At 41.1% G+C, this 113,977-nt stretch overlaps 2 protein-coding genes and 1 pseudogene across 6 annotated transcripts; all 3 read right to left on the minus strand.

The window, feature by feature from the left end:
• Positions 1-23,086: 23,086 nt before the first annotated feature.
• Positions 23,087-82,771, minus strand: RHOT1 (ras homolog family member T1). Of its 5 annotated transcripts, XM_088028378.1 has the most exons (22): positions 82,530-82,771; positions 65,168-65,226; positions 63,408-63,489; positions 60,505-60,548; positions 60,143-60,196; positions 59,959-60,011; positions 56,341-56,449; positions 55,924-56,025; positions 50,257-50,355; positions 49,615-49,723; positions 48,727-48,847; positions 46,223-46,307; positions 45,718-45,863; positions 44,647-44,747; positions 42,688-42,818; positions 41,929-42,012; positions 40,011-40,130; positions 38,415-38,617; positions 37,273-37,368; positions 35,493-35,615; positions 25,658-25,801; positions 23,087-24,189 (listed from the first exon to the last, which is right to left on the minus strand). In XM_088028378.1, exons 1-22 carry the CDS (start codon positions 82,603-82,605, stop codon positions 24,072-24,074), a joined length of 2,259 nt encoding a protein of 752 aa, XP_087884504.1. In that variant the 5' UTR covers positions 82,606-82,771; the 3' UTR covers positions 23,087-24,071. The 5 variants fall into 5 exon arrangements, with proteins under 5 accessions (XP_087884504.1, XP_027964962.1, XP_027964963.1 ...); XM_028109161.2 differs by lacking the exon at positions 25,658-25,801 and having other exon boundaries at positions 82,530-82,770; XM_028109162.2 differs by lacking the exons at positions 25,658-25,801; positions 37,273-37,368 and having other exon boundaries at positions 82,530-82,769.
• Positions 82,772-94,997: 12,226 nt separating this feature from the next.
• On the minus strand, positions 94,998-111,474 carry RNF135 (ring finger protein 135). Its single transcript, XM_088028379.1, is given in 6 exon segments — positions 94,998-96,057; positions 96,642-96,731; positions 98,954-99,116; positions 102,382-102,531; positions 111,083-111,132; positions 111,135-111,474. Coding segments are annotated over 6 exon segments (1,263 nt in total). The 5' UTR covers positions 111,415-111,474; the 3' UTR covers positions 94,998-95,527.
• LOC148163481 (U4 spliceosomal RNA) lies at positions 105,137-105,267 on the minus strand (annotated as a pseudogene).
• Positions 111,475-113,977: the final 2,503 nt, after the last annotated feature.

The following is a 113,977-nucleotide window of genomic DNA, read 5'->3' on the forward strand; positions in this document are numbered from 1 at the left end:
GTGATAACGAGAAAAATCATAAAAGCAGCCTGAGGGAAAAGACACATTATACACATGGAAACAAAGATAAGGTGACAGCATATTTATCACCACCCACAATGCAAACCAGAAGGCAGTGGAGCAAGCAAGATCTTTAAAACACTGAAAGAAAAATACTGTGGCCCTGGAATCCTTTACCCAGTGGAAATGTCTTTTAAAAATGAAGGTGAAATAAAGACTGTTCAGACATAAAAGCTGAAAGAATTCACCATGAGCAGACTTGCACTATAGGATATATGTTAAAAGAAGACCTTCAAGTAGAAAGAAAATAATATCAAATAGAAATCTGGCTCTATACAGAGTTACAAAGAACACCAGAAAAAAATAGATGGGTACTGAATTATGTGTATTTTTTTTTTTATTTAAATGTCTTTAAGAGGGGCACCTGGGCTGGCTCAGTCGGTGGAGCATGTGACTCTTGGTCTCTGGGTTGGAAGCGCAGGCCCCCACATTGGGTGTGGAGATTACTTAAAAATAAAGTATGTTTTTTTTTTTATTTTTTTATATCTAATGGCTAATGACTTTTTTATTGTTATGTTAATCACCATACATTACATCATTAGTTTTGGATGTAGTGTTCCATGATTCATTGTTTGTGTGTAACACCCAATGCTCCACGCAGAATGTGCCCTCTTCAATACCCATCACCAGGCTAACCCATCCCCCCGCCCCCCTCCCCTCTAGAACCCTCAGTTTGTTTCTCAGAGTCCATAGTCTCTCATGGTTCGTCTCCCCCTCCGATTTCCCCCCCTTCATTCTTGCCCTCCTGCTATCTTCGTCTTTTTTTTCTTAACATATATTGCATTAAAATAAAGTATGTTTTAAATAAATAAATAAATAAATGTCTTTAAGAGATAATCAATTTCTTTCTCTTTTTTTAAGATTTATTCAGTCATTTGAGAGAGACAGCGAGGTGGGGAGGGGCGGAGGGAGGGGGAGAGAGAAACCTCAGCAGACTCTGCGCTGAGCACAGAGCCCAACACGGGGCTTGATCTCACAACCCTAAGATCTCGACCCGAGCCAAAACCAAGAGTCTGACGCCCAAACAACCGTGCCACCCATGTGCCCCACAGATAATCAATTTCTTTTCTAAGATTTTATTTATTTATTTGACAGAGAGCACGAGGAGGGGGAGGGGCATAGGGAGAGGGAGAAGCAGACTCCCCACTGAGCAGGGAGCCCGATGTGGGGCTCAATCCCAGGACCCTGGGATCATGACCTGAGCCGAAGGCAGATGCTTAACTGACTGAGCCACCCAGGTGCCCTGATAATCAATTTCTTAAAGCAAAAACAGTAATACTGAATCATGGGGTTTATAACATATGTGAAAATAAAATATGTGACAACGGTAACCCTAAGGCCAGGACAGGAGAAACGGAAGTATACAGTTACAAGGTTTTATTTTTTGTTGTTTCTTTTTTTTTTTTTTAGTATTGAAGTATAATTAAGAGTGTTCGATTAGTTTCAGGTGTACAACATAATGATTCAACAATTCTGTACAGTACTCAGTGCTCACCATGGTAAGTGCAGTCACCATCTGTCCCGATGTTTCTACAATCTTATTCACTATATTCTCTATGCTGTATTTATCATCACTGTGACTTATTTATTTTACACCTGGAAGTTAGTACTTCTTAATCCCCTTTAACTATTTCATCCACAAGATTTTATTTTTATTTATTTATTTTTAAAGATTTTATTTATTTATTTGAGAGAGAGAGAGATGGCGAGAGAGGGAACACAAGCAGGGGGAGTGGGAGAGGGAGAAGGAGGTTTCCTGCTGAGCAAGGAGCCTGATGTGGGGCTCGATCCCAGGACCCTGAGATCATGACCTGAGCCGAAGGCAAACGCTTAATGACTGAGCCACCCAGGCACCCCTCATCCACAAGATTTTAATAGAGTATGTAAAGTGGTTATAATATCACTTGAAGGTAGATGGAGATAAGCTAAAGATATATACTATAAATCCTAAAGCAAGCACTAAAATAAAGAGTTATTGCTAAATTGGATAAAAAAATCACAATCTAATTATATGCTATCTATAAGAAACTTATTTTAAATAAAAGATAGGTTACAAGTAAATACTGATTCTGCACAACTTTTTCCAGATAACTTAAGAGGAGGGAACGCTCTTCAACTAATTCTATGAGGCCAGCAGTACCCAGACACCAAAACCAAAAAAAGACATTATAAGGAAAGGAAATGACACACCCATATCCATTACGAACATAGACTCAAACCTTTTTACAATTTTGGCAAATCAACTGCAACATATATGTAAAGGACAATACACCATGACCAAATGGGGTTAATCTTAGGAATGCAAAGTTGGTTTAACATCTGAAAATTAATGTAATTTACCACATTAACAGACCCACCAAAACAAAACAAAACAAAAAACCCAAACAACAACAACACAATGAGAATCTCAATTGATGCAGAAAATCATCTGACAAAATTCAACATCTCTTCATGATAAAACTCTTGGGGTGGTTTCTATGTTGAGAACAGACTGAAGGTGAGCAAAGGAAGAAGCAGGGAAACCATTCAGAAGCCCTATTACAACAATCCCAGCTGGAGAAAGACCAGGGTGATAATCTAATCACAGAGGCAGTGAGAGGTGGTGGTCAGACTCTGGTTATTCTGAAGGTAGTCCAAACAGGATTTGCTAATGGAATGGATAGGGAGTAAGAGAAAGAAAGGAACCAAGAAGGATGACTCCAAGATGTTTGGTCTGATCAACAGGAAGGATAAAGTTGCAGTGAATAGTGATGGGGAAGATGGTGGGGTTTGTTGGTTCTGGTAGGACAAATCAAAAGTTTTATTTTGGATGTGGTAAGTTTGAGATGTATGTTCAAAGTCCACATTAAGATGTCTACTAGGCAGTAGACCTATAAATCCAGAGACAGAGAGATACCACATATGGGCTCCAAATTTGGGAGTCTTCAGCATATGATTGGTGTTTAAATTCAGTAGAGCAGATGAAATCACCGAAAGTCTCAGAAAAGATAGAAAAAAATGTCAAGGCCTGTGGCCCTTTATTTTTTAAAGATTTTATTTATTTGAGAGAGACAGGGAGAGAGGGCACAAGCAGGGGGAGGGGCAGAGGGAGAGGGAGAAGCAGACTCCCCACTGAGCAGGGAGCCTGACTCCAGAACCCTGGATCATGACCTGAGCTTGAGGCAGATGCTTAACCGACTGAGCCACCCAGGCACCCCAGGCTGTGGTCCTTTTATTAAAAGATCTGCTAAAGGAGGAAAGTCCAGCAAAGGAGATTCATAAAGAGTGGTGAATGAAGCAGAAAGAAAACCAGGAAAGTGTGGAAGCCAAGAAAAGATTCAAGAAGGAAGAAAATGTTGTGTCAAATGCTGCTGATGAGTATAAGATGATGGCTGAGAATGGACCATTGAATTGGCAATGTGGAGGTCATTGGAAATCTTGTCAAGAGCAGTTTCAGCATAATTGCACAGGCAAAAAGCCTGATTAGAGTGGTTCAAGACAAAATAGGAAACCAACCCTTCACAAAGTGTTCCCAAAAATAATACAGGAGGGAACACTTCCCAAATTATTCTATAAGGCCAGTATTACTCTGGTACTAAAACCAGACAAAGACATCATAAGAAAACTACTGATCAATAATGCTTTATGCTATAGATACAAACACCCTCAACAAAATACTAGCAAACTGAATCCATCCTAAAGTCCTTTTTACATACAAATATCTCACCAGAAACAAGTGGGATTTATCTCAGAATTGCAGGATTGGTTCAACCTACAAAAACAATGTAATACATCATCTTAATAGAATAAAGGATAAAAACCTTTTTAGGATAAAGAGATCATTTAATAGATAAGAAAAAAGACCTTGACAAAACCCAACATCTTTTCATAATGAAAACACTTCAACAAACCAAGAACAGAAGGGAATTTACTTAATCTGATAAAGGACATCTGTAAAGAACCCATAACTAACAACTTACTTAATGCTGAAAGGATGGAATATTCTCCCCCTACGGCCAGGAATAAGACAAAGATGTCCATTCTCATCACTTTTATTTAATATTGTACTGGGGTTCTAGCCAGGACAATTAAGAAAGAAAAATAAATGGAAGAAATCCAGGTTGAAAAGGAAGAAGTAAAACTACCTCTATACACAGATGACATGATCTTATATATAGAAGATCTTAAGAAACACACACACACACACACACACACACACTATTAGAGCTAATAGGATAAGATTAATATATAAAAATCAATTTCATGTCTATACATTAATAGTGAATGGTCTGAAAATGAAATTAAAAAACAATTCCCAGGGGCACCTGGCTGGCTCGGTTGGTGGAGCATGAAACTCTTGATCTCAGGGTTGTGAGTTCAAGCCCCACATTGAGTGCAGAGTTTACTTAAAAAGAAAATTAAAAAAAAAGAAAGAAAACCATTTACAATAGCATCAAAAAGAGTAAAATACTTAGGAATAAATTTAACCAAGGAGGTAAAAGACCTGTACACTAAAAAGTACAAAACATTGTTTTGGTGGTGTTTTTTTTTTAAGATTTTATTTATTTATTTGAGAGAGAGAGAGAGAGAGAGCACAGAAGGAGAGGGAGAAGCAGACTTCCTGCAAAGCAGAGAGACCGACTGGGGCTCGATCCCAGGACCCTGAGATCATGACCTGAGTTGAAGGCAGACACCTAACCAACCGAGCCACCCAGGTGCCCCAGTATAAAACATTGTTAAAGAAACTAAAGAGGACCTAAATAAATGGAAAGACATCCATGTTCATTGATTACAAGACTTAGCATTATTGAGATGACAATACTCCCAAGTTGATAACCATATTTAATGCCCTCCATAACAAAATCCCAGCTGGCCTTCTCCCAACCCTCACCCCCCAGAATCTGACATGCTGATCCTAAAATTCATATGAAAATGCAAAGGATCCAGAATAACCAAAATAATCTTGGGGGAAAAAAAAGAACAAAGTTGGAGGACTCACACTTCCAGATTTCAAAACTTACTGTGCTACAGTAATAAAGACTGTGGGGTACTGGCATAAGGATAAACATACAGATCAATAAAATAGAATTGAAAAATAAACCCTTACATTTGTGGCCAATTGATTTTTGACAAGGGTGCCAAGACTATTCAGTAGGGGAAAGATAGTCTTTTCAACAAATGGTGCTGGGACAACTGAATATCCACTTGCAAAAGAATATAGTTGAGCACCCTAGCTCACAGAACTTATAAAATTAACTCAAAATGGACCAAAGACCTAAATGTAAGAGCTAAAACTCTTAGGAAAAAAAAACACAGATGTAAATCTTGGTGACTTTGAGTTAGGCAATGGTTATCTTTTTTTTTTTTTTTAAGATTTTTTATTTATTTGACAGAGACACAGTGAGAGAGGGAACACAAGCAGGGGAAGTGGGGGAGGGAGAAGCAGCTTCCCACTGAGCAGGGAGCCCGATGCAGGGCTAGATCCCAGGACCCTGGGACCATGACCCAAGCTGAAGGCAGACGCTTAACGGCTGAGCCACCCAGCCGCCCCCAGGCAATGGTTATCTTGATAGGATACCAAAAGCATAAGCAACAATAGAAAACAAAATAAATTAAAAACTTAAATGCTGGGGCACCTGGCTGGCTCAGTCAGTAGAGCATGTGATTCTTGATCTCAAGGTCTTGAATTTGAGCCCCATATTGAACATAGAGATTACTTTAAAAAACCAACATATGCTTCAAAGGCTGCTATCAAGAAAGTGAAAAGACAATTCACAGAATGGGAGAGAATACTTGAAAATCATATATGTGATAAAGGACTATTATCAGAATATTTCTAGAGGGGAGGGGGTGGGAGGATGGGTTAGCCTGGTGATGGGTATTAAAGAGGGCATGTATTGCATGGAGCACTGGGTGTTATACACAAACAATGAATCATGGAACACTATATCAAAAACGAATGATGTAATGTGTGGTGATTAACATAACAATAAAAATTTTAAAAAAAGAATATGTAACAAACACTTATAACTTAATAAAAAGATAATTTTTAAAAGGCAAAGAATTCAAATAGACAAGTCTCTAAAGTGGACATACAAATGACCAATAAGCACCTGAAAAGATGCTTAACATCCCTCACCAATAGGGAAACGCAAATCAAAACCACAATGATATACCACTTCATACTTACTGGGATGGCTATGGTAAAAAAGATGGACAATCACAAGTGTTAACAGTGGGAAAGAATGGTGAGAATGTAAAATGTTGCAGCCACTTTGGAAAATAGTCTGGCAGTTACTCAGAATGTTAAACATGAGTTAAACCATGACCCAGCAATTCCAATCTTAGATGAATATTCAAGAACGTTGAAAACATATGTCTACCCAAAAACTTGTATACAAATGTTCACAGTAGTATTATTTGTAATAACCAGAAGGTGGAAACAACCCCCAAATCCATCAATTGATGAATGGATAAATGAAATGTGGTATATATATATATATATATCCATGCAATGGAATATTATTTGGCCATAAAAAGGAATGAAATACTGATATATATTATAACATGGATATACCTTGAAATCACACTAAATGAAAGAAGCTAGACACAGAAGGTCACATACTGTATGATTCCATCTATATGAAAGATCCAGACTAGGCAAATTCATGGAGACAGAAAGTAGATTAGCGTTTGCCAGGGGCTGGGGGGCAGTGACTGCTAATGTGTATGGGGTTTCTTTTTGGGATGACTAAACGCTCTCAAGTTAGGTCATAGTGACAGTTTTACAATTTTGTGAATCTATTAGACACCACTGATATATATTAGGATCATACACTTTAAACAGGTGAATTTTATGGTGTGTGAATTATATCTCAAGGGTTTTTTTTTTAAAGATTGCTTATTTATTTAGTTGAGAGAGGGAGGGAGTGTGCAAGCAGGGGTAGGAGCGAGGGAGAGGGACAAGCGGACTCCGCACTGAATGCAGAGCCCAACACGGGGCTTGATCTCACTACCCTGAGACCATCACCTGAGTTGAAATCAAAGAGTCGGATGCTCAACTGACTGAGCCACCCAAGCGCCACCCTATCTCGGGTTTTAAAAAGAGAATAGGAGATATGGGAGAAACTGTCAAGCAATAAAGGGAAACAGAGGAATGGGGACAAGAAGATAATGTTTTCAGATGGCAGAAATAACAACATGTTTGTAAAGAGAGATGCAGGAAGAAAAAAGGTTGAATATGAAGGAGGGAGGGGGTGGGAAGGGAGAGTGAGAGAAAGAGGGAAAGAGAACTTCCGGAGTGGATGAGAGGGGCTGGAATCCGGCGCTGAAGTAATGGGCTGCCGTGTGGACAGTGTATCGGCAATAAGAGAAGAGAGAGCACAACAGATACATACAAATGCAGGTAGGTGGGTATGGGTGGTGTGGGAGCTTGAGGAAGTTCTTTTCCAAGTGCCCTCCTTCAGAGAGCTCAGTCTGTTTTCCTTGAACCTCTTGCTTATAGCCTCCTGTCTCAACACATGCCTTCAAAGCAAGCAAACTGGCTTCAAAGAAAATAAACAAGCAAGCAAGCACATTAATTCCCTCCCCCAGATCATTTACCATAGTAGCTTTTTAAAAATTAATTCTACCCCAAGCTGTTCATTCTTTTGCTCTGAGTTCTTTCCACAATGTTATTTATTTCTGTTATTTTAATCCATTTTTAAGATTAAATTTTATTTTACTATTAAAGAGTAATTCTTGCACAAACAAAATTCAAAAGGTACAGAAAGCAAATCAGTCTCCTACCTCTGTCCCCACTCCTCCTCCTCGAGGCCAGTTTACTGTATATCTTCCAAGAGATAATCTATGTATATGAAAGCATATGTATGTATATTTGCATATATATCCCTCATCGCTTTTAAAAACCGCAAGTGGTATCCAAACTTAATGTTCTGCATCTTGCTGTTTTCACTGAATATGTATCTTGGAGATTGTTTCATATCAGTACATATAGTACTGACTCATTCTTTTTCATAACTACTGTGATACGACAATTTTAAAATATGTTTGCAAAGTCTTTGATATTCTTTCCTTCAAGAGGTGGAGCTCGATTCCTAAGTGTGGGCTGGACTTTGTGACTCACATCTAATGAACTAAATATGGCAGAACCAATGTGTGTCCTCTGAGACTAGGTCATAAAGGACAATGCAGCTTCCCCCTGGTTCTCTCTCTCTTGAATCACTTGCTCTGGGGTAAAGGGAGCTGCCATGACACCCAAGCAGCCACATGGAGAGAGGACCGGGTCGTGAGGAACTAAGGCTTCCTGCCCACAGCCAGATGAGTGAACCATTTTGGAAAGGGATCCTGAGGTCTTACTCAAGCCTTCAGAATGACTGCAGCCCCGCCACTCTGGAAAACAGTATGGAGGTTCCTCAAAAAGCTGAAAAGAGAGCTACCATATGATCCAGCAATTGCACTACTGGGTATTTACCACAAAGACACAAATGTAGGGATCCGAAGGGGTACGTGCACCCCGATGTTTATAGCAGCAATGTCCACAATAGCCAAACTGTGGAAAGAGCCAAGATGTCCATCGACAGATGAATGGATAAAGAAGATGTGGTATATATACACAATGGAATATTATGCAGCCATTAAAAGGAATGAGATCTTGCCATTTGCAACGACGGGGATGGAACTGGAGGGTGTTATGCTGAGTGAAATAAGTCAATCAGAGAAAGACATGTATCATATGACCTCACTGATATGACGACTTCTTAATCTCAGGAAACAAACTGAGGGTTGCTGGAGTGGTGGGGGGTGGGAGGGATGAGGTGGCTGGGTGATAGACATTGGGGAGGGTATGTGCTATGGTTAGCGCTGTGAATTGTGCAAGACCGTTGAATCACAGATCTGTACCTTTGAAACAAATAATACAATATATGTTAAAAAAAAAAAAAGAAGAAGAAGAAGAAGATAGCAGGAGGGGAAGAATGAAGGGGGGGGAAATTGGAGGGGGAGACAAACCATGAGAGACGATGGACTCTGAGAAACAAACTGGGGGTTCTAGAGGGGAGAGGGCATGGGTCAGCCTGGTGATGGGTATTAAGGAGGACACGTTCTGCATGGAAAAAAAAAAAAAGAAAGAAAGAATGACTGCAGCCCCAGCCAGCAGCTTGTAACCTAATCAGAGACCATGAACCAGAACCACCTAACTACACTGCTCCCAAGTGTCTGACCCACAAAACTGTGAGATGACAATTATACATATTTTTTAAAGGATTTTATTTATTTATTTGAGAGAGAGAGAGAGCTAGGGGAGGGGCAGAGGGAGAGGGAATCTCAAGCTGACTCCTCACTGAGCACAGAGCCTGACACAGGACCCAATCCCACGACCCTGAGATCATGACCTGAGCTGAAATCAAGAGCCGGACGCTCAACCGACTGTGCCACCCAGGCCCCCCTAGGACTTTTCATATTGAAATGGGATGATAAAGGAGATAGGACACATTTTTTTAAACATGGATAATTATGGGGGGCCTGGGTGGCTCAGTCAGTTGAGCATCTGACTCTTGATTTCAGCTCAGGTCATGATCTCAGGGTCGTGGGATCAAGCCCCACATCGGGCTACGTACTGGGTGTGGAGCCTGTTTGGGATTCCAATCTCTTCCCGCCCCCACCACCTGCTAGCACGCACTCTCTCTCTCCCTCTCAAAAAAAAAAAAATTATATGTATATATATGAAAAGTCCCTTGGCAGCCATAAAGTATGTCATGAATATAAAGGATAGTGCTTTCTTGTGCCGTCATCCCCCTGCCTTTCCAATGATGATCAGCATATACACCGGAATTTGCTCAAACCACACTGCTCTGCAGAAAGTGTGGCATGTAGGCCTTTGAACCATGTCTGTCCTGGCCCATCTAATGTGTTCTTATGTGATGATTTCCCTGGGAGAAGCTGATATTTTCATCTATGTTTCCACCACCAATTCCCTGGGCTAATGTATTTTAAGTTTTATTTTTTTAAAGATTTTATTTATTGATTTGAGAGGAGGAGAGAGAGAGAGAGAACACAAGCAGGAGGAGCAGCAGAGGGAGAAGGAGAAGCAGACTCTCTGCTGAGCAGGGAGCCTGACACAGGGCTCGATCCCAGGACCTTGGGATCATGACCTGAGTTGAAGGCAGACACTTAACCAATGGGGCCACCCAGGTGCCCCTAAATTTTAAGTTTTTTTCTAAATGTTTTCGCTTTGTTCAGAAAGTGAAGTCAGCTAAGAAATAAATCTGGTTCTCTAGACTTTTCTCTCTCTGTTCCTGACCTGGGCAGGCCTCCCAGCAGTGTAGACAGGACCTGTCAACTGTACTCTGATGATGAAGATGAAAAAAAAAAAAAAAAAAGAATCTAGTCTTTTCCCTGGAGGGGAAAGCAGCTAATAGCATTCAGATATTTTGAGATGAAACTGTTACCATGGGAATGTTTCCCTATCTCTCCCTTAATAATGATGGGTAGAAACAATGATCAGTACAGCTCCCAGAATTCTAGAAACAAAGGCAACAAGGGAAGGAAAATGAAGCTGGAAGAACACATCCCAAAGAAAGGATCCATTAGTTCTGTCCAAACTCTGCCCTGGCTGCATCCTAGGAGACCGGGGCCGGGTGGGGTGGGGTGATTCCCTCAAGCAGCAGTTTTTCTCCAAGGTTCAGAGTTCCCATATAGGCTGGAGGTGGGTGATCCTGAGATGAGGGGTGGGGACAATTCTTTAGCATTGCTGGTAAGGGAGCTAAGTTGCTCTTTCCTTCTGTGCATGGGGCAGGGAGGTGGAGTAGAAAAACTCGAGACCTAACAAATTCTGATTCTTCTTCACACTTCTCCATTTCTGTCCTGGCAAGAGGTCAGGGTGCTTGGGGACCCTGAAGGCAGAAGCAGGCTGGCACAGACCTTTCCATCATGCAGCCCAGAATTTCCTATGCTGTATTGCCCCCTACAAGGGCTCAGAAATCATTTCCTAACCAAGAAGGGACAGGGTGCTACCTCGTCGCTCACCCTAAACTACCTACTGCTTGAAGCACTAGGGGTGCCCCCAGCTTACTGCCAGCTGGACTCCCGTTTCTCCAGTACCTTGAGAAGTCAAAGGACAAACGGCTCACTGATGAGCAAAATAGGTTATCTTTTGTGATAGGCATTTTTTACCCTGGTCTGCTATAACCCCATATAGGCTCTCAGAAAGATTTGTTGCCTTTTTTGTTTCTACTTTTTGAGAAGGGGCATCCCTAAATAGAGCCATCCTGCCTACAGAATAAATGGGATCCAACCTGCTAGCTGGGAATTTAAGCACTCATTTCAATTAGTGGGTAAAGATATGCAGATTGGGTGCTCCCTTAATGTAAGTGCCTCTTAAAATATCACCCAAAGAGGAAGTAAGTGGATACCACCCCACCAAGCACCCCTGCCCATGTGAGCTGACGTAAGGTGAGACAGGATGCCAGTGGACTGCCTATTCACCTAAACCCTTGTCTGTCAATTCTCCCAGACCTAGGTTTGCTTGGAGTGTCAGAATCTAGGGATTTCCTTTTGTTTTTGAGATCTTCAGTTAAAAAACCAATGTAAGCAGCACTTGAACTGTTCCTTGGAAGTAGCAGGTAGAGGTTAATCCTTATAGGAATGCAGCTTAAAGACCAGAAACTTATTGGGTGGGGTGAACAACAGAGGACAGTGTTTTCCTTCTCTAAGCAAGCACCCAGTAAAGGAACACACAGCTGTTCCTGTCTCTCACAACTTCCAGAACCATATATTTTCGGTTCAAAATTCGTGATTCACAAAGAGAAAATCAGTTTAAAAATTTGATCTAGCATAAATATAAACTCAGCGGTGTACAGCAGGGAGCTCTAAAGATGGGTGGCCCCATGGACACAGAGAAACCAGCCAGCAGACACCCAAAGGCAAACTTCCTTGGCCAACTTCCCAGGGATCTCCACAGAGCTGGCTACATAAGAAAGGCTCTCTCTGGCAGATGACATGCCTCTCTTAATTCATTCTTAAAAAAAAAATTATTTATTTTTTTAAATAAGCTCTACACCCAATGTGGGTCTTGAACCCACAACCCCGAGATCAAGAGTCACATCAACTGAGCCAGCCAGGCACCCCTTAATTCTTTCTTACTAACTACTGGGCAGGCAGAGCTTCTTCATTGGGCTTTGAGGGACGTTTCTGGCAAGTACTAACTCACTCCCAAAATGTGAATCCTAAAATGTGGCAGAATCCTGATTGCAACATAAGATGCACCTGGTTTATAATCTGGTACAAGTTTTAGCTGCCACTTATTCCTAACAAATTAACATAGCTTTCATGCTGCTTGAGATAAACACCTATTCTCTTCCAAGTGTATTATTACAGAGCATATTTTTCAAATTCAGCTGCTACTTTGACATTTTTTATATAAGTATATGTCTACATTTTTACAGACCATGCTAGAGAAAAACCCCTTCAAAGAGGTGATTGCTGATCTCCAGTCCCGGAAATATGAGATACACAGGCACTTGAATTCCTCCAGCCCAAGTGAAACTAAGTACTTCTTAGGAAAAAAAAAAATACATATATACTTACATACTTTTTATGTATAAGTTGTTCAAGGTCAAGTGGAACACGACTTCCTCCATAAAAATTTGGGGAGCTCCTCAACTTGAGAAAATTCCCCCTTTGTTTGAATTCCCACTGCACTTGACTTTACCTCCTATAGTTATTATTTTTCTACCTGCAATAGACACTTATTTACACATTACCTCTTTAAAGATAAAAATCTTCCAATATAGCACCTCCTGCCACTATAACTCTTTCATCTTTATTTCTCACACAATTGGCCCCGCACTTTATTTTTATTTATTTTTGTTTCAAGTTTTTGTTTAAATTCTAGTTACTTGGCATATAGTGTAATATCAGTTTCAGGAGTAGAATTCAGTGATTCATCACTTACATAGAACAGCCTGTGCTCATCACAAGTGCCCTCCTTAATCCCCATCACCCATTTAGCCCATCCCCTGCCCACCTCCCTCCATCAACTCCTCAGTTTGTTCTCTATAGTTTGGAGTCTCTTATGGTTTGCCTCTCTCTTTTCTTCCCTCCCTTCCCCTATGTTTACCTGTTTCGTTTCTTAAATTCCACATGAGTGAAATCATATGGTATTTGTCTTTCTCTGACTTATTTTGCTTCATATAATACCCTCTAGCTTCATCCATGTCATTGCAAATGGCAAGATTTCATGTCTTTTTTTGTTGTTGTTTAAAGATTTTATTTTTAAGGAATCTCTACACCAACGTAGGGCTCAAACTTAGAGCCCCGAGATCAAGAGTCCTATGTTCTACTGACTGACCCAGCCAGGTGCCCCCACATCTTTATCCATTCATCAGTTGATGGACATTTGAGCTCTCTCCATAATTTGGCTATTGTTGATAATGCTGCTATAAACATCAGGGTGCACGTTCCCCTTCAAATCACTACATTTGTATCTTTGGGTAAATACCCAGTAGTGCAATTGCTGGGTCATACGGTAGCTCTATTTTTAACGTCTTGAGGAACCTCCATAGGGTTTTCCAGAGTGGCTGCACCAGCTTGCATTCCCACCAACAGTGCAAGAGGGTTCCCCTTTCTCTGCATCCTCACCAACGTCTGTTGTCTCCTGCAGTAGGAGAGAGATTGCTGAGCTCAGGCTAAGGAGCCTCGTTGATTAGGTGACTTGAAGAAAAGCCTGGGGCCACTGGATCCAAAGTATCTGAGTCCCTGCCATCCTGTAGTTGATTCTGCTGGGGCCCCTCCACACAGCTCAGTTGTCAGAGCCCATCTCAGCAGGAAACATTTAGGTTTCCCTTTAGTTTTTATCTCCCCACTCAGTCCAATATGTTTCACTGACTTCCACAGAGTTTTAAGGCGAATCGCCTGGTTTTGTTTATTTGTCTGTTCATTTGTTCATCCAAAACATATTTATTGAGCACTGACGATGTGCCAACTATCGTTCTAGGCCCTGAGTACACAGTGATGATTTAAGATACCCTGACACTGGTCTTGGCAATGATTTTTAGAATCTGACTCTAAAAGTAAAGGCAACATCAAACTAAATGGGACTACATCGAACTAAAAGTTTCTACACTGCAAAAGAAGCCATCAATTAAATGGAAAGGCAGCCTACAGAACAGGAGAAAATACTTGCAAATTATGTATCTGATAAGGGGTTAATATGCAAAACATATAAAGAACTCATATAACCCAATGGCAAAAAAACAAAAACAAAAACAAAAAACATCCAGTTAAAAAATGGGTAGAAGATCTGAATACACATTTTCCAACAAAGACACCCAGTTGGCCAACAGGCACATGAAAAGATGCTCAACATCACTCATCATCAGAGAAACGCACATCAAAACCACAATGAGGTATCACCTCATACCTGTTAGAGTGGCTATTATCAACAAGACAAGAAACAACAAGTATTGGTGAGGATGAGGAAAAAAGGGAATCCTTATGCATTGTTGGTGGGATTTTAAATTGGTGCAACCACAGGGGCACCTGGCTGGTTCAGTCGGTAGAGTGTGTGACTCCTGATCTCAGGGTGGTGAGTTCAAGCCCCACACTGGGTGTAGAGATCACTTAAAAATAAAATAAAAATCTTAAAAAAACTGGTGCAGCCACTATGGAAAACAGTGTGGAGGTTCCTCAAAGAATTAAAAATGGAACTACTGTATGATTCAGCAATTCTACTTCTGGGTATTTATCTGAAGAAAATGAAAACACTAACTCAAAAAGATACACTCACCCCCTGGTTTGTTGCAGCATTATTTATAATAGCCAATATATGGAAACAACCTAAGTGTCCAAAAGATGAACTGATAAAGAAGATGTACACACACACACACACACACACACGAACACTATGCAGCCATAAAAAAAGAATGAAATTGGGGGTGCCTGGGTGGCTCAGTTGGTTAAGTATCCGACTCTTGAACTCACCTCAGGTCGGGAGGTTGTGAGTTCAAGCCCTGTTTTGGGCTACATGCTGGGTGCGGAGCCTACTTAAAAAAAATTATTACAGTACAATCCCAATTAATAAAAGTAGAAGAAATGACAGAAGTAGAAAATGTGGCAAGTATAACTATTCTGGGCAAGATCAGTATTAGGCACTATCACAATGAGATACCACTTCACACTCACCAGAATGTTTACAATAAAAAACAGATAAGTGTTGGCAAGGATGTGTCGAAACTAGAACCCTCATATATTGCTGCTGAGGATGTAAAATGGTGCAGCCACTTTGGAAGACTACTTGGCAGATCCTCAAAATATTAACACAGAGTTACAGAAGGCCCAGCAATTCCACACCCAGGTATATACCCAAGGGAATGTGAAAACATATCCACTCACAAAAACTGTACACAAATGTTCATAGGAGCATGACTCAAACTAGTCAAAAAGTAAAGGGCACCTGGCTGGCTCAGCTGGAGCACACAATTCCTGATTTCGGGATCATAAGTTCAAGCCCCACCGCTGGACGTAGAGTTTACTTAAAAATAAAAATTAAAAATTGTTTTAAAAAAAGTAAAAGCAGGGGTGCCTGGGTGGCTCAGTCGTTAAGCGTCTGCCTTCGGCTCAGGTCATGATCCCAGGGTCCTGGGATCGAGCCCCGCATCGGGCTTCCTGCTCCGCGGGAAGCCTGCTTCTCCCTCTGCCACTCCCCCTGCTTGTGTTCCTGCTCTCGCTCTCTCTCTCTCTGTCAAATAAATAAATAAAATCTTTAAAAAAAAAAAAAAGTAAAAGCAATCTAAGTGTTCCGACTGAGAACAAAACCAAAATGTGGTATGTCCATACAATGGAATATTATTCAGCCAAAAAAGGAGAATGAAGTGGTGATATATGTCGCAGTGTAGACAGACCTTGAAAACGTTATTGTACGTGAAAGAGCCACTCACAAAAGACTACATATTGTATGACTCCTCTTATTTGAAATGCCCAGAACAGGCAGACCCTATTATTATTTTTGTAACTTGTAAAATGTTTCAAACTATTTTGAAATAAAAAGTTAAAAATATATATAGTCAAGGAGCTCAATGAGATCACCCAGACACAGAATAGGTAGGGTAAGAAAACTCAGGACAGAACCTTGGAGAACACTAACACTTGAGAGGTTCGGCAGAGGTCCCACAGCCAGCCAGAGACTAAAAAAGAAAGTAGCCAGCAAGATAGGAAAGTCAGCTCTTTGCGCCACCTGCCAAGGCAATAGGGGGCTAAGGAACATTTTGTTGGGCCCAATACTCAAGACAACTTAGTCAAGACATTTCTCAGATACACACAGGGGAAAAAAATTGGCTGCCACCCAGGCCTCCCCAGCTCTCCCAGGGGCAATGGTTGAGCTCTGCTCAAGCATAGGAGGAGCAGAGCCTTGCCACCCAGCAGTGCTTGCTGTGGGGACTATTCTCTTGGGGAAGGACGAAGGTGAAAAAACCAGGGGCAGAGCTCAGTTGAATGTACACAATGATCCCAAACTTCATTTTATAGGGAGGGGAAGACAGAACCAGAAAAGTCAAGTAATGCACAACAAACGTGGCAAAGTTGAGATTCAAACTCAGGCCTTACCTCTTAAGTCCACGCTTTTATACTCTTGCACCTGCAACCCAGTGAATTCCCAATACCACGAAGAGATCACTTAGTTTCTAGAGCTGCTCGTCAGTGTCTCTGCAAGGACAGCAGTGACTGAGTATAGCTGCTTCTCAGGAAAGGGTTGCATAAGTCAAGAAAATTAAGTTAGACACAGGAGATGGACAGGTATTCCCTTGGGTACTCTAAGAGCAGGCAGGTGCTCGGCAAGTGAGGCAAAGATCTGAAACTTGGTGCGCGGCCAGCAAGGCAGAGCCCGGCAGGACAGAGACGGTCAGCTACTTCAGGTTCAGTTCTTCAGTGCCAGAGGAAAGGGCAATCTGCAGACACCTGCCTAATACATCCCTCCCCTGCTTAAACCCTTTAATGGAGCCTCTAGAGACGGTAGAAGAGATGGTCTCTGGACAAAACACAGGTGAGGGCTGGGGAGCCATGCTGCGAAGACAGGGGTGAAGTGGACAGATGTATCCTAAACAGCAAGACTCAGATCCTGGACACTGGCAGCCTGGCCTCGACCCTCCAAAGACCTAAAGGATAAGGAGCTGTGAGGGCAGGGTTTTAGAAGGAGCATCTGCAAAGCATCCAACAGAGCAAGTGAGGTGCATTTTTAGAATAGAAAGATCTCTTTGGGGTGTAGTCAAATGGGAGAGTGCAAATTTGGAGGCAAACAAGGTCTGGGTCAGGTCTGCAGGGCCTTGTCAACCACTTTGCGATTTGAATGTTATCATGAATAGAAAAGAAAGACCTAAGTCTGCTAACCTTTTTAACAGACCCATAATTTAATTACTCTGTAATTTTAACCACTGTTAACTTAGTTTTCCAAGCACATTGTAACCTCTTTGAAGGCAAAGACTGTGTGTTGAACTACTTTGCCCCAAATGTCCAGGGAGCAGTTCTGACTTCAGCATGCACTGGAATCCCAGGGGGAGGGAAGGGGGGGTGGTTGTGAGCACCCATTTTGCTGGACGCCAACTTCCAAGTTTCTGAGTCAGCTGGTCTGGGGTGGGGCCTGAAAACTATTCCTTACAAGTTCCCGAGCACTGTGACCACACTGGGAGAATCTGTGGGCCGGGGGGAGTAAGAGATGAGAGGGAAGCGGTAAAAAGAGTAACTGGATGTGTTACACTCAGCCGCTTCAGGTCTAGACGGTACCCAGAAGTGGCCGGGGTGCATGCAGGAGGCTGGACTCACAGAAATCCCACAGAGGCAAATCAGAGAAGCAGACATCAAAGGAGTTAAGTCAGTGACAAAATGTTCTTCTTAGGCACTTCCCCCTCTGGTAAAGCCTCTGTTCCAAGGTGCTTTTCTACTTATAAATAAAAAGAGAAAGCATTTTTTTAAAAAAATTAACAATTTAAGAACAATTAAACAAAAATCAGAAACAGCGTTTTTAAAAGAGTAGTTACAGCCCTACTTCCCTCAGTAATCTATCCCTGAAATAAAACCTGCACTCCTCTAAATAGATACCATCAATTACCTGGTGACAGCTACCAGAAGTGAAGGCAATATGCCTCAGAGGAACTGAAAGTCTTCCAGAAAACTGGCTTTGCCCACTTTAACCCTTCTTAGTAATAGAAATGTCAAAATGCTATTGGTATTTTCTTTCTTCTTAGGCCTGGCTTTTAAAACGGAACATACTGTAAATTTACCAAAAGTAAAAAATCAAGTCAAGTTGTCAAGGGCTGGGTCCTATAGTGGAAGGAGCACTGAGCTGGGAGTCAGGACCTGGGTTCCAGTCCTAGCTCAGGCACAGACTAATAGTGCGGCTCTGAATAAGTCACTTCTAACTCTTTGTGCTGTTTATTCTATAAAAGTATGGTGTTGGACAGATGATATCTTGGTCTATTTTAGCTCTGATAATTTGACTTTAATATCTAAAGAAATAAGAAGCATTATCACACTGTCATGCACACAAGGGGGCCGATCACCCAGAAAACCAGAGGTCAAACTAAACACTCTTGTCGGATTTTTTTTCTCCTAAAGATTTTATTTGAGAGAGATAGAGCATGAACAGACAAGCGGGGTGGGGTTGGGGGGGACAGAGGGAGAGGGAGAAGCAGACTCCCCGCTGAGCAATGAGCCCAACACAGGTGATCCCAGGACCCCGGGATCATGACCGGAGCTGAAGGCCGACACTTAACCAACTGAGCCACCCAGGCGTCGCTCTTGTAGGATTCTTTTACTTTCCAGGTGTGCAATTACACAATTGCACAAATGGAAAACAAACATGGATAAAGTACCAAAAGAATAGCTCCAGGGAATTGCTCCTAGGAAGTGAAACTGATATTCTCTTTAGCTGTTTAGGCCACACTGCCCCCCAAGGTGAGCCTCAGCCCCGCCGGAGCACTACGTTCTGGTGAATAATACCATCGGCAAAAGTGAAACAAGTGAAACACCTCCCACAGATCCAATCTTATTTTCCCGACAAATAAATCAGGACTACAATACCTTCAAGTTCTTTCTAATATCAGACCTTTCCAAATTCCAAAACAATCAGGTAAAGAAAAATTTTTTTAACTACTAGTAAAAGCTGCTATGCATTTATTACTATACTTTAATCAGTTATACCAGGCATTGGTCAGATCTGGCCCACAGCCTGTTTTTATACAGCCCTTGGACTAAGATAGGTTCTATGTTTTTAAGTGGTTAAAATATTTAAAAATATTTATTTTGTGACAAATGAAAATGATACGAAATTCAAATTTCCATGCCTATAAACAAAGTTTTATTAGAATGTAGTCACGGTGGGGAGCCTGGGTGGCTTAGTCGTTAAGCGTCTGCCTTCGGCTCAGGTCATGATCCCAGGGTCCTGGGATTGAACCCCGCATTAGGCTCCCTGCTCTGAGGGAAGCCTGCTTCTCCCTCTCCCACTCTCCCTGCTGTGTTCCCTCTCTCACTGTCTCTCTGTCAAATAAATAAATAAAATCTTTAAAAACACAAAATAGAATGCAGTCATGGTGGGGCGCCTGGGTGGCTCAGTCGGTTAAGTGTCTGACTCTTGGTTTCAGCTCAGGTCATGATCTCAAGGTCATGAGATCAAGCCCTGCATCTGGCTCCTAGTTGCTCTTGGGGAATCTGCTTGAGATTCTCCTCTCTCCCTCTGCCCCTCCCCCACGCACATGTGTGCTCACTCTCTAAATTTTTTCTTTCTTTTTTTTAAAAGGATGCAGTCATGTGGGGCACGTGGGTGGCTCAGTTGGTTAAGCATCTGCCTTTGGCTCGGGTCATGATCCCAGAGTCCTGGGATTGAGCTCCACGTCGGGCTCCATGCTCAGCAGGGAGTCTACTTCTCCGTCTCTCTCTGCCCCTACCCCTGCTCATGCTCCCCCTCTCTAGAATAAATGAAATCTTTTAAAAATAAATAATAAAGGGATGCAGTCATGCCCATTTGTTTTGTCTGTGGCTGCTCTTCTGTTATGACAGGGTGGAGAGCAGCAAAAATTTCAAACATATTACTATGTAGCCCTTTACAGAAAAAGTTTGTGACCCATAAGTTATTCTACCCCATGTACACCCACATCATTCTAATAAAAACTTCCAAGGTTTGTCTGATTATAAAAGATTTAAATATAAACCACGAATAGGAAAATCCTAAAAGAGGAAAAAGTGATCATGTGGAATTTGATTTTTCCAATGTATATGTCTAAAGATAATACTGGCAATGCCTCCTTGTGGGTATACATCCGACATACAGCTTTCAAACCCAGAACAAATGGAAAGCCCTCAAGTTCACTGTCTGACTTCTGCAACAGTCTATGCTAAAGGAGAAGATAAAATCTACAGAGCAAAACACTACCCCTAGAAAATACATCCAGAAACCAGAAAGGTACTAGGAAGTTAGGAAGTGTTTCCTAATGATGTCAAAATCTTGCTTTCTGGTAAAGGTGTCCATACTTTGAGCCAAAAAAATTGGGGGAAAAAGGTTTTGAATAGTTTGCGTGTGCCACGGGCATTTTTGAATTTGGGATGCACTAAAGAGATGTCAAATTCGTCACTCTGATCCTCCTCACAGGTCAGAGACAGAAGTGGAAACAGAGCTGAGGTTCAAACAGGTTAACAGACATTCATTCTCACAGATGGACTTTTGATAAACAGAGTTAAAAAGACGAGAATTACTTGCAAGTGTAGAGGTTTTAACAAGTGGGGCTGTGAAATCTGGAGACTGGGGTTTTTGGAACAGCCAGGCTACCTGCGTGGAGCACTCTCATGCCATAAACATTAAATAAATTTAGCATCTTGACGTCCTACTTTCCAAAAAGTACCTAGTCCCAAATCAGCTTCCTAAAAACACATGGACTATTAAAATTTAAAGGACAATGCCAAATAAATGTGTTAATGACAACTTGGTCACATACTCATTTTTAAGATTTGTACATATATTTTATTTTTTTAAAGATTTTATTTATTTATTTGACAGAGACAGACACAGCAAGAGAGGCAACACAAGTAGGGGGAGTGGGAGAGGGAGAAGCAGGCTCCCAAGGAGCAGGGAGCCCGATGAGGGGTTCAATCCCAGGACCCTGGGATCATGACCTGAGCCGAAGGCAACTGCTTAACCGACTGAGCCACCCAGGCGCCCCAGTTTGTATATATACTTTAAAGACACTTTTATGTTGATTTTTACTAGTACAACTCAGACAAAAGGGGCACCAAAGCTAACACCAGTTGAATTCTCAGGGCCTATTTAGGAAAGATTTATACTCTATGCAGAGTTTGAGCACTTACCTCTGTTCTCCCTTTGCTATTCATTATTCAGTTGCCTTCCCTTCAGGTCAGAAAAATTCTCATTTCATTCAGGACTGGCTCATCAGTATGTCTCCTCCTTGGTACTTTCTCCTGATGTACAGATATGCATAGATACCCACAGCCCTCCTACCTCTTCTTTCACGGGTCATTTCAGAATGGTTATGTGCCCCCCCAAACTCCTAACACCCACTGCCCACTCCACTGTAGCATTTATAAGCTCCAGCAACGTGGGACATTACTCATTTTGTCATCAAATGTAAAAGAGAGAGGCATGAATGGCAAGAAGCAACAGAGCCCTGATGTGCTAAGTAAGGTTAAGTTACTACATTATGCCATAGGACCACAAACCTTCGAAGTGGTGTTTCTTCACATGACTGCCTCACTATTCATTAAAATATTGTAGCAAGCCGGGGCACCTGGGTGGCTCAGTTGGTTAAGCGTCCGATTCTTGATTTTGGCTCAGGCGTGAGTTGGAGCCCTGCTTTGGGCTCCGTGCTCAGCAGGGAGTCTGCTTGAGATTCTCTCTCTCTGTCCCTCTGGCCCCCCAATAAATAAATAAATCTTTAAAAATATATATTGTAGCAAGCAGCCTCAGAACCATCCATTTAAGAGAGAATGCAATTGGTGCAAAGTGAAAAATTTTCTTTCCAATCCTCAAGTCCCTACTTTCTTCATTTCCCCTTAAGTGCTCTTATAGCTTGCATCTTCTGAGAGTAAACTGTAAAAGCCAGAAGTCTATTACTTTATTTATTCACATATTTCCCCACATTAACTGGTCCCTAAAGTGAATGTGAAATGAAGAAAATATCTGCATGACTCGGTCAGTTACAGAGGAGAAACCAGGGAGCATTCCCCCTGCAAACCTGCCCCGCCTGCACTCACTGACAGTCCAGGAAGGCTGCTAGCCTTAGCAGGGGGACGGGGTCAAGAGCAGGTGAGACAGGGCGGCTGCCGGCCTTCCTGCCAATCGGACACTTGTGCTTCAAATGAAAAGATTAAGAGAGAAAAGTCTACATATATTAATGTCACTTTCCACATCTTGGCAAACTACCTTCCTTCCTCAGTTTCTCACAAACACATCAACCTATAAGGTGTATCCATTTGGGTCTCAACAGGAAGAACTTGGAAGGCAAGAATGGACTGTCATTGGAAGCTGTGTAACTGACACATCTAAGTAGGAGACTCCGAGAAAATGAAAATGAGCAGTCGCCAGATTTTTGCTTAATTTTCCTTCCTCAAATTTAGAATGGAAATGGGAAGTGGGGGTACAGGCAAGTACGCAGCTAAACACGGCACAGGTTATTTTACAAGTGTAGAGCTCATAAGGTATGCTGTTTCCAGCTGCTCAGGGAGTGTGGTCTTTAGACGTCCATCAGAACAGCAAAAAGGAAAAAAAAATCCATGTTAGAGGAGCAGGTAAACACGTACGTCACAGCAGAAACCACATGAAGCTAGGTATACGCGAGAGAAAACAACTGGCCTCCTCGAAGAATAGATTTGCCCACAACTTTAAAATAGACTTCCTCTTCTATATACAAATCATACTTCTCCTCTTTCCTAATGAGTATTATCTGCTTGAACAAAAAATAATTTTCAAGGTAAGAAAGATAGAAACCAGAGGACTCCATTCACACCTGTACAGAAATATTTACTTCGTAAGACAAAAAACTCAAGAGCATGGTCCACAGCAGTTATTTATTTAAATACTCGAAAAGGTTGATGATGGAAAAAAAGTAGGTTTATCATGAGAGCTTATGTTCATTAGATTTATTTTACCATTTAAACAAGTGCTGCCTCCAGGTTATCCTAGCCAGACAGAGAACACTTTGACACGTGCAGCCACTCTAAGACGTTATAACAGACACGGCCGTTATCAAATGATGTACACTGGGGGAGGAAGTTCAGTAGTAGTAACGGTGACTGTTTATTTAAACTAAAAACATTGATAATATACAAATCTTTTTTCTCATTTGATTGAAAGGGCTATAAAATTCCACATACAGACAAAGGAAGCAACATAATCATATAGGTAATGCCCCAGCTAACTGCCTTTAACTCACTCCTTCCTTCAAGAAGCACTTCACTCAGCTATGCAACTTTCTACACGGCACGACAGCTTTGAGGCTGGCCTGCCAACGAGTGACTGAAAGAGAGGTGTGAGCCGACTGGGACGCATCTGTTTTTAAAAATGGAGAGAAAATGGCAAATTGTGCCTGGTGTTCTTTAAAGAACCCAAAGGATCGTTCTGAGTAAAATGTGAAATAAATAAGTGATCCATGAGTAAATACAATCTCTGAGCTGACTTAGATCTAGGAGAGTGGGCCAACCAAACACTAACAATACCATGTAGAAACATCTAGAAACATCATTTCTAGAATTTAGTTTGGGAGACCGTATCTTGCCTGAATATGTACATTATTTACAAAATATTCCCTTTTGGCCTCTGAAATTTAGCCATTTTAGTTTGGCTGTTAAGCTCTTTCTTTCCATATGCTAGCCAATACTGCAGTTATAACTATCATTAAAATACTCTTATGCATGAATTACAAATATTAATAAAGTAACTCTGCATGTATAAATATCTCAATATTTCTAGCAGAATTTAAAGCATACATAAATACATAAAAGTATTTGTTTTTGGTAGGGCCAGTATTTTTTTTTTTTAATCATCGCTGTTTCAACAATGCTTTGTACATAGCAAAACCCAAAACTGCAAAAACAGTAGCACCAAAACTTGCTCGAAGCCAAAACGTGGAGCTCTTGAGGTCAGCTTGTGTCACGTGCCTGTAGTCAGAAAATATAATTAATGTTCAAAACATGATTAGTATGAAAATACCAATTATATTAACAGTCTACTTTTAGGGAAGTATTAGCACACTTGTCAGGCTAATTGCATACAGTAATGCTTACCAAAAACATTTATCAATATAGCCACATGTACATCGCTTAGATAATCATTATCTTAAGACATAATGAAGACATTAATAAAGACGAATGTCTTTACAGTTAGCTACTACTTGGGAGTAATCAACATCTAAAATTTTAGACATTTTCTTCACATGGGAAATGGAGAATGTAGACAAATCAACCTACTACTTTTTAATCCCACCACGGTCCTTCAAAATGAGAGGTAGAACCAAGATCTCACAATTTTGAAGAGTCCATTTCATGGAACTTAATATGTGATCTCCTGTGCCCCGGAATCAAAAGCTATCATGTAAGCAGTTAAGTGACAAGTGACCATACTTTTCTAAGAGCAATGCTCAAAATCAACTTTGGAAACACTGAGCCCCATAAAAATTTACCAAAAAAATCCCAAAGGGCATGGGGAAGATTTACCAGTTCACATTAATTGGGTTACTGCTGGTTAAAGAAAGAAAATTTAAAAAAAAAAAAAAACCCCAAAAAACCAACCCTGATATTAGTCAGACAGGCAGTGACAATGGCATGAACTAAAGGACATCATGTAACGTGATGGACTGAAAGGTAAATGACATAAAAGAGGCCATATTATGCATGACAAGAAAAGGGACAGCCTGTACCACAAACTGAGTTTGTGAGCATGCTCAGTTAATGACACTGCTAAGCACCCTCAAGAGTCTCAAGTATGACAGCTTACCAGAAAGAGGATAACGCTTGAAAGCAAAAGCTGGAATATTTTATTCAAGTGTCACTGGAGTTTTAGTTAAATGAGCACAATTGAGGAGATGTAGAAAACTTACAGAATTAGAGCTCAGACTGTCTAGGTCAGGTTATTTAACAACTAAGAAACAAACAGATTTGAAGCAAAAGTCAGACATCGTTAAAAGACCAGGACACTGACATATGCAAAAGAGTTAAGAGCCAAGAATATCAACTGTACAAAACGACTTTGCCTCAGTAATAGAGTGATGATCGGATTAGTTATCACAAAATGCAATCTGCCCCTCCTAGAAACAAGTCTATAATACAAGCCAGGGTGCTCCATGCTTATCACCATGGCAAAACAACACACAGCACTCCAATTTCTTATCCTCCCCAGTTCCTAAAAAAAAAAAAAAGAAAGAAAGAAAAAGAAAAAAAAATCACTCCTATTATTTTACAAAAGCAAAGTGATAACACAGGTTCATTCCACCTTGTGAGTTAGTTCCTCCAACAGGCAATGTTTTATTGATTGATTGATTTCAAGTTAGGGAAGAAAATTCATAGGTTTCAGTTTTTCCAGTTGGAAAAACCCCAACAAGGCCAACCCACTGGTTGTGGGAAATGTTACCTGGCTTCAAGACAAAGTGGACCATGGGATGACTCCATGAAGACAGAATCTTCTACAGAGCTGACGGCGTGCACCTGGTGAGTAATCCTGCCTTCGTCCTTGGCTAACATCATGGCACCCCACTCAGCTACCCGGGCTCTTAACCTTTTATACACATGCACACAGTTTGCAGTTCACAGCAGAGCTCACAAAAGAAGGGGACTGAAAATAACATCTCTCAATTAAACATCCCACACAGAAATTGAGTTGCCACCCTAATATGATGCATCTCGTGCTTTCTATATTTAAAATAAATGTATTCTGTAACAAATTGCCAAACTTCCAAAAAAAAAAAAATCTATGGGTACTTTTTAAAAACACTCACATACCAGGCAAGAAAACCTAAGGCTGTTATAGACATTCTCTATATATCCCTGCGAGGCTGGTCCTGGTAGGTCTGAAACACTAAGAGAAGCCCTGGAATCCAGTCCCTGAACAGCACCTGTCCGTAGGTGGTGATCATGGGTATTCATTCAAAATGAGGCTAACAACTATTCATCACAAAATGTACTGATGCTTCTGACTGCAGACTACCAACAACTGCAGACATACATCTGCAAAAAATTGAGTCCAACACCCCAACTCATGGACTATCAGAGACCTACAATGAGAGTCTCACAGTGTGTAACTCCAAATCAACAGAGATGCATAGAATTTAAAGTGAGAACACAGGCTAAAAGGGCAGTAAAGCTTCTGCTTTGGCTTTGGTCTCGCTCTGATTTTTATGCACCTTCACTGATGGAGGATTTTTAAAAGATTCTTTTTTTTACATTTATTTTTTAATTTGTGGAAGAAAAGGACTAAGATTAAAGCTAGCTGTCATCACATTAAAGTCAGTCAAAATGACTTCTCATAAATATTTTTCAAGTCTGGAATCTGTTTCACACAGCTCCCTTTGTTGTATTTTAAGCAAGTATTACCATTCATGAAATAACTTATTCTGACTTTATTGCTTAGTTTACTTTTGCATTTCAAGATAGTAATCACTGTTTTCCACAAGCTATAGTATAGCCTTCCATAGGCAGAACAGCAATTCATATTTACATATGAGAAACAATACAGATACATGGCGAAGACATAGCCAGTTTAAAACTTAAGGCAACTATTAACTTGTAATGACTCCATCAACCTTAGAGTGGTTATTTAAGACACCTATAGACCTGGGAAGCTACTTAGAGACCTATTTTATGCCGTTAGCATGTGCATTTAAAAGCTGCACTAACCAGGATCTCTCTGTATGAGAACGCATTTATAATGGATGGCACACCTGTCACTGCTTAGCTGACTGACAGCACCTGAACAGAGAACAGTGTGACGATCTTAATTGTGTTCCATACATATTGAGAACTGAGCCATGTTTGTCATTTCAGGTCTCAAGCTGAAGCAGAGTAATAGTTTCATAAAGCTGCTTCCTAGTTCATTTCAAAACTCAAGCAAAAATAATTCTTCCACAATTCAAAAGTATAAGTTTTTCAAAATGACTCACATAAAATATCATTTTAGAATAAATTATCTTATGGCATACTTTTCTCTTTTTAGTTTATTTTTTTACTGTCAAAAAGGTAATATATGCTCATTATAAGATACAAAGAAAATAAAAGTAGGAAGAAAAAAAATGACCTAGAGTCCCATCACCTAAGGCAACTAATTAATACTTAGGGTATCTCCTTTTAGACTTTTCCTACATGTTTCTTACATAGCTGCAAACACAGTGTGTATACTTTATAAATTTTATATCCTTTTAAAAATTTACTATTATGTAGGACTTTTTCACAAATTACAGAAACAACATTTTAAACAGCTTTATTATATCTGATTCCCCTATGGGTGGCTGTCTCCATTTACTGGTGACTATAACTAAAGGGATGAATATCCTTCTACATAAGATTTTTCTCTGTATTTAGTATAGTTTCCTTAAGAGACTTCCCAAAAATGAATGTTACAAGGTCAAAAATCTGTGTGCATGTGTGTGTATAAAGATTCTTTTTAAAAAACCTACTGAGGGGCGCCCAGTGGCTCAGTTGTTAAGCATCTGCTTTCGGCTCAGGTCATGGTCCCAGGGTCCTGGGATGGAGCCCTGCATCGGGCTCCCTGCTCAGCAGGGAGCCTGCTTCTCCCTCTGCCTCTCCCCCTGCTTGTCTCACTAGCTCTCTCTCTGACAAATAAAATCTTAAAAATAAAAATATCTATTGATATAACAGAATCACATTTTCCTTCTCTATATACAATAATTTAGGTCAGAAGTATCTCTTTTTAGAACATAAGAAATAATGATTAATGCTGGAATATAATCCTTAATTAATCATCTGAAATTTGTCAGAGCTTCTAAATTCTGAGATGGAAAATTCTTCCATATTGGATGCTGGCTTTCTGCTTAGAAGTGCTGAGGGCTCATATGTCAATCAGATGACAAGCGCTTTTGTTTGTTTGTTTGTATTTTTAAAGTAGGCTCTGCGCCTAATGCAGGGCTTGAACTCACAACCTGGCGATCAAGAGTTGCATGCTCTACTGACCGAGCTGGCCACGCACCCCTACGCTGCTACTTAGTAAGGCAGAGAGAAGGGGAGGTTTCAAACTTCAGGCAATAAAGGCTTAAATTAAGAAATGTCTGTGTAAACAAGGCATATAACAGAGTGACCACAGTTCCTATGTACCTTTGCACAGAATGCCTTAAAGAAGGCATACAAGATACTTTTGATTCACTCTGCAATTTATGACATATATAAGAACATGAGTTAAAATCTTTATTGGTTCAATGTATTTGACCAATAATAAAAGGAATGGTATCAGTTACAATATTTAGAAACAAAATACTCAAATTCTAAAGGGCTCAATGGAATTAAACCATTCTGGCTATTCCCATATAGGGTATTTTTAATATTGTTTTTTATAATGTGTCCCAGGACTTTATATCTGGGGTATATAGACTATATTGCAGAGACCTAAAAGTCTGCAAAAATTAGAATTGAAGGAAGGGGGAGAATCCAGAAAGGTCCAGATGTCAGTTGCAGGCTCTCATGAGGAGGAAAGAAAAGTTCAGTGGAGCGAAATCAAGAGCAGCGCACTGAGACTGCGGGAAGAGCAGTCCCACCAGGCACGTTTACCACTCGTCCCATGCAACTTTGCAGAAATAGATGTGAATTTCCTAGATTGCATTCTTTTCATCTCACTACCCGATCCTTTCCAAACCCAAAGCAGAGGTGCACAGATGCAGGAATATGAATGTTCTAATTTTATAATTCTATCCACATATGTATTTCAAGTAGGAATTTTTAAGTTAATACTTCGCAACCGCCTACCTAACTGTAACGCATGGAACCTAGTTACTAGGGCTCATAGACAGTACATACAGCTTTTTCCTAGTTGCAATTACGTAGCTCAAGTTGAAAACTGTACCGAGGTCACCAAAATTGTAGTTAAGCGTTCTGTTTTTAAATATTTCACTTGCTTTTTAAAGCCTTCTGGGCCTCCCTGCTTTTTTTTTTTTTTTAAGATTTTATTTATTTGAGGGAGAAAGATCGAGCTCAAGCAGGGGGATTGGCAGAGGCAGAGGGAGAAGCAGACTCCCCGCTGAGCAGGGAGCCCAACACGGGGCTCGATCCCAGGACCCTGGGATCATGACCTGAGCTGAAGGCAGACGCTTAACTGACTGAGCCACCCAGGTGCCCCTGGGCCTCCCTGCTTTTATTCCTCCCATTGTTTTCTTGGTGTTTTGTTTTTGCCCGGTGAAGTATCTTTTACATTCATTTCTAATAATAATGCCATTACTCTTAATAATAATTTTAATAATGACAATTCTTCTAATTGAACTAGTAGGCATGAAATCTTTTAATAAGGTATTTCTCAAGATAGGTCAAGAAGTCAAAATATTGTATTCAAAAAAGATGAACTGCAGCACAAATCGTTAAGAAAGCTGTTAACTGAGGATGCCTAAATAGTAACATACTTTGGAAAAGGACCTAAGTGTGCATCAATGTCAAGAAATGCTTCACCAAGCATTAGAAGAACCAAAATTTACAGATGATCGTAGATACATGGGAAACACATAATATCTATATGTTACCTACTGATACTTAAAGATCAGAACAGGCAAACTCCACCTTGTGGCATCCTTTAATATTCTAACCAACGGCAAAAAATTTAAAACGCATAAGCAAGCAGCAGCTTACTTAATGAGAATCTATTAACATAGCTCTTGTATAATTTTAAACATGACTATGTATCCTAATTAAAAGAAAAGCCTTGTAAGGACCTTGATACAAGGGAACATAGAAGTTTCATATGAAACTAAAACACAAGACAGACTTTGATGGATACAGTAGTTTACTATAACTTAATATCCTCAGAACTCTTACATTCCCTGAAGACTCTCTAGAACATTAAGATTTCTAGGTACCTATCCTCTTCATAAGGCAATCCTATGAAAAGGCAGTTCATTCACTGTGACAATAGTAAAATCCTTTCTTCAAAAAAGGGGCTCCTATTAAGGAACAAGTTAGGTGATTATTAAAGCAATATGGGCAAATAACATTAATAAATGGCTTAAAATAAATGCCACATACACCCAATTTTAAAAATGCATTAAAAAAGTTGGGCAAAAAATTCAATGGGTAGAATGACTGTCCATCATACCTTTGGGTCACTGTAAATACTCACTGTGAACTATGCACTTGGCTGCTAAAGTAAAATGCTGCTACTGAACTTAAGAAGTAACATGAACAAATAATTTATATGGCTGATGCAAATAATGGGATGAAAGAAATCCTAAAACCAAAATATGTATTAAGGAAAATCACACCAAAATAATAAATTATAAAATAAGCAATTTTGATTAAATTATAGGTTAGGAGAAGTGGGAGGATTACACACAGAAATTAGCTGGGATAGGGACTGAGAGGAGTTAAAAAATGACTAAGTGACACAGACATACAAATTAAAATGAACACCTAAAGGAAAGGACAAACTAAAGTCCACAGCACACTACGGTACAGTAAAATCGTCATGCAAAGTAGGAGTCTTCTGAAGTCAGAAGAATAAATATTTGATAACTAAAACCCTGGGTAGTTCAAACCAACAATCCAGCTCACTCCTACATAATCATTTTAACACTTTCAGATCAAAAAGGTAATTTAAAATATAATCAGAAGGTATATTCTCCCAGTGCCATAATTTACACTATTTGAAATAGTGTAATAGCATTGCCAAAGATTAAAATCATCTGACCAGATATTAATCATCTTCCAAATGTATTTAAATTCAAATAATTCCAGTTATTCATAAACTGTTCTAAAGAAAAACAAACCTGTTCAGATCACTAGGGTGAGACCATAATTACTAGAGAACAAAGTTACATGTCAGATACATAGTTTAACACTTTTCTCACATCTTGAAATAAATATATATTCAATTACATTAAAAAGAAAAAATTATTACTACTCTCTACTTAAAATATGTAATGTCAGCAAATAAGCTCAAAAAAAGGGGGGACAATATTTACTGGTCAAAGATAGACAGCTAGGGAAAAAACGGATAATCTCAGAAATGAATCGGTGGGAACTGCCTAAATCTAAATTATTAGGCTTAAATCCTCTCATGATCAGGTTATAGCACTTCCTTTTGTAGCCTGAGGGACTAAGGTTACTGAAAACATAACCAAAGTTTAAGGGGAAAAAAAATTTTTTTTAAAGATTTTATTTATTTATTTGACACAGAGAGAGAGAGAGAGAGTGACAGCAGGAACACAAGCAGGGGGAGTGGGAGAGGGAGAAGCAGGCTTCCCGCTGAGCAGGGAGCCCGATGCGGGGCTCGATCCCAGGACCCTGGGATCATGACCTGAGCCGAAGGCAGACGCCCAACGACTGAGCCACCCAGGTGCCCCTAAGGAAAAATTTTTTAATAACATAGTATTTAGAAAGGCACTTAAAGGCAGGTCCTTATCTTCTTCATCTTCATATTCTACCCCGGCTCACAACAGGATCCTATCTAAAGCAGGTACTTAGGTATTCGAGTGAATCAATCACAGAGGCAGAGGGGGGTAAAGGGAGAATGTGGCCTCAAACGTGTACTATCTCTGGAAGTGATTGATTTCACCAACCAACATGTTAACAACAAGCACACTAAAACAAGACATTAAATTTGAGATCAACATGTATGTACCAATACCCATCTATTAATTTCTTTGCAGACATTGAATGAAACTTTTTGCTTAAATAAAAACTTTAAAACTACTCTTTTATACTTCTAAATCAAACACGAGATGTGGCAGATTTCTAAAACCAGAGACTTAAGACTTAGTGTTGAGTGAGACTCCTCCCTACTGAATTACAGTGAAAAATTCCTAAGTGACTTTTACCCAATTAAGCAATCCTTTTTCTGCTTTATAACGTTAAGATTTATCTAGCATGGGGAACCAATAGTGATCAACCACCAAAGGCTGCCACAACCTGAGGGATAGTAGAGAAAGGAGGCGACCCTAACACCCTTGACTTTTTCAGATTCTTCATGTAAAAGGGAGTAGAACTTGGTTGGTGGGAAGGGGAAAGAGACAGTTTCGTTCCTTGGGTGTATGTTTTTCTTTTTCTTTCTTCCTTTTCTTCTTTTTTATTCTTTTGCCTGCAATTTCACAATTCTAGGCCATATCTGAAGACTGAGGTTGCAAGCTGGTGGTCTGTAAACATGTTTTGTCCTGATCAGTACTTTTAAAGATTTAAATTTACTTGCCATTATTTGAATAGCAGGAAATTTCACATAAAAATCCTGATGTCTAGTGTCTCATAGAATCAGAAGACCTGGCAACAGCCGGCCTGGACAACAACAAATGGCCAGAGCTAAGTCGTGGCTGCCTCTTTTAGACAGGGCCTGGCACAGTCCCTATGTCTCTCACTTCTCATACTTGGCCACCTTCGTGCATTGACATTACCCATCCAGGTCCTGTAGGTACCTAAGTTCTGGGGCTCCACCCCCATCTCCCTTGTCTACATCCTTCTGTAAACTAGGGAAAACTTCAATACAGAACTCCTAAATTTCCACTGTACTTCTATAAAATTTTGACATACTACAAGGAATCAGGAAGGAGTTCTTTGAAAGGTACACTGGTTTCCCTCCTTATCTTTTTCATTCATTCCATTCTTGATTACTAGATGTTGGGGATGTATGCTGACATTACCATTAAATTAGTTCTAGTTTATAAATTGATATGACAAGATATGCTGATTTGTCTTCAAAGATCATTGTACAGAGTACTTTACCATGGGCAAGCTCTTCCATTAATACACACCCAACCTTTTCCATTTGGAAGCTGACTAAACCGACCTAAGAATAAAATTGTCACTAAAGATGCAGACAATGAATCAATCTGCAAATATGGACACTCAAGATCTTATAGGATAAGTAAAATAGATGGTTTTTGATTAGCAATTATTAGGAGCCAAGGTGGGTTCACCGAGAATAAGACACCAAATAGATGTCACTTCCTATTTAGATAAAATTACTACATTGGTGGATCAGAGGAATGTGTTAGAAATTACATACTGATTTCAAAAAAGCCCTCTGTGAAATCTCCTGTAAGATAATAAGATAAAATATGGACTGGATAATAAAATATTTTTAATTTATAGAATAATCTTTCTCCAAGAATTTTAAACCTGTGTCATTGGGAAAAGGGATCTCCAAGGGAATACTTCAGGGCTTGCTGGCTTTGGCTCCCTCTCTCTCTCCAGTCTCTTGGTATTCAACATTATTTTTATCAATAACTTGAACGATAAAGAAGACATATCTACCAAGTTTGCAAATGACACAATGCCAAGAGAGATATATAATGGGACAAATGACAGAAATAATATTTGAAATGACTGAGCTAGAACAAATGGATCAAAAAGAAGAATATGACATTTAATAGAGATACATATGTATCTGTGTTTAGATTCAAAGAGTCAAGTACACAATTAGAGAGGAGGGGATGCTGCCTTAATAGCACCTCATATAAAAAAAAATCTGATTTCAACGAACCCCAAGATTTATATGTACCAACAGTGGGGTGGGGCTGCTAATGTTACTTCACGCAGCAGACAGGTGCTGTCCTGACTGTGGAACAGGACTTGTCCCATCACACCTGGAGCACTGCTCTCCATTCTCAGTGGCACCTCTTTTAAGAGGAACTCTGAAAACCCAAAGGGCTTTCAGACGAGGACAACCAGGACTGATGAGGTCACTAAACCATCTAATTTAAGAAGAGGCTGAAAGAAATGGGGATGTTCTACCTGGAGAAGAGAAAATTAGGGGAGACATGATGGCCGTCTTCAAATGTCTGAAGGATTGCTAGGTTGAAGAGGGAGTAGAATAGTCGTATGTTGTTCTAAAGGGCAGAACTAAAACTAAAGGAGAGAAAGTTATAGGGAAATCATTTTAGTTAAAAAAGAAAAATAAAGAGCAAAGGCAAAAAGCAAAAACCCTCTCCAAGGAGGAAAGCCATCAGCAGATAAACAGTACTCTCCACAGGAAGGCTTTCAGGAACGCATTCTGATGGGAGGTTAGGCCAGATGAGTTCTGGAATCTCTTCCGACTCTACCATTTCCAACACCGGAGCTCCTGCATGTTGTTTGGTTTGAACTAGCCTTGCATTTTCTCAGACAGTCGTCATGAGAGAATCTGTGTTACTACTTTCTAAGATGCCATTCAGAGGACAGAGGCAGAACTTTACCACCAAATTGGTGTGGCAGTCCCTTCAAAGCAGTCACCTGAGACGGCTGCATTCTTATTCCAGAGCTGTTAGTGCTCAAAATGTCATCAAAACTCTTTTTAGAATGCCTTGAAAATCAGTTTCTGACCCACACTAAATACAGTCTCACTGTTTCATAGCTACATCTACTACTTTTGCTGGTGGACACAAACTATCCCACAGCCAGAGCCTAGCCTCCAGTGAGAGGCCAGCAGTAAGACAAAGAAGGGACCCATTTCTAACCAAAATCTGTTGAGCTTGATCAGCTCCCAATGACAGCTGAATGTCAATTTCAAAGCACTCATTCATGTTTAGATACAAAAGTTTACAGTAGATACAAATTAATAGTACACAGGCTCTTCAATGCTCACAGAATGTAAATCTGAGCAATGGAAGCATGACCAGAATAAGAATATAACCTTCCAAGTTCTTTGCTTTGAGGGGATGTAAATATCCTGTTTGTTTGTTTTTCTTCCCTTTCTAAAAAGCATATGACTTTCTAAACATACTTCATGTTTTGGGCTCAATTATAAAGACCTCAAAAACTAGTACTACAGACCTTTTGTTCTTGCCCATACTCCTTTGAATCCTCAAAGTTGGCTATCATTCTCATTTCCAGAAGCCATGCTCTTTCAAATAAACATTCCAGGTACTTAAAATACAGAGATTTTTCAAACCCAAGATACTGTTCGCATGAGTACGGTTTTAATTAAGTTACATTAGTTGAACGTAAGTGAGTACAGTTTCACATTTGGGATCAATGTGTCTTTTCGTTACTATGAAAGTCCTAATCTATTTCTACAGCTCTCAGCCAAAAGATTTTAATCTCCCTACACATATCATCCTGTCATATAAACGATACTTTAACGATACTTTCCTTCATGAAAAAAGAAATCCAAAATCTTATTTTATAGTCCCCTAAAAACATCATCACCACGGTGAGAATTTTAGTGGAAGTTAGTTGGGCATCGGTTGGCTTGTGGTCTTTGTAGTGAGTATCTGTATCATAAATAGTTATCCACTTTTTTTTCTTTTGTATTTTAACAGAATGCCTGGTACCCAGTAAATAAAGTTAAGAACCTGTTAAGAACTGCAGTGAAGATTTTGTTCTTTACAGATTGCAGCAAGTCTGAGTTGAGGAAGTTCTGACAGATGCAAAATGTACACCTGTTGCAGGTGCACATACAGCGTAACCGGGCATGGCTGCGAAAACACACAGAAGGACAGGAGTTGAGTTCTTACTTACAAATACGGCACAAGTTAGGGTGTGCCAACTTAAAAAAAAAAAAGATTTAGGCATAAGCAACACTAAGGAAAAGGACAGTGTGGGGCATGCTAAAGTTGTGCAGAATTCCACATTTACCAAAAATACAATAAACAGCAATAGCTCCCTCCTCCCTCCCTAGAGAAAACCTAAGGAAAATTAGCTAACACTCTTGGTTTTTTTGGAGGGGGGATGGAATTACTATCACAAGCGTTTTAGTGGAACAAGTATGCACAGCAATAGATGGCACCCTCATGTAAACTAATAAAAAGAAAAACGAAGTAAGCCACAGCACCCGCCAAAAGGACAAAGTTTGCCAGCATTGAAATAACCATTCCCTCCTCCTCCCCCAGTGTACACACATGCCTGAAAACCAGGAAGGAGAAGAGTGACAAATACACAAAAGGGTCAAAAGACGAGTATATTCAACCCTGAGGAGATATGAACAACATCGTCTTTAATTCATCAAGCACCCTGGCTCCCAAAGGAAATCAAAGTGCTTCATAAATTTCCACTTGAACAAAATAGAGGGTTGATTTCATCTGCTACAAAAACACAGCAGCTAAGTGTGATAGCATGAAACTCTGGGTAAGGATATAAAAATCAACAGTGGGTCCAATTGATATTAGATATGAAATTTAGGGAGGCTTTCTGACTCCTTTCTGGTTGAGTGGAGTTGTACTAGTTGCCACAGGCACATGGGGCAATCTATTTCACCTCCGTCCTAACAACCAGAGCAGGGGGTCTCCAGTGACTGCCCAGTGGCCGGAGCCGCGCAGACACACAAAGCCATCGCAGCACCCTGAAGAGGCCCTGGCGCAGAACCCACCCAGAAGAGCGCCACCTGACGGATCAATACCGGCACTTCCTGTAACACCTGAACTTTATTTTTTTTAAAAGGCTTCTCAGTCAAAGGACTGGCCCAGTCTGACTTGGCTTAGCTTGTGAGATCTGATGAGACCACACTGCGCCGTGGCATGGTTGTGGCGATTAGCAGCATCCCAATAATGCCTAATTCCCAACATGAAGAGAAACGAGAATTAATTTTTAAACTGTCATAGACTCAAGACATTCCTCTTTAAAACCTGACTTGTGATGAGGAACATATCAATGCTACTAAGTCGCTACCAGCTGTCATACTGGAATCCATCTGTTATTTTATCAGTTCAGTCTGACTCTCCAACACACACAGGCTCCGCCCCACAAAGAGGAGAGATGCAAAGTATGCTTAGCAACAGGGAGATGCTTCGTGAGAAGTAGTTTGGGATTAACCATATAAGCAAGTGTCCCTGTATGTACATTTATCATATACACACACACACACACACACAAATTGCAGTAAAACGTTTTGAAGATGCAGATCTGAAAACACACTCACAGTTATCTACAAGATTAAAACAGTGCATTTACATAGTAAAAACTAAAAAAGGAAAAAGAAAAAAAACACCACTGTAATATACAGTTAGGCAGTAAGCCTGACCAAGCAGTGCGTTTCTGGATAATTACTAAGTTAATTACGGCAAGAAAGGAGATCTGGTCATCTATAAGAAAATGTCAACAAAATCCCACAGAAGCCATAAAGAAAAAGTAACTTACAAAGCAGTTTTTAGAAAGACCCAGATTTTTCTCAAATTCTCTATTCTATCAGTGTTGCCCATGTCTCGGGAGAGTCTGTCTCTGTAATGATCCTCTCTGTAGATAACATACACGAGAGTTTTAAAGCAAAGGTAAAACATAAATAAGGTTCTGTTTATCTTATACTAACAGGAATGACTTGTCTTCCAATACAAACAGAATTTCAAGGGCTTGCTGCCTTTTTTTTAAAAAGTATTAGTTAACAGGATAGCAGTAAAGTTAACTCTAATTTGAAGAATCTGCGCAAATTAACACCTTTCTGAAAGACTTCAGTTTGAAGCCATGTTTATTACTCTATTTTATACCGTAGTTTTCATAAGAAGAAAAATAATTTAGAGACTAAATTAATAATAAATAGATTAAGCTAAAGTCCTGAGAAACGCACTGCCTGAAAAACTATCTTGTTACAAAACAGAATTTTACACACACAGTACTTGAGGAGAATGCCAGTAAGAACCATGCAATTCTAAGGCAGTTAGTAAGCTATGAAAATGTCCAGTTATGTGCTTATGCATATCCATGTACAGATATACAATAAATGTACATAAAATTCATGGTTCGTAACACTTAATGTAAAACATTTATATAGCAGGAATTCCAATTACAACTACTTTTTACAGCACTTAAAAAAGACATTATATTCTCGAACATATCTATAATTTAAACATAAATTCATAAAATATTTTAGAGTCCTCCACATACTCAAGGTCAATGAGTCAAGAGAAAAATATTAAAATGAACTTTTTGTTCATATGGAGATGTCTTAAAAGCATAAAGTAACATGATGCCAACCCCATTTGACTGCAGTAAGACTACTTTTTAAATGCTGGGTCGGGGGTTGAGTTTCACTGTACTATCCTATTAAGATAGTTACAGTCTGCTTAAAAATATACAAATCCTGTCAGAAGCACTCTTTGTGTAATTTTATTATGGCACCCAAACCAAAATCGCATTTACTCAAATTTGTTCCTTCTCATTACAAAGTCTCTTTCTGTTGCTGAACAACTTCTATGTGACAAAGGTTCCGCCCTCGTGGCTCATCACGGCATGCGACGTTATTATGAACCATGCAACATGAAAATGACAGCAGAGCAAGTACTTACGGGTACATGGCCATCGTTGTCAGTTTAACAAAGATATCTTTACTGGGTGCTTCAGCAGTATTGCAAGTGAAGGCTTGTGGTGGAGGCATTTTGTGTTTCCTGCAGAAATCAGCAGGTGAAATACTATAGTCTTGTTTAACTTCATGCAGGTCTGACTTTGCAGCTATGATTAAGCAAGGTATTCTGCTGTCCATGAAGTGTTGCTATGGAATAAAAACTAAAATCAAAATCTGATGACAAGTTAAAAAATTACTACATTTAATTAAATGTGTACTAAAAATTATCTCTGGCTAGGCAAAGCATAGCCTCAAAGAGAAAGTAAACTAAGAGGCAGTGACTGGCAGTGGACCAGGGCAGTCTCATGAGACCAGGGCCAATTTTCTAATGCTGGCAACCATACGAACCTATAACAACTCTTCAGATTCACTACCATTTGAAAAAAATCACTATTTTTTATTAAAAAGATACATTTTGAAATAAAAAGAAATCCATCTAAATTCCTCTATCCTAGAGCACATTATTTTCATTTTTAAAACTTCTGCTTCACAATTCTATTATTTTGTTCACTCTTTTCACTTTTCATGTCATTTGTCCTTAAGCACGTGCATCTGTACATGTTTCTATAGCTGCAGTCATGCTGGACATAGCCATTTAAAAATATAATACTTAATCTTCCATGTTTTCAGAATTCAAAAACCATTATTTTTAATGGCTTCTTAATATTCCACTGTACTATTTTGTCTTTTTATTTTTTTTTTTAATTTTTAAAAGATTTTATTTATTTTACTCATTTGACAGCGAGAGACACAGCGAGAGAGGGAACACAGCAGGGGGAGTGGGAGAGGGAGAAGCAGGCTTCCCACGGAGCAGGGAGCCCGATGCGGGGCTCGATCCCAGGACCCCGGGATCATGACCTGAGCAGAAGGCAGATGCTTAATGACTAAGCCACTCAGGCGCCCCCTATTTTGTCCTAATTTAGTAAACCATCCTCCTATTGTTAGGCATCTGGATTATTTCTAGTTTTTTTATTAAAAACAATGCTAGAAAAAATTCCTTTGTACATACAGTTTTTAACTCTTATTGCATTTTGGTGATAATCTCAAAGTGAGGACTTCTCAAGCCTCTGGTTTTTCCCCTTGCTCTATTATTATTGGTGTAACTGGCAATATATGTCATGTGCACTGCTTTTTTTAAGATTTTATTTTTAAGTAATTTCTACACCCAATGTGGGCTCGAACTCACAACCCCAACATTAAGAGTCACGCGCTCCACTGACTGAACCAGTCAGGTGCCCCTCCAAGTGCATTCGTAATGGCCAAGGAGACCTTTCATTAATATAGAGGTTCTTAACTACGGGTGCCCATCAGAGTTACAAGTGGAAAAAAATGTTTTTAAAATACAGATGTCTAAGACTCTACCACCTCAGAATGAAACCAGAACCTTTAGGGATGGGACAAATATATGTATTTTTTAAAAGCTCTACAAGTGATTTTCTTGCTTCTCCCTGGTTAGAAAACATCACATCATACAATTTCATTTAACTCCACATAAAATTACAGACCAAACCAACAGTTACAGACCAGAAGAACAACAAACCTTAAAAATCCTAGCACAGTATTCAAAGGATTTGGGGTTACTGACGTCATATACCAGGCACACAACATCACAAATGATCTCAGCCTCAGTTAGAAATTCCGATTCAGAGATATCATGCAACTTGTAAAAAGAAAAAGATAAGAAACATTAATACCATAATACTGATGTTTAATTAAAGTCATGATGTGTTATTATTGTTTGACTTCCAAATAAAGTACTAATTAAGCATAACTTTTCAGGCTATTTTTAGAGGTGGGAAGTGTAGATAAACAAGTAGCTTCTTGAAGGGGGGGAAATCCGAGGGGTAGACGAACCATGAGACACGATGGACTCTGAAAAACAAACTGAGGGTTCTAGAGGGGAGGGGGATGGGGGGATGGGTTAGCCTGGTGATGGGTATTAAGGAGGGCACGTTCTGCGTGGAGCACTGGGTGTTATACGCAAACAATGAATCATGGAACACTACATCCAAAACTAATGATGTAATGTATGGTGATTAACATAACATACTAAAAAAAAAAGTAGCTTCTGATTTTGAGGACTGAAAACTGTGATTAAGGTTTTACAGAAGCAAACATTTAGTGACTGACCTGTGCTGGGCAGGCCCATTACGCACATTCTCTACACAGATAAGATGACAGGCTAAAAAGATTAAGTCAACTGCCTAAGATAACACATCTAGCAAGTCATCAGACCAAAATTTGAACTCAAATATGATTTCAAGTCTATTTTCTTTCTACCAGACCACATTTTCTCCTCACCCAACTTAAAAAAACAAAACAAAGAAAAAGACTTTACATTAAAGTCATTTTGTTCTACTTCACTGCCTACTCTTTTTTAATGTTTATTATAAAGCCTCTGAAGAAATAACCCCCCTATGACAATGATCCAGCAAGAGTAAAATTCAGTACTACTGAGTTATATAAAACAGTACAACTATGCTGAAGAGGAAGTACAAGGTCAGAAGTGACTCGATATATTCCAAGTAAAACACTATTACAGCATGGATAGTCAGAGGCATGAAAGATATCAATTTACAAAGAACAGTATAAGAATAAAAACAGGAAAATTCACTCTGAAAAGTCAGCTCTATTTACTGAGTACCCAGTTAAGCAGAACTATACTTACAGGAGAAGAATGGGAGATAAACAAGGTTTAATAAGAAACTGATAAAAAATGTTTATCATAAAGAGGAAAAACTGTATGAAATTCAATGGGATCATCTGTCTGGCAGAATAAACTATTTCCAAAAAGAAAGGAAATGAACTTTTTCTGGTACCTATTATTTGTTAGGAGCTCCTCATATGAGCTAACTTAATAAGAAAGTCAGGCTCAGAGAGAATAAGCCACTTGCCTGAGGTCACACAGCTAATCAATGGTGGATGAGGGTTTGAATCAAACTGACTGGATCCAAGAAGAACATACAATGTCTTTCTACTGTATTTCATAGTGTCTTTTCAGTCATGCACTTCTTTCATCCATTTTTTTAGACTAACACATTTGGTAACTATACTCCTCTCTTACTAAATAGATGAAACTTGATTCAGAGTACAAACTACCAGGCACCTGCGGTAAGGTTTTCATATTAATTTCTAGTCAACAGTAGAGGAAAAAAATTTTTTAAAGAAAAGTGGAAGAGGAAAGAGAAGCAATTTTTTTGTTGTTTTTACTTTCTATTGTGTATAATATACAATTAAGCACACAAATAGATTAACTTTCACTTATACCTACACCCATATGATCACCATACACATCAGGGGAATTAAAATTAATTCCAATGAATAAACCAGGTGAAAGAAAAAAAAAATCACACAAGTTCTACATATAGCCACGATATTAAATGAAATTATGTTTTCAAAGAGTCATATAAAAATATACCTAATAATTAGTAATCTTTATATGCCAGAGAATTTCTTACCAACAAGTATTTCTCTTGTCCATATACATAAACAGTGTTGATCGCATAGTAGGATTTATGATCATCACGAATTTTCTTCTGCCTCTGAAAACAACCAAAAGTCTCAATATTTACAATAAGAAGTTACAGTACCTAGTTTCCATCAACACACACTCTGCATGTATGTGTGGGTGTGTTATAAATAAAAGGGCATTCTTCCCTACACTATGTATTATTTATCAGTACAAAGGGGACATTGATTTTATGTTTCTTAGTTCTTAAGGTCTAAGACAAAAGATGCATTTGTTCTGCATAAAGTAAAAGGAGCAGCTGAAAAGGAAGGAAACTACATTACTGAAAATGTACTACAGAGCTACCTGCTAGCAATTCTCATTGTGCTATAATTTGGTCTGACATGAGACCCATCTGGAAACACCTCCATCTCTTTACTTGGGGCCAGAATTAGATAGAGTATTCAATTTGAAATATTTACTGTACATTTACTTCATGCCAAGCACCATGTCAGGTGCTTTCACATATGCATTCATTTAACCCCCACCTAAATACTGCTGAGGAAAAAAAAGACAAATGACAGCTAACACCAATGAAACGAAGATAAAGGCAGTTCAACAGGATCATCGTTCCCCTTAAGTTGTACTTTACTAATATACACAGGCCACTGAGCTCCAGTAAAAAGAGCTGGTGGCTATGAAAAAAATCATGTAAACTCGTGATGATAAAAATTTGTTGGATAAAGCTCTATTATCTGAGAACTCTCACCATTAAGTTTCTTCCAAGAAGAGCCTGAAGAACTCCACTCTTCCCACAGTTTTTCATCCCAATTACATTACATCTGAACACATTTCTTTGAGTCTGTTTTTTCTGAAGGTCTATCTTTTTATCTCTTGTTACTACGAAGAAGAAAAAAAACTAATTATGTACCATTTGGACTCACTGAGCCTCCACTTCATCTTCTGCAAAATAGGGTGCTGTGATTTCTCATTTTTATGAAGTGTATGATGAATAAACAGACATACTGTGCATCAGCCATGCTGTATGTGAAACCAAGCACTAAATATACGGGAGGGCTTCACTTGGTGGAAAAGACGCATTTCTGAAAGCTGGCTGTAAAGTGAACTTCTGGTAACCAAATGACATTTATTTCAGGATAAAATAAGTAGCACATTTTCATAAGGAAAATTATATCCAAAAAATGAATGAAAACTACAATGAATATAGCCAACATTATATCCCATCTATTTTCTTCTATGATAAATAACTGTCATAACAAATTACAAATTAAAAGATGCTATCTCCAATCTGCACACTCTTAAATTTATAAATGGGAAGGGATATGCACTGGCTTTCAAATGTAAAATTGTAAAGAGGCAGAACAGAAAAGAATGCTCCAACAGCAGAGCAATGGTGCCTCTCTCCCAGAGGTAAAGAGACCTCTTCAAGCTGTACCCCACAATTCAACTACAATGAAGCTCACCAGAGGCACTATTTATAGTAGCCAAAAACAGAAAATGATAAAAAACACACACAACAATCATGGGATAGTCCAATAACTTACACACATCCATATGATGACACACTATTTAACATTAAAATCTATAAAACTATACTTACTGATATAGCAAGATGTCCACAATATTTTGTGAGAGTGAGAGAACCTCATGCTAGCTAGGAATTCGTTCCTTGCTCTCTGGTGCTGAATTAAATACCGTCTAATTGGTTAACTATTTTAAAGGGTACTTGCTCTGCCAGTTTAAGATTGATTATCTTCGGGGCGCCTGGTGGCTCAGTCGTTAAGCATCTGCCTTCGGCTCAGGTCATGATCCCAGGGTCCTGGGATCGAGCCCCACATCGGGCTCCCTGCTCAGTGGGGAGTCTGCTTCTCCCTCTCCCTCTGCCTCTCCCCCATGCTCATGCTCTCTCTTGCTCCCTCTCAAATAAACAAAATCTTTAAAAAAAAAAAAAAAGGTTGTCTTCTTGTGCCGGGACTTCCTGTAAGATATGGCATTTCCCCCACCAATTAGGATATAAGAAAATCTTGAAACGATCTGTTCCCTAATTTGTTATTTCCATACCTATGGTATTCTTTAAGTGGAGCACACTGCTCAGCAAGAATTATAAAGTCTGGGAAAGATTTCCCAGTGTAGAAAATGGTTACAAAACCAAGAGATACACAGCTCAGTATCGGGATTATGTGTTAGTAGGTATTGTTTTTAATGTCTAAAGAAAATTAAAAGACAAGATAAACTGGCCCATTACACTTACTGCCCACAGCCCTCCCTGATGTTCATCAGTGGAGTGTCCTCAGGGGTAAGCTAGAAGTAAAACCTCTACTCTTTCTTTCCTTTCTTTTTTAAGTATTCTTTTTTTAAGATTGCATTTATTTATTTGAGAGAGTGAGAGAGGGGTGAGGGATGAAGGGAGAAGCAGACCCCCTGCTGAGCAGGGAGCCCGCCGTGGGGCTCGATCCCAGGACCCTGAGATTGACCTGAGCTGAAGGCAGATGCTTAACTGACTGAGCCACCCAGGCGCCCTCTTTCTTTTTTGATAAACAGTAAAATCAAGACTCTGAACTCAAAAGAAATTACCAAATGGCTAGGAGAACAGACTACAGACATGGAAGACTAATGAAGAGGAGTTTATTTTCACTCTTTTCACACATGAACCCGGAATATTAAAAAATGTTTCTTAGCATGAACTGAGTACTATCCAGATACTTACCTGTAATGGCTGAAGCTTGAGACTCTTGCTCAGTCAATATAGAATAGCCTAGATAGCCCAAATACTCCAGGCATCGCTGGACGTCTAAGTAGGTCGTGAGCCTAAGAAAGGGAGGAGGTGGAAATGGGAGAAGTTCCTAAAGGACATTTATGGGGGGGGGGGGGAATCCCCAACAGCTCAAATAATCTTACCACCAGACCCAGATAATTTGTCAGACTTCTTTAATTTCCCATGTGCCCAACCATGGGTTTCCCTATACTGCCACTCTTCAGGAAGAGAAGAGAGGGACGGGATGCAAGGCTGGCAGGGGTAGAGTAGGATTCCTATACCTACACTGAGATGAGCAGGGAGATGCTGATAAAATCTAGGTAAGGATATTTTATACTATCTGCTTCCTAAGTTACAAAAGCGTACTGCAAATATTGGCTGGTTGAGGACTTGATAATTAAATCTGAAAAGGTTTGCAAAAGGTGCAAAAATAACCGAAAGGCACTTGAAATTAGTTAACCCTTCTTGTGATGTGAAAAAAAGAATAGGTCCTGGTGTTGAGAAAGTTAGTCTCACCAAGGCTAAAGTAATAATGTCATCATGTGTGACCAGAGGATGTCCTTAGCGCCCCAGATACAATGTCAACTATGCTGTAGGTAGACTGTAGAAAAACCCTAAGAAGTGAATTAAAAACAAACAACAACAAAAAAAACCCTCAAATAAGTCTTCAGTGTCAAGTAAAATATGCTCTCCCCATATTCTGGAAGTATAAGAATTGTGTAATAGCAATAAGGTTTTCAATTTCCTTAATCAAAAAAGTATTAAAATCTAGTTCAGTTTTGATGTAAGACTTATTACTGTTTCCCTGTACATCATCCAAAAGCAAACAGGACCTTCCTGATAAATTGATAGAACATCTAAAGTTCATCGTAGACACAGCAGCAGCACTATAAATCCTGCTCACAGGCAGTTATGATTGAAGCAATCTGTAAGACCTGACCAACTTACAAAATGATGAATGTGACACGTTGTAATTTTAAACTGGCTGTAACTCTAAAGGAAACAAGTGAGCTCTGTACTCACGTCCACTGGGAAAGAAATCCCTGGTAAGTTATCCAGCCTCTTTCATTTGTACAAACTGTGTTATTCACATCTGGCCCCCACGGTATGTAAGGGAAAACTTTAAACAAATCTTTGAGCTCATCAGGTGACAAAGCACAGTCTCTATCCTGAGGATACACAAAGAAGTACACAAAATGTTTAGATACCTAAGAGAATAATTCCCAAACACAGAGCCCCCAGTCTAATAAAGCTATGCTTCTAAAAATAAATGAAATTTTACATTTTCTCAAGAAAATTCTTCTCATGTATATAAGAAAACCTATATAAGAATCTATCAGAAACCAGACTTTTTCATCTTGAGAAAATAATAAAAGTAAATAAACAAAATTTTTGCTAGTCTAACTTAAGAAGTTTGAGCAATTTTTGGCTATGTGACATGAGCATCCCCTAGCTAAGGGAACAGAGTTAAATCATTTACAGAAAAATATTTTATTACAATCATGGAAAACGACAGCTGAAAGCTTACCAAATCATGCTTGTCAAAGGTGCTCTGGAGAAACAAATACGCATGATGATTTAATTCAGTAGTGCAATCAGGAGGTATTTTTAGCCTATTGACCAAAAAAAAATTTTAACAGTAACATAAATCATTAACCAAATATTAAAATTTAATTTAAGAAACAGATATAAAACTGCAACAAGTCTTTTTTTGTGGGATGATACCATTTATAAAATACCTTTGCTGAAGCCATGTCGACCTTCCCAGGGGAAAGTCAATGGAGTGGAATAGCAGTCCTCACAAGAGCTGTAGTAACACTCATTCTGAGCTGACATATAAAGTTTTCTTAAATTTCTGAAGGGCAGGTTGAAATAAAAATTTTACAAGTAACACCATTATGCTATAATGGGCCTGTTCTTCTTATAAACAAACTGTAAGTCATAATTATGGCTTATGTCAACATTTAATGAGCTGAAAAGATGTGAAGAGGTTATTTCTGCCTGATTTGACCTTTGACCCATCCTAAGTTCAGTTCGATCAAAGGCACTGAGCTAGGTACTAGGCACACAAAAACAAGACAGGCTCCCTACCCCTAGGGAACCACATTCAAGGAGGAGACAGACCACGGACAGACAACCTCACTATTGCAACAGAATGAGGCAAGTGGTGGATATGGGTAAACCAAGGATGCTATGGTGGCCCACATGAAAGAGGACATCTCTGGCATGGGGGTGGGAAGGTGTCAGTCCTACTGAGAGACACTATCAACTCACTTGGAGAGACTTGAAGGCTAAGAAGCAATAATTAGGTTGGCGGGGGGGGGAAGTGAGAATCCCTGGGCAAAAGCCTAGAGCCCGAAACAACTGATGATTGGTAGACTATAAATAGTTTAGTAGCAGTATTTACTTCTAGAATGAAGGCAGGGAATGAAGCATGAGCAGAGCAGATCATGAATGACCTTGTATAACATGTTAAGAAGACTGAGCTTTATGCTGGCTCTAAGGGAAGTGACATGGGCAAATATGTATTTATATATCTACTAATCTAGTAGCAGTATGAAGGACAGAAGGAGACAGTTTAATAACAAGGCTGGAAAGATTCAAGTGGTAGCTCTATGAGGCTATTCTACAGAAAATGAAAGGCAGACAGCATAAAGAAACTGAGAGATATTAGTGTGAGCCACAAAGCCCTAAGCAATGGAGTTCTCTTACTGTCACGCTTAAGAAAGTAATAAGCAACTTCCTGTAGAATTTACCTACCCATGTTAATGGCACAGAAAAGAAAATGTGACAAAAGGTCCTGGGACAAATTCATTCATTCAATATGTTTTTTTATTGAAAAATCTGGGAAATTACTTGAGCCAAGATTTAGTCACTTCAACAAGAGAAGTTTCAACTTAGACCAGATTAATAGACCAGAAAGAACTCTGCGTTCTCGATGATGATGATAAATGAAAAAACAAGAGTCTTTCTGTACCCTTACATAGATAGCTAGGGGTGCTAAGCTAAAATAAAAAGGGACAATATGAAGACAATGTGCCAAGGAAAAAGTAAAGAAGAAAGGCTGAAGACCCAAAAGGCCAGATATTGGGACATCACTTCCCTGAAAAGCCTACCTCCCTGGGGTACAGGAGAGGCAACACACAGCAAGGCAGTCACCTATTTCAGGTGAAACTGGGTCCGTTTTAAACAAACACAACTCACACATAGCATTATCGGAGGAAAATAACCACAAACAGAACCACAAAATTCCTAATCAGGCTATTTAGGAAAAATTAACTTATTTCATCCTGAGCTAAGAAAAGGCCATAAAACTTACAGAGAAGGACTAAGGAAAAGAAGTGAACCAATGTACTCTGACGTCTTGATTCCAAATTCAAGTTTGTCCAGCATCTGTTATCTCCTTCCTCAGTAAGATGAATAAAAAAAGATACTCTTATTCCCCATGAGAAGAAGAAGAAAAATTTATGCCATGCTATAAATCAGGTGCTCTCAACTGGGGATGATTTTGCTCCTGAAAGAACATTTGGCAATTTCTAGAGACATTGGACGTGTTCAGTTGTCAGAGCTGGGGGAGGAGGTGTTATTGGCAACTAAGGATGTGCTGAACAGGGGTGCCTGGGTGGCTCAGTCGTTAAGCGTCTGCCTTTGGCTCAGGTCATGGTCCTGGGGTCCTGGGATCAAGCCCCGCATCGGGCTCCCTGATTGACAGGAAGCCTGCTTCTCCCTCTCCCACTCCCCCTGCTTGTGTTCCCTCTCTCGCTATGTCTCTGTCAAATAAATAAATAAAATCTAAAAAAAAAAAAAAAAAAAAGGATGTGCTAAACACCCTATAATACACAGGGCAGACTCTACAACAAAGAATTGTCTGGTCCAAAATGTCAATAGTGCCGAGGTTGACAAATCCTGCTATAAACCTCTCTATAAATCTAAATTAGTTCTGAGTAGCTCAAAGCCTACCTAAACTGTGTGCCAAATAAAACTTAAAAATACTTGGCAAGCAAAATCAATTAGAAAGCCAAAGGTACATACAAGGGGAATAAATACTCGGGTGTCAAATCCAGATCATCATCATAACCAAATCGTCGAAGCACAGTCCAGGTAGTTTCGTGTCTCCCTCTCTGGATAAAAAGTGTGTGTAAAAAAAGAAAACCTGAAATAAAATCAGTAAGTACAGGTGATGTGAATAAGGGTACAAAGTCACAAGGGAGAAAAGCATGTAACACATAACGGCAAGAGCTAGAATCATGAACATATGCATACAGCTTTGCATACCGAAGGTCAAATCAAAACAAAGTTCATAAATCTGTCAATGAAACAGAGCTGACTTCAGAATCATTTCACATATACACCCAAGGCAGCAAGAGATGGCAATGGATAAAAGGGCCAAAAATGCATTCCAAGGAATACACTGACATTCACAAAGTTATATGATAAAAATAAATGAAGTCATTTTATAGATTTTTGAATTTATTTCTATAATGGAAAACAGTGGTTTTCAATTTCATCTCTTATTTCACTGTGGCTCTGTAATACGTTCTACAAGGAATATTTTGTACTTGGTAAATGTGACTGGTAGACAACATGTCTGCCCTGAAAATAATTTATATTTAAAGGATGCTGTTAAGTAGTAAGAATATTAAGATAAATTTGTTTGTCCCAGAAATCTCAGGCCCTCAGATGGACCTCTGCATTCCTAAGATCTGAGCAATTTCCCCACCTCTAATCTTTGCTGACAGTAAGGATAATTATCTCCATCAATGGCCTGTCTCTTCTAACTCTTAATAACCAAGTTAGATCTTAGGTCTATCAGTAAATACTAATATTTCCTTAAAGTATATATAATGCTAGGACCTGCACCTTCTGCCAAAGTTTGAAAATATCAAGTTTAAAAGGGGGGGGAAAACACCATTCACTCACCTTTCAATGTCAATCCACTGTCAGCCACACCATCACTTATATGTTTCCGGACTACATTCTTGACATCTTCCAGAGCTTGGGGAGCTAATGGAGTATTGAAACAAATCCTCTAGCAAAAAACGTAAAAATCAATTTAAAAACAAAACAGCATTAAAACCACAAATAATATAAAACATTAATCTACAAAACATTAAACCAGTTGTAACCAAAAAAAAAGCACCAAATCCTAAATTAGAATAGGATCATCTCTGCTTTGCATTATTTATTTAAAACATGTCATATGTAGAAGGAAAGAAATTTTCCCTACTCTCTCCATAGGATTTCTGAAACACAGAGCTCTTTGTATATCCATGTTATACAAAACCAAGAAAGAAAAAATAATTCAGAGTTCAAACTTCAAGTCATCTTTAATACACCCATTGTATACCATGAAATGACACAAAGAGTCCCCTCAATTCCTGTGCATAGGAGAGTTTTATACCCCAGGTGAAGACTTAAATAGCTTGATGGGAAAGACAGTTTTACATGAAAAAGACATGCTTATTATCAACATAACATTGTTTAAGCTAGTAACATTTTTATAGCTTTTCTCAACAAGAAACCCTCCAAGATACAGAAATGCCTAAAGAAGAAGAGGGCTACCTGAAAGAAGTTGAGTTCAGCATCATTGAGAGTGCCATCATTATCTTGATCAGATATTTTAAATATACGGGTGAGGGCTTTTATACAGGCTGGTTTCATCTATACATCATTGAGAAAAGAAACAATTATGTTAATTAAGATAGTTGGGATTTCAAAATATGACTTTCATAAAGTAATGTTTTCTTTTCATGATCAAATACATAACATCAAATAAAACATGAAAAGTGAACTAAAGCAAAGCCATTTACTTTTATACTCAATGTCTTTTTAAGTAAATGAGGTACTGTTTACTTGAACCAATACACAGAATGGTCAAATTCTGCCCCTGGTGATCAAAAATTCTCCAAGGATAAGCAAAAAAGAAGGTCATCATTAGAGAAAATTTATTCTTCCAGTCATATAGAAAATAAATATTTATTTATGCCCTCCTTCATTCCATAAAAAATTTGAACTGACTATAAAACTACTAAGGGCCTGGGCGCCTGGGTGGCTCAGTTGGTTAAGCGACTGCCTTCGGCTCAGGTCATGATCCTGGAGTCCCGGGATCGAGTCCCGCATCGGGCTCCCTGCTCAGCAGGGAGTCTGCTTCTCCCTGTGACCCTCCCTCCTCTCATGTGCTCTCTCTCATTCTCTCTCTCAAATAAATAAATAAAATCTTAAAAAAAAAAAGACTTAAAAAAAAAAAAAAACTACTAAGGGCCTTCCTTCCCAATTTCTGATTTCCCCCCCAACTTTACTGAGGTATAACCAACTTCTGATTTTTTTTTAAGATTTTATTTATTTATTTGTAAGAGAGAGAGAGAACACAAGCAGAGGGAGCAGCAGGCAGAGGGAGAAGCAGGCCCCCACTGAGCAAGGAGCCCAATGCGGGACTCAATCCCAGGACCCTGGGATCATGCCCTGAACCAAAGGCAGATGCTTAACTGACTGAGCCACCCAGGTACTCCCCAACATCTGATTTTTGACCAACCTTCTGACAGAAGAATGGGACTGAATGTTTTGCTCTCTCACATGTGTATGTGTGTATGTGTGTGTATGTGTGTGTGTGTGTGTGTGTGTGTGTGTGTCAAAGTCGGGAATTAAGTATGCTTAATCACAAAGAGGTAGCAAAAGTATAAAGCCTTTAATTAACTTCCTATTATAAGAATTACTTGCATTTTAAAAAGAATCTTGCCTATTGTGACACTATAAAACTTTTATAAGTAATGCTGCTGGAAATGTATTTTGACAACTTCCTTCATTTTGTTTTAGGATATATAATGGATAGAACAAATATTTTACTATTTAAAAATAAGGCCCACATGCTTCTGATCTGTATAGTTTACTATACGATAACCATTGTTAACTATCTTGAGAAAATAAAACTTTCAGGAAGATCTCTAAACAGTATGTAAATCTGGAAGGAGATCTCCTATGGACAGTCTGAGTCAGAGAAATGAAGACGGCAAGGTGAGGAAATGTGTACTTATGAACCTCAGCCATACCGCTATCTGGAAAAAACAGTATTATTATCTTCTCAAACATATAGACAATCCCTTCTTATGTTGTTTTAAATAGGGTCTCTAGGAGAAAAATTTGATGTAATGAGACAAAGATAAAACCTAAGATATAAAGAGATTATAAAGAACTGAGAAAAGTTAAGTAAAAAAGTTAGAAACCAAATAATATAGCTTCTTCTGGGGGTGCCTGGGTGGCTCAGTCAGTTAAGTGTCTGCCTTCAGCTCAGGTCATGATCCCAGGGTCCTGGGATGGAGCCCCACATCAGGCTCCCTGCTCCCTACTTCTCCCTCTGCCTGCCGCTCCCCCTACTTGTTCTCTCTCTCTCTGACAAATAAATAAAATCTTAAAAAAAGAAAAAGCTAAAGTGATCTAAGCTATTGGCTCAATACAGTATATAAATAGTAATTACCTTAAAACATAACACCCAAATATGACTATGTTTAAAAGGTATTAATTATATCTCAATAAGGCTGTAAAAAAATTTTACAGTAATTAAAGATTTCATTTTGCATATGAATAATTAAAACCTTCACACAATAAACATTATTATGTAAGTCACATCTTTTTCATTATTAGGTAAGCAGAGGACTCCATGGGCCATACAGAGTCCATCATCATTGGAATTAATTTTGAATTAATCATTAGGCTTTAATCTTGAATATTATTTTTTGATGATTCCACCTCAAATCTGTGTTAAAAGGTTATTTATTTTTGAGAGAGAGCATGCGTGCACGTGTGCACCCACAACCTGGGATAGAGGGGCAGAGGGAGAGAGAGAATCATTAAGGAGGCTCTGTGCTGAGCACAGAGCCGGACCAGGGCTGGATCTCACAACCCTGAGCTGAAATCAAGAGTAGGAGGCTCAATCTACTGAAACACCCAGGCACTCCCTGCATTAAAAGTTTATTTTTGGGGCGCCTGCCTGGCTCAGCTGGTAGAGGGCACAGCTCTTGATCTCAGGGTCAGGATTTCCAGCCCCATGTTGGGTGTAGGGCTTACTTAGGGAAAAAAAATTATTATTGTTGTCTATATAGACAAGGTTTAGTTTCTAAAAGTTACATCTTTTATCTCAGGCAGGTCCTCCTAAGAAACAAGTAACAGATGGTGGTAGAAGTTTTAGTCTCTGGGACTGGGGGAAGGGCAGGGGAGATAAGCAGATTAGCAGAACTAATAATAGGCCTAGGAAAAAAGGAGCAATTAAAGCACTGAGAACAAACTAAGAGAGCAGATTTAATGTACCACTAGGCCAAGGCCTCAGGTAAATCTCTATAGTATGAGACTTTCCCAAATTTCCTTGATCATAAGATGCTGTATCTGGCTGAATCAGAATGGGATTGGTGTTTTTAACAAGTGTGCCTAGTGACTATTCTGGGGCAAATTAGGGAAATACTGGACTAAGAGTAAATTAGAAAGAAGCACTCCAATTATGGAACAGTAAACCAGGATTAAGGAAGAGTAAATCAGGGTCAGATTAAGGGATAACTCAGATTAATTACTTATACCAGGGGTCGGCACCTTTTCTGTGAAGCGCCACATAGCGAATATTTTAGGCTTTGGGGGCCAATAGGCAAAATCAAGAATATCATGTAAGTATTTATATATTATATAGCAAGAGAGAATCAAATTTCCATAAAGTTTTTACTGACAGAATTCAAAATGTAATAATAATGGGGTAAAAATTTGCTACACAGGTCTACAAATAAGAAAAATGAAATTTTGGGGGGAGGAATAACGTTTTGTTTAATTAGGGTTCAAAGTTAGTGTTCTCTATCATGAAAACTGAAAATGTTCATCTGTTAATGCCGATCTGCAATGAGATTTTACATATTTCATCTCTGAAAATCATTTTGTAGATATGTATGGCCAATACTGACACATATCCATAAACAGAGCATTTTTAATTGAGCACATTAACTGCTTGGAAGGCATTTACAAAATTATATTAGGTTCTTTTCTTGATATTTTCCTGTTAGCATGTCATTACACTACAGATTAATCAGTTCCAATTGAAGGTTAGGTAGAAGCTCTTCAAGTGCACAGTCAAATGAATTATAAAACATGGAACTTTCCTTTGCATTTGCATTAAGGTCCCTAAAAAAATGATGCGAGAACTGGAGTTCAGAAAATCTATCTGCTTTGCCATATATTTCTTTTGTTCTGGCATGCTAGGTAATGCACCGATAATAAAACAGTAAGATGCTCAGGTACCGTGGCACACCTGGTACTCACACTATAAAGTCATAACGGGGTCAGTGCAATCAGCAGTGTGCCAGGCAGCAGGGAGAAGTGAGGGCAGCACATGCGGGCTCTGTTGCAGCTACTCGTGCCTTTGAAGCACGAAAGCAGTCACAGACAAACATAAAGGAACGAGTGTGGCTGTGTTGCAGTAAAATGTTATTTATGAACGATGAAATTTGAAAGTTATATGATTTTCCCATATAACAAAATATTATTTCTTCAGATTTTTTTTTCAATCATTGAGAAACGTGTAATATATAAATTCTGAGTTCACAAACCGTACAAAAACAGGTGGCAGGCCAATTTAGCCCACGGGTCAAAGTCTGCCAGCCACTCACTGATACTATAAATTTTTCCTGGAAAAAATCTGCAACTTTTTATTTCTTAAAAACTCAACAATAAGAAAGCAACTCAATTAAGACATGGGTAAAGACTTAAATAAACATTTCTCCATATACAAATGGCCAATAAGCACATGAAAAGATGTTCAGCATCATTAGGTATCAGGGAAATGCAAATCAAAACCCCCACCACCACTAGGATGGCCATAATAAAGCACACACAAACACACAAAAAGGAAAATCACAAGTACTGGCATGGCAGAGACGTGGAGAAATTGGAACCTGCCATTCAGTTTGGTGATTCCTCAATAAATGAAACCGAACTACCATGTGTCCTAGCAACCCACTCCTCAATAGACACTCAAAAGAAATGAAAACAGGTACTCAAACTTCTTCTATTCACAATAATCAAAAAATGGAAACAACCCAAATGTCAATCAACAGATGAATGGATAAACAAACAAATGTGGTATATCCATACATGTCTATGGCAGGAGCGCCCGGGTGGCTCAGTCAGTTGAGCGGCCAACTCTTGGTTTTGGCTCACCTCCCCCAGCTCGTGCGCACGTGCACTCTCTCTCTCTCTTTCAAATAAATAAATAAATCTTAAAAAAAAAAGACTTTGGCAAATAGATGAAGGGGATTAAGGTTCATTCATCAATTCATTTATTTACTTTAAAATATTTTATTTATTTATTTGACAGAAAGATAGAGCCAGAGAGCACAAGCAGGGGGAATGGCAGAGGGAGGGGGAGAAGCAGGCTCCCTGCTGAGCCACCCAGGCACTCCAAGGGTACATTTATCATGATGAGCACTAAGTAACATACAGAATTGCTGAATCACTATATTGTACACTTGAAACTAATACAACACTGTACATTAATTATACTGGAATTAAAAACAAATACATAAATTTTTTTAAAAAAGAAAAAAGTCTATAGCAAATATTGTTAAATTTTAGATACTACTGTGTTTCTTAGCTATGAAACAGAATGGAATATTCAAATTGCGTTACATGCTGTACTTATGTCAAATCATTACACAAGGTTTTCATTTGTGAGTGTTTTTAAGTCTGTGAACTTTATACTAGCAAAGTAAGTAAACCATTAGGTAAGTCTTCAGACTTTACTGTTATTGATGCCAATTCTTCTGTTTCTTTTAATGGCATTTCCTGAAATACTTTTTGACCTGGAATACCATTCATAGTATTTAACATGAATGTTTTTGAAGTACCTAGAAAATATAATTGATTAATAGACAATAATTTAAATTTCAGTTTAGAAGAATACTTAAGAGTTATTAAAAATCGGGGCACCTGGGTGGCTCAGTCGTTAAGCGTCTGCCTTCAGCTCAGGTCATGGTCCCGGGGTCCTGGGATCAAGCCCCACATCGGGCTCCCTGCTCCGCAGGAAGCCTGCTTCTCCCTCTCCCACTCCCCCTGCTTGTGTTCCTGCTCGCTATCTCTCGTTCTTTCAAATAAATAAATAAATAATCTTAAAAAAAAAAAAGAGTTACTAAAAATCACTACTAGAGTTACTACCTACACATTCCAGCCCCTACTAACACAGCCTGGGGGGCAGGGGGTTACCTCTTTCTCTTCTGGGCAGTACAGGGGCCCGGTAGGATGAAGAACAGCTTTCTGTGCGTAATAAAAGAGCTCTGATATGTTCTTGAGGTTTTTTGCTGAACACTGAAAAAAAGTTTAAAATTTTATGTCCTAAAAGCAATTATGGGAGCTAAAAACAATTTTTAAACTATCAATATAAGGTAATAACAAGATTGCTTGAAGAAACTGAAAAAGACATTTTTCTCCATCGAAATCATAATATTAATGTCTGCAAAGAACTCAGAGGCCAATCCCAAGTTCTCTCTTTTATTTGGTTTACATGACTTCACGAACAGCAGGAAAGTTATCCCATCCCACACTTTCACACATCGTATTTCAAACCACAGTTTAGTGAGAATTCACCAGCAGTAAATTTCTAAATGAAATGGTAAGGCATACCTCCACACAGGTTTCTATTTCTGTGTACTGGTTCATAATGGGAAGGATGGTCTCCATACTACTGTATTCCACCAGATCAGATTTGTTCCCAACAAGTATCAAAGGCAGCCTGAAATAAACAGAATATATTGCAATAATAAGGAAGGCAAAAGACCTCAAATATCTATTTTAAAATATATAATAACCCATTCTAATTAGCTTTACTTAATCCCCCCAACATGAACCCTCTACTGTAGTCAGTTCCAGTCCCCTAGCAGCATGTTCATATTCAACAAATATTTACTGAGTACTTATTTTTAAAAAAATTTTTTAAAGTTAATTTACTTTCTTTAGTAATCTCTACACCCGACCTGGGGCTTGAACTCACGACGCTGAGATTAAGAGTCGCATGCTCTTCTGACTGAGCCACCAGGAGCCCCTACTGAGTACTTCTTGTAAGCCAGGTACTGTTCTAAGCATTAAAGGATATACGACAGATAAGGTCCCTGCCCATTCTAATAGTGAAAATCAGAAAATGGACAATAAGCAAATAAACAATACACTTTCCAATTCCTAAGTGCAATGAAGAAAGTAAATAGGGAGATATGGGACAGAGTCATGAGAGGGGGCTAATTATACGGTAATCAGGGGAAAATCTCTCTGACAAGGTGGCATCTGAGCCAAGGAGCAAAGGATGAGTTGGAACGGGGCCTGTGAAGATCCAGAAAAGAGCTGTGCAGAAAGAAGGGAGAATGTGTACAAAGGGCTCAAACCGAAAAAAGGTGAATCCAAACAGAAATATGTCAAGAGTGGCCAGAGATTACTAAGCAAAGGGGAAGAGGGGCGTAAAGGGGCGGGGAAGAGGAGTAAAGGCCAGACACGTACGGGGCAGTGAGGAGTGTGCATTTTATTATAAGTGTAAAACAGGAAGCCGGTGAGGAATTAGGAGTAGGGGCACAATAAAATGAGTCATGTTGCCTTTTAGAGATACAGATTGAAATACTGACAGTATGATTTGTTCAAAATGATCCCAATGGGAGGGGTAGTAAATGAAACAAGACCGGTCATGAATTGGTAACTGCTGAAGCCGGTGACAGATACGGAGGGAATCATTCGACGATCCTCTCTACTTTTGTTATGTGTCTGATTTTTTTTTTCAGTAATAAAAAGCTTTTTAAAATTTGGTAGCCTGGATTAGGACAGTGAAGATGGAGAGAAAGTATTCAGATTTGAGATCTATTTTAGAAGCAGAACTAATAGGAACAACTGGTAGATTAGATATGGAGGTTGAGGGCAAGGCAGAAATTAAGAAAAATACATAGGTTTTTGGCTGGACAAATTGAGCAGATGTCCTGAGTCAGAAAAGATTGATGGGGGGGGGGGCAGTGGGATGTAGGCAGGGATGTAAGGATTTTGTTTCAGATAAGTTAAATCTGACAGGCCTGTCAGAAATCTAAATGGGGATTATAAGAGAAAGCTAGACTAACAGGGAACTGTTATTTGTACATCTTGCAAGAGAGCTTGGAGAAAAAGCAAATCATCTTCCTGGAACTCCAGATAGCAAGAGAAATTCTTGCACAATTTACACCCCTAGTATGGTTATGCGTAAAGGGCCTGGTCCACTATATAACCCAAATATAGATTCCTAACAAAGCCAGGAGGGTCTCCAAAAATGTAGTGGTTTGCATTTAACTAAAGGTGTATACAAAATAATTTATGGAGCTTAAACAAATACACATGTCCAAGCCCTACTCCAAACCTACAGATTCTAAAACTCCAGGAGTGGGGCAAAGGCACCTATATTCTTTGAAAGTACCTCAGGTGACAGTGATGGGCACCCCTGATTAAGAACCACTGTGACAACAGTCCATGGAAGTCCTACAGAAAATATATGTGCAACAAATATAAACTTAAGGTATGAGGCTCAGGAAAGAAGTTACTAGGAAAGTGTAAGGTCCATATAATAAAGAAACAGACCCCCTTGGGACAAGTCAAGCACAAGAAAAGTAAGTATGATCATATGATTTGGAGAGGGGGGAAAAACAGCCACACCTGAGAAAGCTCAATTCGATCTTCAAATGTTATAAGCTACTTTCAGAGGATAACAAAAGGGCCACAAAACTAACCACAGAATTGTAGGAAGCTGTCACCGTGAAACTAATTTTTTTAAATTCAGGCGTCCAATCTGGTGCTTGATAGAGCCCAGAAAAACTGCCTTCTCTGAAGAGTCCCTTGTGGAAACAGCTCTCAAGTGTGCAGCAAGAAGAGCAAGTGTCAGGAGCATGTAGCTGTGGATGCCTTGAAGGCAGGCCTATCTGCTACGGCCCTCCGTGTTGATGGAAATGATCTGTATCTGAACTGTCCATTACTGTAACCACCAGCCACAAGTGGCTACCAGGCACCGGAAATGTGGCTATGTGTATCCAAGGAACTGAATTTTTAGTTTTATTTAATTTTACTTAATTTGAAGTTAAATTGCCACAACTGACTAGAGTCTACTACATTGGACAGTGTAGCTCTACAGGGTCACCGTCTCTTTTTTACCTTGTCAGGAAGTCACTTCAAAATTTAAAACTATGACAAAGAGGTGCCATCAGAGCTGCAAGACACAGCATATACAACGCCATCTCAGTCACAAAGTCTCCCTCCGTAAATACATGAGGCAGGCTCAATGACTACGTTCATCTGTTTAGAACCAAATCTTTACAGTTTCAAGGCACAAAAATGTCCAAAAGAGATCTAAAAAATTAAACAAAGGACCACATGTGTACAATACACAGATATTAGTCTGATTTCCCTAAAGTTTAAAAATACCTCATAAATAACATGTTCCATTAAATAATACTGCCAAGAAAAATTTCTGGTTTCCATTTTGACTGAAAACTGAAAACACTTATACCCAGAACTATCATTCTGCTCAGAAAAATACAGAAGGTGTGTTCTCTTACTTCTTCCCATCACACACGTATCTTCCAAAGAATTTCGAAGGAATCTCCCTCTATGCATTCCTAAATAAAGATCTCTAGCCATCTTTAGAGAACTTATAAAGCAGTACAAGTGCATTATTTCACTGGATTCTCAAAATTCCCACATGCAGCCGAGACAGGCATTAGCCTCGTCTCCACTACGGACAAGGAAGGAAGGCTCAAGTGGATAAGCCCGATCTCAGGGGGCACTCGTTCCCCTCCCAGTCCCATGCTGTCACACACACCAGCCGTAAGCAATCAGGGACGAGGGGAAGCCTTTCCTCACCCAAGAGGCACCTCCACAGGGAAGGCACATACGATACAGATGGAGAGCAATTCTAAAGCAGAGACTTCTTAAGCAGTGGTTTGAGAAAGAGAAATAATGTAAGATCAATGATCAAAATATTTCATGTCAGAAGTTGTAAATCATTATAGTACCAGAACACTGTTTTCTGCTTTGCTCACAAATATATGTGCTGCCTCAAATAATTTTCCTTCCAAAACCAGTGTGTGTGTATAAACAGAGAAAGACCTCTAGGTAAAGCAAATGTGGCAAGTGTTAACTAGTGGATGTAAGTGAAGGGTTTACAGGTGTTCATTGTACTCTTTCTCGCAACTTTTCTCTAAGTTTGAAATTTTTCAATATACAAAGTTTCAGAGGAAAAAAAAATACCTGCTGTCTTTGTCTGTTCTTTCATTTATAAGAGGAATCCATCGACTTGTTACCTAAAAAGAAAATTAACAAGGGCTAAGCCACAATGAGGATCTTCTCTGAAAACTCTAAATTAAGGATCAATTTTAAAAGTGCTCCCGTTGAAATTTAACTAGATATAGTGAAAAAAGTCACACGTTCATACCTTATCAATAGAATGCTTATTGTTAACAGCATAAACTATGCAGATGACATTAGCCTACAAGAGAAAATTAAGAAATTAATGGTATTTTTAAACAATACAAATGTAAACGGTAGCATTTAATTGCCAGCTAGTTAACATATTTGTTAATATGTTAACCTATTCTTCCAAAGGAAGAATAAAATTTGAAACCTAAAAAAAAAACCCCACATTTAGCATGCCTTTAACAGGAAAAAGTTCCTAAGGACTTACTGCAAAAATACATACTCAAAGCCAGAAGTTAACAACAAAGACTTAAGACCTAAGACTCACAAAATCATCACCATGTTCCCACAAAAAACCCTACAGCTGTTTTTTTAACTCACCTGTGATATCTCTTGATGAAGCTGTTCATCACTCTGTTCTGCTTCTACAAATGACAAAGTCAAAAAATGTTCATTATTTTATACATTTTCATAAAAACCAATGGCCAAGCTAACATCTACATGGCACGCATCCAACATCCCTCATCCCTCATGTCATTTATGTAGTGTAGTGCCAGATGAGGTGGCAAAGGCAAGGGCAAGCCAGGGAAAGGAAAAAGCTGGACTATGATAAGGAAGCTGGCTGGCACTGAAAGGCAAGTCTACCATAGGATAACTGCACGAAGAGCAGACGGCATTGTGTGATAAATCTAGTCCAGCATCTGATCCAGAGTTGAGAAGGGTCAGGCCAAAGAGATCAGAAACCCAAGCTAGAAGACTAGGTGCTGCAGTCAGAAGCCCAGACAAAGAGTCCATACACACAGGGTCAGAAGGCCAGGTGAGAATCTGGGCAATACAAGCTTAAGAGCTTGTATCTTAAGAGAGCAGGCCACAGAAGCAAAACCGAAGCATGATAGTGAAGAGTCCAGAATTTCCTTTCTAGCACATATCTCTGGCTGGAATGGGTCTCAAATGGTGGATGTGCATATAACCCCACAGTGCAGGAGTTATGCATGATCATAGGTATGATGAAAAAGCATACAAATGAATGGAGTGCCTGGGTGGCAGAGTCAGTTAAGCATCCAACTTTTGATTTCAGCTCAGGTCATGAGGTCATGATCTCAGGGTCAGGAGATCGAGCTCTAAGTCGGGCTCTGCACTCAGCGAGGAGTCTGCTTGAGATTCTCTCCCTCTCCTTTTGCCCCTCTGGCTTGTGCTCTCTCTCTCAAATAAATAAATAAATCTTTTTTTTTTTTAAAAGCATACAAATGAAGAGAAAAGCAATAACTGACATTAATTTAGATCACCTTGTATTAAATATTCTCCTGCTCCAAAATGCCTGTTATTTCTGACATGCAAACTAATACCATAAATGAGTACAATGGTATTTTAATTTATGCTAAATAACTGGCCATATTTTAAATATCTCTTCATATGTTGAGTAATCAATGGGTAGCTGAAAAAGAATAATTTTGTAAATGAAGCAGGTTATAAGGCTGAGTGCAGCAGAAAGCATCCAACCCCCTCAGCTTCTGGTACACTGCTGTTTGGCAGCTGGATGAGCAAGCTGTGTATGTCATTTTTAATGTTCCAGCAGTCCCATTAAAAAAGTCAAAAGGATGGGGTGCGTGGGTGGCTCAAGCGTCCGACTCTTGATTTCGGCTCAGGTCATGATCTCAGGGTTGTGGGATCAAGCCCCATGTCAGGTTCTGCACTGGGCATGGAGCCTGCTTAAGATTCTCTCCCCCTGCTTCTCTGTGCCCGTCTCCCCCCCACAAAAGTAAAGAGGAACAGGTAAAAGTACATTTTTATTTAACCCAAGATATCAGAAATATTAAAATTTCAACATGTACTCAACAAGAGAATTATTAATGAGATTTATATTCTTTTTCTCACACCAAGTCTTCTAATTCCACCTGTATTTTATACTTACAGCACATTTCAGCTTAGACTAGCCAGGTTTTAAGTGTTCAATAGTCATATGTATCGGACTGCACAGTCCTTAGTATTTCACCTTTAGACTATGTGGGATACCAGCTTAGGAAAACAAAGTATTACCAATGTAGTTATGCCATTCTTACAAACAGATTTTATTTTTTAGAGCAGTTTTAAATGCACCACAAAACTGAGTGGAAGGCACAGCGATTTCCCATATACTTCCTGCCCCCACATAGCTTCCCACATTATGAACACACCCCATCAGAGTGGTACATCTGTTACAACTGACTCCCAACATGGGGCTCGAACTCACAACCCCAAGATCAAGAGTCACACTCTACCAACTGAGCCAGCCAGGCACCCCTCCCCCCCCTTTTTTTTTAAAGAAGTCCCAGAACAGAGCGAAATAATTTAGTGATTAAAAAGTTAAGTCCTAAGGCACCTGGGTGGCTCAGTTGGTTAAGTGTCTGCCTTCAGCTCAGGTCATGATCCCAGGGTCCTGGGATCGAGTCCCACATCAGGCTCCCTGCTTAGCGGGAAGCCTGTTCCTCCCTCTCCTCCCCACTCATGTTCTCTGTCAATATCTCTGTCTCTCTCAAATAAATAAAATCTTAAAAGAATAAATAAATAAAAATAAAAAGTAAGTCCTAGGGGTGCCTGGGTGGTTCAGTCAGTTAAGCATCTGCCTTTGGCTCAGGTCATGATCCGAGAGTCCTGGGATCAAGCCCGACATTGGGCTCTCTGCTCAGCGGGGAGTCTGCTTCTCCCTCTGCCTGCCACTCTCTCTTTCTCTCTCCCTCTGTCAAATAAATAAATAAAATCTTTGAAAGAAAAAAAAGCAAGTACTAGTGGGTAGAAAAATTTTAAATTATTAAAAGCAATACAAATGTGCTTCTATTATCATATAATGTAAGCAAGCTGATGACTGTTTTAACTATTATTTGGGGGAGGGGACAAAGGCTGATGAATTAAAGAACAAATTTAGAACTCAACAAATTCTCAAATTCAGAATTCCTGAATGCCTGATAACAAAATTAATCCAGAACTTAACTCTGCAAACGTGTCAAGTCAAGGAGGATAATGATTTCTCTACTACTTGTCATTTACCATCACTCCTTCCTTTTCATTATTATGGAACCCAACTTAGTAAATCTGGGACAGAGAACTACAAGACGGAGGCTTTATATGGCATGTGGGGTGGGGGTTGGTAAGGAGATATAAATGAGACAAGAATAGTAAATGATTATTTATTGCCAGAGAAAAAGGAACACTTATCCTGGAACACTTTTTAAAGCTCAGGATGTACACCTTTTTTGAGGACTATTAAATTAACCCTGCAGCTTCACCCACAAGAGGATATTCATTACCTGAGTAATCTACGATGTGTGTTGGAACTCTCTCAGGGGTGACATCAGCTGGAATGGTAATTTCTTCTGCCCGGGGAGGAACCTTCATTTGCAAACAAATATAGAAAAGAAAAGGAAAAAAAAACCTTTGGATATTATCAATCAAACTTGTTAACAGATCATGTAAATTCATCTATATATTAGCCCCTTCCACCCATACCTATCCTTTCAAGATTTATTACACTTTTAAATGCTTATTTTTGTGCTTGAATCCACGACCCTGAGATAAGACCTGAACTGAGATCAAGAGTTGGATGCTCAACCGACTGAGTCATCCAGGTGCCCCAATAAACACTTCTTTTAAAAAAGCATGCACATTTCTACTTGTGTGAGCACAGAACATATTAAGGATACTTCAGATGTAACGCAGCCTAAAACAATACTTAAATTAATTCGGTGTTTCAAACATTTGATTTTTAAAATGCTGTTTCATTCCATTTTGTTGATGCTTAAGACATGCTACAAATGAGGAGCTATGTTAATCCAAAGCAATTCTCAAATAAAACAATAAATTATCAAAATTAATTTCTTCTAGAAGATACTGATTGGCTATATAAGCCTTGTATTTAATGATTCCAGTTTTTAGAAAGACTCTATGATTTTTTTTAAGCCAATTAAAAACCTCTTATCCATACTCAAGAGGACTGTGCTAAAATGACAATTCTAAACTCAGTTAAATGATCACAGAAAGTCTTTAGGTATTATACTCCAAGTGATCATATGATGATACACTTTATTTCACAAATTAAGTAATCACTTATTTCAGTATCTTATTTAAGAGGAAAAAAAAGCAAAAGAAACTGAATGATTATGTGGCACTTGTAACTGCTGAAAACACTACCATATAATATACCAAATTCCTATCTGAACAATGAAATTATACACATATTCTTAACAAGAGTAAAGAAAGGGGGAATGCAAACTGTGGGGCTAATACACCAACTATGTGAAGAGAATAAATAATGTTCATCCCATTTGCATCAATCCCATTCCCCAAAACAAAATTCCAACTTTAAATAAGGCCTCAGCCAACAGTCCCTCATTCTGGAACACAAATATATTGCCAGTAATCATAAAACCACCTTACTTTTAGTGGTACTCTACTATTATTAAGCCTACCTCATTTGAGACACATAACAACCCTCTGAGGTAGGCAGATGTGGTATAAATTAGTTTCATTTGTAAAATGATGCAATGGATAATATTAAAGGTTCTCAAATATGTGTGTCAGAATCCTAGGGGTTCTAATGCCTCAAAGACTGGGGAGTGTCAGATGGAAGGCAGGTGGGGAGCCAGCCAGATGTTTCAAGCCCTTACTTCAACTAAAGGAATACTCACCTGTTTTATATTTTGGGGTTATGAATAACATTTTATTTTTAGGAAAGGATTAACAGCTTAGATGATATCTAATATCCCTTTCAGCTCCCATTTTACAGATGAGACAACTAAGATGACTAATTGTCATCTCTGTAGATGACAAATGTCCTAGCCAAGATCGAAAGGAGGAAAAGCAAAGGACTTAGGTGAACTCAGATCTAGTTTGATTCTTGCTCCTGCACTACGTTTCAGGGATGTCTTGTGTAAACTAATATGCGCCCTTTTAAAGCCACAACTGTCAGAAAGAAAACACATGCCAAAAAAGTGCAGAATTTATTTCACTTTAACTCAATTTTGATAACCTTAAAAGATTTTAAATATAGACAAGACATAAAAATGTTTACCTCTTCTGGGAATTCTTCACTGACCAGAGACATAATCAGTGATGTCTTCCCAACTCTAGCTGTGAAAACAAACATCATTATTTTAATAATAAAGTGTTTAGGTTCTACATAAGCTCAAATACAGCAACCACACAGCAGAGTGTGTTATTCATTAGCCAAAATCAGAGGCATCCAAATCACCCAGTTTTAGTACAATGCTTAAAGTATATCTCTTTTTCTGCTTAGAAAAGTTACGCATGCCCATTGTTTAAAACAAAAAAATTACCAAAATATAATATAAAAGTAACAATCTTCCCCCAATCCCTCTTTACCAGTTTAGCATATGTAGCTTCCCAGATTTTTTCTTTACTTATATTATTATAATAATTCACCACACAGTTTACTAGCAGAATCACAGCATTCGTACTATTTTACAATCTTCCCTTATCATTTAAATTATGTACTTGGGCAGTATTCCATGTCCATACGTAAAAATTTCCTGGGACGGGTGAAGGGACAGTTATTATGTAATCTACACAGTTTTAATTGGGGATGATGAAAGAGTTTTAGAGAGAAAAAGTGCTGATGATTACACAACACTGTGAATGTATTTAATGCCCTTTAACTGTACTCTCAAAAATGGTTAAAATGTTAAATCATACGTCTTATATATTTTATCACAATTTTTAAAAATAGCAACAGGAAATCCATTTTATATTAATGTAAGAAGCCTCTTACATAATTCTTTGACAGTTGTATAAGAATCCATCATAAGACATGTCCTAATTTATTAATGCAGTCTCCTAACAATGAGCACTGTTCAAGTTTCCAGCTTTATAAACAATGCTGCAATGAATATTTCTACAAGATAAATTCCTAGAAGTGAACTCAAGTTAGCATGCATAATCGTCTTTATTTTTAATAAATATTTTTAAATCACCTCTAAAAGAGAATAATTTACATCCTCACCAATAGAAGATCAGTGTGTCTGCTTTGGACATCCTTATATTCTTTCTTTTTTAAGGTATCACATGGAAGAGCTTAGGAAGAACAAAAGTAACTTTCCTGTTATATTTCCTAACCTATCAAGATTTTTAATGCACAAACTTAAAAATCTTCATTTTCATTTGTAAATTTCATTTCTATTCCCATCACTTTCTGATCATATACAGTCAACTGCATCAACTAAATCCTTTTGTGATTCTAGAGGAAAACAATCCACCTGCCTATTAATCTCTGCCATAATAGCAAATTGGTTTCCAAAGGTAAAGCCTAAACAGGAAAGAACTGGAAAATTTTTAAGTGAAGTCACATTCTTTTTTTTAAATGACTAAAAGAAAGGGTGACTAAAAACACAAGTCTCCGGAAAAATAATGAATGGCTGGAAAAAAGAGTACTGGTAAAACAACTTAGAGGGTGTGCTGCAAACAAGTTGCATGTCACTAGTGGAGGCTCAGAGTAGATGGTCTGACAGGTTATCTTCTAGCTCCAATTTCTGAGGATCTTTTCAGTTTACTTGTGTGAGAAGGCTTGGGCCTTTTTCAAGTAGCTGACTATAAGATAACACTTCTCTGAGTTCCAACCATGTCAGTGAATCCAGAGCCCATCATCACAGAACTGCTAGAATCCAGTTATCAATGTCAGCTTATCCAGCCCCCCCGCAAAAATTTTCAGATGAAATACCTGGGACCCAGAAACAGCAATTTCTCAAGGTCTCACTAAAAAATGAGTTGCAGACTTAAGAGAATAACCCATCTTCTGATGGCTAAGCCAGTGTTCTATCTTCTTCCTATGACATACTTTAAAAAAACACTAAGATGTGGGGCGCCTGGGTGGCTCAGTCTGTTAGGTGTCAGCCTTTGGCTCAGGTCATGATCCCAGGGTCCTGGGATCGATCTCGAATTGGGCTCCCTGTTTAGCGGGGAGCCTACTTCTTCTCCCTCTCCCTCTGCCTGCTGCTCCCTCTGCTTGTGCTGTCTCTCCCTCTCTCTCTCACTCACCCTCTCTCTCAAATAAATAAAATCTTATAAAAAGTAATATAAAAAAATATTAAGACAATAATACAGAGAAGGAATGATAGTCCCTAAAGTCAGCAAGCAGTACATACACAAATACTATATAAATTAATTAAAATATTCACTGATTCATTGGTGACCAATCCAGCAGCTCTAGTTCCACTTTTTTTTAAACTTATTTGAGAAAGTATCAGACTTACAGAAACATTGCAAAAATAGTATAAAGGAGTCATATCTATTCTTTAACCAAATCCCTCAAATGTTAACATTATAGCACACTTGCATTATCATTCCTTTCCTCTCCCTCCCCCTACTCTCTGTATTTTTAAACCATTTAAGAGTAAGTTGTAGACATGATGGCCCTTTATGTAACCCTAAGCACCTTAGTATGATTTCCTAAAAACAAGATCATTCTCTTCCATAACCACGGTGTACCATCAAGATCAGGACATTAACACTAACACAGTGCTATTATCTACTCTGTCAACCTTATTTCACCATTCATCCCATTACCATCTTTTATAGAAAAGAAAAATCTTTTTCTTCCCCCAGGATCAAATGTTGCATTTGGTGGTCATGTCTCCCTAGTCTTTAGTCTGGAAGAGTTCCTCAATCCTTTTTTATCTTTCATGGCCTCAGCATTGAAAAAAACAAAAACAAAAACAAGTTATTTAATTTGTAGACTATCCCTCAATTTGGTTTGTACGCTGTTATCTCGTGATTAATTTCAGGTTTTGCATTCTGGGCAGGAATGCTGCAGAAATGATACTGTATCCCGAACAGGGCATCACAGAAGGGAGATGATGTTAATTTGTCACATTACTGGTGATGTTAACTACCATCACTTGGAGGAGGTGGTGTCTGCAGGTTATTATCATTTCCTTTGTAACTGATAAGTATCTTGTGAGAAGATACATTGAGACTATACAAACATTCTGTTTCTCATCAAACTTTTACCTATTGGTTTTAGCAGCCATTCATGATTCTTGTGTTGTGTTGCTATAGTGGTTGCTACATGGTGATGTTTCTATTTCTAGCAATCCTTCTCCACTACTCTGTATTCTACTTTAAGGAAAAACTCCCTTCTGATTCATATCAGCATGGTCTCATGGATTCCTACAATATTCTACATGTTATAATCCACTACCGTCATTATTTGGAGGTTCAGATTGTTCCATTTTACTTTGAAAAATGACATTATGCAGGTATAAATCAGATTATATGACATTTTACAAATAAATATGTATTCACACTGGAAAAAAAAACAGAAGGATCTACACACCAACAGCAGTCATCTCTGAAGTAAATGTAATTATAACTTTGTTTTTGTACTTTTGCATATTTTCCCAATTTTCTATAACAAATATAAACAATTTTTGCTACTAGAAAATGTTAACAAGTACTACTTTATTTTTTTTTAAGATTTATTTATTTATTTGACAGACAGAGAGAGCACAAGTAGGCAGAACGGCAGGCAGAGGCAGAGGGAGAAGCAGGCTCTCCGCTGAGCAGGGAGCCCGACACGGGGCTCGATCCCAAGATCCTGGGATCATAACCTGAGCCGAAGGCAGCTGCTTAACCAACTGAGCCACCCAGGTGTCCCAACAAGTACTACTTTAAAAGTCACTATTTGGTAGTGAAAATTAGCATGTTCTAAATTTATAGATGGCAGGTACGCCTGGGTGGCTCAATTAAGTGTCCAACTCTTGATCTCAGCTCAGGTCTTGATCTCAGGGTTGTGAGTTCAAGCCCCACATGGGGGGCTCCCAGATGGGCATGGAGCCTACTAAAAAAAAAAAATTTTACAGATGGCAACTAAAATTTACCTAAAGATTGGGGCGCCTGGGTGGCTCAGTTGGTTAAGCTCCTGTCTTCAGCTCAGGTCATGATCCCAGGGTCCTGGGATCAAGCCCCACATCGGGTTCCCTGCTCTGCGGGAAGCCTACTTCTCCCTCTCCCGCTCCTCCTACTTGTGTTCCCTCTCTCACTGTGTCTCTCTCTGTCAAATAGATAAAATCTTCAAAAAAAATTTAAAAAAATAAATAAAACTTACCTAAAGATTGGCATGTTAAATGCATTCTTTCATCCCTTCAACAAATAATTCTTGAGCACTTCTATATACCAGCCACTATGCCAGGTGCTGCGGATACCCCTGATCATGGCACTAGGTCTTCCCTCTTTTCACATTCATGGAGATTATATTCTAACAGATTTATGATATTTTCACTAATAAAGAACATTCTTTCTACACATCAGGACAAAAAGCAGAAACTCAAAAACTGCCCATCCTTGATTTACCCTTCCTCTGTACTGAGTGTTCGAGCTCTATCAAATTTTCCTTTGAAATTTTTAATATTAACTCCTTCCTCTCTGTTCCCACCTTTCTGTAATTATGGTACTTTTACTGAAACATTTCCCATTCCCAACTTTCTACCCCCTCCTCCAACCTCTCCTCTTATTAAAATCCATCAGCAATACAAATGCCAACACCTCTCTCTTAGACATCTTTTCATTTTCTAACTCATCTGATCAAAAGCCTTGACTCCCAATTACCTACCACATCAAGGTGAAGCATTCTGCTGGCCTTTGAAAATCATGCATAATTGAATCCCACCTCATCTATTTCATCTCATTTCCCACTATTGCCACATACTCGATTTGCTCAAATAAGGCCATTCTGCTCTGCGTAAGCACAAACAGGCTATGATGGATCTTGCCTCCTCACATGGTTTATTCATGTAAAACAGCATTCCCTCTCACTCCTCTGCTTTTCCAAATGTTAACCATCTCTCAAGGACAGCACAAATTCTACCTCATCCCTAAAGACGTCCCAGGGCTACTGCAGCCCTCCCTTTCCTTCTTTGAACTCCTTATGTGCCACATAACTTACATCCAAATGTTATGAATAATAAGGTGCATACTTGTATGCGTCTACATTAACATAATAATCAAATATTTGATAATGAACTGAATTTTCTAATTTTATATGAATGGGAGAAAGACCTCTAGCATATCAGCCAGACTGAATTATTTGACTTGCTTTCACCTTGCCCAAGCACAATAGCATTGCTTTTGTTTCAGCCCTGCCATTTAGGAAATTAAGTTCCACCTCGTGGAGCTTCCGGAACTATCCCATTCAAAATTTTTCTTACCAGCAACTGAAGAGCTATGAACAGCAGGGTAACTTCTGAGGGGAAAAATAAATTCTAAAATTACTGTTCAGTTTGTCTTTAGTAGAAAATAATTAATGTAGGAATTTCCAATTATATTAAAGGAGGATGTGATATAATAAAGAATCCATTTGGCCTTCATTCCCACCCAGTTCCTGGAGCAGAGCTTCAAAATCCCTTGGAAGTTCCTGTGTGATAGGAGTGTCTTTTGTTAAAGTCCGTTTCAACATACTTGAGTTTACCCTGATAAGATGACCCATCAGGGAGAAGGGAGGGCCTAGATAGCTTCAGGATGGAGACTGGTTACCAACCATGTGACTAATGGGTTGGAACTTTCAGCCCCACCCCCAAACCTAGCAGCTGGTAAGGGGGGAGGCCAGGAGCCCACAGATTGAGTTCAATCACATCGTCAATGATTTAATCAATCATGCCTACATAACAAAGCTGCATATAAAAACTCTGGACATCAGAGCTCAGGAGAGCTTCCTAGTTGGTGAACCTAATGATGAACCAGGAGGTGGCACACTCTGACTCCACGGGGACAGATGCTCCCGGGCTCAGGGCCCTTCAAGACCTTGCCCTATGTACCTCTTAATCTGGCTGTTCATTTGTGTAACGGGAAGTACAGCACTTTCCTGAGTTCTATGAGTTGTTCTAGTGAATTATCAAACCTAACGGGGTTGTAGGAAGCCCCAAACTTGTAGTCAGCCAGGAGGAAGTGTGGGTAGTCTGGGGACCCCACTTGCAGTTGGTGTCTAAAGTAAGGGCAATCTAGTTGGGGACCTTGCACTTTTTTTTTTTAAGATTTTATTTATTTGAGAGAGAGGATGAGAGAGAGAGAGTATGAGAGGGGGGAGGGTCAGAGGGAGAAGCAGACTTCCTGCTGAGCAGGGAGCCCGATGCGGGACTCGATCCCGAGACTCCAGGATCATGACCTGAGCCGAAGGCAGTTGCTTAACCAACTGAGCCACCCAGGCGACCGGGACCTTGCACTTTAACATGTAGGATCTGATGCTAATGCAGGGTGGTTAGTGTCAAAACTGAATTGAATTGTAGAACACTCAGAAAATTGTCAGAATGAAGAGGGCACAACAGTTTTGCTTTTATAAAAAGTAGTGATGGCTCAAAAAACTGAGAAACACTGTAACAGACCTTCTATCGAAGAGTACGAGTTCCACTCTGGCATATTAACCCATGTCTGGACCAAACAAGGGAAAAAAACACTTGGAAGATCATACAGAGAGTATTAACTTAATGCTTTTACATGACCCATCTTCTTTGTGCAGACTCCTACTATTAATTAATTTGCTAAGTATTTACCTGTCTTCCAAGTACAAAGTTTGAACTTACATTCTTTGTGGGGATAATATGGAAAATGTATTAAACAAGATAGACAAAATTACTATAAAGAGGTACAGATCAAGTGCTATGTTCAATCACTCTTGAGAAAAGGGAAAGGGGGCAGCAGGTAAGGGTGGGAAGAGAAAGGGATATTTTTTGCTTTAAACATAGCAGAAAATCAAAAAGCTCATAAAAGAAGCTTATAGTTTGGTCTCAAGGAGGAACAACTGAGTAATCAGTTAAGACATGTGTGTTCTTAAAACAGTACTGTGCGTGTGTAACACCTAGGCAAACATCCAGCACATCACCAGTGATCTCCTAAAGGACTTCCTAGACCTCCTTGATGAAAACTTTACTTTCCCTACCAGCTACTGAGTATCTCTGGAAAGACTAAGGAACAAGAATTTCATTATCACCCACGGGAAATTCCACAAGGGCAGAGAATGTGTCTTTCTTGCTCACTATTGAATCTTAGCTCCTAGCAAATGCTCTTAGTAAATGCAGCTTATGGCTTAGTGGTTAAGAGCACAGATTTGAAATTTAGGGAAGTGGTTGGTTACTTGTGAGAGAAAGAAGGAAATGCAAGGGGCTTCAACTGATTGGTAATGTTTTCTTTATTAAGCTAGGTGATGGGTATTTGTTATATAATTCTTTATACCTTTGATATAAATATTTCATACACAAAGAGGGAAAAAAATAATACAGGCTTTGGAATCAGCCAAGACCGGATGGAAATCTTAGTCCCAGGGCTTACTAGCTGTGTTTCCTCAGGCAAGTTGTCAAGCCTGTTTATTCATCTAGATGATGCTGAACAGCTGCGGCCGAATTGGTATGAGGATTAATTACGATGACAGATACGTAATGCTCAGCACAATACCTGGCAAACATTAAATACACAAATGGTAGTTGTCATGAGGATGACGATCACAGTTCAAATTAAAGGAGTTAAGTGAGCACTAGAATGGGCCAGAAAATTTGGATTTGGGAATCAGCTTTCTAATTAGCAGTATAACCTTGAGTTGTCACTGACTCTCTCTGGGCCTCAATTTTCTCACCAGTTAAAAAAAAAAAAAGGACTAGATGCTATCAATGTTTATACCCTGTTTATAAAAAAAAGGACTAGATGCTATCAATGATTAATCTACACTATCATGCAGCACACCTTAGAAGACTGGCCTGTAACAGATGAAAAAGTGCACATTACATGTACCTTAGAGTACCCTAGCAATGGCAGACAGATCCCCAAACTGTATCTGTTATCTATTTTAATTGTGTATAGGAAAGTGATTTGTCAGGAACCATCACCTATCTATAAGAACAAAGTGCAACTCACCAAGGCAATATGGGGTCCAGAAATTTCTAGAACTTGCTGACTTATAATCAGCATTTCATAACTTTTTTCCTTAAATAACTCCTTTCATCATGGCCTTGTTTAGGGTCCCAGAAATCCCAAACCTTCAGCTAGCTCAAGGTAGTATTCATCTCAAAATCCATAGTAGTCCATTCTAATTCCACATGATATGCACAATGGAGGCAAAATAGTTATCTTAAAATGAACCAAGCCACTGCCTTATTTCAGCATTAGAAAACCTAGAACTTGGACCTCCTGCCTATTTTTTACTCTTGGCAACTGAGGCTACTGCAGAGTAAGAAGAATGCATTTGGGGAAGAGCCCTAACAAAGTTCCTTGCAAAGAGTGGTGATGTCTGACTGAAGACAACACACAGCAGAGCTGCCTGTGGGTCACCTGACAGGAGGATGCCTCTGCTGTGAAGTCCAATCAAGTCCACCAGGCCCTGTACTATATGTTATTTTAGTAAGTAGTAAAACTCCCAGGTACTTAAAACAATAAACCTTTCAGGAGATTCAATGCTTGTACAATTCCTGTGACCTTTGAACTTCTGGGTCTTTCTTACCCGAGTAGAGAGGTCTTTTTCCCTAATGTCTCCAAAACCCCACAACTACCGCCAGCACAGATGTTCCCAAAAACTGTTCCATTTCTTTTTTTTTTAAAGATTTTATTTATTTGACAGAGAATGACACAGTGAGAGAGGGAACACAAGCAGGGGGACTGGGAGAGGGAGAAGCAGGCTTCCCATGGAGCAGGGAGCCCGAGGCGAGGCTCGATCCCAGGACCCAGGGATCATGACCTGAGTCGAAGGCAGACGCTTAACGACTGAGCCATCCAGGTGCCCCACATCTCTACATTCTTATCCTTGATCAGCTATGTTAAGAATGGGAAAAATTAATCAGATGCTCAATAACTCAGATGCTCCCTGGTACCCAAAGGGAAAACAAGTCTCACTCTTGCTTGGTCCTTGAGAAATCTGCCTGTCTTAATACCCTTCAGACCTTGATTCCTCTCACAATCCCGTTTTTAGAATTACCTATTTTTTTTAAGACTTTATTTATTTATTTGACACAGAGAGAAAGAGCACAAGCAGGGGGAGCGGCAGGCAGGCAGAGGGAGAGGGAGAAGCAGGCTCCCCGCTGAGCAAGGAGCCCAATGTGGGGCTCGATCCTAGGACACTGAGATCATGACCTGAGCCGAAGGCAGCTGCTTAACCGACTGAGCCACCCAGGCACGCCTACAATTACTTTTTATTAATTTTAATAAGATTTTATTTATCTGCAGGAGAGAGAGAGAGCACACGAGCAGGGGGAGGGAGAAGCAGGCTCCCCACTGAGCAGGGAGCCCAACTTGGGGCTCAATCCCAGGACCCTGAGATCATGACCTGAGCAGAAGGCAGATGCTTAAACTGAGTCACCCAGGCGCCCCTAGAATTACTTTTTTAAAATTCTGCTTGTATCCCACCACTCCAAAGCCCTCACCAGTTTCAGAAGAAACCTTTTATTTATGTTTTATTTATTTATTTTTTAAAGATTTTATTTATTTATTTGGCAGAGAGATAGAGAGAACAAGTAGGCAGAGAGGCAGGCAGAGGCAGAGGGAGAAGCAGTCTCCCCGCCGAGCAGGGAGCCCGATGCGGGGCTCGATCCCAGGACCCTGGGATTATGACCTGAGCCGAAGGCAGCCACTTAACTGACCGAGCCACCCAGGTGCCCCAAAACCTAACTTTTAATCCACAGCTGGAAACCCTCAATAAAAATGATCAAAATGAAGTAAAACACCAACATTAAAAGGCCTCTTAGTTTCCAAGGAAGCTAAGGACTTACTGCTCCATAATCACAACCACGCAGGCCTTCAACAGGTGGTCCATGTTACCTTTAAAGTCCCCTCCCTCACCACAACCCTTCCACGTCATCCATTCTCCCTCATCTCTCTGCTCAAAACTCATGAGAACAGCCCTTTTCCTGGCCAGTGTCCCTTTCTACTTTTCCCATGGACCCCTTACATTCCCAGGGATATTTTCATAAGGGAAAGACCAACATTCTGAGGAAAGTCCGATTTCTTCACAGCTTGGCTCAACAAGGCAGTTGTGGCCACCATTGCAACAGGCTCCTCCCACCCGAGTACAAACCTGCCACCAGGTCTATTCCAACAGGGCAGGCCTCAGGGACAGAGGACACCCCTTGACAAGAGAAAGGGCACTATAAACACTACAACAATTAAAGAGCTATACTTAGGCTTGATCATACAGACCTACAATCAGTGATACCAAAAGTGGGAATCATTCAATTTATATGGATACTGCCACTTAGAGTGTGGTACCTTTATTTATTTACTCATTCATATTCTGCCATACCTGTTAAAAAATCTGAGGCGGTTTAGTACTCACTGCAATATAACAATTCCATCTAGTTTCTGAAGTAATTGTATAGCAGGCCTTTAAAAAATCAAAGAACAGGAATCTCTTCCACATAAAAATCCAAGAGTGATTTCCTCTTCTAAAAAAAGTTCAGAATTAGAGCAAGAGAGACAGATTACAAGGAACTTGGGAGAAAATGAGCACAGTTTCATTAGAATCATTTTGGGTTTCCTTTTGGAAGAGCAGTAAGGTGATAGCTACTTTAATAAAAGATTGGCAGATGTGATTTAGTTAAGAAATGCTTCAGTGAATCTAAACTAGAGCTTTTTGCTTCCTTTAAGGCCTAACCACCGAACCCTGAGTGAGACTATCAAAGAAATAGGGAAGCAGCAGGTTTAAAGTTATAATAGGCCACTAATTTTAGCCTAATTTTTTTTTTAAGATTTTATTTATTTATTTGACAGAGAGAGACACAGCGAGAGAGGGAACACAAGCAGGGGGAGCAGGAGAGGGAGAAGCAGGCTTCCCGCTGAGCAGGGAGCCCGATGCGGAGTTCAATCCCAGGACCCTGGGATCATGACCTGAGCCGAAGGCAGACACTTAATGACTGAGCCACCCAGGTGCCCTTGGTACTTAGATTTTATATATGTGTATATAGTACTTAGATTTAAGCCATTTAATTTTTTTTTTTAAGATTTTATTTATTTGACAGAGAAAGACACAGCCAGAGAGGGAACACAAGCAGGGGGAGTGGGAGATGGAGAAGCAGGCTTCCCGCTGAGCAGGGAGCCTTGATCCCAGAACCCTGGGATCATGACATGAGCCGAAGGCCGACGCTTAACGACCGAGCCACCCAGGGACCTCAATTTTGGCCTAATTTTAATTGAGAAATAAATGAGTACCTTAAAAACAAGGAAAACATTTTAGAATACTAAATTTTAAAAACTATTTAAATAGGCCTACAATCCAAAAGGCCCCTCGACAATGGCAGATCTGAGTATAAACACTACATATTTTCAACTACTCCAAAAAATAATTTCCATGAAGGAACAAACTTCTCTAATTATTGTACCAATTAAATTTTATATTTAATATAAATATCATATATAATATACTTACATAATTTTATAACAAGTATAAATTTAATAAAATATAATATGTAAAAACATAATTGAAAAATATTTAACATAAATATTAATATGGAGGACAAAAAATGATTGTTAGCCAGCCATCTAATGGTCTCTACTTCCTCTATTTTGCCTGAGAAACACTGAAATAATCTATAAAAACAAAAGGCACGGTCACAATTATCCCCAAAGAGGGAAGGCCTTCTGATCAGTTCAACACAACATGCCACAGTATTGTCTGGACTCCATGCTTCTAAGTAGGTCATCCATGGGAAACATAATTCATCACTATAGAACAAATTATCTGATTTATCCAGGCTAAAAATTTCTTTGTCTTTTCATCACATCTTTTAAACATCTAGTTCTAAGTGACAGCAAATTCCTAATATTCATGAAGCGGAAATAACATTTTTTGGTTCTAATTACCACCCTAACCGCCATATTGGCTATTTTTCTTGATAACAAACACCCCGTGTTTCAAGTGGTAAAGGGACCTACTCCTCATTTTTATCTGCTACTTCTTACGAAGCCTTGTTGGCTCTCCCTAAATTATGTAATTAGAATATACAGGGATGAGGAAGGTGACTATGGAGTTATAATTTTAACTGGGAAACTTTAACATTTGGGGCAATAGCTGAGTACCGTTTCAAAGGAAAATTTCATTGACCCTATGCAGACTATTTGGGCTGCAGAAGAACAAACGTTATGGTCTATCCCTCTCCTTTGAACTAGATCAACCCTAGTGCCCAGCTGGTGCCAGAGGAACAAAAAGACAGGTCGTAATACATATGTGAGAATGATATAGACTCCCTATGAAGAGAAGAGACTCTTTAGACTATGCTTGAACATCCTTAGTCACCAACTATCACCCAGGTACTAAACACAGTATAATTGAAACTGGAGGAGTTTAATCTTCAAATATCATTTAACAAAGATCAGAATGGAAAGCAATACGGCTTTAAAGGGATTGTAGAAAGTTTTTTTTCCTAACATAAATGCTAGCTTATTACTGAAGTTTCTTTGATTCTTATTCCTACCATATGCCTGAGGAATCTCTCCCAATCCTACTAAGATGACCTCTGGTGTTTCAAGGAGAAGCTGACCTCTTGGCAAGAAATGTAACTGTTGGCAGCCAAGACACAGAATAGACATGACACTGTCATTAGAAGTCACTGGTCTACCTTATTGCCAGAACACAGGAATCTCCCAGGCAAAACCAAGCTAAGGACCTGGGACAAGACACTGGACGAACGCTGCCCTCAAATGCTAACAATAACCACACATCAGATTGGATTTAAGAAAGGAGAATGGTCGGGGCGCCTGGGTGGCTCAGTCGTTGAGCGTCTGCCTTCGGCTCAGGTCATGACCCCAGGGTCCTGGGATCGAGCCCCGCATCGGGCTCCCTGCTCGGCGGGAAGTGTGCTTCTCCCTCTCCCACTCCTCCTGCTTATGTTCCCTCTCTCACTGTCTCTCTCTCTGTTAAAAAATAAATGAAATCTTAAAAAAAAAAAGAATGGTCAAATGTTTATGACTAAGAGGACTGGTTTGGAAAACAAGTAAAGGCTAAATAAACGGAACTTGAATTCATTCATTCTTTCAAAAACTATGGATAACCTGGGGCACCCGGGTGGCTCAGCAGGTTAAGCGTCCCACTCTTGATTTCGGCTCAGGTCATGATTTCAGGGTCGTGAGACTGAGCCCCGCGTCCAGCTCTGCACTGAGCATGGAGCCTGCTTGGGATTCTCTCTTTCCCTCTCCACCGCCTCCCCTCCCAAGCTCTCTTGTGTGTTCTCTCTCTCAAAAAAACAAAAAACTACAGATGACCTTTGAACAATGCAGAGGTTAGAGGCACCAACCAACTCCGCATATCCCCAGCAGTCCAAAATCCTCAGATAACTTTTCACTCCCCAAAAACTTAACTACTAATAACTACTGTTGACCGGAAGCCTTACTGATGACATAGTCTATTAATACATATTTTGTATGTTATATGTATTATATACGTATTCTTACAATAAAGTAAGCTGGAGAAAAAAAATGTTAAGAAAATCATAAGGAGGGCACCTGGGTGGCTCAGTTGGTTAAGCGACTGCCTTTGGCTCAGATCATGATCCGGGAGTCCGGGGATCGAGTCCCACATCGGGCTCCCTGCTCGGCAGGGAGTCTGCTTCTCCCTCTGACCCTCTTCCCTCTCGTGCTCTCTATGTCTCATTCTCTCTCTCTCAAATAAATAAAATCTTTAAAAAAAAAAAAAGAAAATCATAAGGAAAATACATTTACAGTACTGTACCATAAAAAATCCCCATATAAATGGACCCACACAGTTCAAACCCTTGTTGTTCAGGGTCAACTGTATTTGAGTGCCTACTTTGTGCCAGGACTACTCTAGGCACTGGGGATATAGCAATGAACAAGACAAAGCCTCTGCCCTCATGAAGCTTACTATCCAACCCAAAAAACAAGTGAACAAATATGCAGGGAAGAATCACCTAAGTCAAGGCCTTCTTGTCCAGAAAGCAGTAGAGAGTGAAACAAGGGCCAGATTGTGATAGACTTTGCAGGCCTGCATCAAAAAGTTTGGACTTTACGGGTGCCTGGGTGGCTCAGGTCATGATCCCAGGGTCCTGGGATCGAGCCCTGCATCATCAGGCTCCCTGCTCAGCAGGAAGCCTGCTTCTCCCTCCCCCACTCCCCCTGCTTGTGTTCCCTCTCTCACTGTGTCTCTCTCTGTCAAATAAATAAATAAAATCTTAAAAAAAAAAAAGTTTGGACTTTATTCTAAGTCAAAACAGAAATCATCAAAGAATTTTAAAAATGGGTAACAGGATCTGAGATTTTTTTTTTCAAGATGACTCTGCTCGCTACATATAGAATAGACAGAATTAGAAGCAGAGAGACCAGTTAAGGAGAGATATTACAAAAGCCTCGGCCAGAGCCAATCGAAGCCTTAGCTAGTTTGGCTTGAACTAGTTTCGATGATAAGCTAATCAGTTAGACATACTGAGTAAGACCCATCAGATTAATTTAAAATGAGGATAAGAGTTCCACCTTCTCAGTGATTTTGACCAGTAAAGACAAACATTTCAATTTAAAAACAAGACTTCACTAAAACTAGGGGCGCCTGGGTGGCTCAGTCGTTAAGCATCTGCCTTAGGCTCAGGTCATGATGCCAGGGTCCTGGGATCGAGCCCCGCATCGGGCTCTCTGCTCCGCGGGAAGCTGCTTCTCCCTCTCCCACTCCCCCTGCTTGTGTTCCCTCTCTTGCTGTGTCTCTCTCTGTCAAATAAATAAAATCTTAAAAAAAATATTTATAACACTTCACTAAACTAAATCTTGTGTACTTTTAATGTAGCTACATGATTTAGATAAAAAGTCATTAAGGTCCATGCTAATTTTACTGCAACAAGGGCATTTGTTAAGCATAGTAATGCAAATCTAGTTAAATACAAATTCTGGCGACAGAAGCTGACCATGAAAAATCATAACCTGAAGAACTAAGTTTTGCGTGGTCGCATTTTTAAGGATTTAAAAAATTTTGTTTTGTTTAAAGAATGGCAACTGACTTTTAACGTGGCCTGAATGGTCCCCATTATGTTCAATATTATTAAGATAAGGTGCACATGATATTTAAAATACTTTGGCTTTCTCTGCAAATACCTTAAAATTTATAGACAATCTAACTTCTTTGATATGAAAACTAAAGAGACAGTAAGCAATTAGTTCGCATTTAAGCCTGGACGGATCAGAATCCAGATTCTGGATGGGCCAAGAAAAGATCCATTTCACCTCCAGAGTACAGTATAGGTTTAGCCAACAGAATGTTGAAACCATTCACAACTATTTGGGAGCTTCAGTGAATGAAGCTGCTGCCGAGTGGTTCAGGGACAGTAACAGCAGTAAAATGTACTGAAGTGATAGAGAAGGAACAGACTTTACAACAATACCAGAGATGATGCTTTTTTTTTTTTGCTTTTCCCATTCCCCTTAACCATCTTAAAATGACAACTAAATTACTATCACTTTTACCTTAAAAAGTGGGTTTCCTGATAAATCCATGTGTTAGACCAATTTATTTTTATTTTTTTATTAAAATAGCCTTGGTCTTATTTATGTTTACCCAGCGTTTAAAGTGGTATAGCTAGGCTAGCAGCTGTCAAATATTTACATTAAATCTTCTAATGCTTCAAACATTTCCCCCCAAAATACCAGCTTTTATTTAACTAATTAAAATTACATATTTCACATTAAGTATAATTCTAATATTTTTAAATATGAAAAAAATATATCTATGGTAACTGGCCTAAAGCTTTTAGGACAAACCTTTTCAAGAAAAATGTCTTCCTTAAAAACTAAGGCTTTCTTTTAGATCAGGTTCTCCCTGTGATCAAAAAGCTCATGCATGCACTTTTCTCAACTCTCCTATTTGCTTTCATATCTGCAGAACATGGCTTTTAATTTTTCTAACAAATTTCGAGTTCTTTTATGTATTTCTAAATAATACTGTTAACATTTTAATTTAAATGCCCTAAGGCTGAACAATGTATCTTAGATATATATAGCATTTCTATTTAGATGTTTTACAGACTAATTATATGTAATTGCTTCCTATATTCAAAAGTAAAACCAAAACATAAGATTTTTACTTTTAGAAAATTAGTATTGCAATTACTGTACTATAAAACTGTTTTATTACACAGTTAACGATCTCCTTTTTAAGTGGCTCATCTACTCACTTTCCCAAATTTATTCCAAATGCATCAGGTATGAATCGTATGTTAAGTAACACCTTCCTGAACTTTGTCAAGGAAATCCATGCAAAATACAGATTAAGATATAGTTAAAAATAAAGACTAAAATTCACAACTGCAAACCAAAAAGTAAACTGTGTCAAGCCAAGCTTACTTCCAAATTCTGATTTTAAAGACTTCTCCAACAGCAGGTGAACAGAGATTTCAATGAATATCAAAGAACACTACAGAAGAGGGTAAAAATGTGTTAGCCTTCTTCCTTGGGAGTGCAACAGAGTGACCTGTAGGGGCTACTCTAGGATGAAATGGGGTTTGAAACAGAATGCTTCAAAACATTAACTAATGTATAAACAAGCAATTCAGTCCTCCCAGCCCACTTTCCTATTTTAGTCCTACCAAATGAGTCATGTAACTAGCCAAGTGATATTAAGAAGTCCCTGTTGTTCTGTCCCCAAGTCAGTGAACAGAAGGCATTTCTCCTTTATTATATCTTCAAAAGGTGAAATCGAAGAATTTCTAGGGGGTCTTATGTGTATGTGTCAGTTTGGATCTCCTGTGTGCCTGTTATTTATAAATTAATTACCAAGTAGCTATACAATAAATAATGCTTAAAAGGGGGGGGTTGGCTTTTGGTGACAATAATTCTCTCAACTAAAGGACCCTCCCCAGATAATTATTCATTCATTGAGCACTTGTATAACTTGAAGTTGAGAGTAAATTTTTGAGGAAATATCGAGGATACCAGGAGTTATTCCAACGCAAAGAGCAAGTAACGCCAAAAACAGGTGAATTGCGAGCACCAAAAAAAAAAAAAAAGCAGAACCCTGACCTTGCCGGCAAGTCGAACAGTTGGGCACCCCTCCCCCTAGCTTCCCCGGGAGCCGGTTCACGCCATCCCAATTGGTCAGTCGGCCTGTTCCAGCACCTGCCTGGCAGTGACAAGCGAATCTCCACGGAAGACAAGAGGGTCTGAAAAGGAAGCGGCCTCGGAAACGCTTTGAGGCCCAGGAGGAAAGGATTCCAAGCGGAAAAGGAGAAGACCTTCGGAGGGATGAGGCCGGCGGTCAGAGGCTCAGAGAGACAAGGCTTGCGAGGACGACTGGGGGTCAGGGGCCGGAGGTGTTAGCAGGGCCCGGGTGAGGTGAGAGGTTGAGGGCCGCCTGCGCGCCGCGGGAAGGGGTCAGCTAGGGGGCTGGGAGGCCCGAGGGAGCGCAGAGGGGCGAGCAGGCCCGGGGCGGCAGGGGCTGCGGTGGCCCCGGCGCGCGGACTCACGTTCTCCCACCAGCAGGATCCGCACGTCTTTCTTCATGTCGGCGGCTCGCAGGGGCCGGGCTCGGCCCGCACGCATGGAGCGGACGCCTCTCGCCGGGAGCGCCTACCCCGCGGAGCCGCACTCCCAGCGCTGCCGGCACCGCCTGCCAGCCTCCCCCGCCGCCCCGCCCGATCCTCGGCCAGGGCCCGCCGCGCCGCCTCCTCGCCTGCTTCCCCGCTCGGGAGCCGGGACAGCTCCAGCTCCGCCTCCTCCGGCTCCGCGGGCGGTGGCGGCGGCGGCGGCGGCAGCAGGGCCGACGGGGCGCCGCGAGGGACAAGTGCTTTCGGAACGCGAACGCTCTCCGGGCCTGAGCGGCGCCCCCCGCGTCCGGCTCGCGGCAGCGCAGGGCCAGGGCGCCTCGCCCACCCTCCTCCCGGCCCCGGGGACCGCGGATACGCCGGGGGCTGGGGATTTGAGTGGCAGATCCGCTAGTCTGAGCCCATTGATTTTGCAGAATTGGGGCAGGAAAAGGTACTTGTCCAAGGTCACATAGCTAGAGCTTGGCAGTGACTCAGGACGGCAATATTCTCACCAGACTATAATCGCCAGGAGGGCAGCGACCTGCCTACCTGGTTTTCAGTAGCATCCATACCTCATTGGACATAGCCCTCAGAAAATGCTTGATTGATGAAAGGGTGACTGGCTCCTGGGACAGAGCCTTTTTCACTACCCAAAGCCACCACCCTAGCTGCTTTTTGTCTGTGATGCTTACAAAATACAGTTCTAAATAATGACATTCTTTTTTACCTTGTCCTTGTAAACAGATTCATTTCTTTGTAGCAAACTAAATGACTTTCCTCTGCTCTCAGCCAAACTTAGTTTCTAAACCAAACTAAGCCACTTTCTGTGGTTTCCTTTGAGCAAGGTCCTCCCATACTAATCTTTAGTTAGGCTTGCTGAACATAATGCTGGACACATAGGTGACACTGGATAATAAACTATTACTGAGTTTTCTAATGTTGCCTTATTTCCTCCTGGCCCTCTCTCTCTGGAGGAATTTGTTGCTATCTGCATAATGTGCCTTTTTTTTTCTATCTTAAATATTACATAGTAAGTTTTTAGAGGAAATAAAGTGTGCGTAATACAATCCCCCTTTCTCCTAGAAGAAGCCATAGGGTGTTGGTGTAGCAGTTAAGAGCTGCTGACATAGTGCAGGGGATTGAATCCAGATCCATTACCTAATGAGGTATGCGATCCTGAGTAAGTGCTTTTACATCTCCAACCTGTCCATTCTGTAACGCGGCAATAATGATAACAATACTTACCTCTTCAGGTGGTTTTGAAGAATAAGTAAGATAATAAATGTCAAACATCTGGTACAGTGCCAGACTCCATACTTGGTCTGTTGATCTCAGCTACCATTGTTATAGGGAAGTTGAAAAGTTACAAGCCACAGGCTTTGAGGCAAATACATCGTTACAACAGTATTTTGCCTCTTAGTATAATGATGTCCCTAAGGAGCATAGAAGAGGAAGCCCTTCCAAAAAACACTCTGTGATATAAGGAGGGAGATAAGAGAGATACACTCCTTGCTCGCTGGGAGATAATGAAGTCCTATTCCAGGATGGATGCAAATGTGAAATTCAGGAGTCTTTTTTTTTTTTTTTTTGTAAGATCTTATTTATTTGAGAGACAGAGCATAAGCAGAGGGAGCTGCAGGCAGAGGAAGAAGGAGGCTCCCCGCTGAGCAAGGAGCCCGATGCAGGACTCGATCCCAGGACCCTGGGATCATGACTTGAGCCCAAGGCAGACACTTAACCGACTGAGCCACCCAGCTGTCCCAAAATTCGGGAGTCTTGATAACCCAATCTTTCAGGGGAAAGGATTCCTCTGAATTTTAGTATTACATGATGATTGAGTTGAAAAGACCCCTACAGGGCACTCCACTCTCATTACTCTATAGGTAAAAGCAAGACCCAGAGAGATACCATGACTTGCCAAAGGCAGGGAAGCTGAGACTGAGCCGGGCTCTACCATCCTTAGTGTGTGACTCTGGGCAAGTCACATCACCTGTTGCCTCCATTTACTCTCTCCCAAATGAAGACTATCATTTCTTCCCAGTCTCCGACCTTATGGAGTTTTTTGGAGGATCCCATGAAATAATTTATGTGAAAAAACTTTTTCTTAAAAAAGTAAGTTACACAAATATTAGACTACAAAGGACAAAGGCCCTTTACAGAGGGGCAAATTCTTCAGGGCACTGCCCGCTCCAAGCAACGCTCTGTAAAGAATCTCGATCCCAGGAGTGCTGCAATAGCATTACCAGCTGATGATGGTGTTAGTTCTGAGGGACTTCTCCAGGAGCATGGGAAGAGACAAGGCCTTCATGGTGTTGTACATATGTACCAGCATGTACAGCTTTGGCATCTCTATTAATTGAAATATTTGGAAGGCAGGGGACTAAGAAGAGTTTATTTGGCAGGGCAATATCACAGAGTTAATACTGGGAACTCCTTTGTCAATAAAACCTACTTAAAAACCCACAGTCGGCGCGCCTGGGTGGCTCAGTTGGTTGAGCGTCTGCCTTTGGCTCAGGTCATGATCTGGGGTCCTGGGATCGAGCCCTGCATCGGGCTCCCGGCTCCGTGGGAAGCCTGCTTCTCCCTCTCCTTCTGCCCCTCCCCTGGCTTGGGTTCTCTCACTCTCTCTCCGTCAAATAAATAAACCTTAAAAAAAAAAATCCAGACTCAAGGGCTGCAGAAAAGAGACAACCAACCACCACTTTCAGTAGGCAACAACGAATGGTTTGTACAAACGGAGACCAACACTCATTAACGTGAGGGAGAGGGTATCTGGGCCTCCTGGGCAATGTAAATTTCTTCTTACAGCTCCTCTCCATCTACCGATCAACTATACTTCTGGAACTTTGGCCCCCTGCCCTCCCTTGATATGCCCTTCTCATAATATTAACAGGCATCCATCAGGGGTCACTGTGAAGTTCTCCAGGAGACAGCACAGTTCAGGGGTTAAGAGCAGGGACTCGAGTCTGCCCGCCTAGGTCTGAAACTCAGCTTTGCCAGTAACTAGTTGTGCATCATCAAGCAAATTGCTTAACTTCTCTGTAACTCATCTGCTAAATGGTAATAACACCTCATGGAATTGTAATGAAGATTAAATGTGTTACTAGTAGGAAAACACTTAGAATAGTGCATGGTACATGGTCAGTGATTTACAAATGTTGAATAAAGTAAATTGTGAAGAAAGTGACTTCCGTACACCTCTCTGAGCCTAAGTATAGAGGCACATGATGACACACTGCAGCAAAACATAAGCCAGGGAATGGAGTTGTTGGCAGTGGGATTTACTGTCGGGATGTTACAGACTGATTACTGTATATTAAGTATGTTGGATAGAGCCAAGAAGACAGATTGGAATCTAGAAAGCACTGATGGAATTTTCCTCCAGAACACTGCTAGGAAGGAGCTCTACCATCACAAAACAAATTTCTTGCCTCCTCAACTGTACAGGGGACATAAGAAGGTCTAACAAAGTACTCTTGCCAGGAGATAACAGGATCCATCTTTTATGTCTGTCAAAGGAGGAGCTTGCCACATAGTCTCTCTCTGCATCCCAGGACAGCAGAACACCCAGAGCCAGTGGGTAGAAGATGACTGACATTGGGTGGGAGAAGAGGCTGGTTTCTGATTGGTGAGTTAGTCACAGTCCTGGGCAGGAGGCCAAGTCAGACTCGGGCTGGCATTGGTCCCACTCCTCAGATCCTTCTATCAAGTTAAACCCAAAGTAGCATTCATCATCCACCCATTCTTCACTTTTGTCTCCCATTCCGCCCAGGAAGACTTCCTTTTTCCCTGTCAAGCCTGCTCTGCTGGAGCAGAAGAGTCCAATGCCTTGATACAGAGTAAATACTTTATCTTGCCTTCTAATGCACTTGTTCTTGGCTCATTGTTCAAACATCCATGTCCTCTGCGTAGTCACATGGACGGGTCTCTAGAGGACAGAGATTCTGTTTGCTTGATTAGGCTGGAAGGTACGTCACTCAGCACAATTACTTATTAAAAGGCGTTTGAAAACTAACCATGTTGAAAGGCAATTTTTCCACATAGGACCCTCATCTGTTAACACAGCATAACTTAGAGTTGTGGAATCACTAGGTTGTACACTTGAAACTGATGTAACATTGTGTATCAACTATACTAAAAAAAATCCTCCACTCTACAGCATACAAATGCTTTATTTTACAGGTTCTCTTTAGCTTTTGAAAAATGAAGGGATATTTTAAGTATTGAAGAACTGGATACTTTTTATAACACTCAACAAGATAGTACAGGCTGATTTTTGTCTAAAAAAAAAATCCTCATGTATTGATGAGGTTGCATCCAGTTTTCTTCTTAATTTTCTTAAGCTCCTTTCAAATACAGATTGTAAAACAAAAACCCTCAATTAAGAGATAATTGTTACTGAGAAGCCTCTCAGACCCATCCTCCCCACACATGGTCTGAATTCCCTTAGGGAATGGGTAAGTGCATGGGCCCTGGAGCCTACCTTTCATCTCCAACACTTTGCTAGCTGGGCAAACATTGGGCAAGTTACAGAACCTCTCTGAAAAACATAAACCTCATCTGCAAAATGGAGCTATCTCATAGGGCTTTTTTGATAATTAAATAAAGTCCAGATAAAGCATTTATCACATTGTTTAACACATAGATCATGCTCACATATCACTGTTCACTGCATTTTTTAATTTGGAATTCATTTGCTGACATGCGTCATTTTTCCAAGGGCAAATTGATTAGCCTGCCCACTCAAATTGTAAACTCCAAAAGGCAAAAGTGCATTTAATATAACTTTTGATCACTGTAAAGACATTAAAAGTTTTACTGACTTATTATAAATATCAACTGGTGATTCTCAGAACTTTTTAGGCCACAGGCTATTTCTGCAAAACAAAAAATTCCATAAATAGTAAATTTATAATTTCTGTTTATTTCTGCAAAGAAATCACCACAATTAAATATATTCCAAGAAAATAATCAAAAGAAGAAAAAAATATATACATATACATATTCCATTTAGAGGAACATGACACAACAGTTAAAAATGGAAAAGCATACAATTATAGGGGAATAAATTAAGTATGGCATAAAATTATTGGAATGTCTGCAGTCATTATGGCACCTGGCTGGCTCAGTCGGTAGAGCATATGACCCTTGATCTCAGGGTCATGAGTTCAAGCCCCACATTGGGTACAGAGATTACTTTAAAATTAAATAAGTACGGGGCACCTGGGTGGCTCAGTCAGCTAAGCGTCTGCCTTCGGCTCAGGTCATGATCCCAGGGTCCTGGGATCGAGTCTCCAGTCGGGCTCCTTGCTGAGCCTGCTTCTCCCTCTCCCTCTGCTGCTCCCCCAACTTGTGCTCACTCTCTCTCTGTGTCAAATAAATAAATAAAATCTTTAAATAAATAAATAAATAAGTACATTGGAGAACATTTGCAGTCATTAAAACTAATGACTATTATAGATATGGAGGGGCGCCTGGGTGGCTTAGTCCGTTTAGCGTCTGACTTCAGCTTGGGTCATGATCTCGGGGTCCTGGGATTGAGCCCCATGTCAGGCTCCCTGCTCAGCGGGGAATCTGCTTGTCTCTCTCCCTCTCCCTTGGTCTCCCCCCTTTGCCCCCCCACTGCTCCCTCTCTTTCAAATAAATAAAATCTTTTAAGAAAAAGATAAGGAATTTACAAAATAAGTGAAAAAATAAAAATATAAAACCACATATATAATTACAGCTGTATAAAAATGAAATATATATTCGTTCGTTTATCCTCTATACTTCTGTAGTTTTGAACTTTTACAAGCATGTACGTGTGTTCATCGGGTAATTAAAAACGAATGGATGTACATAAATATTAGATGAGAGTACAAAGAAAGGAAAAATGTATTAAAGATTATGAATTAATTTTTAGTACAACCATCTTTGGTAAAATGTCAAAGTTAATTTAATAATTATATCTTTTAAATAAAATTAATAGAAATATTTAGAAGAGGGGTGCCTGGGTGGCTCAGTCGGTTAAGCGTCTGCCTTCAGCTCAGGTCATGATTCCAGGGGCCTAGAATCGAGTCCCGCATCGGGCTCCCTGCCCCCCCCACCCATTCTCTCTCTCTCTCTCTTGCTCTCTCTCTTAAATAAATACATAAAATCTTTAAAAAAAATTAAAGAACTATTTAGAAGAATAGCAACGCTTTGAGACACTAATGTAGGATATCATGTTTATTAAGTCATTTAACAAGTATTTACTGTCTCTACCATGTGTGAGGCTCTGGGCTGTGCTCTGTGCTAGGAACACAGTAATGAACAACACCAATATGTTATAGACAAAGCAGCTCGTCTTTAGGCACCCATCCTATCACAAGAATCCTCCAAATCATTCATTCCCTATGTACCCACACCTTTCAAAAACCTTCCACAAAAGGTGGCATCTCATAATCTAAATCTTTACCTCCCCTAGCCAAAACCAGCGGACCCCGTGACCGTGTCGCATTCCTCTGGTAGTCTGCTCTTCCGATAGGACTGTGTTAACAGATGACCCCCAGGCAACACCATGCCTTAACCCAGCAAAAATGCAAATATCCCCCAGAGAGCTTCTAGGAAAAAATACCATGGTTTTAGCCCGAGGGGCCTTCCTGATGGCTCCTGGTTTTAGTGGGTCTGCTTTGATCAGATCTAAACGTGTTGTGCACCATTTTCAACAGAGATCTCCCTCTGGACAAGGGGGAGGACACTACAGGCCAAGTAGGCTAGATGCACAAAAGTACATGATGTGACACAAAGCAAGGTGGCTGGGGTGGAGAGTGTGTGGGGGAAGATGACAGGAAATGGGGCTAGAGGTAGGGAAGAGTGAAGGTAGGAAGTGGAACTTTCTGCTGGAGGCACTGGGGAGCCCTAGGGAGTTTAAAGTGGAGGAGCACATCTGATTTGTGTTCAGGGAAGCTCACGTTAGCAGAATGAGAACAGATGGGAAGGGGATTCTAACTAGAGACAGAGGGGCTCGAATTAAAATAATCCAGCAGAGGGGCACCTGGGTGGCTCAGTCAGTTGGGCATCTGCCTTAGGCTCAGGTCATGATCCTGGTGTCCTGCGATCAAGCCCCGAGTTGTGTTCCCTGCTTGGTGGGGAGCCTACTTCTTCCTCTCCTGTTCCCCCTGCTTCTGCTCTCTCTCTCTCTCTCTCTCTCTCTCTCTCTCTTTAAAAAAAGAAAATAATAATAATAAAATAAAATAATCCGGCAGAGAAGTGATTAGAGTCTGAACCAGAGTAGATGCAGAGGGAGGCGGAGGGGGCCGGGGCTGGGATGATTTGAGAAGGCAGAATCCAGTGTCACAACCTGGTGACTAATTGTGCAGAAGGTGGTGAAGAAAAGATCCTGTGGTAACTCCAAGACACTGTGTCCTGACCAAAGGCAGAAGGCTTTCTCCCCAGAGCATATTAATTTCGAAAAATAAAGGTGAAAAGACTTCACTGAGCAGGGAGGGAAGACACAGTCTTCCATAGAGCACCAGCCCAATCTCTTAGAACTATGTTTCCCTAAATCGTGGAACGAGATAATTATAGATGGTGCAGGGACATTTGAAATGATGACCCCTGTGGCCAGAATGTTTTTCCCTTTTCTATTATGTTTCTGTCCTAATTAAGTCAAGGTGAAAGCCTCAGTAAATCTATAATACCTGATAATCTCCACTTGTGAGCGCATGCACGAGAGAGAGAGAGAGAGAGGGAGAGGGAGAGGGAGAGAACGCATGAAAGCCAGCTCCAGAGCAAGCCTCGGGTTCAGAGCCTTATAGGACAGAACCAAGCCACTCACATTGTTTTTGTTTTCCGTGAAACATATATTTAGGGTTACTCCTTTAAGACACAGGATTCTGATTCCCATCTACGTAATTTTTTTTAAGTTTTCCTTTTGAAATAAATGTACCTGAGGGGGGTTAGTGAGTTGGTTTAGGAAAAAATATTAAGTAAAAAATGGTGCAGGAGATATGCAAGTGTGACAAGAATCATGGCACATAAAAGACTGAAACTTGGGAAACAGTGTCCTGAGAAAGCCTATGGCTGGTTAGGAAAGTAAACCCCAAATCAGAACAAATCTTTAATTATAATTAAAGAAGACTGCACTCCTCTGGAAGGACACAAAATCATGCAGTGACTAGGGTTTGGGTTTTTTTCTAATATTTTGTTTTATTTATTTATTAAATATTTTATTTATTTATTTGACAGAGAGAGAGAAGAGCAGGGGGAGAGGGAGAAAGAGGCTCACTGTGGAGCAGAGAGCCCGACGCAGGAATGGATCCCAAGATACTGAGATCATGACCGGAGCCCAACCGACTGAGCCACCCAGGCGCCCCGTAAAAAATATTTTATTTTTAAGTAATCTCTACACCCAACATGGGGCTCGAACACACAAACCCCAAATCAAGAGTCACATGCTCCACTGACAGAGCCAGGCAGGCGCCCCTTGCGGTGATTATGCTTTTGAGCAATTACGAACGAGGGTGAATTTGGGTTTGAATAGTGTAGGTTTGGGGCTGAGGGCTTAGGCAGGAGTGGGGAATGATGGAGCTGAGCATATAGGAAGGAAAATTCTCCCTTCCTGTCAAAAGCCCCAAGTGCCCCTGGGGAAGGAATTTTTCCTTCAACCACAGCAAAAGGTACCTGAGGTAACTCCAAAGAGCAGCATTGTTGCATTTTGCCGCTTGTTTCTGCAATCAGCTAGGAAATAAAGTCTTCAAATTAAACTTTTCCAGAAAAAAATGTATTCGAGGGAGGAAAAGTAAGGGACAGATGGATATAATTGTATGAGAGATTGCTGTGAGTCTAAGAAGGTGGTGGCTTCCCGGTGGGTAAGTGGTTCTTCTAGGAACCCAAAGCCCTGGACCCCAGTAATGGGAACAGCCATGCCTTCCAGTAGGTGCCTCCTCCCCAGCGGGTGAAGAGAGTGTGTGAGGCGGAGGGGAAGAGAGAGGGAGAGATAGACAGAAGTGGCTGTTGTCACTCCCTTCTCCCTGACCCCCAGAAAAAAAGCACTTCACAGAGACAAGCCTCCAAGAAAACAAGGGTTTTTGAGAGGAACGTCGGCAGAGGAGGTAAGAAGCTGCCCCAGGAGTCCTCAGTGCTCTCCCCATGAGCGTTTGCCTCTCCATGGGACGTCTTTCCAGCCTGATCCGTGTGGATGATTCCTTCCCCCACATAGTATAGATCCAAGTGAGAGGTCCTTCACCCACTGGCATTCCAGCTTCGTTAGTTCTTTCTTCTTCTTCTTCTTCTTCTTCTTCTTCTTCTTCTTCTTTTTTTAAGATTTATTTATTTGAGAGAGAGAGACACAGCGAGAGAGGGAACACAAGCAGGGGGAGTGGGGGAGGGAGAAGCAGGCTCCCCGCTGAGCAGGGAGCCCGATGCGGGGCTCGATCCCAGGACCCCCAGACCATGACCTGAGCCGAAGGCAGACGTTTAACAACTGAGCCACCCAGGCACCCCTCAGCTTCGTTATTTCTATTCTGGAGGATTTTTCTTTTGTTCTGTTTGAGGAAGGGTACCACTTTTCACAGTGTCCCAGAAAGCTGATTGCTGACCAAAAACTCAAGACAAAAGCAAAGAAGCAGAGGGCTAACCTTCATTCTCTACCTTTCTGATTCTTATGCTTCCACTCTAGTTTGGGGAAATCATGTGACCAGGCAACAAACTCCGTGCTCAAAGAGGCCCCATTATCCAAACCACCAGACAGGATGGTATTTAACCAAAGCACCGCAAGACGCTAAAAACCCTGGCCTCTGAATTCTCAGTCTTAGTACTTTTAAAGGGCGAACATCAAGGTGACCCTGGGTGAGAAGATAAAAGCTCCACGATGCAGGAAGTGAGAACCAAGAGCCCTTTAACGGTCAACTGGCACAAAGAGAGAGGTCTTGTCCTTACTCAGACAACCCAAGACCACTCTACTAACCGAGGACCGCCACCACCACCAGGCAGAAAAAAACAGTACCTCGTGGTTCTAGGGATAGCTGTGTCCCATCAGAGTGGAAGGCCAGGTCCTGGCTCAGCACAGGACCTTATCAGAGGGTATTAAGGTTAGAGACTCGAGAAGTGGGGGGAAAGTGGGCCTGGTCCCTGCTCTGCCAGCTGACCAGCCCTGGACAAACCGCTAACCCCATCTGGAACCCTGCTTCCTGGTGTGTTACATCATGTACGGTGGTCATGAGGCTAGAGAGCAAATTAATAGAACATGTGGAAGAATTTGGCTTGGCCCTGTTTTTGAGGACATGTATGTAAATTAGATGTGAGTCTCAAGATGTTAGAGGCCAAGGTGCACTGGAGGCTGACATAACTCTGTCATCGCTGTGGTTACAATTGTCCTGGCATTTTCCCAGTTCCCTTACCTATTACTTTAATTCTTTCAGCAACACTTTGAGGAAGGTAAGGAAGGGTAAATAAGGGGCACCTGGGTGGCTCAGTTGCTTAAGCGACTGCCTTCGGCTCAGGTCATGATCCTGGAGTCCCGGGATGGAGTCCTGCATCAGGCTCCCTGCTCGGCAGGGAGTCTGCTTCTCCTTCTGACCCTCCCCCCACTCATGTGCTCTCTCTCGCTCTCTCTCTCTCTCAAATAAATAAAATCTTTAAAAAAAAGTTAAAAAAAAAGGAAGGGCAAATAATAATTATTTCCATCTTACAAGGGAAAGGAGGGCAAAGAGGTAAATGTACTGCCAAGGGTTGTCTGGCTGGTTTGGGCCGCAACGCTTTCTGCTCAACCCAGCCCCACAGCCCAAATGTGAATTTCCACGTCTTCAAAACAGGTGCCAATCCAGCCTGGGGTCCTATGGATGAATTGCAAGCAGAGGAGAGGGAGAGGGAGATGTGTAGATTAGGAGACCTACAAGACACATTGACAGCTAATGGGTATGAGGGATCTTTCTGGGGGTGATGAAAATGTTCTAAAATTAGAATACAGTGAGGGTTTCACAACTCCATACTAAACATTGTTTTGTACACTTCAGTTTTTATGTTTTTAAAGATTGATTTATTTAAGTAATCTCTACGCCCACCGTGGGGCTTGAACTCACGACCCTGAGATCAAGAGTTGCACACTCTACTGACTGAGTCAGCCAGGTGCCCCAATCTGTACACTTACTTTATTTATTTATTTATTTATTTATTTATAAAGATTATTTTTTAAAAGATCATTTATTTATTTATTTGAGAGAGAGAGAGAGCGCACAAGCAGGGGGAATGGCAGGCAGAGGCAGAGGGAGAAGCAGGCTCCCTACTGGCAGAGAGCCTGAAGCGGGGCTCGATCCCAGGACCCTGGGATCATGACCTGAGCTGAAATCAAGAGTCGCTTGCTCAACCAACTAAGCCTCCCAGGCGTTCCCCGATCCGTACACCTTAAATAGGTGAATTTTATAGTATGTACCTTATATCTCAACAAAGCAGTTAAGAAAAAGACATATACTTTTTTTTTTTTTTTTTTACACGGGTAAGACTCTTATGGCTAGGGGTGCATATTTGGGTGCTAACACTCTAAAGAGATTCAAGGAAGTGATTACTATAAAAGTCAGATTCCTTTCAGGTAGAAGCAGGGTCGTGTGATTGAGACAAGGCATATGAAGGAACTTCTGGGGGGTGGGGATAGGAAGGTTTTATTTCTTGACCCAAAGGTAGTTAATAAGGGTGTTTATAATAATTCATTATTTATATTCCACATATGTTTTATGGAGTTTTCTGTATCTGTTCTGTCATGTAATAAAATGGTTTTTAAAAACAGGGGAAATCGAGTATGAAATGACACCCAGTGCTGGCCAGACTGTAAGGGGCCCCCATACCCCGCCACCTCCTGGTATTCCTGCTCTTCCCTAATCCCTTCCCATGCAGTAAGCGTGAGCAGGACCTGTGGGATGTTTCTAACCCACAGAATAAGGCAAAGGCCACAGGATGTATGTGATTATGTTTGTGTGATTACATCATATAAGGTCTAATGTCCACTTGGCTAGGAAACTGCCTCTTCCTCATTGGCTTTGAGGAAGTAAGCAGCTACGTTCCAGAGGCCCATGGGGTAAGGAACCGAGGGTGGCCCGCAGACAATAGCCAGCAAGAAACCGAGGCCCTCCGTCTGACAACCCACGGGGAACTGAATGCCGCCAACGACCATGTGAGTTTGGAAGATCCTTGCCCAGGTGAGCTTCAGATGCCACCATGGCCCCAAGGTCACCCTTTGACTGCAGCTGGTGAGGCTAGTCGTCGAACTGTGCCCTAACGCCTGGTGCACAGAAACTGAGCTAATAACTGAGCGCTGTTTGAAACCACTGCATTCGTGGTGGTATTATTCCACAGCAATGGATAACCTGCCCCCGTGTTGGGGGGGGAGGGTCCCTAAAACCACTCCCAGGTTCAGTGATTCACTAAAAGGACCCAGAGAACTCAACAAAGTGATTGTAGTCTTGGTTACGATTTATTACAGTGAAACAATAGATTAAAATCTGCAGGAGAAAAAGGCACATGGGACACAGGCCAAAGAGACACCAACTCTCCTTCCCCATGGAGTCACAAGAACAGTATTAATTCTCCTAGCGACAATGTGTGACAATGTACAAGGAGACTGCCAACCAGGGAAGCTCCCCCAAGGTCTGGTGCCCAGGCTTTTCCTGGGGGTCGACCACATGGGCAGGCCTTAGTCTCCAGTCCCTCCAGAGGTCAAGCTGATACCTCCTGGCCCAAGACCCTCCGGGAAACAAACACTCTTATCAGGCAGGATACCCCAAGGGCTTAGGGGTTGCCTCCCAAGAACTAGTCAAGGGCCCACGCTCTCTTGGGAATGTGCGGTCTGCCCACCCGAAGCCTGCAGTTAGCCCTTGACAGCGCACCCATTAACTCTGGAAGTGGGACTCTTGTCGAGGTACCACCGGCTTGAAAGCAGAGGGAAAGGACAGGAAACCACTGGGTTTCTGACACCCAGGGAAACTTTACACCCTTATCGGCCTTATAGTCAGAGAGTTTCCAGGATTTAAGCCGTAGAGCCAGAAGGCAGGGTGCAGAGGAGAGGAGGCTGAGACGGGGCACTCATACAGAAGCGTCTCCTGATCAGCCACTGAATAGAAGGCAAGGTTCCCCTCCTGCAGGTCCAGCCAGATGCCCACCACCTTCGGTCTGTCAGAGCCAAGGACAGTCTCCTTGACCATGTGCCATGCAGAGAGCTGGCTAGTCCCCTTCCACTCTACACAGTAGGAGTCCTGGGTCCTTCCCAGGATCTGGGTCCGTTTCATCCCCCAGGAAGCCACCCCAACTGCCCAGTGGCTGCAATGCTGAGTGTCCACTTCCCAGTACTGCTGCCCAGAAGAAAAGGCCTGGGAACATAAGGCCTGGCAGGTCACAAACCTCTCATGACCCCCGAGATGGGTCTGTGGATGGCGAGACACAGTCACTGCCCGGCCATCCTTGGACACCTCCAGGCTACAGGAGTGGCTGCGAAGGTCGAAGGTCGGACTGATGGCCCCTGAGGAAAAGAGCAAGGATATGACTGGCTCGCTCTAATAGCAAAAAGCAGCTTTGGGATGTTTTTGTTTTTAAAGATTTTATTTATTTATTTGAGAGAGCGAGCAAGAGTGAGAGCATGAAGGGAGGCAGGGGGAGGGGTAAGGGAGAAGGGAAGTAGATTCCCTGCTGGGCAGGTAACCCAATGCTCAGGACCCTGGGATCATGACCCAAATGGAAGGTAGACACCTAACTGACTGAGCCACCCAGGCGCCCCGCAAAAAGCAGCTTCGTACCTTTGGGTGTGATAAAGTTTTATTCATACTGGCATTAAAACAGGTACATCAACTTGCAGTTTTCTGTATACACATCCCTAGTATTGTTCTAATCACAATACCCTTTTTCCATCTTAATTTTTACTTCCCCATTGGGCCTCTTTCAGGTAGCTGTCTCTGAATCCCACTCAGCATAGCCTGGAATTTGGGAGTCTTCAATCCCATTTGTCTTTGTAATCAGATCCCCTTGTGAGCCAAGGAGAGACCCAGCAGCCACAGAAAGGCGGACCCGGCTGGCCAAATCCAAGTGTTCAGCCGCCCTCATACTTACACTGAGCAAACCGGGAGGCGCTCTTGGGGGCTGGGTGGCTCTGGTCAGGCAGTGGACGTGAAGAGGAATAGGGAGCTTCTTGGACTTCTGCTAAGGATTTCAGAAAATCGGGAAGGGGAAAAGGTGTCATCAAAAATAAATAAATAAACAAATAAACAAATAAAAGGCAAATACAAGGTATCCAAACATCGTGATCAGGGCACACGGCTTGTCTGCTTCATCACATTTCCTCACACATTTTTTTAGTGTCAGACTTGGATCAGGCAGAACATCCAACTCAAGTATGTGCAGCCCCATGTTCTCACCGTGGACTTTTTTTTACTGCGTGTTCCCCCCCTCCACCCGTAAGCTCTAAGCTCCTTGCTGGTAGAGACCTTGTTCATCTTTCTGTTCTAAGCACCAAGCATAGTACCAGCTATATAGGAAGTAAGTGTTATGTGCATATCTAACAAATAAATTATAGGTCTAGGAGATCACAGCACCCCAACACCCAAAATATCCATGACACTACCCCCCATCAGTGCCTTAAACTGTTACTTGCATAAGTAAATTCTGAATGGGCACTTAAGAAACTAATACAAGCGGTTAACAGAGGCAGGGCAATAGGAAAATTGAATGAGGGTGGGAAAGAGACCTTCACTGTACGCTTTTATACTGTTTTGATTTCTGAATTTAAAATTTTAATTTTTTTAATTTCTCACAAGCTTTTCGCATTTTTTTAAAAGATTTTATTTATTCATTTGAGAGAGAGAGAGAGACAGAAATAGTGACAGAGAGCATGAGTGGGGAGGAGAGGGAGAAGCCGACTCCCTGCTTCTCAGGGAGCTTGACTCGGGGCTCGATCCCAGGACCCAGGGATCACGACCTGAGCCAAAGGCAGACGCCAACTGCCTGAGCCACCCAGGCACCCCTGAATTTCAAATTTCAGGGGTGCCTGGGTGGCTCATTGTTAAGCATCTGCCTTGGGCTCAGGTCATGATCCCGGGGTCCTGGGATCGAGCCCCGAGTCAAGCTTCTCGCTCTCCCACTCCCCCTGCTTGTGTTCCCTCTCTGGCTGTGTCTCTCTCTGTCAAATAACTAAATACAATCTTTTAAAACAAATAAAATAAAAATTTTAATTTAACCCCAAAATCTTAAAACTGATTTTATTTATTTAAAGATTTTGTTTTTAAATAATTTCTACACCCAATATGGGGCTTGAACTCACAACCCTGAGATCAAGAGTCGCATGCTCCACCAACAGAGCCAGCCAGGAGCCCCTAAATATTGATTTTAAATTTGTTTAAGTAAATAAGATCACTAAGGAACCCAATCTAAATTTAGTGGGACACAGGAGCTAAGGGGGCACTTATTTCTCAGTTTTTGGAACAACTGATAAAGTGTGCTCTAACTTGTTTCCTTGAGTTTTTCCCAAGGGATCAGGTTTCTCCACCTAAATAAGAAATAACTTTTTAAGCAGAGCGAGATCATTTATTTATTTACTTATTTTTAAAGATTTTACTTATTTATTTGACAGAGAGACAGAGACAGCGAAAGAGGGAACACAAGCAGGGGGAGTGGGAGAGGGAGAAGCAGGCTTCCCGCCGAGCAGGGAGCCCGATGTGGGTCTCGATCCCAGGACCCTGGGATCATGACCTGAGCCGAAGGCAGACGCTTAACAACTGAGCCACCCAGGCGCCCCGAGCAAGATCATTTAAACATAAAAAGTTATAAGAGATATGTCTCTAAAGTATATAAAGTTGGCAGTGGTGAGAGCAGGAGGCAGAACGGAGGGAGCGCAGAGCTCACGTCTAAGAGGCAGGTGTGAATTGTTCTTCAGTGGTGACAAGCGTTACAATGGAGAACCTCCAAAGTCAGGACAGAGAGGTTCTTTTCTGCATTGTTATTGTTTACTATTAGCATACTCACCAGAGATGATATTTTAATTAAACTCATTAAGGACAATTTACAGTCGCATGCTTTGTTAACAAAGACATTTAATAAACATAAAAAGCAGCTTCTTTCTGAATCTCCTCAGGTGGATAACACAGGTGAGCAGCAAAATGAGATCTAGGTTCTGGATGTAAAGGTCTTAGAAAATGAGTTTCTATCTTTTAAAGGCCTAGGTGACATCATACCTCCAGCCATATCCAAAACACATATCCAGCCACAAAAACACCTCCGCCCACCCCTTCCTCATTTACAACAGCACAGGGATAACACAGCTGGGCTCTGGGACCCTATCCCCAAAAAACAAAGCTATTTGTCACTGTTTTTGTCATTTCCCCCAACTTCCATATTTAATCCTCTTTCACCCAATAAAATCAACTCACCCTGCGGCTGTTCTTCAAAGGCCTCCTTCCACGTGAAGTTTTCCCGTAATTTCTTCTGGATTTCTTCTAGGTCATGCAGAATGTCTCTCGTTTTTCTCTCGGGTGTGTTGGAAGTCACTGGCTTTGAAGAAGCCAAGGAAAGGTCCACCCCACCAGAAGAAGACTATTGATGGATCATCAAAAACAAATTAAATAAGTGAAGTTTCCTAAGGTGTGCAGCAAATAGTATATTCTAATTCTGCCATCTATCATTTTCTACTTGCCTCCTCACAGATTTTTAAAAACATAATTAGGTCCCTCAAACTACATGCCTTGAAAGCAATTTGGAAGAACACACAGTGCAGCAAAAATATTAAAGTGTGGTTATTTCTGGGTGGTAGGGTTACAGACAATGTTCCTTTGTTTTCTTTAAACTGCTATGCATTTTCAGGGCACCTGGATGGCTCAGCTGTGAAGTGTCTGCCTTCAGCTCGGGTCATGATCTCAGGGTCCTGGGATCAAGTCCCGCATCGGGCTCCCTGCTCGGCGGGAAGCCTGCTTCTCCCTCTCCCACTCCCCCTGCTTGTGTTCCCTTTCTCGCTATCTCTCTCTCTGTCAAATACATAATCTTAAAAAAATTTTTTTAAAAAAACCTGCTATGCATTTTCTAGTATTATGTACAATAAATGTGGATTTCTTAGGTAATACCCAAAAAGTAGTAAAATTTGTAAGCCCATCCTCTAGGGGCTTTACAAAATAAATAATACAATAGTGAAATAGTCACCAAGATCAGCCACAGAGGCCATAATAATCTTCCCCGGAAGGCTGTCATTCTATCACCTCTGCTCTCAAGAACCAGGGTAGACATGTGGCTGGGCATCCAGGCCCTCCCAGCTCTCTGGGGCCGCCAACACATGCTCCCTGACTTTCTTTAACCTTGGGTCCTGTAATTCCCCAACACAGCCTCTCATCTCCTCCCACCTTGCCACCTTTGGCCTCTGATGTTCCTTCCCAACTTTGCATACTCTTATTTTCCACTCTTCTTACCAACTGTAAAGTAGCAGGCACCACGGACTGAGCACTTCACGTGGCTTACTTCTAATTTGTGTAACAACCTTCCAAGGTAGGTTGGTTATCCCCCTTTTACAAAACAAGTTATAGCTCACGGAGGTGAACTAAATCACCACAGTGAATTTTATCGTCCTGCATTTTCCCACCACTTGAGCGCTTTTTTTTTTAATTTAAAAGAATTTTTTTTTGAAGATTTTATTTATTTATGTGAAAGAGAGAGCAAGAGAGAGAGAGAGCACAATGGTGGGGAGGGGCAGAGGGAGAGGGAGAAGCAGGCTCCCCACCAAGCAAGGAGCCCGACACAGGACTCGATCCCAGCACCCTGGGATCACGACCCGAGCCGAAGGCAGACGCCCAACCGACTGAGCCACCCAGGCACCCCTCGAGCACTTATTTAGACCAGAGCTTCTTTAGTCCTTACATCAAACCAATGCAATGTCAAGTGTGCAAGTCAGACTCTCAGGCTTTCCTCCCCCCAACACCTTGCAGCCCTGAAGACCCCTGAGTATTTGCTGAGCACTTACTATGCGGCAAGCACCTTGCTAAGCTTGGGGATACAAGAGTGAACAAAAGCCATCAGGGTCTCTACCCTAATGAAGCTTAGAGTCCAGGGCAGGGGAGGAGGGAAAACAGACATGAATAAATTATGGCACCCATCATTATCAAGATGCAATTTGTGGTATCGTAAAAGCCTCTAACAGGGAGACTTGTTCGAGGAAATCAGTGAAGGTTTCTCCAGGAAAGTGATGATCTAGCCAGGGTCTGAAGGATGAGAGGTGTTATCTAGGTGGCAGGGCGATAGAACATTCCACGGAGTGCAAACCCTGTGGTGGGAAGAAGTATGACACCCTGGGGGACTGATAGGGGCCAGAGTGGCTGAAGCTTGAAGAGCCCGGGGAGTATTGGGGGAGGGGAGCCCGCTGGAAGGAGACAGGACAGGCAGACAGGGAAGGAGTCCTGCAGGGCCCTGTTCGTTCTTTGAGGACAGCCAGGATCTGGGTCTTAATCCCACACAAGCAGATGTCACTGGAGATGTTGTAAATCAGATTTGTGTTTGAGAGGATCACTCTGACAACCATGAGGAGAGCAGACCAGCAGGAATAGAGTGGGGTAAATAATTATTGCAGCAATCCAGGCAAGAAATGATCAGAGGCTTGGGGCGCCTGGGTGGCTCAGTCGCTTGTGTCTGCCTTCGCCTCAGGTCATGATCTCAGAGTCCTGGGATGGAGCCCCGCATTGGGCTCCCTGCTCAGTGGGAAGCCTGCTTCTCCCTCTGCCACCTCCCACCCCCAGCTTGTGCTCTCTCTCCCATTCACTCTCTCTCTCAAATAAATAAAAAAAAGATTTTATTTATTTATTTGACAGAGAGAGACAGCGAGAGAGGGAACACAAGCAGGGGGAGTGGGAAAGGGAGAAGCAGGCTTCCCACTGAGCAGGGAGCCCGATGCGGGGCTCGACCCCAGGACCCTGGGTTCATGATCCGAGCCGAAGGCAGACACTTAACAACTGAGCCACGCAGGCGCCCCAGATAAAATCTTTAAAAAAAAAAAAAAGAAAGAAATGATCAGAGGCTTGGATCAGAGACATCTCCAAGGAGCTGAAGAGTAGTAAATAGGCTCTGGGGATGTTTAGGCCGGTGAGGGAGGGGTGACATGATTCCCAGGTTCCTGGCTTGTGCCCTTAGAAGGATCATAGGGCCAGTCACCGAGATGGGGACTCACAGAGGAGAAACAGTTTGGGACATTCTAAATGGGATGTGCCTTTGAGATACACGGAGGAAAAGGTAAGAAGGAAGATAGCAGACCACAGCTCAGAGAGGGGTCCAGGCTGGAGCTATGTTTGCGCATAGGGTGGTAATTAAAGCCATGGTGTGGGGAAGACCACTCAGTGGGGAAGAAAAAGGGATGTACCCCTCAGCCTTAAGGAATTTGGGCATTTCGTTGCTGAGGAGAGGAAAAGAGAGTGAGCCTGCAAGACAGCTGGGGAAGGAGCAGCCATAGAGAAACAGGGGAAGGTCAGAAGACCCCTGTCCCAGAAGCTAAGGGAAAAGAAAGCTTCAGGAATGAAGGTGTGGTCAAAGGCTGCTGAAAGGTCAATGAAGATGGGGACTAGACTGTCTGCAGGATTTGCATAGAGGTCCCTGGAGATCTCAGAGCTGGTTAGGTGCAGAGGTAAGGATGGAATCTAGCCCACCTGAAGCCCCCCTACCTCACCTCAAGCTTTGCACACTTCTGGTCATCCATGTGTGACAGTAAGAAAATGGTAAAAGATGAAGACTTATTGCATCCTTCAACTCCCAACATAGTCCCGTGGCTCCAGCTGGAAGCTGTCCCTAGCCCCGCCCCCAGCACACGCTTTCCCCTCCGGGCTGAGCCTACCATGCTCATGCTCGGGGTGCTCCCTTCATTGTCTGGTCCGGATTCGGGGAGGTGCCTCTGACTCTGAAGACTCCTGACAATGTCTACGAGCTGTTCCACCAACTCCGCCAGCTCACGCCCAACTTCTGGGATGCTCTTCTGTGCCGCTGCCTTTAAAAGAACAAAGCAGAACCCAAAGCTGGACCCAGGACCCAGTTCTAGACAGAGGGAGCTGTAAACACTGCACAGGGCGCCTGGGTGGCTCAGTTGGTTAAGCAACTGCCTTCGGCTCAGGTCATGATCCTGGAGTCCCGGGATCAAGTCCCACATCGGGCTCCCTGCTCGGCAGGGAGTCTGCTTCTCCCTCTGACCCTCTTCCCTCTCATGCTCTCTGGCTCTCATTCTCTCTCTCTCAAATAAATAAAGAAAATCTTAAAAAAAAAAAAACAGCACAAAGGAAGCAGGCAACAGAGTGACAAAAATGTCCGGAGGACAAGGAGGTAGATGGCCCAGACCTTTTGCATGCCTACTGCTTGTCCAGTGGCCATAACAGGGAACCAGAGCCCATCCCCAGGCTGGGGGGGTGGGGTGTGAGAGTGAAGCCTAAAGGGACTTGCGGGCTCATCATTCTGAACAGAGGTCAGAGCGGGGATGCTGAGAGCCTGGCAGGGTGGGTGCAGCTGGTAAGGTGAGTGGAGCAGTGGACGGCATTCAGCTGGAGAGGTTGAAGATCCACTCTCATCAGAGTCATCCTGTGTCCTCACCACTCCTTTCAAATTGAAAGTGACCCTCCCTCTTTCTCCTCTTCAACAATGCAGACACTCTACCGGTTCACTGTGCAGGGATCTTGGAGACTTTATTCTTTTTTAAGATTTTATTTATTTATTTGCAAGAGAGAGAAAATGAGAGAGAGCGTGAGCAGGGGAAGGGTCAGAGGGAGAGAGAGAACCCCAAGCAGACTCCCCACTGAGTGTGGAGCTCAACGTGGGGCTCAATCGCAGGACCAAGGCAGATGCTCAACCCACTGAGCCACCCAGGCACCCCAGATGTTGGAAATTTTAAAGTGATGCACAGAAACAAGCTCCTTTTATTTGATTATTGACATCCTCCAGATTTAGTTTTTACTTTTTAAAAGACTTTATTTTGTGGATGCCTGGGTGGCTCAGTCAGTTAAGCGGCTGCCTTCAGCTCAGGTCATGATCCCAGGGTCCTGGGATCGAGTCCCACATTGGGCTCCTTGCTCAGCGGGGAGCCTGCTTCTCCCTCTGCTGCTTTTCCTGCTTGTGCTCTGTCTCGCTATGTCAAATAAATAAATAAAATCTTTAAAAAAAAAGACTTTATTATTTAAGTAATCTCTACACCCAACATGAGGCTCAAACTCATAACCCTGAGATTAGGAGTTGCGTGGTCTTCCGACTGAGCCAGCCAGGCCCCCTGACATCCTGCCCGTTTAAAGCAACACTCAGATTAGAGGGCGCTAAATAACCCCACTTAAAGACCTTGATCTGCTCAGCTGCCTGGCTAGGAGTGGAAGTTCTGCAGCCAACATTCTGGCAACAACTTCCAGATCTGGTGGCACTCATCAGAGGCAGGCAGGGCCCAGACTTCAATGGTGAACATTGCATTACCTCCAAAAGGGGTCCTATATAGAGTTACAGAAATACAATGTGTTCATTATCCAACTGTCAATAAACCAGAGTTTTAATAACTTTGTTTTAACATACCACATTTTTTAAATCATGCTAGGACCTCAAAAACTGGAAATGACCCAGGACCTTCTGCAACTCTAAGAAGCCTGATGTCCCTCAAAATAGTATGTGTTTTGGAAGCCATAATCAGACTACTTTAGAGAGGGAGGTAGCCGACCACTGGTAACACCATTTGCTCTTAAATTTCCAGGCCCCACTCCTAAATATTCAGGTGGCTGGAACTGAAAAGAGGAGCCCTTATCTAGGCACTGGAGCAAATTAAAAACTTTAAAATAAAAAGTATATTGTTTTTTCTATTCATAAAAGAAATGCACACTCACTGCAGTGAATTTAGAAAATGCAAAGCATGAGGGGCACCCGGGTGGCTCAGTCGGTTAAGCATCTAATTTCAGCTCAGGTCATGATGTCAGGGTCCTGGGACTGAGCCCCACGCCAGGCTCCCTGCTGAGTGGTGGGGGGGGACCTGCTTGTCCCTCTCCCTCTGCTACTCCACCTGCTTATTCTTTCTCTCTCAAATAAATAAATAAAATCTAAAAAAAAAAATGCAAAGCATGAGAAAGAGGGAATGTTTTAAATCATCCAATATTCTACCATCCAAAAATAATCATTCTTCCTTAACAGCCAATGGTAAGTATATTCAGTTACCATAAGCAACATTAGCAAACAGTTTTAAAGACCTGAGGGATAATGCTGTATTTATAATAAAAAAGAAAACAAATTTTAATCATAATCACACACAAAAAATGGAAGGAACCAATATGTCCCATCAGAAAGTGAATGGATAGATTGTGGTACATTTATGTAATGGAATATCATTCAGGAATAAAAAGAAGTGAGTTATCAAGCCACAAACCATAATTTTGCTTAGTGAAAGAAGTCTATCCGGAAAGGCCAGAAATTGAATGATTCTAACTATATGACATCCTAGAAAAAGCAAAACTAAAGAGACAGTAAAAAGATCCACAGTTGCCAGGTGTTGGGGTGAAGGTACAAAGAGGTGGAGCACAGGGGATTTTCAGGGCAGTAAAACTGTATGACACCATAACTGTAGCTACGTGATATCATGCATTTGTCAAAACCTATAGAACTGTACAGCACAGAGTGAACCCTAATATCAACTGTGGGTTTTAGTTTCAATTGGCAATAATTACGCCTTGGATAAACCTCATTGGCTACGACACTGCCACCGCGCAAAGCTCAACTCTAGATTCTAGTGAATAACGTATTAATGTTGATTCATCAATTGCAACAAATGTACCGCACTAATGCAAATGTTAATAATAGGGCAAACTATGAAGGGCAAATGGGGACTTGCCATACTATCTGCTCAATTTTCTGTAAACTTAGAACTGCTCTAAAATGCTTCTCCCTCTCCTGCTTTTGTTCCCTCTCTCACTGTCTCTGTCAAATAAATAAAAAATCTTTAAAAAAACTGCTCTAAAAAATAAACTCTTATTAATTAATTAAAATTTTAAAAAAGAGGATATAACCTGGTTATACAATGTGGCCTCAACTCTGTTTAAAAATATTATAGGGGGGATGTGTGGGTGGCTCAGTCGGTTAAGCATCTGCCTTTGGCTCAGGTCATGATCTCAGGGTCCTGGGATTGAGTCCTGCATCGGGCTCCCTGCTCAGCGGGGAGCCTGCTTCTCCCTCTGCCTCTGCCGCTCCCCCTGCTTGTGCCCTCTCTCTCTCTCTCTCTCTCTCTCTCTGATAAATAAATAAATAAATCTTTTAAAAAAAGAAGAAAGATGTCAAGTCAATCACCTAAATTTATACCTCAAGGAACTAGGGAAAAAAGGGCAAACCAAACCCAAAGCTAACAGAAGGAAGGAAATAATAAAGATTATTGGAGATAAATAAAATGGAGAATGTAAAAACAATAGAGAGAATCAATGAAACAAGAGTTGGTTCTTTGAAAAAAATCAACGAACTGATGAATCTTTAGCTAGACTGATAAAGAAAAAGAGAGAGGATGGAAATGCAAGCTGGTGCAGCCACTCTGGAAAACAGCATGGAGGTTCCTCAAAAAGTTGAAAAGAGGGACACCTGGGTGGCTCAGTCGTTAAGCGTCTGCCTTTGGTTCGGGTCATGATCCCAGAGTCCTGAGATCAAGCCCCGCCTCGGTCTCCCTGCTCCGTAGGAAGCCTGCTTCTCCCTCTCCCACTCCCCCTGCTTGTGTTTCCTCTCTTGCTGTGTCTCTCTCTGTCAAATAAATAAAATCTTAAAAAAAAAAAAGAGTTGAAAATAGAGCTACCCTACGACCCAGCAATTGCAGTACTAGGTATTTACCCCAAAGATACAAATGTAGTGATCCGAAGGGGCACCTGCACCCCAATGTTTATAGCAGCAATGTCCACAATAGCCAAACTATGGAAAGAGCCCAGATGTCCATTGACAGATGAATGGATAAAGATGTGGTGTGTGTATATATACAATGCAATATTACAACAGCCATCAAAAAAAATGAAATCTTGCCATTTGCAATGATGTGGATGAACTAGAGGGTATTATGCTAAGCGAAATAAGTCAATCAGAGTAAGACAATTATCATATGATCTCAATGATATGCAGAATTTAAGAAACAAGGCAGAGGATCATAAGGGAAGAGAGGAAAAAATGAAATGGGACAAAACCGGAGAGACAAACGATATGAGAATCTTAATCTTAGGAAACAAACTGAGGGTTGCTGGGGGGGGGGGAAGGGGATGAGAGGATGGGGGTGGCTGGGTGATGGATATTGGGGAGGGTATGTGTTGTGGTGAGCACTGGGTGTTGTGTAAGACCGATGAATCACTTGGGGTGCCTGGGTGGCTCAGTTGTAAGTGTCTGCCTTCGGCTCAGGTCATGATCCCGGGGTCCTGGGATCGAGCCCCACATCAGGCTCTCTGTTCAGTGGGAAGCCTGCTTCTCCCTCTCCCACTCCCCCTGCTTGTGTTCCCTCTCTTGCTGTCTCTCTCTCTGTCAAACAAATAAATAAAATCTTAAAAAAAAAAAGACTGATGAATCACAGACCTATACCCCTGAAACAAATAAGACATTATATGTTAATTAAAAAAAGAAGAAGAAATGGGAAAAAAGAGAGAAGACATGAATAACTAAAATCAGAAAGAAAGTAAAGTGGAGACATTACTACTGACCTTACAGAATAAAATTTAAGAGATTATGAACTTTGTATGCCAGCACATTAGATAACTTACATGAAATGGATAAATTCCTAGAAACACAAATTACCTAAACTGACTCAAAAAAAAAAACAGAAAATCTCAACAGAGGTATAACAAATAAAGAGATTGATGGGGTGCCTGGGTGGCTCAGTTGTTAAATGCCTGCCTTTGGCTCAGGTCATGATCCCAGGTGGGATGGAGCCCCGCATGGGGCTCCCTGCTCGGCGGGAAGCCTGCTTCTCCCTCTCCCACTCCCCCAGCTTGTGTTCTCTCTCTCGCTGTCTCTCTCTCTGTCAAATAAATAAATAAAATCTTAAAAAAAAAAATAAAAAGATTGAATCAGCAATCAAAATCCCAACAAAGAAAAGTCCAGGACCAGATGGCGTCACTGGTGAATTCTACCAAATACTTAAAGAAGAATTAATACCAATCCTTCTCAAACTCTTCCAAATCATTGAAGATGATGGAACACTTCCTAACTCTTCAGTGAGGGCAGCATTACCCTGATGCCAGAGCTAGATAAACACATCACAAGAAAATTACAGACCAATATCCCTTATGAATATTGATGTAGAAATCCTTAACAAAATACTAGCAAACTAAACCCAATAGCATATTAAAAGGATAACACATCATGACCAAATGGAATTTATCCCAGGAATGCAAGGTGTTCAATTTAAGAAAAACCAATGTGAGGGGCGCCTGGGTAGCTCAGTTGGTTGGGCGACTGCCTTCGGCCCAGGTCATGATCCTGGAGTCCCAGGATCGAGTCCCGCATCGGGCTCCCTGCTCAGCGGGGAGTCTGCTACTGCTTCTGACCCTCTCTCCTCTCGTGTTCTCTCTCTCATTCTCAGATAAATAAATAAAATCTTTAAAAAAAGAAAAAGAAAAACCAACATGATACACCATATTAATAGAAGAAGGAAACACACGCGCGCACACACACAAATTATCTCAATTGATGCAGAAAAGGCATTTGACAAAATCTAACATCTTTCATGATTTAAAAAAACACTAGAAAACCAGGAATAGAAAGGAATTTCCTCAACATAATAAAGAGAATCTACGAAAAGTCCACAACTAACATCATACTCAATGGTGAAAGACGGAAAGCTTTCCCCCCAAGATAGGGAACAAAACAAGCATGCCTGATTTCACTTCTGCTACCCAACATTGTACTGGAAATTTTAGCCAAATCAATTAGACAAGAAATAAAAGGTATCCCAATTGGAAAAGAAAAAGTAAGATGATCTCTACTCACATAGGACATGACCTTATAAATAAAATCCTAAAGAATCCACAAGAAAGCTATTAGAGCTAGTAAATGAATTTAGCTAAGTTGAAGGGGACAAGATCAGCACCCAAAAAGAAGTGTGTTTTTATACACCTGCAGTGAACTATCCAAAAAGGAAATTAAGGAAGCAATTCCATTTATAACAGCACCTAAAGGAGTAAAATGCCTAGGAATAAATTTAACCAAGGAGATGAAAGGACTTATATTTTTGGAACCTACAGAACATCACTAAAAGAAAGTTAAAAAGACCTAAATAAATGGAAAGACATTTCACATTTTTGGGAAGAAGACTTAATATTGTTAAAGATGTCATACCCTAGCTGACCTACAGATTCAATGCAATCTCTCTCAAAATTCCAACAGCCTTCTTTGCAGAATGGTAACATTAATCTTCAAATTCATATGGAATTGCAGGAGCCCTGAAGAGCCAAAACAATCTTGAAAAAGAAGAACACAGTCAGATGGACTCACACTTTCTGATTTCAAAATTTACTACGAAGCTATAGTAATCACAACAATGTGGTACTGACATAAGGACAGACCAAAAAACCAATGGAATAGAATTAGGAGTCCAGAAATAAACCCATTCATCTATGGCCAACTGATTTTTATAACGGTGCCAAATTCACTCAATGTAGAAAACAGTCTCTTCAACAAACAGCGCTGGGACAGCTAAATTTCCACATGCAAAAGAATAAAGTTGGACCCCTACCTCATGCCATATAGAAACATTAACTCAAAATGGATCAGCAACCTAAATATAAGACCTATTACCATTAAACTCTTAGGAGAAAATATGGGGGTAAATCTTCATGAACTCAGAATTCGGCAATGGATTTAGATATGATGCCAGAAGCAAGAGCAATAAAAGAAGAAATAGATAAATTGGACATCAGCAGAACTTAAAACTTTTATGCATCAAAGGACACCATCAAGAAAGTAAAAAACAACCCATAAGATGGGGGAATATATTTCCAAGTCATATATCTGATAAGGGTTTAATAACCAGAATTTATAAAGATTTCCTAAAACTCAACAAGAAAGGGCGCCTGGGTGGCTCAGTCGGTTAAGGGTCTGCCTTCAGCTCAGGTCGTGATCCCAGCATCCTGGGATCCAGGCCCACATGGCGGGGCGGGGCGGGTCCCTGCTCCGCAGGGAGTCTGCTTCTCCCTCTGCCCCTCCTCCTACTCATTCTCTCAGTCTCTCTCTGAAATAAATAAAATCTTTTTTTTAAAGATTTTATTTAGTTATTTGACAGAAAGAGACACAGCGAGAGAGGGAACACAAGCAGGGGGAGTGGGAGAGGGAGAAGCAGGTTTCCCGCTGAGCAGGGAGCCTGATGCAGGGCTCGATCCCAGGACCCCGGGACCATGACCTGAGCCGAAAGCAGACGCCCAACGACTGAGCCACCCAGGCGCCCCTGAAATAAAATCTTAAAAAAAAAAAAACTCAACAAAAAAGACAACCCAATTTTTAAAAACAGTCAAAGGACCTGAATAAACATTTCTCCAATGAAAGTATATAAATGAGCAATAAGCACATGAAAAGATGGTCAGTCAATATCATCAATCTCAGGGAAATGCAGACCAAAACGGCAGTGAGAAAGCACTTCACTCCTAATGGAAAAGCTATCCTATAAAAGTGGCAGGAGGGAGGAATCAAAATAAAATGAAAAATAACAAGTATTGGCAAGGATGTGGAAAAATCGGCAACTCCCACTTTGCTGGTGGAAATGTAAAGTGTTGTAGCTGTTGTGGAAAATGGTTTGGCTGTGTTCCTCAATAAGTTGAACATAGAACTCCCATATCACTCAGTGAGTCCACGCCTAGGTATTTACCCAAAAGAACTGAAAATAAGTACTTGATTACGTGCACACCAATGTTCCTGCATCGCTACTCACAGTCACCAGAAGGTGGAAACCATCCGAATGGTCCATCAGCGTATGAACAGATAAACAAAACGTGGTACATCCATACAAAGGAATATTATTCAGCCACCATAAGAAATAGAATTCAGGTGCATGCTACAACATGAATGAACCCTGGAAACACGGTAAGTGGAAGAAGCCAGACACAAAGGGACAAATATTATATGATTCCACTTATATGAAATATCTAGAGGAGGCAAATCATGGAGACAGAAAAGATTGGAGGTTACCAGGGGACAAAGGGAGCTGGAATGAGAAGTTACCGCTTTTAAGGGGTGCAGAGTCTCTGTGGTGATGACCTGTGGCAACAGAAACTGGTGATAGCTGCACATCACTGCGAATATAATGCCACTAAATTGTACACATAAAAAACGGCTGAAAGGACTAATTTTATGCTGTATCTTACCCCAATGTAAGAATGTTCAAAGAGACAGCGGAAAGACTGGGAAGAAGTGAAAATGTGCCAAGAAGTAGCTAGAGCAGCCAGGCTGATTGGACGTCAGGAGACTGGGGTTCCCCCCGCAACTTCTTCATACTTAGAAGCGGGAGTGCTCAGAGTGAGAGCAGCCCTGCGACAGCAGGCAGGCCGGGCCGGACCCGGGGAAGAGCGGGTCCCCCTCCCTACCGGCTGCGGGGCGGCGCGACGCGGGGGCGCGGGCGCGGGGCGGGGCCGTCAGTCACCTCGCGCAGCGCGCGGCTGTACTTGTCTACCAGCTCCTGCAGCAGCGTGTTCTTCCGCAGCTGCAGCGGCGCCGGGGCGCTCTCCCGGCAGGTGGGGCAGGAGCGCGGGCGGCTGGCGCTACCCGCGGCCCACAGGCCCTTCAGGCAGTCGCGGCAGAAGCTGTGGCCGCAGGGCAGCGTAGCGGGAGTGGCGAGCAGCCCCTGACAGATGATGCAGCCCAGGTCGTCCTCGACCAGCCACACGGGGATGGCCGGGCCGGGATCCACGCCCGCCATGGTGACCAGGCCACCCCCGCGGGACGCCGGGGCGCGGAAGTCAGGGCCTCGTTGGGGACCGCCCGCTCGCGGCGACGTCTCCTCCGGCTCCTCCCCCGGCCTTCCTCTCCCCGCCTCGGCCCACCCTTTTTTTCCGGTCTCCTGTCCAGCTAAAAGCGGCCTTTGAGCCTCCCCCGCCCGGCGCGGGGCGCCCTAGGTCAGAGGTGGCGGGAGTCACGGCCTCCTGCGCGGGGAGATCAGCTCGCCCCCAAACGCTAGGAACCTGCTGATGTCCCAAAGACCCTTTAGCTTGATGCCCCCCCCCGACCCCCACCACCACCGCACACACCCTGGCGCATTAAAACGCAACCCGACAGTCCTTGAAGAGAAGAGAGGGTTCGGTTCAAGAACTTTTTTATGAGAATGCGCCCACTAGATGTCATCCAGCCGCTCCAACAAGTAGTAAAGGATTAAAGAATACCCGGTGCACATAACTGTTTAAAAATACCGATGCTGGGGCTTCACTCCCAGAGAATCTGATTTCATCGTCTGGGGTGGAGCCCGGCGCCGGGCCTCTTAAAAAACCTCCCCGGGATGATGCTAACGCGCAGCCAAAGTTGAGCGACCCCTAGACTTTTCAAACCGCTATTACAACGCAGAACTGTGCCACCGTCTACTTACTGCTCTCTGCTGGCTGAAAGCACGTTACCCAACAGGCATCCGGACAAAATATTAGAAAATCTGTTTTCTTTTTTCTTTAAGATTTTATTTATTTATTTGACAGAGAGAGAGAACACAAGTTGGCAGAGCGGCAGGCAGAGAGAGAGGGAGAAGCAGGCACCCCAGTGGACAGGGAGCCCGACGCGGGGCTCGATCCCTCGGATCACCACCCGAGCTGAAGGCAGATGCTTAACCGACTGAGCCACCCAGGTGCCCCAGAAAGTCTGTTTTCTTGAGGTAGCAAGCCTTGGGCTCGCTCGCTTCCTCCTCTCCTCTTATTCCAGTCCCAAGCTCATTACAGCATGAAAACGTTGGAGCTGGAAGAGCATCACATCCTCCCGGAAGCCCCAAAGAGGCAAAGGGAACTTTCGGGTTTACACAGCAGTAACTAAGTGGCAGAGACCAGAAACCCCCCCATCTCTGTGATCTGTTGAAATGAACTAACGATATCTCATATTTCATTTCACCCCATCTTGCCTGGCCCCGAAGTAGGTACTGGATAACACAAATTTGTGGCTATTTCCAATACTGGAAATGACAAGGAGTGTTCAATAGAACTACCTGTTAGGCTACTCTGAAGTTTCCAGCTCTTTCCAGCACCTGGTGGGATTGGCGCTTCTCTGACCCACTTGAAACACGCAGAATACTTGTTACCTTTCCACCAGCTTAAAAAGCTAGTAAGTCGTTGTATCCCTTTCTGCCAAATGCCCTGACGATGGAGTTGAAGCCATCATCTGGTGGCCTGGGTTTCTGAGTGGCGAAGATGAGCAGACCCCCTGTGGACCCACACTAGAACATGTAGTAAAAGAGAAAAATAAACTTGAGATATGTTAAGCTTATGGAAGTTTAGTGAGTGCTGTGGCATCAGCATAACTTAGCCTATCCCGATGTATTACCTGGATTTTGTTCCGAAGTCTCCTCATTGGTTGTAAACTCTTTCGCCATGCCTCTTTTCTGAAATATAGGCACAATGCCAAAGACACATGCTTAAGTTTTCCATCTTAAAAAATAAAATCTCCTTTAATAGAAGCACCCCTCTAGCCACCTCTCCTTCTCTATTAGACACCCAAGTTTCTTGAAAGAGTGGATTAACCAGTGGTCTTCAAACTTTTTCTTGGACAATTCCTAAAAGTTTCATGCAAAAACATGCAGTGGTTACCAGAAAGGGGGTAGGGATGGAAATAGCCCTAGGGGTAAAAATACATGAAGGAGTTCTTCATTTACATTGGAAATTTTCTCATTCTTTCATCTTCTTGAATTTGCATTTCTATTCCACTTTCTCCAGAGAACTATGTTCTTCCTTTTCTATGTTTTGGAATAGTTTGAGAAGAATAGGTATTAACTCTTCTTTAAATGTTTCGTAGAATTCAGGATGCCTGGGTGGTTCAGTCGGTTAACCCTCTGCCTTTGGCTCAGGTCATGATGCCAGGGTCCTGGGATTGAGTCCCACATCGGGCTCCCTGCTCAGCTGGGAGTCCGCTATTCCCTCTGCCTGCCTCTCCCGGTGCTGATGCGCTCTCGCTCTTGCTCTCACTCTCTCTCAAATAAAATCTTAAAAAAAAAAAAAGAGGAGGTGCCTGGGTGGCTCAGTCGGTTAAGTGTCTGCCTTCAGCTCAGGGTCCTGCTTCTCATTCTGCGTCTGCCTATCTCTCCTGAATAAATAAATAAAATCTTTAAAAAAAAATACAAATACTCTTAAAAGAGAGAGAGGGAGCAGGAGCAGGAGGGGCAGAGGGAGAGGGAGAATCTCAAGCATACTCCATGTCTGAGCACAGAGCCTGACGCAGGGCGTGATCTTAGGATCATGAGATCATGACCCGAGCAGAACCCAAGAGTTGGATGCTTAACCAACTGCAGCACCCAG

The sequence above is a fragment of the Eumetopias jubatus genome, unplaced genomic scaffold (assembly GCF_037043125.1).
Source record: "Eumetopias jubatus isolate StellerSeaLion01/CBP00866 unplaced genomic scaffold, mEumJub1_p1.0 scaffold_10, whole genome shotgun sequence".
NCBI classification, from domain to species: domain Eukaryota; kingdom Metazoa; phylum Chordata; class Mammalia; order Carnivora; family Otariidae; genus Eumetopias; species Eumetopias jubatus.

Coding starts and splice junctions, on each gene's coding strand:
- RHOT1 (XM_088028378.1), bottom strand. CDS start 82,605: ATGCGTGCGGGCCGAGCCCGGCCCCTGCGAGCCGCCGACATGAAGAAA. Junction 60,012..60,142: donor ATAAGCATTCTATTGATAAG/GTATGAACGTGT, acceptor TTTTCTTTTTAG/GTAACAAGTCGATGGATTCC. Junction 35,616..37,272: donor GTCTTTCTAAAAACTGCTTT/GTAAGTTACTTT, acceptor GTGTTTTCGCAG/CCATGCCCGGTTACGCTGTA.